This window comes from Quercus lobata, chromosome 1 (assembly GCF_001633185.2).
Source record: "Quercus lobata isolate SW786 chromosome 1, ValleyOak3.0 Primary Assembly, whole genome shotgun sequence".
NCBI lineage: Eukaryota > Viridiplantae > Streptophyta > Magnoliopsida > Fagales > Fagaceae > Quercus > Quercus lobata.
In genome coordinates this window covers 2,505,017-2,630,710 of record NC_044904.1, presented here as the reverse complement: position 1 = coordinate 2,630,710, position 125,694 = coordinate 2,505,017, and the positions used below count along the sequence as shown (strand labels likewise).

General features: G+C 36.5%; 8 protein-coding genes and 2 long non-coding RNA genes across 12 annotated transcripts; 4 read left to right on the top strand and 6 right to left on the bottom strand.

The window, feature by feature from the left end:
- Positions 1-6,569: 6,569 nt before the first annotated feature.
- Positions 6,570-9,382, bottom strand: LOC115993525 (loganic acid O-methyltransferase-like). Its single transcript, XM_031117470.1, has 3 exons — positions 9,332-9,382; positions 7,498-8,157; positions 6,570-6,917 (listed from the first exon to the last, which is right to left on the bottom strand). The coding sequence occupies exons 1-3, from the start codon at positions 9,380-9,382 to the stop codon at positions 6,570-6,572; spliced, it is 1,059 nt and encodes a 352-aa protein (XP_030973330.1).
- Positions 9,383-12,095: 2,713 nt separating this feature from the next.
- Positions 12,096-20,152, bottom strand: LOC115974278 (tetratricopeptide repeat protein 5-like). Its single transcript, XM_031094553.1, has 13 exons — positions 19,867-20,152; positions 17,257-17,366; positions 17,055-17,165; positions 16,866-16,923; positions 16,503-16,592; positions 16,090-16,184; positions 15,893-15,946; positions 15,455-15,592; positions 15,153-15,210; positions 14,937-15,051; positions 14,691-14,760; positions 12,752-12,823; positions 12,096-12,533 (listed from the first exon to the last, which is right to left on the bottom strand). Exons 1-13 carry the CDS (start codon positions 20,039-20,041, stop codon positions 12,417-12,419), a joined length of 1,263 nt encoding a protein of 420 aa, XP_030950413.1. The 5' UTR covers positions 20,042-20,152; the 3' UTR covers positions 12,096-12,416.
- Positions 20,153-21,618: 1,466 nt separating this feature from the next.
- LOC115993508 (GDSL esterase/lipase 6) lies at positions 21,619-24,056 on the top strand. The gene is made up of 4 exons (XM_031117468.1): positions 21,619-21,919; positions 22,415-22,560; positions 23,011-23,476; positions 23,812-24,056. Exons 1-4 carry the CDS (start codon positions 21,688-21,690, stop codon positions 24,054-24,056), a joined length of 1,089 nt encoding a protein of 362 aa, XP_030973328.1. The 5' UTR covers positions 21,619-21,687.
- Positions 24,057-30,592: 6,536 nt separating this feature from the next.
- LOC115993646 lies at positions 30,593-31,593 on the top strand. Its single transcript, XM_031117927.1, has one exon. It carries the CDS (start codon positions 30,771-30,773, stop codon positions 31,326-31,328), a length of 558 nt encoding a protein of 185 aa, XP_030973787.1. The 5' UTR covers positions 30,593-30,770; the 3' UTR covers positions 31,329-31,593.
- A 9,190-nt stretch (positions 31,594-40,783) lies between these two features.
- Positions 40,784-43,500, top strand: LOC115974271. Of its 2 annotated transcripts, none has more exons than XR_004087884.1 (3): positions 40,784-41,133; positions 41,268-41,462; positions 42,690-43,500. It is a non-coding gene; the product is annotated as an uncharacterized LOC115974271 (long non-coding RNA). The 2 variants fall into 2 exon arrangements; XR_004087883.1 differs by having other exon boundaries at positions 40,785-41,133; positions 41,384-41,462.
- Positions 43,501-44,033: 533 nt separating this feature from the next.
- On the bottom strand, positions 44,034-45,970 carry LOC115974254. Its single transcript, XM_031094519.1, has 3 exons — positions 45,569-45,970; positions 45,172-45,250; positions 44,034-44,269 (listed from the first exon to the last, which is right to left on the bottom strand). Exons 1-3 carry the CDS (start codon positions 45,819-45,821, stop codon positions 44,182-44,184), a joined length of 420 nt encoding a protein of 139 aa, XP_030950379.1. The 5' UTR covers positions 45,822-45,970; the 3' UTR covers positions 44,034-44,181.
- A 7,171-nt stretch (positions 45,971-53,141) lies between these two features.
- On the bottom strand, positions 53,142-59,507 carry LOC115993492. The gene is made up of 5 exons (XM_031117467.1): positions 59,084-59,507; positions 58,346-58,626; positions 57,455-58,096; positions 54,425-56,353; positions 53,142-53,156 (listed from the first exon to the last, which is right to left on the bottom strand). Exons 1-5 carry the CDS (start codon positions 59,505-59,507, stop codon positions 53,142-53,144), a joined length of 3,291 nt encoding a protein of 1,096 aa, XP_030973327.1.
- Positions 59,508-64,758: 5,251 nt separating this feature from the next.
- On the top strand, positions 64,759-70,404 carry LOC115974263. 2 transcript variants are annotated; one of them, XR_004087882.1, is made up of 7 exons: positions 64,759-65,405; positions 65,486-65,641; positions 66,401-66,500; positions 67,028-67,120; positions 68,515-68,582; positions 69,659-69,731; positions 70,024-70,404. It is a non-coding gene; the product is annotated as an uncharacterized LOC115974263 (long non-coding RNA). The 2 variants fall into 2 exon arrangements; XR_004087881.1 differs by having other exon boundaries at positions 64,769-65,405; positions 66,372-66,500.
- An 8,319-nt stretch (positions 70,405-78,723) lies between these two features.
- LOC115993476 (F-box protein SKIP23-like) lies at positions 78,724-79,908 on the bottom strand. Its single transcript, XM_031117466.1, has one exon. It carries the CDS (start codon positions 79,906-79,908, stop codon positions 78,724-78,726), a length of 1,185 nt encoding a protein of 394 aa, XP_030973326.1.
- Positions 79,909-120,152: 40,244 nt separating this feature from the next.
- Positions 120,153-121,292, bottom strand: LOC115993445 (actin cytoskeleton-regulatory complex protein PAN1-like). Its single transcript, XM_031117465.1, has 2 exons — positions 121,116-121,292; positions 120,153-121,022 (listed from the first exon to the last, which is right to left on the bottom strand). The coding sequence occupies exons 1-2, from the start codon at positions 121,290-121,292 to the stop codon at positions 120,153-120,155; spliced, it is 1,047 nt and encodes a 348-aa protein (XP_030973325.1).
- Between the last annotated feature and the right edge of the window lie 4,402 nt (positions 121,293-125,694).

Below are 125,694 nucleotides of genomic sequence, written 5' to 3'. Positions count from 1 at the left end.
TGGAATAAAATTGACTATCATGAAGTTAGGTGTACATGTTATGCATAAAGATAATATGCAATTTAATAATGGATTTTTCTTTTAAAGAAAAAAATAAATAAATAAAAAGAAGGAAATTATAAAAAAGACATCTCATAGAAAGTTATTGAGTGCTATTACGTTAATAAGTTTACACAATTCTTCAAAACCCAATTGGGTTTCCATACAACTGGGATTGTAAAGTCCATATGGGTCTCTAGCGAAATACAAATGGGTTTTTTTTTTTTTTTTTTGAACAACCAACTGGAATATCATTGCCAAATAGAAAAGGGAGTACAACAAAGCAAAAGAGAAAAGCTCAACACAGTACAAACTAAACACAATCTTCTTGGACAACGTGAACCACCATAGGAGGACAAACTCCCTTCCAGACATGAGACTCTTCCTTTTGCCTTGCATACTACGTAAGCTCATGAACTGCCTTGTTGTAATCTCTTTTCACATGTTTGATTTTCCAGCTACTAAAAGAAGAGAGCAAACTAAGAATTCCCTGATACACATGACCAAGACAGCCATTTGTTTTAGCTACTATGACACCATTAATAGCAGTTAATGCATCAGATTCCAAGATGCTTTGAGATAGCTTTTGCTCTTTGGCAAGAATTAGGCCACACTCCATAGCCAGGGCTTCAACTTCCTCCACTGAGTATTGTCCCTGAAGGTATTTACAGCAAGCAACATGAACAGCACCAGTTGCATCTCTTATAACAACTCCCACACTTGAGTTCCTTTCATTTTCAGATGTTGCACCATCAACATTGATCTTGAAAACTCCTGGAGGAGGCGCTGTCCATTTCTCTTCTTTCCGAGCCAAGTGTTAAGAGCAAGCTATTGAGGCACTCATGAATTCAAGAATATATTTTCTAGCAAAACTCCAAATATGATCAGGAAACTGACTTGAGGACTCATGCACTATTTTATTCCTGTTATACCAAATTGCCCATGCAACTCCAAAGAAAAACTCCAAGTACCGTGACGTACAAAATTCAAAAATTTGCATTGCAATATCTATAACATCCATATTTACATTCAGCAAATCAATAGGACCATCCACCCAACATCCCCACACTCTCTTAGCCACTTCACACTTAACAAGAACATGGAGAGTTGATTTAGGCTCCTTCCCACAAGCCGGACAAATTTCACATAGATTAACTCCTCTTCTTTGCAAGTTCACAATGGTAGAAAGAGCATTCATACACATTTTCCAGGCAAAGATACGCACCTTAGGAAGGATGTTTAAGTGCCATAGCTTCTTCCAAAGAGGACTCCTAGGATCACCCGAAGAGCTTTCACCTTCCTCCATTGTATCTAGTACCCTAACAACAATATAACAAGCACTTTTTACACTGAATTCTCCCTTTTTATTACCCACCCATATGATTTGGTCTTCTGGCAGGTTGTGGCTGAGAGGAATATTTAGAATAGTCCTTGCTTCAAAAGGCAAAAACAAAGATCTTACTACATCACCTTTCCACCTCCTCGTGTCTCTATCAATCAACGCCAAGACCCTAGGATAATCATCAAAGGGCTTTAGGGGGGAGATTACTTTGTACGTTGTTGGAGTAGGCAGCCACTTATCCTCCCAAATATGAATCCTATTTCCATTGCCAACTCGGCACCTAGTACCTCTCTTCACAACTTCCAACCCATTGAAGATGCTTCTCCAAGTATAGGAAGGGTTGGATCCAATTTTTGCTCTAAAAATATCACCATGCGGATAATATCTCACTTTGTAGATTTGGGCCACTAGAGAGTTAGGATTCGAGATCAACCTCCAACCTTGCTTAACTAGCATTGTAAGGTTGAAAGCCTGTAAATTTCTGAAACCCATTCCTCCATTCAGCTTTGACTTACACATTTTCTTCCAGCTAACCCAAGCAATTTTTGATTCTTGACCCCACCGAAAATTTCTTATCATACCTTCCATCTCATCACAAAGACTCTTTGGGATCCAGAAACAACTCATAGTGTATGTTGGAATTGCTTGAACGACAACTTTAATAAGGATCTCTCGGCCACCCATTGATAGAATTTTCTCCTTCCACCCCGATAATTTTTTCTCCACCCTCTCCTTAATTTCTGCAAATATTTCAACTTTTGACTTGCCAATGATTGAGGGTAGGCCAAGGTATTTTTTATGTCGGGTATCTTGCATTGGACCCAACATATTCAGCGCTTCACATCTTCTATCATCAGGGGTATTGTTACTGAAAAAGACTGAAGATTTATTTGCATTGATTTTCTGACCCGAGGCAGCTTCATATAGCTAGAGAATATCAATAAGATTTTGGCATTCTTGGCTATTTGCTTTACAAAACAACAGACTATCATTTGCAAAAAACAGATGTATGATCTTGGGACTGCCTTTATATATTAATACTCCACTAATTTTTTGATTCCTAGCAGCATTATTAATAAGGGAGGAAAAACCATATGTACACAATAGAAAGATATAAGGTGAAATTGGGTCTCCTTGATGGAGACCCCTAATAGGAATAATACTGCCATAAGCAACACCATTAATGAGGATAGAGTAAGATACAGTAGTGATGCAATGCATGATCAAATTTACCCATTTTTCATGGAAGCCCATTTTTTCCATCACTTGTTTAATAAAACCCCACTCCATCCTATCATATGTCTTACTCATATCCAACTTTATTGCCACAAAACCCTCCCTTCCTTCCTTCTTATGTTCTAAATAGTGCATAAGTTCAAAAGTTACAAGAACATTGTCTGTAATTAGTCTCCCAGAGAGAAACACACTTTGATTTTCTGATATAATCTATGGAAGGATTATTTTGAGACGATTGGCTAACACTTTTGATATGAGTTTATAAACAACATTACATAGACTAATAGGTCTAAAATCTGTCATTTTTGTAGGGTTTTTTATTTTTGGCACCAAAGTGATGTTTGTTTTATTAATCTCTACCATAGACATATTTGAATTTAGGACATTTAAGACCATGCATATGACATCATTACCAACAATACCCCAATATTTTTGAAAGAAAATAACAGACATACCATCAGGACCTAGGGCTTTTGTTGGATGCATCTGTTTTAGTGCTACCTCAACTTCCTCCCTAGTGAACTCTTGGATAAGGAGCTGATTCATATCCTCAGTGACACTAGTTGGAATATTATCAAGCACTTCCGAAATGCAAGTTGGATAGGAAGTGGTATAAAGATTTTTAAAATATGACACAGCCACCTCTGCAATACTATCAATAGAATCATGCCAATTACCAATTTCATCCATGATACTATTGATAGTATTTCTCCTTCTCCTATCAATAGCCCTCATGTGGAAGTATTTCGTATTTCAATCCCCAAGGCCTAACCATTGCACCCTCAATCTTTGATGCAACATAATTTCTTCACTATCCAACAAATCATTAATCTCCTTTCTTATCATATTGATCTCACTGTCCAGGCTTCCATCTTTATCTCTACGGACCAGAGTACTGAAAGCCTCCCTTTTCTTCTGAATTTGCCTTGGAATTTTCCCAAATATCCTTTTGTTCCATCTAGAGAGATTTTCAGTACAACAACTCAACCTAGCAGCTATCCCAATTGGAGAGTTTAATTCTTGGCTACCATCCCATTCTTCTTGGATAATATCTTTGCATTCCTCCCTTTTTGTCCACATAGTTTCGAATTGAAATCTTCGTCTATTGGGATGCTTCTGAATAATAGCATCAGATATCAGCAAAGCGCAATGGTTAGATGTGGATTCTACCAAATTATGCACTTTTATATCTTTATAATGATCAATCCGTTCAAGAGTAGCCAAAGCTCGATCCAATCTTAGGAACATTCTGCTTTCACCCTCTTGCATATTACACCAAGTAAAATCAAGACCACAGCAACCAAGATCCTTCAACTTACATTGGTGAATTGTTTCTCTAAATTCATTCATCTGTCTTTGAGACCTTTGCGCCCCACCCAATTTCTCTTCCACCAACATAATTTCATTAAAATCACCAAAGCATAACCAAGGGAGTTGATACTTTTGGCTAAGGCTTCTCAAAAGATCCCAAGATTCTTTTCTACGATGAGTTTCAAGATTTCCATAGAAACCTATAATTCACCACTTAAATCCTAATTCCGGGTTAGTCACAACTGCATCAATATAATTTCCTGAATAGCCTTGAACTTCCACTTTTATGTCCCTACTCCATAACATAACTAAACCCCCACTCCTCCCCACACTAGGAACAATTAGACCATTCAACAAACTAGTTTTAAATTTCTCTTTTTCCATCTGATATTTCTTCATCTTTGTGTTCGACAGGAAGACAATTTTGGGCTACCAACGTTGCACGAGCTCATGCAACACTTGAACTGACCGGGGGTTCCCAAGCCCCCAGCAATTTCATCCTAATGCAATCATTGATCTAAGCAATGCTGCTCAGCAGTCACCGCCGTTTCAGGAAAAAAAAATTTCACCCCTTCATGTTTCCCTTCACATAAACGTTTCTGAACTCTACCATTAGAAATAAAAAAAATTTCATCATTACCTTTTCTTTTTTTACTTACCTCTTGGGCTTATTCAGACTTCTCTACACCTTAGGCCTTTCCTTTTTCCCTTGCTATTTTTTTTTTAATTCTACCTCTAGCTGCTTGTTTAACCATTTGGCCTGGGCCTTGTAGTTGTGTATTCCTTTCTTCACTTGTTCCTTCTTTTTCTTTTGGCCTTATTGGGCTTAACACTTCAACCTCTCTTAAAACCGGCCCACACTTCTTGTCAACTACTACCTGACCAACCTCATTCCCAAGCAATTCGTTTCTGACCAAACCAGCTCTAGAAATATTTTACTCATCACATGCAGTCCGTTCCAGCCCCATTTTCGAATCTTCTGGTACTCTATTTTCCCATCTGATCTACTTTCCCTACTCCTTATGAGTAGACGTGATAGTACCCTTCACCGTGTCCAAGGGAGCTGCACCCATCATGACAACCATACCTCCCTCTTCACTAGCTCCTCCACCCAACACCAGAGCAGGCGAGCTCCCCCTTAAAGCCCCATCCTCTTCACTAGCTCCGCCATCCACCAACATAGATGGCAAGCTCCCTTTTTTAGCCTCTGACTGCACCTTCACCTTTTCCTTTTCACCTCCATTTTTTATAACTCCTCCAGCCTTTAGCCATTCACCATATTGCCTCCTTGATAGTTGCTCCATTGGACTTGCTTGGCAATGCTTTTTATCATGCCCAAGTATTCCACATATGTAACAAAATGTAGGGAGTCTCTCATACCTAAAATCAACCCAATATCTTCCACCTTCTTCATTCTTAACATACCCCCCTCTACGAAGAGGTTTATCAATTGGAACCTCAACTCGTATTCTTAAAAACTTGGCTTGATCCGCTTGCATAGCCCGCTTGTCCACTTCTAACACCCTTCCAATCTTGCTACCAATATCCTTCCCAATTTCTTCAGTCATATTCTCAAATGGTAAACCCCAAATCTGCACCCACAAAGGATAATGGGAAAAACTGATTTTTTTTACGTTAAACCTTTCCTCCATCTACAAAGGAGTAGGTTGTTATCAAAATTCCAAGGACCACTTTTTTCAACCCACTCTAACTGGCATCTTGAGCTAAATTTAAACTACAAAATACTATTCCCCACCTCCACAATCCTCAAGTCAGAACCCATCTTCCATGTTGCCTTTAAAGTATTCTTTAAAGCTCTTTGATTTTGATGACGATCTGAAAGTAGACGCCCAAATAAGCTCAAAGAGCATTCTTCAAAAATTTCAGAACTACTGATATTCGCAATGACAATATCCTCCTCTTCTTCTTTTGTGAGCTTCAACTTTTCCAAACTATTTACTACTTCTTGATCCATTCAATCACAAAGGAAAAAATGGGCTACAGCCACTTTGAAGAATGGTGTAGCCCAAGAGAGAACCCTTAGAGAGGCTCTCAAGGGAGGGAATAAGCTCTTACCTTGTTGAGAGAGAAAGAAGACTCCTACAAGGGAGAGAGAAGTAAACTCCTAAGGCGAAGTAGGATTCTTCACAAGTGGGTTTTTCAGTTTTTGGTGTTTTAAGTTTTTTAAAATTATAAACCAACTTTTAAATAAAATCTGACCAGTCAACCTGGCTTTTTAATTGTTGATGTGGCACCATTCAATATTAAGGAATGGCCCATGTCAAAATTGAGTCCATTAACACTTTATCATTAAACAAATCCTCTCATCATGCCCTTCTTGTAACTCGTGCAGTTTTGCTAAATTTGTTAGAATTAATTCTAAACTTCTTTAAAATGCATATCCACATATTAAAACTCATTTTAAGAAAAAATAAACATGAATCCAAAACCCTGTATAAAATACATAAATAAATACAAAATAAGTATAATACTACTCTCTAATAATGAAAGAAAATATAACATTGAAAATGATTATACAATAAGAGATGTACGAATTAATGGATAATTTATTACAAGAATATTCTCCTTTTCATTGTTACATTTATTTTCAAGTGATAATATTTATTTCGTTGGAATAAAGCTAAAGTATAATTGTTTTCTTTAAAAGGACAAATAATACAATCGATTTATCAGCTTCTGGATTTAAAAAGAAGGAGGAATCAGCAACTTTCTCAGTGTAGCGATTAAACAACTCATCCATGATATCATTTCCAAAATGCTTTGCAATTACTCCTTCTAATGCGGCTCTTAGGAATAAAGAACACATTGAGGGATTTCGCAAGCTCACATACTTTTTCTGAATATTCAATATTTCCATTCTCTCAATGTTAAAATGCTGATTTCTATCAATCAATGCCTTCAATTCCTTAGGAGAGGTGAAATAACCCGGCAAATTGAATGCATCCACTTTTGCTTCACTAGTTAATCCCTGCAATTAAAAACCATTGTATGTCTCATGGAAGTATTGTATGTCTCATGAACCAATATTTCACTATCTAACCAGATTAGTCACTGAAACATGGAAGCTCAGTTACACCCATGTCCTTTCTATAATTGTAGTTATTCAACTTAAAATTTGTTACGTTTGCAATGCACCCTAAACAATAGAATTTTAAATCAACTCTCTTGATTGAGATTAATTTGCAATGTCCTTCTTCATCCAAATTAGTGTATTAGATTAGGGATAGATTATTGTGAAATCAAGATCTTGATTGTAGAATTTTGTAGGATGATTGATTGTAATTAACCCTTTTTTTTTTCTTATTTTAAATTATTGAAAGTTATATCTTGTTTAGAATTTCTCAACGAAAGGTTAATTACAACCATTCACAACTTTTGCACACTAAACAAGTAGAATTTTAAATCAAGACAAAGTATTTTTCACAATTTTTTTTCATAATTGTGCATGATTAATTATGATTGGTGCAAAATAAAAGTATTGTCATTAGTGAATCAAAGTGAAAACAATGTTTCTTTAATCATAACGGGTTATGATATTGTCTACTTACAGCTTTGGCCATATCCATTAGGCAAGATCCTAGAAGGTCCAACTCCGAACCACCAAATATGTCAAATTTGCTCATGTTATCAGGGACGGCAAGAATGAAAAGTGCTAGTAGCCCTCCAATCACAAGCTCTTGTGCTCTAGCAATTAGGAAGGACTCCATGTTCTTGGCAAATTGAGTTGCATGGGCCTCCTCAACTTCCTTTGGTGCATTTGTGTAGAAAATCCTTCCTTTATTCCAAGCAGGTGACCCTTCATCCATAACTTCTTTTGGGACATTTGACAGCCACTGTAGTGCATAAGAGGAATGAATTAAATGAAGAGATGCCTTGGGAAACAAGCGACCATAGAAAGAACCTGGTACCCCGGCTGCAAAGTATTGCCTATTGGGAGGGAGGGAGATAAAGAGAGTGTTGAAATCATTGGAGAGTTGGTCATTGAAGAACACCATAAATTTTGGGGTTTCAGTATTTTCTCCTTTTGATATGTATTTGAGTTCTATGGCTTTTATTATGCTCTCTATTGAGATGAAAGTATTAGGTCCAGTAGAACAACCCAAGTCCGCAACACATATTGGGTTTAGAGACCCTGAAAGGGTGTTGATGTCAAAGTGATTGGCTACAGCCTTGTTGATCTTTTCTTTGGCAACTTCCACAACTCCTCTCTGCACAGCACAAGTGGTGATTATCATTTTCAATATTCATCATAATTAGAATCATGAAAATCATATAACAGTAGCAAAATTTGGAATGCAATTTGCTTAGAAATAAAACTTAAAAGCTTGGGTTATTAGTTTCAAAACAATATCAAACCCTCAAATTGTTATTTGCGCTATATTTTTGCGATAGAATTTAACGTACAAATACTCATCTTCTGTAATTAGATTTCTTTATGCAATTCTTTCAGTTAACCATCCCCAGTTCTTTATGAACAAAAGAGTTCTTACATCTCATGATCTCATAGGTGGGGCTGTAAAATAGTAAATGAGTTGAGTTGTCCATAAGTAACTATGACTTCAGAAAAAAAAAAAAAAAAAAAAAAAAAAAAAAAAAAAAAAAAAAAAAAAAATTAATAATAATAAAAAAAAATAAAAAACTGTTCATAATTGTTTGTTTACAAACATACCCCAAACAATTATGAACAGTTTTTTTTTTTTTTTTTTTGAAATTGGATAATACAATAGTTACCAAAGTATAGAGACGAGGAGATTCAAATCCAAAATCTCCTAGTAAATTAAAAGATTTCAGGTCATACCACTCATTTTTGTCAATATTATTTCACCTAATACTATTAAATATGTTTCATAATTTTAAGATGTTTAAATTAAAAAAAAAATTATCAAGCATTAGTTTATGCATTAGATGGCATAATATTGATTATCATGAAATTTTGTGTGCATGTTAAGAACAAAAATGGATTTTAAAAAATATATAAAAACAAAAAGACTTCTTTTTTTTTTTAGAATAAAAAAATACATTTAATAAAAAGTTATTAAATGATATAACATTAATAAAAAATTTATATAATCTTATAAGATATCAAATTAATATTTTAATTTTTTGATAATATAAATAGTTCATTTGATGATTTAAATTTGCCATATAGGTGATTTCTAAGAATACGAGATTAATGAATCTAGATTTCAAATTTTATATATGAACTTAATAAAATCTCGATTGCTATCAATTAAGCCAATATCAGTTTGTTTAGTGCCCAGCAGATTTCATATAAGTGTAGTTGCTTTAACAAACACCATTAAAATTTTAGTGGTGATGTTATACTGATACAAATCAAATAGGAAAATAGATCAGAAAGCAGACTCGAATATTAAAGACTACCTGAAAGGAGGAGTTTTGAACATAGCTGTTTGGACCCAGACCTCCATTCATGGTTCACGCAATATATTGGTGTTTGAGAAATGTGTTAACCAAGAAATTATCTCTTCAATTTTATAGAAGAAAGATTCAATTCTTAGATTTACATTACCCCTTGTAAAGCCAATATTTCTTACTTCCTCGTTTAGATTCTTTTAGCTTAATTTTTTTTTTTTTTAGTGCTCCAATGATATTAAAGATTACTTAAAAAATTGTTAATTATTCCACTCCTTTTTGTAGTAGGTTTGATTGAGTCTGCTTTTATTTGCCACTACATGTGTTCCCTGATTAAGGATCTATTTGGAATTCGCTTATTTTACTGAAACTGAAAAAAATTTTCTGAAAATATTGTAAATAAAGGTATAAGTTAGCTAAAATAGTATAGTGAGACTCATAAATAGTACCAAAAAATGCAGTGGAGCCCATGAATAGTGGCAAAAATAAGCTGAATAGTATTTTTGCTACTATTCATGGGTCCCACTGCATTTTTTGGCATTATTCATGAGCTCTACTGTACTATTTCAACTAACTTTTACTTTAATATATAGTACTTTTAACAATAATTTTTCAGTTTCAGCAAAATAAGCAGTATCCAAGCATAAATAAGGATTTGATCATTGCCTCTTTGTGGATCCAAGCATAAATAAAATTTTGTTGGGTCATTTCAAAATAAAGAATAAACTAAAATTCAAATTAAATTAGTATGTTTATAATAAAACTAATGTCTATTCAATATTAACAAAATAAAATAATTTAATTTAATACATTTCAACTCAATAAGACTTTATTATAAGAAAAATACTAAAGTTATTACAAATTTTATTACATACTACTTATAAACTGATGTGGTAATATATATGATCGGTGAATTTTGAACACCTATTGTTGACAATATTCATATTCATTACATAGTTACAATAGAAATTAGAACAGTTAGTTTCGTACTTCACTAATAAACGAATTCACCCACTATTGATTTTTAAGTCTTTATTAGCAATTAATCAGAAAATTCAATTTATAAAAAACAAATGGAACAAAATGGAGTTTATGAAAGAATGGAACAAATAAATCATAAATGTGTAGCACGCCCAAATGAGGTTATTTGGACATGCCAGCGTGCCCATAGGCATGCTTGTGTGCACGCTACTTAGGCCATGGCAATCCAACATGCGCACGCAGCCAAAAGCCATGGCCTATGCATGTGCACGCTACCTTGGCCATGACAAACCAACGTGGCCATGCAGCTAAAGGCCATGGCATGCGTACGTGCACGATGCCAAGGTCATAGCAACCCAACATGAGCATGCACCCAAGGCCATGGCAGAATAGAATAAAAGGAAATATGCATACCAACCTTCAATTTAAAATTTTTAAAATATGGATAAAATTGATAGTCCCCACCTTTGCTTCATTAAAATAATGAGGGTTTTTCTCGAATGAATGATTATGATTAAAATATTGTGTCTTTTTCTTGAATGAATGATTATCATTAAAATAATGAGGGTTTTCCTCGAAGGAATGATTAGAAGGGTTTTTCTCAAATAAATGATTAGAAGGGAATAGAATAAAGCTATACCGTGTATATAACCATTGGCTTGTACATACAAACATGGTGTCCATGTGAATATATATATATAATAAAAAATAAAAAACTTCTCTTCAGAACTTAAATAGTTTTTTCACTAAGTTTAGGTCTTAGTACAATATGGAGCTGAGCTTAATTGCATATATTATTACTGCCCTCAATTCCTTCATGGATGGAAGACATATGGGCAAGTTAAAATTGTTCACTTTTTTCTTGCTGGTTAGCCCCTGCAAAATATAAAAAGTTCATTATATAGTGAGCTGATTTATCTCATTGCATGTCCAGCTTCAACACCCTAAGTTTCACTTGTGAAATCTAATTGAATAGTGGTTTCTATACAAATAAGAGACCAGGGTTTGAATCATATTTACACTAACGTAGAACAAATTTTGTCGATTAAAATATTCCTAACTCACGAAAATGATTATCATTTGCATCTTACTAGTTTTCCTAATCTTCCGCATCCAATGCCTATTCAATAATTTTGTTGAAAATGCATTAGTTGACTAATAATTTTTTTATAAAAAAAAACTTTCAAAAGAAGATTGAACTAAAAAAAAACTTAGTGTCATTATAATATAGGCATTAATTTCCTTCGATAATATCAATCAGTAATTATCATTAAGTGCATAATAAGTAATAGATGTTATGAAAAGAGACATATTTATTGTACTGACATGACTGGTACGATGATGAAATCTCATTTCAATGATGTGGCTTATTTTTATTGGCCAGAACTACAAGTTCAGCAAGATTTCCTAAAAATTTCCCTATCTGAAGATAGCCAAACCATCATCTTGGAGCTGCTGGCATGATGGGTATCTAGGCCCAGTCCACATCTTTGTACTTTGTAGGATGATAGGCAAAATGTTATCTTCCTTTGATGACAATCAAATTTAATCATGTGGTTCAACTGCATAATTGATCCTGGCAAATTTAATGTCCAACGCCTAAGTTTTACTCATTTCTTTTACACCTATATTTTGGATTTTGCAAGAGAAAGAGAAGATTCAAAGTAACAACCTCCGTTTCATTGGACATAGTCATTGTGTTACAGTCGGGTTGCAACGTGAAGATTAATAATAATATAGCCAAACAAAAATAAGATATTCTGTCATTCAGCAGAGAAGACCACAGGTAGAGTAAAAAATGATAAAGTGTCACGAAATTTTTTAATGAATACTTGGCAAATACAAAATCAGAGGCTTTCCACAGAAACCACTCAAGCATTTGAAAGAACACCAACTAGTAACCATGAACAATATTCATCTATGTGCAACTCCCAACATAATGCGGCAATGCACTGTTTTCTGTTGTCCATTTGACTTGGGGCAAAAAATTCTCTCATTTTTTTCTTTAAATATTTTATCCCTGTACTATTTACAAATGATACAACACAAAATGAATCAGGACCAACCAAAAAAAACACCAGCATTATACACACAAGTTACATGATTCAACTTCTCATGGTTTATGCTGTGCATAGATTGATGTACGGACAGCTTGGCGAGAAGAAAGAGCTTTCCCATTAACAAGAACTTGTTCCAAGAAATCAATACGAATTGACTTGAACTGGTAGTGCTGTTCCAATATACACAGAAATAAAAAGAGACTCAGGAATAAGAATGGTCTCGTTATTTAACTTAGACACATCAATTAAAGGAATAAGCATATTTTTATAGTTACCCCTAAGTTAAATAATACAATATTTCATGAAACAGAATGTATCAAAGCAAGTTAGTTTTTATATCTACGAATCGAAAGGCATGAAATGTTGAGAAGATTGCACAAGAATGTACCTTTTCCTTCCAAGAAAAATCAAAATGACGGAAATAAGGTTCCAATAAAGTTAGCTGATCTCCTTCTTTGATCTGTGAGGACAAGGAACAGTTCTAATATTACTTGAACAAATGAAAGACAAAAGAAGAAAACAACTGTTTGCAAATTACATGCAAGGTTGAGAACAAATCAATATATTTAATTTTTATGAATGATCACTTAATCCTTTCTTGACCTTATCCATGACCTCAGCATTTACAGGTGGAAGTAAAAGGAAGCCAGAACTTGAGAATGAAGTCGTTAGAAAACTATTCGCTGAACCACACAAGAAAGCAAATGTGCCTTCAAGCACACGCATGCTCATGCACTCATGGAATCCAAGGATTATGGAAAGCCTCAAAACCAAGACATATTTCATGATGTGGAATGGTGTTGAGAGAAAATTCCACAGTAGTCTTAACCATTACATGGCCAGATTTGGCTGGTATAGCTGGAACATGAAGGTTTATCAAATGGTGAATCAAGAAACTAAATATTTATCCAGGAGTGAAAGTCACCCCATTGAGTTAGCATTCCAATCATCATCATCATCATTATAAGTAGTAGCAGCAGCATAGTCCTAGAAGTAGTAAAGTTAACTGGCCATTAATGCCAGTACAAGTCAATTTTTGGGACCAAGACTTTGTTTTTGTGATTGATAAGTTACACACTTCCAAATGGTTTTGAACCCACAACCTTAACCTCCACTCATTCTTGAAAATTGAAATAATTAAGACAGACTACAATAAAAACAAAGAAAAAAGAGGACTAAAAAATCTTTTTTTGGTTTGTGTGGTAGCTGTCATGTCTCCACCATGTCTTCAATAAAGAATCAAAATTTTCCAACCGACAAGTCATGGACATGCAGGCAACCAATAATAGTAGCATTCCGTACAGGCACATAAACCAATACATAGCAACCCTCAATTCCGTATCGGCCCGAATACCGGGCCATACCGCAGTGTTTGGGGAATTCCAGCCAATTCCTGCCATTTCGGACGAAAACTCTGTTTCATCTACCAATAGAATTTGAGCTAAGTTTTTTTTTTTTTTTTTGAACTTTAGGTTTTTGATAATTTCTTCCTCCCTCAAATCAGACCTTTTGGCCTCTCATTTCTGGCACTCTCCCTCTCATCTCTCATGAACTCACCAACTTGGGCCCTCAGCATTCATCACAGCAAGTGACAAGTCACAATATCGAGTCTCAGCACTTGGCAAGCACAGCTCTCCCTCACTCTGGCAAGCTCATCCATTCCAACAAGATACATTAGCCTGAGTTTCTTGATGGAGAAGACTTGGATTGGGGAAGTATCATGATGATGATAATGTCTTGACTAAGGGTCCTAAAATTTGATCCTTAATTTTATGTTGATAATAAGTCATACTATTTACTTGAATGTCTTTCCATTGGATTTATCAATTATGTATGAGATTTTATGAACCTTATGATATTTTGTTTTCATGTTCTCAACTTTTTATTTTAGTTAATGCCTTAATGGCATGGCATGAACTATGTAATTCCTATATTTTTTCATATGTATTTACTTTATATATACAAGTATACGAACTATATATATAGCAGTAATCCAAAACGGAACACCAATACTGATATATTTTGTTCCAGTGGCCAGTCCAAAACAGTATTCAAAACTTCAGTCTGTATTCAACATGGACACACCGATGATTTTTCTGTGTCCATGCAGGTGGGAAGAATAACTCAAGAGTAGACTGAAAGCAACCTCAATGATCTATTTCATAGATAGAGAAGTTCTTTCCACCAGATTATATGGAATAAACTCGTAAGATAAAAGGGTGCTTCATACCCCAACCCCCCCCCCCCCCCCAAAAAAAAAAAAAAAAAAAAAAGCCCTTCTCCAAGGGAAAAAAGATATAAATTGAAACCTAAACAGTCAATCTTACCGTGTCACTGTGAATACCATATACTGATAGAATGAAGCATATTTGATTTGGATCACATAACAGATAGTATCTGCAAAAATAAAAATTTGTGGAGAGAGAATCATTTATCAACCACTAGACAATTCAAAATTTAGAGTTTTATTATATGAAATAGAAAATCTAAGACAAGTGTAGCAGAACCTTACATGAAATATTTTAATATCCAAATTAACAAACTAAGATAGAGTCATCAAACAGAAGACTTACAGGGGAGCAACATTATCATGCTTAATGAAGAATAGAACTTTTCCAACTACAGCTACTGCTTTGTTCAGACCACCTAACAGAAGATCTATAGTGGCTCTTTTGTATGAGGAATTCACTTTCAAAAGAACATGCAAAGTAATAAAAAAGATATCAGGCTCACTCAAGTCCACAATCAACCACAAACTCATATACATGGAGAAGTTAGAGGTACATTACAATTAACCGCAGCCAGTGATGATGATAAAGATGCAAGTCGTTTAGATCTAGCATGTCCCTGAAAGAAAAATCTTGTAAGTTCCAGCTGCATCTTTATAAATGGATATTTTACACATCTTTTTTCTTTTCTTTGGATAGGTAATTTATTTTGTGGATACTATAATGACTTCAGAATGACAACAATGTTAAAAATAACAATATAGACTTCAAAATCTTCTTGACTAAAAAAAGATAAAATCATGGGTGTGCAGACTTAATAAATAAATAAAAAAGACGAAAGACCCACTAGGGAGATGAATTACCCTCAACATATTCTCCAACTTGTCAAGAAGATTAACCACCTTTTGAACCTCCTCTGTAGCGTTGAGACCAGGATCCTTTAAAGCAGCAGCTTCAAATCCACTAAGGGCCCTCTCATAGTTCTCTAGATATTTGTTTACCTAAAAACAGAAGTTCCACCATATATGTACAGAACATATGAGTGATTGAACAGTGAATAGCCAGCAACAACATATTTATGCTCTTCATGTTGATAGAGAAAGTAATGGGGCATAAAAGAGCATGAACTCTGAATACAAAAAGGACATTAAGTCCTCACAAACAACAACAACAAAGTCTTATTCCCAAAAGTTGGGGTCAGCTATGGATTCTCGGTCACATGAAGTCCTCACCAACATGAATCAGAATACACAGAGAGAGAGAGAGAGAGAGAGAGAGAGAGAGAGAGAATTGAAACTTACAGTAGCACAGTTAAAATAGAGATCTGGATTGGACTTCATTCTATCATCTTTCTCCTGATATAATATAAGAAATGACAACAAACCCTTTATATAATAGAATATGAGAGAAAATTCAACATGCTTGGCAAACCATTATCATGAGAAAATCATCTTGAACCAGAAAATTCCTAGGGAAAGTTCTTACGCTGCAGACTTACAGCATTTTGGTATGCTTTTGAAGACTGCCGAAGTTTGCTGTGATCCCAAGCTCCAGTCACAAAGAAGCTTGTAAGGCAAGCATTTCCAAGGTTGTCTATCAATAAAATTAACCATATTACAGGATATAGAAAAAGAAGCAGATGGAATGAATAAGCATTCTGTCAGATTTTCAAGAAAACTAAGTAACTAGAAAATAATAACGGCAGCTTAATGCAGAAAGAGACACATGATGAGCAATTTGCCAGGTATATTACAATGAAGCTAGCCAGATCAAAGATGACCAAAAATCACAAGTAAATTATATGTTTTAAGTCAATACCGCATTGTCATGTGTATTGCAATGTGTCACATGCATATCACATTTATACAAAGTCGTTATATTATGATAATGGTAGCATTAAAAAATTCTTACACCAAGAATTCCCATCCTTGACATCCAAAGTAATAGCTTCCTTAGCATGTTGAATGCTTTCCTCGACAAGTTCTGCCTCATTCTCAGTTCCTACAAAAGGGGTAATTATAAAAATAAGGTTTCTCTTCTGACTTGTACACTTAAAAAATAGAAATTTCTATCAAATTTATCCCATTAACAGTTCTCTTTTTCTTTCCTATTTTTTTGGTTATCATGCCCCTTTAGCCAGACATAAAGCCCCAGAAAGCCATAAGTTCAAGCTAAACATTCTTGGCTTCTTATTTATTTCCACAAGCACCAAAGAACCAAGGAAAAGCTGACTACAGCATAAAGTGGTTTCAGAAACAGGAAAAAAAGTCTTGCCTTGAGCCATTCTTCTTTCAAGCATGGACAACTGACAAAGTATTTTTTTATTAGGACCCTGAATGAGACATTTATGACCATCTTTTAGTAACAGATATGAAAACAAAAACTTATCAGTAAAAAAAATGATATGAAACACAAAGGAAGGTCTGTTGGTAAGATCAACAGAAATCCAATATCAGCAATAACCTTGCTTAATGCAAGAGTGAAGCAGTTCTTTGCTGAAGATAGATCTCCCTTCTTCCAAATGCAGTTGCCTAAACACAGCCAAGCATCTGCAAGTGATGGATTCAACTTAACCTGGAACATGGAACAGCCAGATTTGAAAAAGAACTCAACTGGAGCACTACAAGACATGGCACTGTTGAACTAACAGTTTCTTCTCACTTACAGCTTTCGAGAGATGATCCTCTGCTTCCTTCCGATAGTCTGGAAATACATCCAATATCTTTCCTCTCAGATATTCATATGTTGCACGCTGCAAGGGTGATTTTCTTTGTTCTGCCCAAGGACACATAAAATTTCACATAGAACTAAATGAGACAAATACAGATGTTAGCAAATAATAAAAATTAAAAAAGGCCTCTTGGCCTAGTGGTGCCTCCAGCTCATCCCTATTGGGGTGAGCCTGACTTCCCCCAGCCAAAATAATTGTGGTAAAAATAATACTAATAATACCAGTACTAGTACTAGTAATAGTAATAGTAATAACTAATAACATTGACAATCATTTAAGCAATCACCAAACTATAGTCAGCTGTATCATAGGCACAAGCAATGTAGAGTGCCATCCCATGTATGGATGTACTGCATATAATCATTTAGAAATTAACCACATACAAAATTACAAACACCTATCTGGTTACCATATATTTGAAATGCAATTATTTGGTTCACTTATCTCCATACAGCCAAAAATTTATATACCAGTCACCATAGCAAGACAACATCAAGCAAAATTCCTCAAGTTAAATGTAAAAAATTACCTTAAATTCATACAAAATTGGATCACCATACATCTTAATAGAACTACTGAATTGTACTGGTAGTTTTGTCTCTTAATACACTAGACATTAAATTAGAAATTCCCCAACAAATTTCAAATGGAAGCTGCCAAAAAATCATTATCACTATGTCTATAACCGAATAGAAATAAACAATTCATCAAAAGATCTTTCACAATTTCCCTAGGTTAAATATGATCTATCAGGGTGCCTAGGTTTTCGAGCAAATGCTTCAATCAATTTATTAAAATGATATAAACTGGTGACAAAAACATGAGTATCAAGCATTGTGCTAATCCACATCAAGATGATAAAAAAGAGAATTACATATGCTTCCATCAATATGAAAGCAACTTCAATTAATACTGAAGCACTTAAAATGTATATTGAGCATAATTTACGATATCATATTCATAAACATAAATAAATGAAATTTGTATACAGTTCAATCATATAAAAAAGCATACAGTCCTATAATAACCATGTAAAGTGTTTCAAAATTTGTTTGCCTTTGTTTAATGGTAAGTTACAGGAGTGGGTGGGACTTTAAATCCACAACATCACCTTTAGATTTTGTACAATTTAGTTTTTTTTTTTTTTTTTGAAAAAGTAAGTTACCCGTGCACCCTCACCCTCCATCCATTCTTATGGGAAAAGAAAGTGCTTCTTGAGCTAGGACTCATTGGAAACCAATGTCAATTTAGTTAATTTTTTTTCACATTGATCTTTCACCAGTGGAAACCATTGTTTAGCATCTAATAAACAGTGCAAATAAGCATTGGAAAATTCAAATGTTCCTTATATGTAGTGGGAGGCCAACAGAAAATCTATATTTTCAACCTAGTTCAATTCCTTTATGAGTTTCTATGTCTTATTCTGACCCCAAAAGGCCAAAATGATCCACAAAAAGGATAATTGAGTAAGTAAAAAGTAATTAACATTTATGAATTAGTTTAAGAAAGTCCTTCAACTAACACTGCTTCCTTAGCCACCCTTGTTCATTATTATGGATAGTGAGATATATCTGCATTGAATGCTTGCAAATAGTTCGTACAAGTTTGCACACATTTAAGAAACCCACTTCAAAACAGGTTGGCGGTTCAAATAGTCAATGCCAAACTCAAACTTCCCAAATATAATTTGATAATTGGGGGAGGGGGAATTTGAACTCTGGATGTTTCCATTGGAAACACTAGGAAGTGTTAACCAGTTGCACTGAAAGGCTCCTGGCCAAACTCAAACTTCCCAAAGAAAGCAAGGATCAAATTAATTGTAGAATGTATACATGTGAATATATTCATTTAATACCAAGTTAACAAGAATGAAATAAAATCATCAACAGTACACAATGTGCAAACAAGCAAGTCAAAGGAAAAACATATACTCCTATGTTTTAGCGATTCTATCGTTCATTTTATTTTTCCCAAATCTGGAAAAGATGGGTTTATCTCAATTTTTCACCATCAATCTCTCCTTAACCCAGTTCCAGTTTCATCCTAATCACTACACAATTGTAATCAATCAAGCCTAGCATTCCACACCAAACTCAATAACATAAACCCCAAGATAAAAACTTAAATAGCTAACAAATAGCCTAGTTTGGTCTATGAATGAAGGAAACTAAATTCAGAGGAACCTTGCAACCTCATTAGTGTTTTATCCAACTAGTTGTCTACCTTCAGTTTAAATTATTCCTCAAATATCTTTGCTTAGTCTGGGAACACAGAACCCCAAAAGAAAAAAAATAATAAAACAAAACAAAAACAAAAACAAAAGCATTCTTGCCACCCAATAAGTCTTTTATACCACTAGTTGTCTATGTTTTCCAATTCTCAAAACAAAACAGCAGCATTTGCACAGTTACAACATTCCTTCCACCCCATTTATCCTCAATTTTCTCAGCTACCAAACAGGTTATAATACAGTAAACATGTTGTAACATAGAAAATAAGCAAGGAATCGAAATGGGTGTGCTGGAAAATAGAGAAAAATTGCACCTTGAGGAACGGAATCGAGGAGATTGAGAGCGAGATCGGATTCTTTTTGCAGTTTGGAGATTTTTTCATCTGGGTTTGTGGGAAAATACGTGTCTTGAATGTGGTAAAGATCTTCTACTGCGATTGTGGCTTTGCCCATTGGATCTTCTGCTTCTTTTGCTTGGTTGTTGCTCATCTTTCTTTCTCTCTGTGAAAATGCGAACTAAGCACAAAGAAAACAATGTGAGTCATGTGACTGTGTGAGACTGACTGAAAGAGAGGGATGAGCATGAAACGCCGCGTTTGTTTTTGTCCGAGGTATTGCTGTCTTTCAGGTTTATGAAACGGTAACGTATTGTCAAACGTGATTTCAACTTTTTTTTTTTTTTAATTTGTGAATATGATCAAAATAGATTTTACCTTTCCATTAAAAAATGAGTAAGTATTATCACGTTAGTTTATAAATAATTTATACTAATATTTTTAGTATTTTTCAAAATTATTAATCATTACTAATTTAGTATTGATTTAAATTATTAATAATGTGATAAAATTCATTCCACTTATTTCAAGATGTACATATAAGATTTTAGGAATCTTATGATGGAGTTACCTATAAATTTTAGAAGATCTTAATTCATCAAATGTATAATTGCATCTTAAACAGTGTTGGACCTCTCACTCTAATAGTTCCTATGGTAATTCAATGTTAATAAGGTTATTAAAATTTCAATAACAACTTAATGAGTGCTTTAGATTCTATTGAATCTGCAAAAATATTCTTTAAAAAAAAAACTGCATCTGCAAAAATAGTAACAAATGTAATTTTTTAATAAAAATTTGTCATGATATAAATAAAGTAAATATGCATTCAATGAAACTCATATTATAATATATAGGATATAATGTTAAACCACAGATCATTTAAATTCAAACTCAAACCTAGATTTTTTTTTTAAGAAGAAAACCTAGATGTAATTGCAGAGGTAAAATCTTACATCAATAAAATTTTTTACCAAACTAACTCAAATTGAGATATAATGAACCACCTATAATGAGTGTCTCTCCTTCCAATCCATAATCTATCAAATAGTGTAGCCAAAAACTGAAATTTACCAAACTAATTCTCTTCCCCCTTATCCAAACAATACGTGTCATGAACTACAGAAAAGAGAAAAGCCATTTCTCTTTCCATTTTCATATCTCTCTCATATTAAAATACAAGATTTTCCTTTATCACATGAGGAGTTAAATTACTACTTTCATAGCATTAGTTTACTTGTATTTTAATGCAAACTAAATGGAACTTGATGTTCAATTTCAATCTGACTGAAGTTTAAAGGTGTTTCCTAACTATTCCTGTATATAAATAACCCAACCAAAATATGCAAATTAAAGATCTTTCCAAATAGGGATGTTTATCTTACGTTAGTTGTGTGTATCTAGTGTTCGCTGTTTATAATCCCAGTATACAACTACAAAGATTAGATCTTTTTGTAGTTGTACTCTGGTTATGTAATGTATTAAAATACTATTATTATTTTTGTATATATTCTAATAAGTATTATTGTTTATTAAAAAAAATATATATATATATATATATATATATATCTTTCCATGGCAATAATAAAGACAGTTGAACTGTTTCTGGCACATATATTCATAAAAAGTGAGCAATGTAAAACGGCTATTCCATGCACTATGCTCGTGCATTCTGTTTTATTTTGTCCTGTCTTTTTCCTTTTTACCGAACGTGTCAACTTTTCTTGAAATTGTTCTCCTTAAACCCCTTAAATTTCTCTTGGTCTCTATGTCACTTTGATCAGGCTGACTTTATTTTACATGGAAAATCTTTTCCTCATACTTCTCGTCCTTACTAGTACATTATGCGTTTCAGTTTCTCCATACAATATTCCGGCAATCTTCAGCTTTGGAGATTCCATCTTTGATGCCGGGAACAACCACTTCATCAAAAATTGCACCGCCCAGGCAGATTTCCCTCCTTACAGCTCAAGTTTCTTCCACCACCCCACTGGAAGGTTCACTAATGGCAGAACAGTTGTTGACTTCATTTGTAAGTGGCTAGCTTCTTAATTTAGTTGCACCAAACTTGGATTAAGATCCTCTGGGGTTCTTAGAATTACTCTACACTGAAATTACAAAAATCCATCTATTTCAAGATGAGTTGATTGGAATTTACATCATCTATAATTTAAATAGATAGCAATTTGGTAATAATCAACCTTTATTTAAATATTGATGATATGATAAAATTTAATCTACTTATTCCTGAATGAATGAATGAATAAGATATTAGTAGTTTTATCTTGGACATAGAGTTTTCCTAAGAGGAACTAGCTTGGGTATAATGTTTTTGTGCATTGGACTAGTTGAGATGCAAGACATGTCAAACACTTGTTACATGTCCACATCTCAACGGATTCAGTAAACATTGAACCTAAGCCTTGTCCATTTTAAGAACTCTAGAAATTCTCAATTGCCAAACTAATTTTGATTATTCTTGTTTGACTAATTTATTATTTCCTTTCTTGGTGTGTGAATGTGACAGCCCAGTTTATCGGTATTGATTTCCAGATACCATACCTCGAGGCAAAGATTGCGGTTATGAAGGGAAGTAGAAAGAGTTATCCACACAATGGAATAAACTTTGCTAGCGCTGGAAGTGGTGTTTTGCGGGGAACAAACAAGGAAGAGGTAACAAAATCTTTTTCATTTGGAATAACTATGGAAGATAAAATGTTCTACCATCTGCATATTCCTTTCAGATCGTATAGACATATATATATATATATAGTTAGAACTTAAGTACAGTACAATGAGCATTAGGTTCTCAATAAAACAAACATTTTTGTTGTGTTGATCAATAAGATAAGAATAATGTTATTCTTTCAAAAATAATTAATTGATCAAGTGGTTGAATTCAATTGAAAAACTTAATGCATTGCACTTAAGGAATTGTATTTAAATTTTACTAGTATTTATTTGCGCACCAGAAACTTTTAATTGGATTGTATTTATCTTCTTGACTATCCCCCCCCCCCCCCCCTCTCACATGGTTTTACTGCGATCTTTTATTTTACTTAGCCACATGTAATTTACCTAAAGCTAAGCACTGTCATCTTTACATGCATGTGGATTGCATAGAGGGTCATCCCAATGCAAGACCAGCTACAACAATTCCGAACATTGGTGGAGCAAAAATTGATTGATAAAAGTTTGGTCCAAAAGTCTTTCTTCTTCTTCGAGGCTGGTTCCAATGACATATTCAACTACTTCGTCCCTTCTAACCCACCAAAGCCTGATCCACATGCCTATGTTCAAGCCATGCTTGTTGAAGTAGAAACTTTTGTTGTTCAGATTTACAAGCTTGGTGCTCGTAAGATTGCTTTGTTTTCATTAGGTCCCGTTGGCTGTGTTCCAGCTAGGGCCCTCTTGCCTGGTGCACCGAATAATAGATGTTATGGAAAGATGAATGTGATGGTCAAAGAATACAACCGTGGATTGGAAAGTTTGGTCGAACATATGCACATTAAGTACCCCCATGCAATTGGGGTTTATGGGGCAATTTACAACATTGTTCAGAAATTTCGTGCAAATCCTACCCACTATCGTAAACCTCTAAACTTTCATATTTTTTACTTGTAAATTTGTTTCTTGCATACTTAAAAGTAATGGGAATGTAATATCCATCAGATTAAGATCCTTTATAGTTCGTAGTATAACTCCATTATGGAGTTCATAAAATTCTATTCATTTATTTTGAATTGAGCGGATTAAATTTTACTACATCATCAAATGTTGATGTTGTAATAAATTCAAAATTCTTTCATTCAAAAATAGATGGATAATATTCTAATTTGTCTTAAGAACCTAGAGGATCTTAATCCGTTTTCCATAGTTTCTCCGTGTTACTAATTCAATGGTTTGTTTGTTATTGTTGTCTAGGTTTCTCTGACGTAGGTAATGCATGTTGTGGTGATGGAACTCTTGGAGGAATGCTGCAATGTGGCAAGAAAGGCTACAAGATTTGTTCAAACCCAAATTCGTTCTTGTTCTGGGATTTTTTCCATCCATCAGAACATGCTTACAAGCTCGTCTCAAAGGCTTTATGGGGTGGAAGAAAATCTCGAATCAGGCCATTTAATTTGAAAACTCTAGCCAATATCACCCTTCAATCCGATTTAGACTGATTGTCAAGTTAATAAATAATTAAATAAATAATTTTAGATAATTTGTAATTACGTTGGAATTAGTTTATCAACTGCAAGTGCTTATTTGAACCAATAGTTTTGTTATGAGCAAAAAGTTACAGTTCATTTGTTAGGCCCAATACAAGACATGCTTGCAAGACCACATCCTGCAAGTGCAAGTACTTTTTTTCCTTTTTTTTAAGGCTCAATTACAAATCACACCTTTTGAGTTTAGTACATTTTCATTTTCGTTTGTATAATTTTGTAATTTTATTTTTCAACTTCTTTCATTATTTCTCATTTCATTCAATGTGGCAGTTCCATCCACCAGGCAACCTAGCGTGTTTCTTTTATTAGGAGTGTTCGGAAAAAAACAATTTTGCTTTTTGCTCTTTACTCTTTGTTTCAGTTTTTTTTATACAAATAATCAAACTTTTAGTTTTTTGTCACATATTTAACACACAAAAATTACAAGAAGCTATATTTGTTGATATTTATAAAAAACATATGTGATGGTTTCATGGAATAACTATTACAAAGAACCTAAAAGGCTAAAATGACTTAATTTTGATTTTTCTTTCTTTCTTCCTTTTCTTATTTTTATTATTTCCCTCTCCAACCCTCGAGTCTCTATACTTGAGTTTGGGATCAAATGTAAACCATATTGTCTATAATGTATTCTCTTCAAAATTTTCATTGAATCTTTCATATTCATAATGTTGTAATTTTTCAAGATATTAAAATAATAATAAACCACAATAAAATTGACTTTGGGCTTGGGCGGTGAACTGGTGGGTGAGGATTTCGATTGATATAGTGGCAATGGGACAATGAAGGGTAGCATAGGGTGATTGAAAGAGCATGTGAAAAAGAAAAGTTCTCACATATGTTGTTGGAAGATGATAGCATCCTATTTTGTGAAGCCACAAATATGGGATGTCAACGTATTATTCATCTATTCAACATGTATGCACAGGCCTCTGATCATAAGATTAATAAGGATAAGCAAAGACCTCATTATTCTTCAACCAAATCACTGAAGGGGCAATAAGAGAAGATATCTAGTGAATCATGTGTGCCCAAATGATATCCTAGCATGAAATATCTTGAGTTACTAAGGGCACGTTTGGTAGATTGTAATAAGCATTGTAATGAAATAGTTATTCCTATGGTTTAGCTATTCAATAGTTTGGTTATGTTTTTATTACAGGGAATAGTCATTCCTTATGAATAGTTATTCTTTAAAATGAGGAATAAATATTCCTCTCTAAAAGGGTTGTAATAGCTATTCCTTAGTAGATGTAATAATTTCTAACATTAATATATTTCCAAATAAATAAACTTTCCATATCCACCTAACAATTATGGAAATAAAAAATCATCAAAAAATAACTCATCTCTCTAAATTTTAAAATATATTATTTTCTAGGAAATATATTTGTATGAATGAGATATTTCCTAAAATAGATCATAAGTTTTATTCTAATATTACAACTCACAACCAAACTAATGAATAGGTTTAGTTATTCCATTACAACACATTTTATTCCTAGTAATAAAGATTATCATTCCTGTTGTAATCCACATTCAGTGTACCAAACGTACCCTAACTATATGACCTATGGTGGATAAGTCAAGAACACAAACCTTAAATGGGATAAAAGAAAGGATAATGAAGAATATCCAAGATGGAAGGAGAGCAATTTTTAATTCATTTCATTAAAAAATTCTTATTATTATCTTAAAATAATAACTTTTTAAATGGAATTGAAGTTTAATTAAGATTATATAGTGTTAGACTTATGGTTAAGTGATTAAATTCATCATTTCCTAACAGTTTAAACTTTTAGGATAATCGGTAATTTAACATATAGTATAATTAAAAGTACATGTAAATGGTTATTTGAATTGTCACATAATGGATTGAAGAAATTTTCCTCCAAATTCCTCAAAATTAGTTTAAAGACAAACTCAATCTGATCACAAATGCTAGGTTAAAAAAAAAAAAAAAAAATTTATTTTTATTTTTTCCTCACTATTTTAATCAAGTATCACCACTCCCCCACCATTCAATAATTTTAATGTACCATGAAAAAAGAAATCTTATAGCTGTCATATCCAATCCACCACCTGACCACCAAAGCAAAGCATAAATTGGGGTAGGACCTGCCTATCTGATAAACATTAATACATTAATTCCCCACCTCTTTTTGCTTTATAGATAATTGATGGCTTTTCATTGATTAATTACACTTATTATTAGATTGAAAATGTTGTTAAACCTTAAAAAGTCATGAATTTCAGTTGAATTTTCACTACAAAAAAAAACAAAAAAAAAACAAAAAAGAGTACCTAATTGGTGGGCTCGAACTTTTGTTGCTAGATAAGAAGTAGGACACCAGATGATGATTAGAAAAAGTTAGGAATTCAGACTGAAGCACCTCATGTAAGAGCACAGTGCATACTGAACCTCTCCCTTGTTTCCGTGCATAGTGTTTTTTTATTGGTGTACACAGATTACACATGCCTGTCCGCCGTCCAACTTGTGATAATCGCAAGTGTGAAACCCACCGACAAAAATTAATATTCCGAATTGCATTACTTGAAAATTAAAAATTGAAAATAGAAAATTTACATTATCTTATCATTCCTAGTTTAAATTTTGTGTAGGTGGGGGATTTAATAAAAAAATTGGATCAAATCGAAGGTTACTACCAAAAAAGGGTGGGAAAAGAGCAATCTTTATTGATGTAATAAGTACCTGAGGAAAATAAGAAATCATCTTTATTAGTTGAGAAAAAATTAACCAGTGGGATTGGTCATAATTCATAAGCCTTCCAAAAATTAAATTAATATCGAATCCGAGAGAAGGCAAGTAGTGTCTTTCACTAAAAGTATCAAAATCATGGTTTCAAGTATTTGAATCATTCCTTAAAAAAAAAAAAAAATGAGACGAAAGATTAACTACCAATTACATATCTCAGACTCTACAAAAAGTGAGAAAGTTGTATTCTAAGTAAAGATTGCCTACCAATTACTTCTTTTTTGAAACACTTCTTTATATTAAATGGACTGATCGACGAATTCTTTACTCCAAATACACCAAGGGAGACCTTGTGCTAGTTAGCTTTGATCATCCCACAATCATGTTTGGTCAAGGCTGACTCTTGACGAGATTTAGTCGATGGTTCGTGGGCTCTTCAACTTCAAGCCAATTAGAATTTTCTCCTCCAATGTGGTTACTAGGCCTCGTCAATGGGCCGGGCCGGGCCAGCCTGACCCGTTTTTACTTGGCCCATGGGTCTAATGGGCTGGGCTTAATGGGCTGTTGACTAGTCAATAGGCTGGGTCGGGCCGGGTTGGATGGAAAAACCCTAGCCCATGGCCCTACCCATGGGCAATGCCCATTTGGGCTTTAGCCGGCTGGGCTAGTGAGGTGGGTTTAATGGGCTATCCATGGGCATTTTTAACAGGTCTTCAATGGGGTTATAAAAATTTAACCAAAAAAATTATAATTATATATTATTACAAACTATCAAATTGAACAATTAAATCTACTAAAAAGATTCTATTAAAAAAAATACTAAGACATACCTCTTAAAAAGGTACTAAAATAAGATTAATTAACTTTTATTGATAAGAATAAATAAGTACATTGAATTAAATATCAACTCTTAAAGGAAATATTTGAAGAATAAAATATCAATTCTTAAAGGAAATATATGAAGAATCAAATATCAACTCATTAAGGAAAGAATTTCTTCCAACCAACGATAAGCTTTTATTTTTTTAAGGAATTTCTTCTATAATTGTAACTTGTAAGGAAAGAATTGGAATTTATCAAAGGAAATAATGACTTTCTCTCCAGATGCACAGAGGTAAGGCATCAGTCATCTTAGTAACTTTGTTTTAAAAATCAAAGTACTAGACTAATACCAAAATATATATTTATTATGCATATTGTATCACAATCATTCCAAGTATTTAGTGGTTAGGTGTGTGGTTTTAAAGTTTTTATAATGTCTAAAGTTCAATCCCTCACCCACCCAACTCCCAAATTATTTTGTTATAAATTTTGGGCAATGAGTCAGGCTAACGGGTCGGGCTACTGGGCTGGGCTAATGGGCCGGCCCACCGGGCGCCCATGGGTAAAGAAACCAACCCATAGCCTGTCCCATTGGGCTACTGGGCTGCCCACGGGCTTCAATATTACCGGGCTGGGCTGCCCATTAGCCTGGTGGGCTAGCGGGTTATTGGGCCAGCCCATGGGTCATGGGCTATTTGATGACCCTTAGTGGTTACAAATCTTAATCAATACTATATTTCTCTCTCTTAAATACTCCATTGATGTAGCATACTAGAATATCATTCTCTCTCTCACACACACATATATATATATAAATATAAAAGAAGGAAAATAAGAGTTGCTAATTTTCCTTATATGTCCTCAGTACATAAAATGACAAGTGAATAAATGAAAAATAAATCTCATTTTCCTTTACCTAGTAGAGAGAGTGAAATCCTTTATTTATCACATCACACCCTTCAAAATCACTCTCATATCCCATTTCCTACCAATTAAGGTGAATTAAAATATGGTATTAGTTGAAGTTTCCACGTCATTCACTCTCTTCTCTTCCCTCTCATTTTCTCTCTTATCGTCTTCTGTTTACACTACACATCCTTCAAAATTACTCCCAGATCCTCGCAATTGAGGAGAACTAACTTGTTGCATTAATGGAAGTTGGCACTTCCTTCACTCTTTTCTTTCCTTTAATTTCATTTTCACACTTAAATTCTTCTGTTTAAACATCGTTCAAATCCACTCCCATTTCCTCTCAATTAAGGAGAATTAAATATCGCCTCAATGGAAGTTGCCACATCCTTCACTCTTTTCTAAGTTTTCTACTTTTCTTCCATCTTATTTAATTTTCACACTTACTTTCTTCTTTCTACCGAACAAAACGTAGAAAGGGCATACCCCACCCTCTCTTTCCTTTCCTCATTTTTTCCACCAAAGTCCTTTTCCTTCAACATGTAAAGTGTCCAAGACAGCCACATGATAAGCTGGTTTTCTTGTCTGAGTTGATGAAGAGGACAGCACGTCACACCCCCCACATGTATAGAAAGCAACAAAAGCAAAGAAAAATACTGCATGAAAACAAAGGCAAATGCTACACTACTTTCAATTTTACTGTAAAAATTTTACGAACTAACTTAACAGTGAATGTAATATATATTTATAGCCAAAAGGCCCAAAACTGAGAGAAGGAGTCCAAATTCAATTATATTCTAAATAGGATTTCAATTGGATTCTAATTTTGTATATGTCTGATTTGATTTTTTAACTTTTATGACAAATAAATTATTGGGTGCAAAGATCAAAGAACTCAAATCTAATTAGATTTTAAATTATATATATATATATATATATGAAAGAAACCATTACATATTTTAGAAACATATAGCTTAAAAAAAGGTATAAGTTGTAACTCTTACACCTTATATAATTTAAACTCGTATATATATACGTAATTGTAACTGTTTTTAATTATACCTATGCATATATACATGGTTATATACTAATTAGTATAACTTTAACAACATAATATAATATTATAATGTTTGATTCTTTTTTTTTTTAATTGCTGTCATGTCAATTTGTAAATTTTATGTAATAAAATATGTAATATTCTTAACATCACTCACAGGATAATATATTATCTTATATAGCATGATTTTATAGGAAAAAGTATTTTGTATCAAATGATACCATATCATCCGTATCAAAATCAAATAAATAAGAGACATGTGTGTAGAAATAATTACCTACTAACACGTGTTTTTCATTTGTTAGTGAAGTAGTTATTTTTTGCTAATATATCTCACACTTATTTGATTTTGCTACCGCTGATATAGTATTCTATGATACCAAATACTTTCTCGTTTTATAGAGCAGTAAGAGAATACCATGCGCTACCATGGTTTTGTAATACTAATTAAATTTTAGTCCACTATAATTTCAGGATTATCCGCAAGCCTAACATATAACTTGTATTGACTTACTTGTAAGTCGTAACACACAATTCTAGATAGCAAAAATGTAACGGTTAAGGACATTTCATTATCAACATAGACCATCCAACCGAACCACACGTATACTTTGCTTCATCTTTCTCTCTTTACATCATTTAATGTTTTTCACTTTCTTTCCAATTTTAACAACCGGTAAACAAACGACAAAGAAGATTATTCAAAGTTCAACCCCTTTTCCTTTCTAGTAGTAACCCACTCACCTCACCCAGCTAAGAGGCTTCAGAACCAAAGGCCCCACACGCAATTCCACAGCGAAATTTCGCTTGACAACTAGACGCTGATAACACATGAAATTTCGCCGACTTTTCTCCGTCCTTCAAGCCCCAAACGCGTATTCACAAATCACAAACAATCACAGCCCTTAAAAAATCAAACACAAACAAAAGCCAAAAACCCACCACACTGTCACTAGCCCACCACACGTATACTACTTTAACCTTTTCTCTCTCACGCACATTTTTTATTTTTACACTCTTTCATTTTTCTATATCAAATATTCCGGCTGCCATTGACTCACTCATTCTTCCTATATATATTGTATAACCATTCCCAACAAACCAAAACCAATTTTCTAAGCAAACCTCTCTAAACACTTTAGCTTTTTTTTTTGGTTTACAAATGGGGAACTATGTTTCATGCACCCTTGCCACACCTTTGATCAAGAGCAACAAGGCAGCAAGAGTGGTATTTCCTGGTGGTGAAGTGAGGCAATTCCGGGAGCCCATCAAAGCAGCTGAGCTCATGTTCGAGTGCCCAAACTTCTTCTTAGTAAACTCTCAATCCCTTCACATTGGCCGGAGGTTCTCCGCCCTGAGCGCCGACGAGGAAATAGAGTTTGGCAATGTGTACATCATGTTTCCTATGAAGAGAGTGAATTCTATGGCTGTTGCAGCTGATATGGCAATGATTTTCCTCGTGGCCAACTCCGCGGCTAAGCGGATATCTTCCTCCGGTGGGATTAGTAAAATCCAGGTTTTGCCCGAGTCCGGCGACGGCGGCGGCGACACGCAACATGTGGCGGTGGAAGCTGATGAAGGTGAGGCTGGAGGGCCAAGATTGAATTTGGAGGGTATTGAGGGGTTTTCAGCACCAGAGTTTCAATACAGGTTATCTGTGTGCAGATCAAGGAAGCCCATGTTAGAGACTATAAAAGAAGAGCCAATCTGGTCAAGATAAGATTTATGTTTTTATAAGTGTAGGTTAATTTTTATTAATTATGGGTAGGAAAATCTCTAATTCTTCTTGTAATTGATATATTTGCTCTCAAATTTTTGGTATGGGGACAAGTTATTGATTTGTGTTATACGTCTCTTGGTTAGGAAGAATTTCATTATCGAGTTGGTGGTAATTGAGTACTAATCTAGATCACCAATTTTGCACTTGTAAAAATGTCATATAGCGAAAGATGGAATATATGGTGGTTGAAATGAGAGTTAATATATATATTTTTTCATGTGAATTTTTATATTTCTTCTTTTTGAAATGATCGAGTCAGATGAAAAAAAAAATTAGGATTGTAATTTTACAAGAATTAATGTGTAACTGTGTGGTTATGCACAAGTAAAATTAAAAATAATAACAATTACATGGTTCAAATTATACCCCTTTTTGAGAAAAGGTTCAAATTACACATGATATTCACTTACATCTTGTTTAAACGATACTGATAAGCTAAAAACGAATTGACCCCTTGTGATAGATTAATTAATTAATTAACCAAGTTTTATTATTAATTAAATTAATATGTAAATGCGTGGTAGCACAAACAAATCACCAATTAAACTAAGAATGCAATGGAAAATAAAAAACACGGTGATTTGTTTACGAATGGGGAAAACCTAACGGTAAAAACCCCACCAGGTGATTTTAAGGTCACCACTCCCAAAATTCTACTATTATCACAACAAGCGGTTACAAGTAAAGGAATCTAAGTACCTTATACCAACCTACTGTTGAACCCTTACCCCAATACCCAATTGGACTTATTCTATAGTGACAATTTCTCTTTTAGATGCACGGCTTTTAGTAAGTGACTAACCAAGTGCGCGAATCCCAGTATACGACTTCAAACACCAACTAAAGAAGGTTGTTGGCTACAAAATTCTTCAGTTCATCCACGATGAAGATCAAGAAGATGCTTAGTCACAAAACCCTACGGTGCACAAACATAGCAACTTTTTCACAAGAATGATGAAATAGGGCAAAACTGTGTCTCCAATCACAATTTGCTTGAACAAATTTTGCTCAACACTTATGCAACTTGTGAACACTTTGACAACCTCTAAAATAATCTTTTTATATGTCTAGGGTTGTGAGAAAAGAAAGTCCAAACACATAATCACGGATTATAGTCAAAATAGAACTAAAAATTTGTTTTTCATAAATCTCGAAAAATACCCTATTTGTTGAGCTACTGTCAAGCCACGGGGCTAAACAGCTCTTTAAGCTCAATAGATGGCTAGCTGTTGAGCTTTAATGACAGGAACTTTGCAGCTTGAATCTTGGACAGACTTATATGGTTTCAACACTTGATCTTGAAACAAAGTTTCTTGAAGTATTAAACACATCCTAGATCTACCCAATTACAAGAGTGTTTTGTCAAAGGATTAGCTAATTACATTAAAATAGTGACATATATTCCTAACAGGTGAATCACATATATCCTAACAGATGCATTTCTAAAAGAGCATGACTTAGATATAGTACTTAGGTGCTATTCCTTAGGTTCCATTTTTTAAGATTCTGTCATGTGAATTTTTTCTTATGAGATGGAAGTATATTTTTTAATCAAATAACCACATGACTGAATTTTAAAAAGGGAACTTAAGGAACAGTACCTAAGGTACTATATTTAAGTTTTATCCTTTCTAAAATATGTAAGGATTTCTCATTTTATACACATACATACATATATATATATATATATGATTTAGAATTTAATTGAATTTAGACTCTTCGGTTTTTGCACCCACTAATTCACTTGCTAACAATTAAAAAATTTGATAGATATGTGGCGCAAAATTGGAGTCTAATTGAAATTCAATTTAGAATCTAATTAGATTTGAACTATTCAATTTTTACACTAAATAATTCTGTAAAGTTGTGATTTACAACTATGTTTTATGTTAACTTTATTCTATAACAAAAAGTGTTGTAATTGCTTTAATTTATTTCCTTGTATTTTGTAGGATTTTATTATATTGGGTTTAGTATTAAATTGGTGAAGAATCGAGCATGAATTGAAGAATAAATGGATTTCGCGAGTGTCTCGCTAGAAGCTAACCCACGAAAGAGCCATGTGAGGAGCACATGCTGGAAGCTGAAGAGTCATGCCAGTCTAGAGGATTTCGCAAGTGTCTTACGGGTAAGGTTTTCCCGCAAGATAGTCACGAAACATTCTGCATAGTCGCAAAACATTCTGCCTAAAGGATTTTTAAGTATGACTTTCTTACCCTTCACCCACACTATATCTACCCTTATTACTCACAAATGTAAGGGAGGTCATTCAGAGAGAAAAACCCTAGATAGGTTTTCTATAATACACACACCCATCTTTTAGAGAAAGAGCTATTCATCCTTAGTGAGAAATCATTGTAACCTTGTCTCCTTTCCTCTAACACTGTTATACCTTAAGAGAAGATTTGTACCCAAACACAACCCACACATTTTCAGAGTGTAGAGAGTGTTTTGGAGATTGGGAAGTTTTGGGGATTTGCTAAAAGAAGCTGGTGAGGCATGGCGAATCGAGCGTATTGCGAGATCCGAAAAGTTAGACAAGACATAGTTCCGAGAAGCTTTGTTAGAGTAGGAGTTTGGAAGGCTTAGGTACATTGAGTAGATTAGGCTTAGAGAGTCTCTTGCTATTTGTGTATCCCAACTTATTGTCTAGTGGATCAACTTACCGCTTGGAGGGCAGCGAAGAAGTTTTTCGCCGTGGTCTTCGATTTCCTCTTCGATAACACATCGACGTGTTATCTTGTGTTTATATCTCTTCCCTTTCTCTTGTGCTTTACTTTTATTGTTTGTTATTCATATTTATGCACTAGAGTAGTATCGGTTGATTGCGCTTCATTTACTCTCATTTCCGCACTTAGATAAGTTAGAGTAAAAACAATCTAGCCGTAATTTTTAATTAAGGGTTTAAACAAACTCTTGTGTTTTAACACATTTTAGAGCTTTCAAATTCACTTGAAACACAAATTTAAAATTAGATATAATATGTGCTGCAAAATAAAATCCAATTGAAATTTAATTGAATTTTCTTTAAACTTTTGGCTATTAATAAATATATAGATTAAGGGGCGGATGTTGTTTCCAAACATGGGAAAAACGGAATATGTGCGAGCTGTGGGGTTTAGATTCTTCTGGCCCGGCCTAGCTAACTTCAATAATTGTAAATAATTTGTACACGTATACTTCGTAATCATAAAGGCTAAGACTTTTCGAACTTGCTGGTTCTGGGAAATTTACGGGTACCACGAATGTGATTTTGACTCTTCAAAATTAACATTACTATAATATAGCCAGCGGCCAACTTTAACTTACCAAAAAGTCAGTTGTTTGGTAATACACGCTCATCCATTCTAACATAATTTATGTGTGTTCATATTTAATTTCGATGACTCTAGCTCTCTCTCTAGAAAGCTTAGAGCCGGTCCATTCAAAATTGCACTTTGGTATAGTAACGTGATCATTAGATATATTCTGACTTCTAACTCGAGGAAGCATCAGAAAGAAGTTAACAGAGCATGTTAAGAAAAAAAATTAAACATATTTTGTTGATGAAAACCCATTATATAAACAATTAACCCAATGCTACGGCTGTTTATGGATGGTTTTGATGAGATCGACAGATAACAATAGGTTTAAGACCTTTAAACTCGATTATTATCAGTCTATTGATGAGGTTGGGACCTTGTTACCTGTCGAAATTGACATACTCATGTATCAATATCATGCCTATTTCGCCTGCCTTACTACTAGCGACCACATATCTATAACCAATGACCACATATTTGGTGCCAACTACCATAGATCTAGCATCATTGACCACCAATACCCTCTTCTTTCACTTTTGTATTTAGTGGCTAAACTCCAACCCAACCCATTGAGGCCGCCACATCTGACTGTAAATCAGAAAACTTTGTTCAAATTTGTTTAAATTGAATTGAATGGTAGTGGGTTTAGATTCTCATCACCCGAAAATTTTCGAGTTGAGTGGCAACTTAACCACCCCCCCCCCCCCCCAACCCAAACAAAAAAATTCCAATCAATACAATAACAACTATACAGATACTTTAGTTCTAATTAGCACAATTTATAAATTTCTTATTATTGAATTGCACTTATACCAAAAATAAACACATTGATGTATTAATTGGGTGGGGAAAAAAACAATTATCATGAAACAGATATTATTGATTCAATTCGCAGTATTTGGCCAAGTAATTTACAGCTCCAATTTTGAGAAATGGTGAATTAATCTATGCGTGACCTCTCCACTAATCCATGCAAGCATCTATGCATTGCCAATCTTCTGAGAATTCATTATTAATTGTATAGAAGTGATCATAAAAATAATTTGACCATCTCTCTCTATAAATACTTAGCCATATCATCATTTTATAAGCAACAATTTTCTTAGACATCTATAGCAGCTAATAGTTCTAATTACTAAGCAGCTACACATATTCAGAATGGGTGGCAAAGGTGGTGGCGGTGGAGGTGGCAAAGGAGGAGGTGGTGGTGGCAAAGGTGGGGGTGGAGGTGGCAAAAGTGCTGGGGGTAGCTCTTCAAAGGGCGGCAGTAGCGGTGGCATGATGGTTGCTCCAGGTAGTGGAGGAGGGTCACACATTTCAAGGGACACTTTTGAAAGTAACCCCCAGGGTTATTTTTCTGGCCTTCATTCTAGTGAAAAGGGAAATAAATAGAATAGATGCTGCCATTTGATGTTGTTATTGAGTGCAACTTTGGCAAGGCTCTCTTATTAATATGGTGGAATAAAATTAAAGCTTTAAATTAATTCTACTTTTTTTTTTCTCTGTTTTACATTATTCTCTTTCTAATATATATATATATATATATATATATATTTTTTTTTTTTTTTTTGAGAGAGAAAGAGTTTCAAACCTATGATGTTCGTTCCTAATAATAGCTTTATCATCAGATCAATACATCAATCGATTTTTAGTATAGGTGGTGATTAAACCCCAAAACTCTTATTGAACTATCAGAAACTTTATCAGTTAAGCTAATTGAAATTTACTTCCAATATAACTTGATAATGACTCTATTTTGTTTTAAACAAACAGATAATTGAATGGCATGAATAGAACTTTTGATATTATGTGATCGGGCATGAGTTAAGCCTACGAATACTGGATTGCTTGTACCAGATATCACAAATCTCTACAAATTTAGTACATTGATAGTCTAAGGCAATAAAGATTTTGTTATTTGGATATATTACATGTAGAATGAGGATACGTAATAAAGGGGCTAATTAAATAACTTTTTGATCTGTAGGCTGGATTAAACTATTGAAATGTTCTTCATCGAAGCAAGGTTTTTTTAGTTTTTTGAATGTCCTAACCTACCTAGGGACTGATTAGAACTTTTATATTGGTGCGTTGCGTCCCAATATCTAAAAAGATGTAAAGGAAGATGGGTGTGACCCAATAAGAGCATCTCCAACAGAGTATACATAGCCAAAATATAGAGAGTATATGCTCCAAATCTCTACTATTCATTCTTCAAATCATTTTTCTCTATTATAATAATTAGGTGTTGAATCAAAAAATGTTGAAAGATGTGTAGTTGTTAAAAAAAGAATAAATAATGAATGAATAAATAATATTTAAATGAGATAAAGAATGAGATAAAGAGTCTGTTGGAAAATGTATTTGAAAAAGTAGGTAAATAAAGGTAAAAGTCACTGTTCATTTTCCAAACAGTACAAAAATTTGATGATTCTGCTGGAGATGTTCTAAGATCAGTTCGAATTTCATTTTAATTTTTTTGTCTGAGTACGATTTTTTTTAAGGTTATTTTATTATTAGTATTGATTGGTTCATAAGTCAATTCATATCATCATGCTTATTACAAGTTCAACTTTTGAAGTTGAGTTACGGAGGCCAACTCGGCTCGGTCAAAGATTATTTAATCTTACGCAACAAATTAGCAATTAGGGTGCCTTCGTTTAAGTTGGAGTTGATGCAAAACAATATTTAAAGTTTAAAAGTTGTATTTGTGAAAAAAAAGAAAAAGCTACACAGAATTGCGGTTGTGAAATAAAGTTTTGGATTTTAAAAATACACTTTTAAATTCATAAAATGTCTAACCAAATGGACTTTTGTGTTACTTTTCTTTTCTCTATTCTCTTTCACACAAATACACACGAACATAATAAAATAAATAAAACAAAAAAAAAATCCCAAATTCAGGACTCTTCTTTTATTTTTTAAGGACTTTTATATTACTTTTCTTTTCCCAAAGTTTATTTTTTAACCCAAAATTTTAGGACTAAAATTTGGCTGTTGCAGTTATTCCCTTCCAACAAAACAACAATTCATATACTGAAAACTGAAATGAACTTATTGTTACTGAAATGAACAACAATTCACAACTGTTTGGATTGAACTTATTGTTACTGAAACTGAAAACTGAAAGTACTGTAGCAAAATAATTTTTGAATGTGTGAATAGTATCGTGGGACCCATTTTTAATATTTTTTAATGCGTGAACAGTAATAAACAGTGCTGCTACAGTGCTTATTGTCCCTAGAACACATGAAGTGAGGAAAAAAGAAAAAAAAAAAAAAAAGGTCACCACTCCCCGTCCTAAGCGCCAAAACACGCTCGATGTCAGCAGTAAAGAAACAGACAGGTTCATCCTGTCCCCTCCCATCGATGGGGCCTTCGTGAATCTTTCCGCTTAGTCGAGCAACCATTGCCTTCTTGTCTTACAGCGTTACCCGATACCACCAAGGAAGATCGATGAGCTATCCTCGGCACCGTTCCTGCGCTAGCAGGGGAATGAGGGCGCTGTAAAGTTCAATGGTCACTTATGCAATTATGCTTTTTCGAGTTTTGAGCTTAACTCCTTAATAAAACCCCAGGTAAACTAAGGAGCTTAATTGCTCTAAATCCCCCTGAGGGGTACTTTAGGGGGGTAACAGTCCATAAATGAGCTATGAGTTCTGAGCTATGAGTTAATAGAGTCCTAGTAGGAATACCAATGAGCTAACACCTTAAAACAGCTCTCACTTAGCCCTTTCCTTTATCAATAATAGGGCTTTTCTTGAGCTCTTCTTAAGGAATACAACTCCTATGGAGCTAACTGTTTTACTATCCCCTTACGGGAGGGTAAACCATACCCTCCCCCTCCTAGAGCGAGGCTGTTACCGCTCTAGTTCACCACCGGTCTAGGCAAAAGGGAACCTTGAAAGAGCCTGTGTTAAAAGGAAAAAAAAAAAAAAAAAAAAAAAAAAAAGGAAAAACACAGCTTGGATTCAGCGGAAAACGCTGAATCCAAATGGTAGTAACACAAGGTGGTGAAAAAACACAAGCATCCATAAGTCTATGACCACCCACAATAAAGGAAATGATGATCTTTGGACTCCATTTGGATTTGCACAACAGCACCGATCCACGATAAATTATTCCATATTTTTATCTCAAATTATGTATTGTTAAAATTTACCATGCACTACAGTTCCATTAAAACAAAGAAATGGTTAAGTAATCTATGTGTGACCTCTCCACTAATCTATACTAGCATTCATCTAATGTATATAAAATAAATTACTCTCATATTTACATATTTAGTGTGCATTTGGAACACATGTTTTCCGTGTATTTTTATGTTTTGTTAAAAAACAGTGGGTCCCGTGTACTATTTACGAGACTCACAAATACTTTTTTCAGGCAAAAAAAATTTAAAATCAGGTCCTACGACATTTTTCACACATTTAAAAATTATTTTATTACAATATTTTCAGTTTTCTAATTTTTAATAATAAGCGGTATTTAAATATATTCTTAATCTAACTTTTTTTTTTATTAATCTTTAATCTTACTTTTATGCTATATTGTGATGGATTATAAATTTTCTTTGTTTTATGCCCAATTCCCAAGGAAATTAAAAGATACAAAATGGGCCGATTGTCAATCCGAGGTGACAAACCCTGAAGAGATCCAGTCCAACAAGGCGTGAAGTGAAGCAAACAAAAAAACAAAAGAGAAGAATATAAAAGCATAGTCCTAGAGAATGACTTACGCGAGAATTTTCTGGGCCTTGAAGTCACACAAAGAAAAGAAAAGGAAAAAAGAACCAAATAACAGGAAGTTTAAAAGTGGGCTTGTGATCTTATTCTTATATTTGTCAGTGGGCTTCCCTTTTTTACGAGATCAAGGAGTTGAAGACTTTTGGGCCACTTCGGGGTCTTGTGAGAGACAGACTTGAAGTTGATGTTGGCGTGTGTGAGATTATATAAATTGAGAGCGTACAGAAACACAGTTTTTTTTTTTTTTTTGCTCTAAATAGAATTTTACTTTGGCCGTCTAGCTTAATTTAAGTGTATATAAGTGTACAATTCCCTCTTAGAGACTTAAATCTCAACTCTTATACTCCTAAGCTAAGGGTGCGCGGTGGTAGAAATGCAGAAGTTTTAAGGGTTCTTTTGTTGGGGTGAAACGTGGAGAAGAAAAAATGGAGAAGAGAAAAGTTGAGAGAAAATTGATTTTGAGTGTTTGGTTAGAGAGAGGAAAATGATAAAAAATTGGTAGGACTAAGGTGTTTTGTCTCCTGACCCACCTAAGTGTCGTGACCATAATGATACTCTATTTGTTGGGCCTAAGCTTACAGAAGCAGAGGACCTGGATGAGTCATGACTATGCACTAGCCCTATCCAGGACACTAGTGAGCATGAGCCGAGAGCATGAAGTTATTTCTCAAGCGCTTCCCATTGCAAGATTCAAACCTGAGACCTCCACCTCTCAAGCTCTTAGGAGTAAGCCCATGACCACTAGACCAATCACTCCTCTGGTAATTAAATGGTTGAATTCGTTTGGAATACTTAATGAGTGTTTGGATCTGGATGAAATGCACTTTTTGCATTTTGCCTTCTTTTTTTTTTTTTTTCCTGCACGCATTTATGCTTTAGGGGACAAAAGCATTGTTCATGCACTGTTGAGTACTGTTCATGCACCGTTTAGCATTGTTCACAGGTTAAAAAATATTAAAATAGGTCCTACGGTACTATTCACACATTTAAAAATTATTTGCTACAGTATTTTCAATTTTCAATTTTCAGTTTTCAGTTTTAGTAAAAATAAGTTGTATCCAAACGGACCCTTAATGTATCGTACATAATTTACTATATCTAAATTTTATCCTATATTTATTTGGGCGATGGGAGCTCTTAATTAGCCACATTTAATTTACCTAAAGCTAAGCACTGACATCTTGCATGCGTATTGCAATAGGGGGTCATCCCAATGCAAGACCAGCTACAACAATTCCTAACGGATCCAGATCCTCTCCATTTCCCCTTGAAATGGAGAGGGTCCAGTTCACGGTGGAGATTTGTTTGAAAATTATCAAGGGCCAAAAACGTGCCACATCATTTAAAATGTAAACACCACACTTAACCCTAGTTAAACATTTAAACTACTTTAACTCAGGTTAAACACTTAAACTAGAGGCACTCAACCGGACAAACCACTGAAAATGTTTCAGACTCTCTTTCAAACTCTCTCTCACCAAACCCATATGAAAATTTCAAACTCTCTTCTCCAAGGATTTTCTCTCTGCATCCCACGTTCCTCAGTGTCGCCGGTGCCACCAGCCATCGTGCCAAGCCACCGTTGTTGCATGGGCTATGTCTTACACCAACCTAGCATCAGCGGAAAGTGCCGCCCACTTGCAGGCATAGGCACTACCCAGCATCACCGGACTGCTCCGCTAGAACAGTCACTGCCTAGTAAGTTTCTCTCTCTAATTTTTTTTATTGATAACCTCTGTTTGGTTGCTGAAAAAATGAAGGGAAAAAGAACTATGATACCGCTATTTTTGATTGATTTATTGGTGCTAAATATGGTTTTTTTTTTTTTTTAGCTTTTGGTTTTGAGCTTGGTGGGGTGTTTCAGATTTGGGGGATTTATGGATTGTTTTGATCTAAATTTGTTCTAAAAGCAATGGGATTTATGTTTTGATCTCTGTGTTTGTGAAAGAACCATGTACTCCTCGAGAGGGAGCAATGCGTTTGGGCAGCAACCGTATGCGGCTCAATTGGCTGTGTATGGCGCTAGTGTAAGTTTCTTTTCTGTTTATCAAAGCAAAAATTTTTATCTTTAGTTGTGTTTTGAACAAGAGTTTTGTAGGTGTAATGTGGGAAATATGCAGGGATAGGAATAATTGCATATATAATGGTGTGGCGGTATTGGTTATCGAGCTGAATTTGTTGTTTTTTGAGATCATTGTTTGAGTGGTTGTGTATTATTGGAACTAGTAATACCCATTTAATTGTAGGCCTTATAGACCCTCTATATTGTTCAGATTTGGGGGATTTATGGATTGTTTTGATCTAAATTTGTTCTAAAAGCAGTGGGATTTATGGGTTATATTTTTTATTCCATGCCCAAGTTTCTTGAGACTAGGATAAAAAACAGTTATGGATTGTTTTGATCTGAATTTGTTCTAAAAGCAATGGTTTCCTTTTTTGTGCTATATTTTTTCAGTGGTTGGTTTTGAGTTTATAGATTGAAATCAGCAGGTGGTGTTTCAGCTTTGTTATGGGTTGTTTCAATCTGAATTTGTTACTAAAATTATTTTAGTATTTGATTTTTTTTTTCTCTGCTTTGCCTAATTCCGAACTCTTGCTCCTCATCATTATGACAAATATGGTCATTAACTTTTACCATTTTAGCTTATAAGCTGAATTAAACCTTTGACTTTCAAATTAACTTGTCAATGTCAACACCTTTAGGTTCTAATAGGAAGAAGTCAATATGGGGTCAAATGCTCTTTTGAGGTGTAACTCTTCTATGGTATAGAACTGCTTTGTGATATGTTCATTCCATTATCAAATTCTTCTATAAAAAAATTCCACCCTTCCCATACCTTTATCAATTTTACCTCAAGAATGGTTGCTGCAGTTCTTGGCACTAATTCTAAATTTAAGCACTTGGTTAACAATAATGCTTGATGATTGGTTTAATGCAAAACATGCTTCTTTGAACTTCTTTGTGCATTAACAATACTTTTAAGTACCTTGCTGAAATTTATGTCCCTAACATTACTTGTTATCAGTAGTGCTTTGTAGAATTATCATTTAATTTTTTATCACATCAGTTTTGCATCTTGGCATGCTTGAATTTACTCCTACATTATATCATATGCTTTATGTATCATAGCTATTTATCATGGTTGAGTATGTGAATCACTTATAGTTTGTTATAATGTATTTGCTATATGTTTAGAACTTTCATTTGATGGTATGTATTTTTGTCATAATGCATTTGATTTTTATTTTTATAGAAAATGAGTTGAAGCAGCTAGCAGCCATCTATTAAAAGTCTGAAGAGAAGGGTACAGAGCAGTGGTGACATAATCAAGCTCGACATAATCAAGCTCATCCTTGTACCCCCTCCTTCGTGGTAGATGGAATATGGAATTTAAGAAACAGAGCTGTTTTCCAAGGCGAGAAAGTTAACATTCGTGAAGCCTGCTTGCGGATTCAAAGCAGAATCATAGAGTTCCGTACTGTAATCCAGGCAGCCAACAAAGCTCATTGCGCATCTTCATCCCAGGTTTGGAAGCCACCCTTGACTAGGTTCGTCAGGCTAAATGTGGATGCTGCAACTGGACCATCAAGAACTGCACTAGCAGTAGTAGCAAGGAACTCCCTCGGCGAGGTGATCAAAGTTTGGGCTAAACCTCACCATAGCTGCACCCCCATCCAAGTAGAAGCAAGTGCAAGGCAGTCAACCTAGCCTCTAATGAAGGGTGGAAACAAGTAATCATAGAGAGCGATTCCAAGATGTGTATGGATTTACTGTCTGACAATCCTTTTGTGCCTAACTGGGCCATCAGCAATGATATTGTTAATATCCTAAACTCTGCATCAGTTTTTCTTAGTTACTCTTTTGTTTGGGTCCGTAGGTCTTGTAATTTTGCAGCACATAATGCTGCAAAGCTAGCTTTGAATTCTGCATTACCTTTGTGATTTGACAAGGAGAATCTACCTGAGGTTATCCTCTTTGCTTGTGTGGTAGACTCCTATGCTGTAGTATCTTCTTTTTCGTATGAATGACATTGAAGTTTAGCAAAAAAAAAAAAAAAAAAAAAAGAAGTCAAGTGCAAGATATATGCAAAGCTTCATGTACCAAATTTTACACACTTGTTATCAAGAAAAGGTTTTGAAGTATTCCATGACCGATTGAAGACAACAAATTTTGAAGCTAGCAAGGCTAATTTTTCAGTTTTAGTAAAGATTTAGATTTGATATATTCTTAGCTTGTAGGACAACTTTGACAAGTGTGTGCATAATTTGTAGTAGCATTTGGATAGTTTTCATAGTTGGCTTATGAAGGTACTCATATATGTTGGTTTATTATATGTACATGTTTGAGTAGTTTTTAGTCAATCATTGTTCATAAATGTGACAAGTTATTTTCCCTTGAAGCATTGCAACTATGTATGTACTTGTGCATGACAAATTTTCCCATTTATGCGTTGTTTTATAGAAACCATAAACAATGGAATTTGTACCACATACATGACTACAAGGTCAAAGTATCATAAAAAATAGAGCAATTGCTTCAAATTGATCAATTTTGATGTCGAATGAAATTTGATCCAATAGAGTAGACAAGAAAGGAATATAATAAAAAATGAACAAATTTTATTAAAATGACATAACAAGAATTCCATTGAAATATACACTTTAATTACATGATTATAATAACATGAAATTTCTACAATTGTTGTGCCTATTGCTTGACTACACATTCCACCTCTTGCTTCTTGACTATACATTCCATCCAAAGTCCACAACTTTCAATCTTAGCTTGATCACTTCGACTTGCCTCATGTTAAACAACTTGCCCATTCCATTCCTACAAAGGACAATTTACACACACCCAATTCTGCAATCAGTGGCATGACAGGGAAAACAAAGAGACACTCACAATACATTTCCTAAACCTTTCATAATAGAGTGAACAATTAAAAATAAAATCAAAATCCATGGAAAAGCACATACATTTACATAACAGTGTGATAAAAAAAAATACCCACAAACCAAAAAAATGGAACCAAGCATTCTAATAACCACAGCATAAAACACACACAGATAATTCTGCACTTGGTGTTTCTCCTAGAACCATGCCTTTCTTTTATGTTGTCATTTTCATGTCTTTTTTCTTAACTTATGCAAAGCATTTGCATATGGAGTATTTTCCAATAATTAATTCTTCACTCATCCTTTATCTTAAACTAGCTTTGCTTCTGCCGTTTATTCTAAAAAAAAATTAGCTTTGCTTATGCTTTTCCTTTTTGTGTTTTTTATCCTAGTCTCAAGAAACTTGGGCGTAGTATCAAAAATATAACTCATAAATCCCATTGCTTTTAGAACAAATTCAGATCAAAACAATCCATAACTGTTTTTTATCCTAGTCTCAAGAAACTTGGGCATGGAATAAAAAATATAACCCATAAATCCCATTGCTTTTAGAACAAATTTAGATCAAAACAATCCATAAATCCCCCAAATCTGAACAATATAGAGGGTCTATAAGGCCTACAATTAAATGGGTATTACTAATTCCAATAATACACAACCACTCAAACAATGATCTCAAAAAACAACAAATTCAGCTCGATAACCAATAACGCCACTCCATTATATATGCAATTATTCCTATCCCTGCATATTTCCCACATTACACCTACAAAACTCTTGTTCAAAACACAACTAAAGATAAAAATTTTTGCTTTGATAAACAGAAAAGAAACTTACACTAGCGCCATACGCAGCCGATTGAGCCGCATACGATTGCTGCCCAAACGCATTGCTCCCTCTCGAGGAGTACATGGTTCTTTCACAAACACAGAGATCAAAACATAAATCCCATTGCTTTTAGAACAAATTTAGATCAAAACAATCCATAAATCCCCCAAATCTGAAACACCCCACCAAGCTCAAAACCAAAAGCTAAAAAAAAAAAAAAAAATTAAAACACACACAAACGCAAAGAAACCGTTCTATCAACAACAAAACAAAAAAAAAAAAAAAAAAACCATATTTAGCACCAATAAATCAATCAAAAATAGCGGTATCATAGTTCTTTTTCCCTTCATTTTTTCAGCAACCAAATAGAGGTTATCAATAAAAAAAATTAGAGAGAGAAACTTACTGGGCAGTGACTGTTCTAGCGGAGCATTCCGGTGATGCTGGGTAGTGCCTATGCCTGCACGAGGGCGGCACTTTCCGCTGATGCTAGGTTGGTGTAAGACATAGCCCACGCAACAACGGTGGCTTGGCACGATGGTTGGTGGCACCGGCAACACTGAGGAATGTGGGATGCAGAGAGAAAATCCTTGGAGAAGAGAGTTTGAAATTTTCATATGGGTTTGGTGAGAGAGAGTTTGAAAGAGAGTCTGAAACATTTTCAGTGGTTTGTCCGATTGAGTGCCTCTAGTTTAAGTGTTTAACCTGAGTTAAAGTAGTTTAAATGTTTAACTGGGGTTAAGTGTGGTGTTTACATTTTAAATGATGTGGCACGTTTTTGGCCCTTGATAATTTTTAAACAAATCTCCACCGTGAACTGGACCTCTCCATTTCAAGGGGAAATGGAGAGGATCCGGATCCATTCCTAACATGGTGGAGCAAAACTTGATTGATAAAATTTTGGTCCAAAAGTCTTTCTTCTTCTTCTTCTTCTTGGAGGCTAGTTTCAATTCCAATGACCTATTCAACATTTCAACCTACTTCATCCCTTCTAATTCACCAAAGCGTGACCCATGACATAAGGGAAAGAAAGAGAGGATAAAGGTGACAAGGTTGTCCCCTTGGCGCCAGCCTTCCCGATTCTTAATAAGTTTTTTGGGTTTATTTAAATCTCTAGAGCGTTCTACATGATTTCTCTTAGAAAACAATGTATTCCAAATGGAATTTTCACAAACACACAATTAATGGAAAGTTATCAAAGGATGCAATATTGACAAGACTTTTTTCTCTCATAAAAAAAAAAAAATCTTGATTAACTTTATTCAATTCAACCATTTTGTTAGTGTCCCTCAAAAAAATTGTGCAATTAATAACTCCTAAAGCCATGTAGTTTTTATTTTTTTTTAATATTTCTTTGAGTTAAAAAACATAAAAATAAAAAATAAATAAATTTTGAAGTTTTTTTTATTAAAGAAAAAAAAAACCCTTACTTTTTGAAAAAAAAAACCCTTACTTTTTCATCTGTTTAGTTTTAAACCTACATAACAATTATAAACAATTCCCTACAAAAAATCAGAAATTTAAGCCAAAACTTTGCCCTAAATTAACCTACACAACTAGTGCAACGAGAGATTGACAAAAAGTTGAAAGGATTGATTTTGAAAAAAATGATTTGATCGTGATTCAACTGATCAATTTCTGTCAAAATTAATCATGCTCAACTCTCATGAGAGCTGAGATCATCAAAATCAATCACAATTAAACAAATTTAATTGTATAAACATTTTTTTTTTCAGAAGAAAACAATATTTTAATATATTTATATATATATATATATATATATACCAGTGGCGGAGCCAGGAATTTAGGTCAAGAGGGGCAAAATTAAAAGACAAAATTGAAAGTAAAAAATTAATCTAAAAAAATTAATCAATATTAATAACAAAATAAATGAACGACTATATGATAATGTAATTGTCATACAGAATCTAACATAAAATGTAAACTTTAATTTATTTTTTTACACCTAGCTTATTTTACTCAATCGCCTTCGACGATTTTTCATATTTTGAAACCGCTACATGATTTCTTCACACTCAATAGTCTTGAATATATCTTTCTCAATATATGTGACTAAATAATCATTCATCCACTGATCTCTTATTCAATTGCGTAATCGATTTTTAATTATGTTCATTGCCGAAAAAGCTCTTTCAACAATAGCTATTGTAACTGGTAAGATCATTGTCAAAGTCACTAATGGATATGAAACATCTTTTTTTTTTTTTTAATCACTACCAAGTGAGACCCATGGTTTTATATTATAGTTGTATTTTTTTTTTTTTTTTTTTTTTTTTTTTTTTTTTTTTAAGTCTATCAAGCTACTGTGTAGTGTGTTCAGACTCCTATCCTATTCAATGTTGAGATTTTTTTTTTTTAATCATTACTAAGTGGACCCATTAGTTTTATTATATATTAGAATTGTAGTAGGAGGAGAAGTCTCCTGAGCAAAGGTACGGTGAATTGATAATTTTTTTTTTTTTTTGTCTTTTGTGTCAAGGGGGGGCAAATAAGGCATTTTAGGTCCTTAAAATATTATTAGTAAAAAAAATTCAAAGTTCAGAGGGGGCACATGCCCCCCCTCGCCCCCCCTTCTCTCCGCCCCTGATATATACACACACATACAAGAGCATGGAAGAATTATAATAACATGACTAATGGAAAGGCTTGTTTCCAAACACTAGGTAATATTTAAGGCCACCATCCAAAATTTTGAACTTTAGAATACAAAATTAAAATGATCCCAAACTTTAAGGTTATAATTGCAATTTAGTCTTTATTAGAAATTGGTTATAGTGTAAATATACTCGAAAAAAAAAATGGAAGTTCTAATAAGCTGCACGTAAGCATATAAGATAAAAAGATAAAAGAATAACCTTCTAGGTATGTAAATGTACACAAGCAAATCAATGCATAAAATAATTTCTTTGTCACTGGACTAGAATGAGATAGATGGCATATGAATGGTGAAGCTCACCCCTTTCAAATTAAATGTAAAAAAAAAAAAAAAAAAACCATGTGGTTCCTAGTGAGAATCATTGTTGTCTACACTAGCCCTTATTTATGTGTGTGTTGTAGTGAATTTTGCTTTCAATTTTTATTTATTTATAAATTTGGATAGTTTTTAATTTGTAAATTTGGGATGATTTCTTGGGGTTAAAGTAAAAATATTAGGTCAATTTTAATCACAATTCATGCAATAGTAGGGTATTAATTGTTGATGTGGGTACCTAAGGCATGCTTAGGCATGCTTGGCAACGTCCTAGGCATGCTTGCAACGTCCTCAGCCGTCCTCGGCATGCCTTGCAACGTCCTAGGCATGCTTGACAACGTCCTTGGCCGACCTAGGCATGCTTTGCAACGTCCTAGGCGTCCCACATCGAAGGAAAACCCCCCCACTTTCTGCCTTATAAGCTGTGAAGCAAAGGGAGTAGTGTACCACCAAGCATCTCTGTGATCACAAGAGCTTGGTGGTACACTACTCCCTTTGCTTCACAGCTTATAAGGCAGAAAGTGGGGGGGTTTTCCTTCGATGTGGGACGCCTAGGACGTTGCAAGCATGCCTAGGTCGGCCAAGGACGTTGTCAAGCATGCCTAGGACGTTGCAAAGCATGCCGAGGACGTTGCAAGGCATGCTTGCAACGTCCTCGGCCGGCATGCCTTGCAACGTCCGCCTATGCTGACAACGTCCTTGGCCGACCTACATGCGAAGGAAAACCCCCCCACTTTCTGCCTTATAAGCTGTGAAGCAAAGGGAGTAGTGTACCACCAAGCATCTCTGTGATCACAAGAGACTTGGTGGTACACTACTCCCTTTGCTTCACAGCTTATAAGGCAGAAAGTGGGGGGGTTTTCCTTCGATGTGGGACGCCTAGGACGTTGCAAGGCATGCCTAGGTCGGCCAAGGACGTTGTCAAGCATGCCTAGGACGTTGCAAAGCATGCCTAGGACGTTGCAAGGCATGCCGAGGACGGCCGAGGACGTTGCAAGCATGCCTAGGACGTTGCCAAGCATGCCTAAGGTACCTACAGTTGATATTAATTTTTTACTTATTCACATTAATTAACATAAATATTTTTAGCATGTTTAGTGTTGATATTTGTAGGGGCGGTTTTTGAGGCCTAGGCCTAGCAAGTAAGTGGTTCTGGCCCAAAAGTCCCCAGACAATGAATTTGTAGAGAGCGGGTTACAGAACTAGGGCTAAACGAAGTGAACGTCAGTTAGAAGTATGCCATGTAGCATATTGAACGTGAGAGCATTCCATTTTTTAGTTCACAGGGTATCAATCCGAGGAGACATATAAGTGCACCTCTTGCTCTTGGTCACGGACTACAGAATTCTTTCACCTCTTTCTTTCTCTCTCTTTATTTTTTCTCCCTTCTTTGATCCCCTTTTCATGGGGATTTCCTTCTCTTATATAGCACCCCCAAATTGATAAGGGCCCTACACTTGTTAACCATTTGGGTTTTCACTTGAGTGTCTGTCCCATCGGACATCCACCCTATCTTTCTGTGAGTTGCACTGGCCAAGGTAACACTATTCACCTGTCTTCTCTACATTAATGCGGCTGGAAAAGTAGCTCCCTTACATTTAATGCGGCAGCTATGGTTGCCTCCTGAACGTCTGGCATTTTCCTCTTGCTTGGGATGGTTCCTCACTGTGTGCAGGGTGTACGTTGGGCTCCCATTTGGTGGGTCCGAGGAGGCATTCCTCCTCAGAGGCCCCTTAAATAAGTTCGGCCCAACAGGATTGGGTTGGAAACCTTTTGGCCCCGTTTTCCCCTCTTGTCATGGCTAGACTCCGCGCGGGGCCCAAAGCCCACTGTTGACTTGTAAATTTCACCACTACAATAACCCCTCAAAATTCCGGCTCCTTCTTTCTCGTCCGAGGAGGAAGGGCGGGATTTTGACATTCATAAGACTATTTACTGTGGATTCATGCTTCACCCGTGCGGCGGTATGCTTCCCACGTGACTCATTAACGACGGAGGTGTTTAATGACCCAGGAGGTGCTAATTATTGCTTTTAGCAGTTTTATATCTTTTTAATCCGACAGCTGGATGTTAGATCAACGGTTGGGACCATTTTCGTTTCCCTAGGCGGGAGTATGTCTGTCCATCTTCTCCCGGATACATAAGATTTTCGAAGGCATTTCCTTCTCATTTTTGGACAAGCATCCAGGCACTCAGAGCACTCCCGCACTTTCCCTTTCAAAGCGTTCAAGCCTTCGCAGTTGTCCCCTTGAAGATTTCCTGCCAGTTCCTCACCCGTAAGTGCGCACTCCTTTTTCCATTGCCCTCTTTCCGGCGTTATTCCTTAAGTAAATCATCTTCGCGTCACCTAGGATTAGGGGGATGGGTAAGCTTGACAAGTTGGTAGATTCCCCGGCCGGTATGGAAGGCTTCAGGGCCAAATACCGTATTCCGCCGGAGGTAGGTCTAGAGTATTGTCATCTGGAGGAGCTCTTTATCAAGAGAAGAACGGGGCAGGTTACCATTCCGGTGATAGCCTTTGTGGAAGAAGGAATGACCATCCCTATGGGGAGGATAACTAGGGATTATTTGCGTGGTCATAGGTTGGCCCCTCACCAATGCGTCGCGAATATGTTTCGGATCCTGGGGTGCATAGAGGTCTTGAACAATCAGATGAACCTCGGCCTTTCATGGCATGATGTGGTTCATCTATATGAACTGCACAGCCTCGGCGACTCATATTACTTGAAGTCCAGGTCCGATGAGGTGAGGTTGATATTCTGTCTTCCTAAGTCCAACAAAGGCTTGAAGGACGACCTTTTGATCATCTCCGGACAGTGGCACGACGGTCTTCACTGCCCAGTCAAGGAAGGAAAACCAGGTGGGGCACCATAGAGTTAGATCCCTTGGAAAGGATTTTAGTTTTGATCTTCCCCCCCCCCCTTTTTTTTTTTTATTTTTATTGTTTCGATTCTGACTTTGTTTGTTTGCCTCCTCAGATTAACATAACCCTCTCCTCGGATCTTGCAGACAAGGCACGTACGACTCCTCGGCTAAGTTTGGTCAACGTCCAGGCACTTAATTTCCTTCTAAGGTCTGAGATTTACGTGAGTGCATACGGACAACTGCGGGCTGCTCCTCTGATTTTGGACTACGTGCCCCTTACTCGTGCTCTAGTGGAGCCCAGCCAAGCAATCAGGGCTGGTAGTCCGTAATTGGCACGGATCGACGTCTCCGTTCCAAGTTTCCTTGCTTCGAGAGATTTACCTCCCGTTCAGCTGCCTGCTTGGCGTGCCTTTCCCGCAGTAGTTGTCCCAACGGAAGAAGCCGGTTCCTCGCACTCGTCCCTTGGAGGATCAGATAGACCAGTTCCACTTCGCTGAGGAGGGAGAGGTGTCGGTCAGGATAGTAGAGCTCTCGGATTCTGATTCAGATTTAGACCGCGCCTCGACAGCCCCTGACCTTGGTTTAGTAACCGCACAAGTTGGTACCAGCCAGGAGCTTGAAGAAGAAGGAATGGACCTGAAATAAAGGTCTGGTCTCAGGGGCCTCCTCTCCAATAGGAATAAAGGGCAGTCCTCCAAGGACGTCCCGAAGGAGCAGCCGTCCTCCAAGGCTCCTCCTCCTCCTCCTCCCACGTCGGATGCGGCATTACAGCCTATACCCAATTTAAGGCGAAAAAGGCCTGTGGGGGAGTTGGAGGAGGGTGAGGTAGGCCAAGAAAAAGCCAAACCTCAAAAAAAGGGCAAAGAGACCAAGGAGCCCAAAGAGAAGAGGACCAAATCCATTGATAGCCAAGACGAGGCGGCTATTCGGAGGGAACAACGAATATGGTCGCCGCGGCTCGAACTGGATGGCGCTCTAATTTCTTGGGATGCAACCTTGTGGGAATCCCAACGACGGGAGGCGTCATTCTTGGCTGAGGCCCTGCAGCAGCCTCTTCTTTTTCCTCGCGACATGAAGGGGCTTCGGGATACTCAGCAACCAGAACTCTTCATGTCGCTGAAGAGGGACATGGCAATGGTAAGCGAAAACTTTTACTATCTCGTTCTCTTGTTATGCATCCATTTATTCACCATTCTCTTTAATTAAGCTTTTATTTTTCTGGCGCAGGTCACTCAGCAAATCTTCGTTGCTGAGGAGTGGGCCAAAAAGGCACGTGAGGACCTTCATAATGAGGCTCAGTCCCGCCGCATTGCCGAGAGGACTACTGGCGACCTCAAGAAGGAAAACGATAGCTTGAGCCATGAAGTAAATGAGGCAAAAAAGGGGCGGGCGAGCGCGGAAGCCGACCTCAAAAATGCCACTAAGCAGGCTGAAGATCTGCGCCTACAGCTCCGCCAGTCCAAGGAAAATCTTGGGACAGAGAAGCAAGCGGTTTTAGATCTCAATGCCGAGCTTGCAAAGGTTAAAGGGGAGGCCCGTCTGGCCAGGGAGGCGACCGAGAAAGCAGTGGCAGCTTCTTATGATCGCGGGGTCAAGGATACTGAGGTCAGGCTGGCCGAGGAGGTGGCTACTATATGCAGGGAATACATTACCCTGTCTTGGGGTGTAGCCTTGGACTGGGCGGCAGTTCCAACGGATTCTGACCTTAGGAAAACCGAGAATATCTTTTTTCCTGAGGACGTTCGTGAAATCCCTGACGAGATCGCGCCTGAAGAGCCTCTCCCAACGAAGGCTTTAGCCTCGGACTCCGCTATGCCTGAAGCTGAGGATGCACAGCCAGCCGTGAAAGACAAGTTGCCCGAGGACAGTCTCTCAATCAGAGAGGTTGTTGCACAGGCCAAGGAGACTGCTCCAGGGCCACAGCCAGCAGACGACCAGCCCGGGCCTGCTCAGGGATCAGATTTAGGAAAGTAGTGTAGGATCTTATTTGTTAGATCCTTTATATTTTGTTATGTTCTTTTGTGGTTGTAAAAGGATCGTTTTGGGGATTTTAATGAAAGGTGTTGTTTCCCTTTATTCTTGTTGTTTTACTTTCTCTTCTGTTTTCATCATAAATGGATGTTTATTTTGCCATTAACTGTTGACAACCAAGCATGAGTGAATGAATGTGTAAATAATGATGGTCAATAATTTAGACAAAATGTCTTCGAGGTTAATTTCCCCCAAGTCTGTGGTCCGAAGAGCCAGGCAGGACTTGAGTTCTGTTTAACACTTAGTAAAAATCACTGCAAGGTTAATTTCCCTCAAGTCTGTGGTCCGAGGAGCCAGGCAGGACTTGGGTTCTGTTTAACACGTAGTGAAAATCGCGGCGAGGTTAATTTCCCCCAAGTCTGTGGTTCGAGGAGCCAGGCAGGACTTGGGTTCTGTTTAACACTTAATGAAAATCGTGGCGAGGTTAATTTCCCCAAGTCTGTGGTTCGAGGAGCCAGGCAGGACTTGGGTTCTGTTTAACACGTAGTGAAAATCGCGGCGAGGTTAATTTCCCCCAAGTCTGTGGTTCGAGGAGCCAGGCAGGACTTGGGTTCTATTTAACACGTAGTGAAAATGGCGGCGATGTTAATTTCCCCCAAGTTTGTGGTCCAAGGAGCCAGGCAGGACTTGGGTTCTGTTTAACACTTAGTGAAAATCGCGGCAAGGTTAATTTCCCCCAAGTCTGTGGTCCGAGGAGCCAGGCAGGACTTGGGTTCTGTTTAACACTTAGTGGAAATCACTGCAAGGTTAATTTCCCCCAAGTCTGTGGTTCGAGGAGCCAGGCAGGACTTGGGTTCTGTTTAACACTTAGTGAAAATCACGGCAAGGTTAATTTCCCCTAAGTCTGTGGTCTGAGGAGCCAGGCAGGACTTGGGTTCTGTTTAACACTTAGTGGAAATCACTGCAAGGTTAATTTCCCCCAAGTCTGTGGTCCGAGGAGCCAGGCAGGACTTGGGTTCTATTTAACACGTAGTAAAAATGGCGGCGAGGTTAATTTCCCCCAAGTTTGTGGTCCGAGGAGCCAGGCAGGACTTGGGTTCTGTTTAACACTTAGTGGAAATCACTGCAAGGTTAATTTCCCCCAAGTCTATGGTCCGAGGAGCTAGGCAGGACTTGGGTTCTGTTTAACACTTAGTGAAAATCACGGCGAGGTTAATTTCCCCCAAGTCTGTGGTTCGAGGAGCCAGGCAGGACTGTGGTTCTGTTTAACACGTAGTGAAAAATGGCTGCAAGGTTAATTTCCCCCAAGTCCGTGGTCCGAGGAGTCAGGCAGGACTTAGGTTCTGTTTAACACTTAACCCAAGTAGCTGTACAGTAACACGGCGTCAAGAACGGTGTCTTTCATTAATAACAGTACATTTTCAGGTTATTTACATTCCATGGACGTGGTACTACATGTTCATCCAAATCTTCCAAAAAGTAGGCCCCAATGCCAGCTATGGAAGTGATACGGTATAGGCCCTCCCAGTTTGGTCCAAGCCTTCCCCATGCAGGGTTCCTCGCGGTGCCCAGGACTTTCCTCAGCACTAGATACCTGGGTGCCAATGGCCTTGACTTCACCTTGGCATTGTAGCCCTGTTTGAGCTTTTGCTGATAGTATGCTAGGTGGACCATTGCACTTTCCCTTTTTTCTTCGAGGAGATCCAAGCTTTTTTCCAGAAGGCTGTTATTAGCAATGGGGTTGAAGGCAGTAGTCCTCTGGGTTGGGAAGTTTATCTCCAGTGGGATGACAGCCTCGGCTCCGTAGGTTAATGAAAAGGGGGTTTCTCCCGTGGACCTGCGAGGCGTGGTGCGGTATGTCCACAAGACGTGGGCTAACTCTTCAACCCACCTCCCTTTCGCGTCGTCCAGCCTCTTTTTCAGTCCATTCACTATGGTTTTGTTGATGGCTTCCGCCTGTCCATTACCCTGTGGGTAGGCCGGTGTGGAGTATCGATTGACAATTCCCAGCTTATTACAGTATTCTCTAAAGGCTTTGCTGTCAAACTGGAGGCCGTTGTCCGAGATCAGGGTGTGCGGGGTCCCGAACCTAGTGATAATATTTTTCCAAACAAACTTCTTGACAACGACGTCCCTGATGTTTGCCAGCGCCTCAGCTTCGACCCACTTTGTGAAGTAATCGATGCCGACGAGGAGAAATTTCTTATTCCCAACCGCTTTGGGGAACGGTCCTAGTATGTCTAGGCCCCATTGTGCGAATGGCCAAGGGCTGGACAGCGGGTTAAGTTCTCCACCCGGCTGATGTATGTTTGGGGCGAACCTTTGGCATTGTTCGCACTTCTTTACGTATCCCAGAGCCTCTTTACGCATGCTCGGCCACCAGTAACCCAGCGTCATGGCCTTGTGGGAAAGGGACCTGCCCCCCGTATGGCTTCCACAAATCCCTTCATGTAACTCCTCTAGGATGAGTTCTGTAGCCTCTGGGTGCACATACAGCAGGTACGGCCCCAAGAACGAGCGTCTGTAAAGTTTGGAGTCCTCGGACAGCCAGAATCGAGAAGCTTTCCTCCTGATCTTGTTAGCCTCAACATTATCGTCCGGCAAGGTGTCGTGTTTTAAGAACAGCACCAAAGGGTCCATCCAGCTAGGTCCTGCCCCGACGTTATGTACCCGAATTCCGTTGGCCTTCTCTGTTGTTGGGTGGCAGAGATCTTCAACTAAAATAACCCATGGAAGGGGCTGGGCCGAGGAGGTGGCCAGTGTTGCGAGAGAATCAGCATGGGTGTTCCCACTCCTGGGTATATGCGTTAAACGGAAGTCATCGAAATGGTTCTGCAGGTGTTTAGCCCGGGCAAGGTACTCTTGCATTCTTTCATCCTTCGCCTCCAATTCCCCATTTACTTGTCCTACGATGAGTCTCGAATCCGAGAATATGCTTACGCATTTTCCACCCAATTTCCGGATCATCGACATCCCCTCCAACAGTGCCTCATACTCGGCTTCGTTATTCGTGGCAGAGAATCCGAGCCTCAACGACTTTTCTATGGTTATCCCTTCGGGAGAGACTAGAACGAGCCCCACCCCTGAGCCCCTTTGGTTTGCTACACCATCGATGTGTGCTTTCCACCAATTGTGTTCATGCTGAGAGACCGTGCTGATCAGTTTCCCATCAGCACTTAGTGACCCTAACATTTCCATTCCTTCTAGGGTGGGCTCCGCAAATTCTGCTATTAGATCGGCGAGGACTTGACCTTTTATGGCGGTGCAGGGCATGTATTTAATGTCGAAGGCGCCCAGGATCGTTCCCCACTTAGCTATTCTACCTGTGTAGTCGGCGTTGCGGAGGACGGATTTCAGCGGAAGCTGAGTTAGCACAACTACTGTATGTGCCTGAAAATAGTGGGGGAGCTTCCGCGACGACGGTCAATATAGCTTTTTCAAGGGGGAGATACCGGGTCTCTGCCTCCTGTAGCGATTTGCTTACGTAATACACGGGTCGCTGTGTGCCGTTGTCTTCTCGGATTAGCACTAAGCTCACCGCATGAGAAGTTACTGCGATCAAGGTTGTCAAAATCGGGATCATACGTAGGATCGTGGGAAGTAGGTAGGATCGTGGATCGTAAGATCGGATCGTGGATTGTAAGATCTTACCTATTTTCATATTTTAAGCAAAAAACCTATTGATAGTGACTTTGTATGTTATATAATCACTTAAAATATGAATCCATCCATTAAAAAAAAATTGCATCATAAAATGCAATTTGCATGCACTATATCGTTCTTATGTCATTCTAACAAAACAAAATATATTTAATTTTTGACATAATGTATCTAAAAAATTCAGTACATGTTTAAGTAGCAACTAAGTACCAAAATATTATCTACACATATGGAAAATGTTTTCCAAACTCTAAGTTCCAAATCCAAAATAAGTTAGGCTAGTTAGCATATAAAAACTAGTTAATTACAAATTTACAATATGTAATCCAAAAGAGAATTCTCAATCTAAGGTAAACTAGCTAATTACAAATATGAAATCTAAAAGAGAATTCTCATTCTAAGGTTCTTCTAATCTAATCACTGTCATTGTCATATCCCATTTCATCATCTAAATATTTTAGGTTTTGTTTTTGAAAATGTTAAACTTAAGTACTATAGGTTTTTTTGAGATTTTATGTTGACGTAAGGGTAAATTTGGGACTTCAATTCATTATTGGGCTTTTGATAACCCGTTGGGCTTGTGGGTTTAGGTGGATTATCTTACCTAAATGAATCCCACTTAAAAAAAAAAAAAAAAAAAAATTCAATCCAAATGGTAGGATCGGTAAGATCGGTAGGATCCTATACGATCCTACGATCCTATGCGATCCTACATGATCCTACATACGATCCTACCATTTTTGCGATCTTGCTACGATTTTAAACTTTTTGATGAGGTGGGATCGTAAAGTCGTGCGATTTTACGATCCAGATCGCGATTTTGACAACTATGACTGCGATGTATGCGAACAACACCTCGTCGGCATCGGGACTGGACATGATCAGTGGTCGGGCGAGGTATTCCTTGAGCTGTTGGAAAGCTAAAGCACACTCCTCAGTCCACTCGAAACCCTTCCACTTGTGCAATAGGAGGAAGAAAGGCCTGCATCTGTTCGCTGAGCGGGAGATGAAATGGTTTAAAGCAGCTATCATGCCGGTAAGCTTCTGGACCTCTTTGGGATTCCGAGGAGGCTGTAGGCTATGAATGACTCTTATTTGATCAGGGTTAACTTCTATTCCTCTGTGGGTCACCATATAGAACAAGAATTTTCCTGATCCCACCCCAAATGAACATTTGGATGCGTTCAGTCGTAACTTGTACTTTCTCAGAATTTGAAAGACTTCCTCGAGGTCTCTGATGTGGTCGGCCACCAATTTACTCTTTACCATCATGTCATCTATATATACTTCAACGGTCTTACCCATCTGCTGTTCGAACATCTTAGTTATCATCCTCTGATAGGTCGACCCAGCATTCTTCAAGCCGAAGGGCATCACCTTATAATGATAGTTTCCAACTGGGGTGACAAAAACGATTTTTTCTTGGTCTTCGGCAGCCAGAGATATCTGATGGTAGCCTTGGAAAGCGTCCAAAAAACTCATTCGGGGGTGTCCGACAGTCGCATCTACCAATCGGTCTATCCGTGGCATTGGGAAAGGATCCTTCGGGCAGGCCTTGTTTAAGTCCGTGAAGTCTACGCAGACCCGCCATTTCTCGCTTTTCTTCTTTACCACAACTGTGTTGGCCAACCATTCGGGGTAGAATACTTCCTTGATAGCCCCAGTTTTCTTCAATTTTGCGACCTCTTCTCTCACAGCGTCTGCATGTTCTTTTGACGGCCGCCGAGGAGGTTGCTTCTTTGGGGTTATAGCCGGGTTAATATTGAGGTGATGGCATATGAGATCTGAGTCAACCCCGGGGGCCTCATAGGGATCCCAGGCAAATACGTCCTTATTCCGTCGAAGAAAATCAATTAGCGTTGACTTCTCCTGTGGTGGTAATTTCGAGCCGATCTGAAAAAACCTCTCAGGGTCTGATCCGATGAGTACTTTCTCCAGCTCCTCACAGCTCACCTCTATGGCCGGTCCTCCACTACCTGCAGTTGGGACCGGGGTCATTGATGCTATAAGCCGTTCTCAGTTGAAGTGGAAGGCTCATTATTTGGTCGTCGTGAGATTGCCGACACCATGCATTGTCTAGCCATTCCTTGGTTCCCTATGATTTCTTTGACTTGACCTTCTGACGGATACTTCACTTTTTGGTGCAAGGTTGATGGCACAGCCCCTAGTGCATGAAGCCACGGCCAGGCCACAATAGCTGTGTAGGGGAAGTATGCATCTACGACAATGAAGTCCACCTCTACCACGTCTGAGTCTGTTTGCACAGGCAGCCTAATCATGCCTTTCGGATGACGATTTTTCCTTCAAAGCTGAGCAGAGGGGAATCGTATGGCGACAAGTCTTCTGGCTTCAAGTTTAACCCCTTATACAAATCAGGGTACATTACCTCCACGGCGCTGCCTTGATCAACTAACACCCTTTTCACGTCATAACCTCCTATTCTGAGCGTGACAACTAGGGCATCGTCATGGGGTTGAAGGGTTCCTTCCTTGTCTTCCTCCATGAACCCGATTAATGGCGTGGCACTCACTCTGGCTTTCTTGGATTCCCTTTCACCTGGCTTAATCGGGAACCTGCCTACTGACATTACTCTGAAGGGGCTGGAACCGGTCCTTCCAGGTGCGGCAAGAATGATGTTTATTGTGCCAATGGGTGGCCTCAATGTGCCTTGTCTGGTTTCAACATTTGACTGTTCCCGCCATCCTTCAGGGCGGTGCAACAGATGCCTCAACTTCCCTTCCCGGACGAGCCGATCCAAATGGTTTTTCAGATTCCTGCAATCGTCGGTGGTGTGAACTGGTTCCTGGTGGTATGCGCAGTACAGATTCTGATTGCGTTTTAAGGGGTCGCCCGCCATCCTGTTCGGCCACTGAAAGAAGGGTTCGCACTTCACCTTCTCCAGGATCTTGTGCAATGGTTCTCGGAACACATCATGGACTACCAGAGCCCCAGTAGGTCCGGACTGTTCCACGTAGTCTCTTCTCGGCCTGTTACTGCTGTTAAAGCGGTCCGACCTGAAGTCCTTCCTCTCCTGAGGGACAACCTTCGCTTTACCCTTCCCCATCTGCTGGTCCTCCTCGACCCTTTGTACTTGTCAATTCTGTCCATGAGTTGGCGCACATTGGTGACTGGCTTCCCAGTGAAGGACTTTCTTAAGCCATGTTTTGTCGGCAAGCCCCTTTTGAACGTACTGATGGCGACGTCATCGTAATTTCTTTCTATCTCGTTATACATTTCCCAGTACCTGTCCAAGTAGGCCTTTAGCGTCTCTCCTTCCCGCATGGACAAGGATAGGAGGGAGTCGAGGGGCCGAGAGACTCTAGTGCTGGTGATGAAACGGGAACCAAAAGCCTGCGTCAGCTGTTTAAAGGAATCTATGGAATTCGGCTGGAGGGCATCAAACCATCTCATCGCCATGGGTCCCAAGCTGGATGGAAACACCTTACACATCAACGCCTCATCCCTGGAGTGGACGGCCATCCTCTAATTGAACTGGCTTACATGCTTTACTAGGTCGGTCCGACCATTGTATATGGCAAACGTTGGTTGATGGAACCGCCGAGGAAGCACTGCCCTCTCTATTCTACGCGTGAATGGCGACTGGGAGATGCGATCTAGGGCCTTGCTCATGGCGTCGTTGGCCAGGCCTTGGTAAGACGGGCTTTTGTGGCTGCGTTTGCGAGGCCGCTCTTCTTCGTAGGAAAAGGTCTCGCTGGGAGGGGTTCTTGATCTTCGCCGGTATTCGTTATCCTCATCACTGCTAGTACCCGAACCGGGTGAAGGACGTTTCTGCTGTGCTCGGCGCAGCTTTTTCTTCAAATCATCAATCTCTTGTTGTAGAGCCTTTCGATCGTTTTGCTTATGGGATGCATGATCCTTCCCTTTTGAGTGGCTTTTACTCGTGTGAGAGGTGTTCACGCTGCCCTCTCGTTGATTATCTTGGTCCTTCCCTCATTCGATATTTAAAAAATTGTCCTGCCGTTGAGAATCTGCACGTCCGGTTTGGCGCGGGCTTGATCCTTCCATTTCTTACTGTTTCACTTGTCGAGACGCAAGTTCTTCCCACAGACGGCACCAATTGTAGGGGCGGTTTTTGAGGCCCAGGCCCAGCAAGTAAGTGGTTCTGGCCCAAAAGTCCCCAGACAATGAATTTGTAGAGAGCAGGTTACAGAACTAGGGTTAGACGAAGTGAACGTCAGTTAGAAGTATGCCATGCAGCATATTGAACGTTAGAGCATTCCATTTTTTAGTTCACAGGGTATCAATCCAAAGAAACGTATAAGTGCACCTCTTGCTCTTGGTCGCGTACTACAGAATTCTTTCACCTCTCTCTCTCTCTCTTTATTTTTTCTCCCTTCTCCGATCCCCTCTTCATAGGGATTTCCTTCTCTTATATAGCACCCCCAAATTGATAAGGGTCCTACACTTGTTAACCATCTGGGCTTTCACTTGAGTGCCTGTCCCATCGAACATCCACCCCATCTTTCTGTGAGTTGCACTGGCCAAGGTAACACTATTCACCTGTCTTCTCTACATTAATGCAGCTGAAAAAGTAGCTCCCTTGCATTTAATGCGGTAGCTGTGGTTGCCTCCTGAACGTCTGGCATTTTCCTCTTGCTTGGGATGGTTCCTCACTGTGTGCAGGGTGTACGTTGGGCTCCCATTTGGTGTGTCCGAGGAGGCATTCCTCCTCGGACGCCCCTTAAATAAGTCCGGCCCAACAGGATTGGGCTGGAAACCTTCTGGCCCCGTTTTCCCCTCTTGTCATGGCTAGACTCCGCACGGGGCCCAAAACCCACTGTTGACTTGTAAATTTCACCACTACAATATTAATTTGACACATTGAAATGCAAACGAGTCATTATAATTAAATATAAATGTTGTTATGTCGACATGTTATAATTATTATTTATTGTTTATTGTTTCTCACCTTACTTCGTCTTAATTTTTATTTGAACAAGTAAAAATTATATCTTAGTCTGACCGGATATAGCATTTCTCTCCAATCATTAATTGGTGTTCCTCAAATAAAATTACTACAGAGCTTTTAGAAATTTAAAACTTGCCATTATCTATAGAATATTTTTACTATTTTATTTTTTATTAAATTTAATTATATTATCAAAAAATATATTTTTTTAAAATTTATATATAATTCTTTTACTAAGCCGTGCATCGCATGGGCATAAAACTAGTATATATATAATCGAAATCTCTGAAATTCTTACAATTTTCCACGTTAGCACAATATTTAAATAAAATTTTTTTTGTTTAATCCAAACTTAACAAAGAGTGAAACTTTATCTCTCTAACAAAGTCCAACTTAAACTCAAACTCATCATTATCAAATTTTATTTAAATAAAATTATTTTTGTTTTGTCCAAACTTAACAAGGAGTGAAACTCTCTCTCTAACAAAGTCTAACTTAAACTTTTTTCACATTAGCACAATATTTACATAAAATTATCATTTTTTTTTTTTAATTCTTTAGTCCAAACTTAACAATGAGTGAAATTCTATTTCTCTAACAAATCCAACTTAAACTCAAATTCATCATTATCATTTTTTTTAAACAAAATATTCTCCACATCAACACAATATTCAAATAAAATTATCATTTTTTTAAACAAAATTATTTTTGTTTAGTCCAAACTTAATAAAGAGTGAAATTCTATCTCTCTAACAAATCCAACTTAAACTTAAACTCCAATATTGATAATTTATCTCCAAATTTACGAGGTTAATCATGAACACATTAAGTTCTACTATGAACAATATAAATTACCAAACTCTTAGAAACCACACGCAAACTCACAAATCAAACCCAATTCACCATCTAACCAGATAATTTAAATCTTATTATGCCAAACTCACACGTGAATCTTATTATACAATCCAACTATTTGTGTGTCTCTTAACGTAAATATCTTTTATCTTAAAAAAAATTACAACAGTAGTCCCTTCTATTGGAGTATTACTTTAACTAAAGTCATATTTGGGTCAAAGTTATCAAACCTTTAAAAATAATGAATCTAATTATAGTATATTACTCTCCTTATATGTGTAAGTAAAGTCTCACATTTAATAATGATGAGAAGAATTATTAGTTAATATAACATAATCGAGCACCTACTCATTGGGTTTAAGCCTTTTGGGTTAAAGTTTATCTCTATATGTTATTATTGAGTGCAACATTTAGAAGGTTCTCTTATAAATATGATGGAATAAAATTAATGTTTTAAATTAATCCTACTTTATTTTGTTTCTGTTTTACATTGTTCTCCTTCCAATATATCTTGATAATGAATCTATTTTTAGTATTTTGTTTAAACAAACTGATAATTGAATAACATGAATAAGACTTTTGATATTATGTGACTAGGCATGAGTTAAGCCTTCAAATACTGGTTTGCTTGTACTAGATATCTCAAATCGCTACAAATTTAGTACATTGATAACATAGTAGTCCTAGGCAATTACGATATCATGTTATTTAGATTTATTACATGTAGAATGAGGATACATAATTAGGGGTTGATTAAAAACATTTTACTTTGTAGGCTGTATTAAACTATTGAAAAGTTCTTCATCAAAGCTTGATTTTAAAAACCGGATAGATGAAAGAATCGAAAAAAGAAATAGTTTTCAGTTTTATGGTCGGATTGGGGTTAGATCGATAGACAAACTGATGATGTCATAAATAATTCAATTAATAATTTTAGAATTATAAAAAAAAAAAAAAAGTTATCATATTATTTATTAATAATTTTAAATGAGTTTTCATACTTTATATTAAATAGAAATGAGTAGGGCAAAAAAGTATTTAAAAAAAAAAAATTAACATTAGAAAAATACTGACAATAATTTAAAATTTTTTACAATATAATTAGGAATACATAATTTAATTGAAGTTCCATCAACTTAGGATTGATATATTTTTCTTTTAGAGATTTATTGTAAAATAAAAAAGGGTTTTTTTTTTTTTTTTGACAGAGAAAAAAAAAGGGTTAATTAAATGCTAATAACTTAAAATACAAACTATTCTTTAATATATAATAAATAAGTTACATGTCACTATTCTTTAATATATATATAGAATTACCTACCTACCTCTCTATTTCAATTCTTTCTGTCTGCGTGAATAAACCGAGTTCACCATGCAACCAGAAAATAGTAGGGAACATATCTGCCTCTTGTGTACTTCAACGTTCATCAGTTCTGAGGAGATGAATGCGCACAAAAACCTTACGCATGCATTTTGCGTGCATTGCGATAGGCGAGAATTCAACTCCAGTATCGATCTCCAGAATCATAATGATTCTGCTCACAAGAAGTTCAAGCATATTTTTAGCAGTTGCAAGAACGCATTCCCCACTCAAGCCGATTTACAGCAACATTATAATGAGAAGCACTCGAAGTAAGTCTTTTCTTGGTTTGCATGTAAAGAGTTAATTTTCTTGATTTTCTGATTTCCTTTTTCCTATTTTCTTTCTTTTACACAGGAGGATGAGGCATTTTAAGGTTCGCAGGATAAACTAAGTGCTTCCCTATCAACTTTATACCTGGGTCCGGGCCGTCCGGTCATCATTAATTTTCGCTTTCAAGAATGGCGTTGATCTTTAGGGGGTGACGTAGTTGAAGTTTGCTACTGGGTTTTCTCGTTTAATTACCATTTTTTCATAAATAGATTGTGTGTGTGAATATATATTTCAGGGGTGTTTAATTGATGTTTTACATGTCCTGCTCATTTGAGCTGAAACATTTATTTCATGTTTTTGTTTTCCATATGCGTGTATCGAGTTTGTTCATACATGGTTATGTTACTGAAATGTCTGAAATGTCAAAAAGAGATGGTTATGTTTCATCTAATCTTGAAGTACTATCAAGACAAGCTTCTTGATCTGGTCTTGACTGAGTCTTGCTTGCTTGATCCAGTGTTAGTGACGAATGGAAGGATGGAAGGATCTTTTGACAATCTTCCAAAACAATATGTATTTATTAATTATTATGTATTTTGAGGTTTTATTTTTCTTTTCCCTTCTTGTATTATCTCTAGGACAAAACTTAGGTACTGTTCTTTACTACCAAAAAACCGACCTATTGCGGCGGACCTATTGCGGCGCGTTTTGGGCCCGCCGCTGCACATGAGATCTATTGCGGCGGGTCACGCAATAGACCCTTACATTCCCCCACCGGACCTAAATTTTCCCACTGTTTTTTTTTTTTTTTTACCCCTTTTCGTTTTTAGCTAGTCTCCCACACAGACACGCTCTCTCTCTCTCTCAGACCCTTCGAAAAGCACCTCACTGTCTCATCTCTAACACTACCCACAAACCCACAGCCACAGCCACAGCCACCACCACCCACAACCACAGCCATCACCACCACCACCCAACCCCCAACCACCAAATCACAAACAAAAACAAACCACTGTAAACCCACAGTCACCACTAGCGAACCCAACCCCCAACCACCAAATCACAAACAAAAACAAACCACTGTAAACCCACAGTCACCACTAGCCAACCCAACCCAGCAAACCCAGAGTCACCACCAGCCCCCATCACCCACCCACCTGCCACCACCGTAAAACCCAACCCAAAATCAACCCACCACTAGCCAATAAACTAAAAAAGAATAAAAAATCCCTTACCACCACTACAAAACAACCACCATCTGACCAAACCTCCGTCGACGAAATCGTGTAGCCGTAGCTCCGGAGGTCACGGTCTTCTTCTTCACACCCACTCTCATCGTAAGTTTATTTTATTATTATTATTTTTTATTTTTAACCAGCTCATCGGTACCATCCGTTTACAAAGTCTTTTTAAGCAGTCAAACTCAGGTGCTTCTTATGTGATGCCGTTTACTGCCTCCGAAAAAACCCAAGGGGTTTTCGAATCGTAGAGCATCAGCCACCTCGCGCTCAGAGCTCAGAATCCTCCACCTTTACCTTCGATAATGGCGACTCAGATGACCTAAAAGCGAAAGGTCAGCCCCTCTTTTTTTAACTCTTACTTTTTGTTGAAAATATTATCTGGGTTTGTTTTGAATGTCCGAAACGTTGATGGGTTTTGATTATTTTGGCCTAATTTGTGATTGTGTTTGTGTAATTCTTGCTCTAATGCTTGATTTGATCGGTTTTTCCATCTGGGTATTTCGTTTTTTTGGTCCTTGGTATATAAAGATTGAAACTTTCTATAATGGGGCTTTGAATTTTGTTATTGGTGTTGAGTGTGAGAGATGGGGTTTTGTATTTATTAGTGCTTTTTACAGATTATGGAATTCATTGGTAAAAGTCGTAGATTTTGTTTTGAATTCTAATATAGTTTTCATTGTTGGTTTTTGTATTTGGTCTCTATTTTTTATTATGAGCATCAATTTAAGTGGTATTGTTTAGTTTGTAGCAATTGTTATTGTACTCTTGTATTCAAACAAAACAGAAAAGAAACTGTTTTGGACTATGTGTGTGTTATTTTCCCTTTTTTTTTTCTTATTGTCGTTAGGGTTGAAGCATCCAATATGGACTTGGTTCAAAATATTTGAAATGCAACCAGTGGTGTATGTTATGTACCTCCACCAAGCTGACAATTGTTATGTAACTGGAGATCTGTACATAAAAATTTACTGTGGTTGTTTTTTGATGTATTGGTACAGATTGATTGCTGTAGACCTTAAAAGAGAATTAGTCATTCATTACATCATTCTTTTGACAATATAGGCTATCATCAATTCGTCATGCCCCTGTAGGGAACTCAAAGTTGCTGCCAATCTTGTGAAGTCCAAGGCCAAGCACATCAAAACCAAGGCTTCTGACTTCTCCCCATCTCCTCTCAAACCCACCACAAAGGTATTTTTATTTCTGTTTGTATCTTGAGAAATTTTTTATTTTTTATTTTTAGGGTTAGCAAAAAAACCTGAAATTAATAAACCCTTTTGAGAGAGAAAAAGAAAAAGAAAAAGCAAAAGGAAAATTAGTTTTAATAGAGAACAATTATTTTGGGTTTTTTTTTTCTGGGGTTTTATTTATTTATATTTTTCAATCTGAACAAGTTTGAGATTATTAACCTGAAATTAATAAACCCATTTGAGAGACAAAATTTAGGAATTAATTTTTATTAGGGAATGATTATTTGATCAATGAATACATTGTTTCTTTGTTGGCATTCAAACCCATCATTCTTGTGTGCTCTTGTCCTCTGTCTGAAAACAGGACAGACAAACATGCTTTATAGATTCTGTAAATTTTGTTCCCCTTCAATCTTGATTCAAGTTCTTATCTTTATTTGTTTTTTGCTTTGTGAAAACGTTGGCTGTTTGTTTGTGTTTTCTGAAAGCATTTTGCTATTTGGGTGTTTTTGTTTTGTGCTTTTTCAGGAAGCAACCTGGTTTGAGTCAGCGGAACTGGAACCGGGTGAGTTTGGCAGCCCCCATCAAGAGAGATAGTTGGAACCGGTCACTTTCCACCAGGTTGTGATTGGTTTTAAGTTGAACCAGCAATGATTTTGCTCATTTTTGTTATGTGGGTGTTTGAGTTTTTTCTTTGTTTCTTTCTTTTGGTATTGTATGTATTGGGATACTTTTGATTGGCTTGTCTTTTGAGTTTGATTGATGGGTAATTAGTGTAGTAAGTGTAAGGGTGTTGTTTGGGTCAGACCTTTTTTTTGGTGTGGGAGTCCATTGCAGTTGGTAGATTGGTTGATTCAATTGAAGAATTACTTTTTCAAATGAAAAAAATTTTAATTGGTCTGGATTTTGGTTATCACTGATTTTTCCATATTGTTATGTATTGGGAGTTTGCATTTGTAATCTTGTTTTGAGCTAGGTTGATGGGTGATTAGTGTATTAAGTGTAAGGGGCTTGTTTTGGTGACACCCTTTTGGTGTGTGAGTCCGTTGCACTTTTTGGATGATACCAAAACAGGCTTCAATTTGAGGCTGAAGTAAATTAGACTAGGAATTCTCTATAAATAAATTTATTTGACCCTGGATCCTTGAAGATTTAATTCTAGGCAATGAAGGATAATTGTTCTTTTAACTGTTTGGTTAAAGTCTTATAAAATAAATTGAAACTTAAATTGATTATTGTACTCTCTACAACCGCAAGATGTTATAATCTAAAGTAAACCTGCCTCTCCTTCCCTCTCTCTTTCTCCCATACTATTCTTATCTTATGACAGATATCACATGAATGAAATCCAAGCACTACCAGGTTAGTTGTTTGAGTGAAGCTTGGAATTTAGCTTATAACAAGACCCAATTATGCAGGGGGATTCACTCATAACAGTTCCCTTCCTTATTTCTTTCTGTTGTTGACTCTGTAAATAAATTTGTTCTTTTGTATTCTCTAGACTCCTCTGCCTCTCCTCAATGCCCTCATCATTATTATTATTTTGGCTAACACCATATTTCCATTATATTTTCTCAAAAAGAAGAAATGAAATAATTTCCATTTACTTGAAGAAACTAACTACTTATATCTGGTCATTATCATATTACAATTTTATTCAGAGTGTCTTCTACATGTGTGAAAAATTCTTCAAATGATCTGAATTTTTTAAATGACATTATCAATATATAATTGAGTAGAGGCATCTTTAATTAAATTTTGCGTGATGGAGCTTTCTATTGCTTTCAAGTGTATTTTGTAGGTATGCTTGTCTTGAAAATTGTTGTCTGAAATTGTTGAATTGAATAAAGTTTTGGAACTGTTAGCAGTCAAAATATCTGTTAGGATTGTTGTTGTCAAAATTAGATGGTGGTAGGGGCTCATTTTTAATTCATAATGATGCTTCATTTAAAATCAGTGCTTGCTATGTTACTCTTTGCTTTTATCTGTTCTTAGCCTGTTTTACATTCTTGCAGGTTTGACATCTTTGACACATCTGAAAAGAGTGAGCTTCACAAGTTACAACAACTGAAAGATGAACAAGGTCAGGCTTATTCTCATTAATTTTTTTTTTGCCCTTTTTTAATTTTTATTATTAATGGATAGAGTATTCAATCTGTACTGTACTATTGTGAAAGTCTAGAATGAATCTAATATCCTAGATTCCTGGGGTAATTTGTGCGAGTAACACTTGATTGTCAGCATAGCATTTGATGCTGTGGGTGCCTGGTGGGGCCCAGATAGCGTTCTTAATGATAGATTATTGATGAAAAAAAGTTTGTTTACTCATTAATTATTGTTAATTAAAGTGAAATTTTCCTTGGATTCCATTTTTTTTAATTAATGAATTGGAAGGTGTTTTTTTTTTTTTTTTTTTTTTTTTAAGATTGAGCAACAAGTTACTACAAGAGCTAGCTGGCTAGCGTGTCTGATATAAACACACAATTGTGAGTTGTTGACATTTAGAAAAGGATTTGGTCTGGTTGCATTTTCATAATTGCCATCATGCCTTTACGTTTTTTAGGTAGTAAAATCGTGTCGTGCAGTGGTGGGGGGTGTTTTTGATTAAGGAACATGGTGTTGGACTTGGATAGCTTGTCTGTTGTAAACACACAATTGTTGACATTGAGAAAATATATTTTGGTCTTGGTTGCAATCTACATTATTGCCATTATGCCTTTAAATACTATTGCTGCAGTTATGCTCTCTATTCTAATCTTGGGTTGTTTTGACCCTTTTGAACTTGGACTAAACTTAGCTTGGTGCAATGTAGTGAGAGGAATCATGTTAAATGGTAGAACAATCAGGGTGTGTTTAAGGTTGGTTTAAGTGTTTGGAGAATAATATTTTATATATCTGCATATCTTCCTCTCCATCAATTCTAGGTCTGTAATGCAAGTCAATGTTTGTGTATCAAAAGTGAAAGAGTGCCATACATATTTCTTTATAAGCATTCCTTGCTCCTGACAACTTTATCTTAACCAAGTTGGCAATTTGACAACCATATCACTAGCTTCCATAAAGTTCATATTGCAAAGTTATTGAGGTTGAGAATTTTCCAACTTGTGATAGTTTCTTCTTGCCTCATTATTTGTAATTCTTTTTCTTGCAATCTCACAGTGACATCGCTGCTGAAGGGAGACGGATAACAAAGCTTGATCAGATTTTACTAAATGGAAACAACATTGCCATTGTAAGTGAGATACAATGGTTTTTTTATTCATTATGCTTGAGTAGTTTAGTTTAGTTTTCAAGTTTGCGGAATGTATTTCCTCTATCATTGATACAAAGAATGAATTTCAACATCCCAAACATTTCATCTTAAAGTGTAAACCCTATGCTTTTTAAACTACTTTCTGCAAGCCTTTATGTAGCTGCTTATTTGCCTATTTTGATTAAATTTAAATGGAGCCATAATGTGAAAAATGGGAAATATATGTTTTAAATATCTAAATTTCCTTTCTAATACTTTTGTTGGAATGCAGTTGGTCCCTGGTGATTCACCTGATCTAGAATGAGTGCAGCTAGCCTCTACTCTGTTATTGATTTCCTCTTCCTCTACTGTGGTTGGGGTCAGATTACTCTTCTGTTTTAATGAGAATTCTGACCACTAAGATGCTCTTTTTACCACCACTTTGATATTAGTTAGTTATCATGATTGTTGGATAATGGTGGTGGGTCTATCAATGATCGTAGATTATGATGGATTGTGTTTGTCCTAATAGTTAGTTTGTATTGCTAATCATAGTTACTGTGCCATGAGCTCTACTATTGCTTCAGATGATATTGTGTGGTTTCAAAGACAAAATTTAACTTTATCTGCTGCCGGTTAAATCAATGCTAAGTAGACTTGTTAATTGTAATGCCATTTAGGTATAGCTTGTTGGGTATTCTAAATTTCTTAAAACTTTAGTATTATATTTTTATTTAGAACCAAGTATGCTAATAATTTTATAAGCATCAGGAGGTGAGAATTGATTTTGTAAGCATGTGGAGGAGTTGAAGTCAAAGTCTCTTCATTTGAGGCCTATTGATAAATTCCCAAGAGAAAATGTGAGTAGTGTAGGCTTTGATCATATCTGGGGATATAACCACAACACATCACAGTACATTATTGTTTGCAAAATGGAGGTCTGAGACTTGTTCTCACTTAATATTGAGTTGTCTTTTTGCATTGATTAGAATTTTACCCAATCATCCATCATTGAGAATTTGCCACACATTATCGAGCAATTGATGAAAACAAATTTAAAGTTACATGGCAACTGGTTGTGTTCATTCCATAGATACCTTTAAACCCATTACATAGATACAACCCTTATTAGATGGTAAAAATACACCCCCTTCTTCCTATCATCTTAAATGTAAATATCCTAAGATTAAAAATAGTTTCCATAGAAACTTGTAACCCCATTACATAGATATAACCGGTATCTAACTGGGCAGAGGTAACCAACGAACCTTTTCAATGGTAATGCTCTCTTTCTCAATTTTTATTTTATTTTAAAAAAAATTGTATTTACAATGAGCATTAAATTTTCAATAATATATACTATGAACGTACCTATTTTCACGACTTATTTAAGTGGTTCATTGTGAGCAGTTATAGTTAGTCAATTTCCATGCTAGGTCATGGAACTTTATTTATAACATGTACTAACAAGCTAGAAGTTTCAGAAACCTCAAGAACATAGATACATACTCCGTCCCATGGCGAAAGGTCTGAGTTGAGTCTGCGGCCAACGAGAGAATAAAACCCTAAAATAAACAGGTGAAGGAGGAAGAAATGGTTCTGGGGGTTATATATATATATATATACTCAATGAAGAAGACCCTGACTTGTTTTCTGGGTAAAACCCTAAATAGTAAATACGTGTGGGCATGCGTCAGATTGTTATAGCCCACTTTAGAATTTGGATACATCAACACGACTTTGTCCAATTTGATAAGTACTACAGCATAGCCCAGCCCAGCCCACAATTGTTTTCAACTCTGTTACCTTCTTGGACCCATCTCCATATATTTATTTATTTTTTTTTAATTTGGGCCTAGGTTGGACCACCGACTAGTTTTTATATAAAGTCTTTGTGCTATAACTATGAACTCAATGATCAAAACCAAGAAGAACGTGATGGCTGAGTTGCCATGTGCCTAGTACAGTTAGCTAGGTCATGCATTTCCATGCTAGCTATAATGTCTAATTATCACACGTCGATTCGTACTAGCTGGTCCAAACATTATTCTCGGAGTTATATATATTATACTCTTTTGTGCTATACAGTTTGCTAAACTTGAATTTATTAATTCATTGATTGATTAAGCTAGCTCATACTTGGACTCTTGGTACATAGTTAAAACTTTTAACAATATTCTCAGAAGGAGCTATATGTCTTACAAGCGCTTGGTCGCCCCCCAAAACTCAAAAAACACGAGAGTGAAGATGATTTGGTTCTTTGTTTTTGTTTTTTTTTTGTTTTGGTTTTTATACGGTAACTTGCTCTACCAGTAATTGGTTTTTCACTAAACTTAAATATATGGGTTGGATTAAAAGCATTAGAGTTGATGGTCAAGATCTTAGTAGGTACTGTAGCCACTAAAAAAAATAGGGGTACTGTAGAACAACCCATAACTCAACAATGGTGTAATATACCTTTATAAAGTAGGATTAAAATTAAGCAGCTTTTCCTCTCAATTATTTTTGTTTTCCTAAATTTGTCTCTTGCTCCCATGAGGAATCCCTCGATGCTTACCCCTATTGTTTCCATCTTCTGCTTATTCTTCCTTCTTTATCAAATCACACTAGTAGCTTCTTCCACACCTCCTCGTTATGTCCCTATTGATGATATTACCCTCGACTGTGGCAGTAACACTTCGGGCAAGTCGAAGGATATGTATGGGCGCGACTGGACTGGAGACTTTGTGCAAGTTCTTTCCCAAAGAAGAACTTAATAATCTCAAATCTAATATCTCTGAACCCGCAGTAGAACGCATCTTCACAAAAGTCCCTTACACCACTGCACGTGTATCTTATTCTCAATTCACGTACGTATTTCCAGTCACCGTTGGTCCGAAATTCGTTCGGTTGCACTTTAACTCAGTCATTTACTCAGGTTTTGAAGGGTCTAAGGCCTTTTTCACTGTCATAGCAGGTTCGTTCACCTTACTTAGAAACTTCGCTGCAGAAACCTCGGAATCATTAATTGTCTCTGCATGACTATAAAATCACACAATTCAATGTGGTATCGTACGGTAGGTTTCATATATTTGTTTATCTATTTTGGCCTATAGTTCTAATATTTTATGTTTGGAGGTACTTATAAAACATAGTTGGCATTGGCCAATTATAGAGTTCCATTTTTCTTTTGGGTTTTATCTTAGTTTGGCTGTACACGACTTTTATATATATATATATATATATATATATATATATATTCCTATCGGCTGGTAGAATAAGAGAATATATTTGGTTTCTTTTAGGTTTAGCATATGATCATTGAGTTCATAATATTACCAACTCCAAAGTGGGTTTGATATGTGCAACAAAATGGTACCATAAGGTTCTTCGACCACATAAAATTTACACTAATTTTTGTTCTCTTCTAACTTCCTCTTTTCACTGATACTACCTAGAGGCTAGCAAATATTCTCTACCCAATTGAACTTTTTTTTTTCATATTTTCGAAATTTTTTTTGTGAAATGACCTGACCAGCATGTGAATAACAAAGTTGGGTCGGGTAGCACATCATAAATCATTATGGAAAAATCCAATTTGTGTGTAGAAACTGTCCAAAATATGCAGTAACTAGTCAAATTGCACACAAAGATACAACTTCTATAGCTTCTACAAATCTCCGTACACCTTGTGAGCACATTTTACTATTCCTATATACTATCACTGTACAATTAAAGTATCTGTGTACTACTTTTTATTTTTTTATTTTATTTTTTTATTTTTTTTTTATGGTGTATCTGTGTACTAGTGTTCTATTAACTGTCCTATTAGAGCATTAGCATTGGAAAATACTAATTCTACTTTATTTTATCATTCCAAAAAGTTATTTTATCATTATACCATACTATTTTACAGGATCTCCACATCCCAAAACCCTATTTTTATTAAAATATTATTTTTTAATCTTTCTTTATTATTTCTTTTAACTGTCACTTTTTTTCAGCTTACCTATGATTCCAACGGTCACATTTTGCTGGGGTTTTCATTTTTTCAACAGTCATGCATTTTTCCAACAGTGATTTTGAGAAAAAAAGTGAACCTTACCTAGCAAACTTTGCAGAAATATTTCTAGTAATACACTAATACCCAGCAAACAAAATATATTTCGGTATTCATTAGATGAAAACAAATCCTCCATTCAATTGAGTTGAACTCACAATTTACTCTGTTTCAGCAGGGAGTATAACATTTCTTTGAAGAAACCAGTTATTTCAAATCAAAATATGGTCAAGCTTATTGAGATTCACAATTCTAAAATTAAAACAAATTAATGTCATCAACTTAGTTATCACTTGGTATATGACACATAATTCTAAGTTTTTAGTTCAAACAAAGAGCTAGCTGGCTAGCACAAGAACAAAAACCAATTACACTAAGGCCAAGGGAAAGTTCTCACTGGCCAAGGTAAGGTTCTCACTGGACAACTCTTTCAAAATAACCCCATTTTCAAACGCTGAAAAATAAGTTATATATCAAACGGGCACATATATATAAAGTTATAGTACACATACTAAATGGTATTTAGAATCAAATATGTCAATAAACATTCAAACATCACAACTGAATAATGACAATAAAAAAACCCCTCTTCTCTTTCACTTGAAAATTGTGCTAAAAAACAGACTGCCAACAATCAAAGTTGAACAACATCTGGGGAGCTAAACAGGTCAATAACACGCTTGTAGATACGAAGTTCAAATCTATCCCAAGTGTTGGTACCTAAAATAGCTGAATCCCTCTTTTTCTTGCAGAGAGAGAAAAGAAACACAAACACAAAAACTCTAATACATTGATCAAAACCCACCTTACAGTCAGCACCAACATCGACGGATCAAAACCCACCTTACAGTCAAAACACTCCAGTACATTGGTCAAAACTCTAATACGGGTGAATCGGTGAATGGGTGAGGTGAGGGTGAATCGGTGAATGGGTGAGGTGAGGGTGGTGAATCGGTGAATGGGTGAGGTAAGGGTGAATCGGTGGATGGGTGAGGGTGAAGCTTCAGCGATGGAAATGGTTGAGGGTGAATGGGTGAGGTGAGGGTGAAGCTTCAATGATGGAGATGGCTGAGGGTGAATGGGTGAGGGTGATTCGGTTGAGATGGCAATGGCGATGAAGAAATTTCGGAGATGAGAGAGCAGATGGCGATGATAGAGAACTACACAGTTGAGAAATTTTGGAGATGACAGAGAACTACAAAATTTCGGAGATGGCGATGCTAGTATTTCGGAGATGGCGATGAAGAAATTTCGGAGATGGTGATGAAGAAATTTCAGAGATGAGAGAGCAGATGGAGAAACAGAGAAGGAATAGTGAGAGAAGAGCTCGCGTAGACTGTTTAACGTGTTGATGAGAGAGAAGTTTCGGGCGAAACGTTAGTAAAATATTATTATTTTTTTTACAATAATGTGAACAGTACAATTCTATGTTTAGAATTGTACTGTAGCAGTATTGCAAAAAAATTTGCAATACTGCTGTTTACAATTCCCTGATGCAGGAGATTTTAGGGGTTAAAATGCTAAATTTGCCTTAGATTTGGTAGAATGCTAATGCTCTTAGGCTATTCTCTATATTGAATGCAACTTTAGGAAGGTTCTCTTATAAATATGATGGAATAAAATTAAAGCTTTAAATTAATCGTATTTTATTTTGTTTCTATCTTACATTGTTCTCCTTCCAATATATCTTAATAATGAATCTATTTTCAGTATTTTGTTTAAACAAACTGATAATTGAATAGCATGAATAGGACTTTTGATATTATGTGACTAGGCATGAGTTAAGCCTTCGAATACTGGTTTGCCTGTACTAGAAATCTCAAATCTATACAAATTTAGTACATTGATAATATAGTAGTCTTAGGCAATTACGATATTGTTATTTGGATTTATTACATGTAGAATGAGGATACATAATTAGGGGTTGATTAAAAACATTTTACTTTCTAGGCTGTATTAATCTATTGAAAAGTTCTTCATCAAAGCATGATTTTAAAAACCGGACCAATAAAAGAACTGAAAAAAAAAAATAGTTTTATGGTCGGATTGGGGTTAGACCAATGGTTGGACTGGTGATGTCAAAAATAATTTAATTAATAATTTTAAAATTATATATATATATATATATATATATATATATATATAAACTTATCATATTATTTATTAACCATTTTAAATGAGTTTTCATACTTTATATTAAATATAAATGAGTAGGGCAAAAAAGTATGAAAAAAATTAAAATAAAAATAAATTAACATTACAAAAATAATGACGATAATTTAGTTTTTTTACAACATATTAAGAATACATAATTTAATTGAAGTTCCATCAACTTAGGATTGATATATTTTTCTTTTTAAAAACCGGACCAATGAAAGAACTGAAAAAAAAAAATAGTTTTATGGTCGGACTGGGGTTAGACCAATGGTTGGACTGGTGATGTCAAAAATAATTTAATTAATAATTTTAAAATTATATATATATATATATATATATATAAAAACTTATCATATTATTTATTAACCATTTTAAATGAGTTTTCATACTTTATATTAAATATAAATGAGTAGGGCAAAAAAGTATGAAAAAAATTAAAATAAAAATAAATTAACATTACAAAAATAATGACGATAATTTAGTTTTTTTACAACATATTAAGAATACATAATTTAATTGAAGTTCCATCAACTTAGGATTGATATATTTTTCTTTTAGAGATTTATTGTAAAATAAAAAAGGTGTTAATTAAATATTAATAACTTAAAATATAAACTATTCTTTAATATATAATAAATAAATTACACATCACTACCAATCAATATTAACACACACACAAAATACACACAATAACACATGGCGTTTAGGTGCATCACCCAAAGTCCACAAGTCCGCGTGACCTGCTCATGTTGCCACTGTAAATAAAGGAATTCAAAGGTTTTTTTTTTTTTTTGGTTTCCACCATGTTTCTTCAAGGAATTCAAAGTTGTGGGTGTGGCTATCATTTGATTCTTAAAGAACAATAAATAAATAAATAAAAGTTTATGTGGCTCTCATTGTACATTGACTTTTGTGCATTTGTGCGCAGTGTGTACGCTGCACAAATAGCAGAGCACAGTACGTATTCCAAAACTGTGTAAAAATCACTGAAATGATTCTCTCTTACAAACAAAGAAGCAGCTCATACAAGGAAAATGAATCCATTTAATTCCATGGGTAGTGATTGTGTATCTCTCTCTCTCAAATCCAAAGTTTTGCAGCCATCCTCTGGAATTTTAGCTCAAATTCTAGTAATAAACCTCAAATTCAAGTAATACTACAAATTTGAACTCATTTTCTGATACTTTATCAGTAACTTTATTAGTGAGTCCTAGATTTATGCTGATTAAAAGGTCAAGAACTTTTTTATTTCCACATCTTTCCTATAATTTATTAAAAGGAGAAGTTATAATTAGAACAACATCATTTTTTTACATATGTTTATTACTGCTATCATTTCTATTATGCACCAATCATCTGTGTTGGGTTGGTTTGTATTATGTTGAGTGATTAAGTACTAACTTACAAGATTAAGTGATTCATGGACTCTTCACGTACACTAGAACTCCCTAATAAAGTTGATAACAAATCAATTTCAATCATCAGCCCTATTCACCTACACCTAAAAAGGACCTAATTTTTGTTTTGAAAGATTAAAAATAGTCTAATTTAATACTATCCTGGTTAATAATACCTCAATTTTACCATGTTCCATTTTTAATTTGTTTTCGTTTTTTGGTGCTAATGCCAATACATAACACAGGCAACCAAAAAGAGAGGACCTGAGATTCGGGCACTCTTCTCACTTCTGATAAATGAGATATGGCATGTACTCACTATTGGTAAATGTGCGCGCGTTTTCAAATTATTTAGATATTTCTATAAAAAAAATATTAATTTTTTTCAAAAATTTTGGGAGGGCCAAGGCCCCCCTCGATCCTCAAGTGACTCCACCACCGCTCACTAGACACTTTTTAAAACCAATTTCATTGGGCACGCACTCTCTGAGTGAAGGATGATACATGTAGAAGTTGCCTAGCATTGCATGAAGTTTATCGAGTCATTAGACATTAGCAAGAATCTTTTCCTTGTCACCAATCTTCAACTTGATAAATGCCCCACCGTAATCAACTAAACATGCCCATACGTGTTTAAGGATTTGATCTTAATTTCTTAAGCATGCTTGTGATAGCATCTTCAGTGTTGTCGCTTTTCAATAGTATTTAATAGTTCATTTTCCCAAAAAAAAAAAAAAAAAAACTGAATTTAATTGAAAAACCTTATATACTTGGCCAAAAGACAGTTCATTGTGATAATCAAATACTCTACCGAGGTTAATGAGATGCTCCAATAATATTCAGGCAAAACAAACTAGAGAAGTAGAAAAATAATAAACAACCGGTTGTATTCCACCAAAATGTCAAATTACCAAACCAAGCACATGCAAAGTAGAGGAAAATATGTTGTTAACTTTTTGGATATTCAACCCACATATAAGGTCTTTCTTTTTTCCATACCTAGGTGATGTGAGATTTCATTAACTACAAGCTCTCACCTTATCAATGAGTGAGTGTACAATAAATGAGTTTTGACACATTCGGAAAAAAAATATTATATATATATATAGAAAGAGTTGATGTTTTAACATTGTGTGCTAGGACGTTAAATTTTCCCTATCTATGTAATTCACTTTTCATAATGAAACATCCCTTAGTACCAGAAGAAGAAGAAGAAGAAGAAGCACATTGATAATGAAAATTTTCCACTCAACTAAATTAAGCTATAAAGTCTCATATGTTGAAGCAAGAAGAATTTCCACTCGACTAAATTAAGCTATAAAGTCTCATATGTTGAAGTAAGTAGGCATTGCAAAATTCCATTAAAAAAAAGAAAGTAGGTTTTACAAAATAAAATTAATCAATAGGGATTGGGCGTTACCCAAATCGGTGCTGGCCAAACCTCATTTAAATCACTTGAATAAGTTGGTAGAGGTTCAATCTTCTTTTCATCCAAGCAGAATACACCTTCATCAAAAGGTCTTCCAGTGCCCTTCAAACCAAAATTGTAGTTGACATCCGTAAAATATATACAATTTCTCTTGTATACAGGATAATCATGAGATGAAATGGCTAAAGATGAATTCAATCCCAAGAACAACACATCATCACCTAAACTTTGAACTTGATACCAATTTCGACCACTAGTATCAAGCTTGAAAATCATAAAAGATAATGTCTTGCTTGTATATATCTCCTTGTTAGAAATAGAACATCTGTCTACGTGTATACATCGTCGGACCATCATTAGCCCGCTGGAAGACCCTACCAAATACATATCCCCACCTTGAATTCTTGGATAAGCAGGTGCAACCTCTGTCACTATTGGCTTTGGGCAAGAATCAATGTCACAAACCATAAGTTGTCCATTACATTTTAATGCATACAATTGTCCTTCATGAAATATGATATCATCACAGGTAGGAAACTTATTATCGATGAGAGACCATTTTTTGTCTCCACGTTTACAATAGGCCAGATGCCCATACTCACCATACAGAGCTACTGCTACAAAATCCATTGAGGTAGGGCTTGAAGATAAGATGACTTTTCGCAACAGATAGTTTAGTACATGGGTTGCATCATGGGATTGGTACCGCCCGGGAGCCAATACTGCACTATAAATCCAAATAAGATACTCATACCCAACTTTGTCAGCACGATACTTTCTTACATCTGGAAACTTGGACCTTGGAGGAAGCTTAATTTTGTTCCTTGTAAGTGGATTAAGCAGAAATATTGCACCACTCTTCTCAGCAACCACCACCCAACCATATGCTGAACCCTTAAACACCATCTCTCCAGCCTCAGGCAACTCAACTTTGTGAACCTTCTTCTCTAGTGAGTCAAAGAATGCACATGAGGTTCCAACACTATGAGGTAGTAACAACCAAGGAAGTTGATGTTGTTTGTGGTTAGGCATTTTTAATAGGCAAGACCTCCATGAAGAACAAATACAACGTAGCCTAACTTTATCATGGTACAGGTCAAGACTCTCTTCGATGAGATTCAACAATTCCATGGGAAGCAAGGACCACTGGTTCATATTCACTGCAAGGAAAAAGAAATAAAACAACTACATTAATAAAAGAGTCGGTAATTTTTTAGGTAATTATTAATAGAACATTTTAAGAAATATAAATAGTAGTAAAAAAGTTAATTAATTTATTTAATAAAAAAAAAAGTTTCTAAACCAATACCTTTACAATATCAGTTAACTTTTTCCTTTAATAACCTTTTCCCTTAGTAAAAATATGTATCATGAGGTAGAGTGAATTAAAAGCATAAATAGGTGTGCAAGGGAAGAAAAATAAACAACTATATTAGTAAAAATATGCAACACGAGGTAGAGTAAATTAATAGGATATATAGATATGCAAATTGATACAGCATGTAGAACATTAATCTCAACAACTATACTAAATAGTTTAAACTGATGTCTCTAGAGTACAAATTAGGAACATCGGAAAACAATCTTGAGCATGTTCCGGCCAGGAATGAGAGATTCAAAACTTTCATTCTTTACAAAAATATTTTAAGACACCAACGCTTCACAACTCTACAGCAATCTAAAATCATCAAATAAACTGAGGTGGGATCAAATTTTTATATTAATTGCTTAGAGAGAACCAAGATCTTCTAATTGATAAATGGACAACTTCAGTCTTTTTCATTGTTCAAGATAGATCCATATGTATAAATTGACTCTTTTTTTGTTTAAAAAAAAAAACAAACAAAGAAAGGAGGGAGGTGGCAACTCGCCCAACACTAGGATAGGGGCACATACTAAGGAGACTTGATCCAGGTGACTCAAACCCAAAGCCTATTTATCTATTCTATCTTGAACTAATTATCCCACCCCTAATAATAAAAATACAATCTGGAAATATAGTCTTGAAAAATTAAATAAATAAACACTAAAATAAAATAGGTATGATATTATAAAAGAAAATATATAATTAGTATTATCTATACTATCTGAATTGGAATTTTTTGAGCATGAAGGTAACTTCTCTTGAAAATAGAATTATAAATGTTAAATAACAATTTTTTTTTTTTGAAGGGAGTTTCATCTTGAATTAAAGAAAAACTCTAAAATTTAAGATTTTTTTCCCTTCAAGTTTATCTTTTTATCTTTTTCAAAAAAAAAAAAAAAAAGTTCATCTTTTATAATTCTGTCTCTCAAAATTTAACATCGCAGAATCACGCAACGGCAAAAGTAATATGAAACTGACTCCATTCAACTCAACTGAATAATAAACGAAAACGAAAAATAATAGGTACGTAGGGGTATGAACCTGCATGCGAGTCGGCCACACTCGTTGGTGTGTTCAGAAGCGGCGATTTTGTGGTAGGGTTAATATTGGAAACCAATTGGGTCGACGTGGAAGTACCCGAAACCTGGAAACTCGGCTTGCTTTGCTCATTATTAAGGTCCTCTTGTTCCATAGTTGGACTCGAAGAAGACGAAGACATATTATCACAAAAGTAACTTAAAACTCTCTTTCTCTCTCTCAGATTTTCTGAGAAACTCTCTAAGAAAGATTTGGATTGAAAAGACTCGGCTACTCTTGCTTTAATATTGAATAAGAGTTCTATTACGAATCAAATTAGTACTCGTTAGTATTTCACTATTTCCTAATATTTGAAAATATATATATCAAAAAGGATTAACGCCACTTTTTTTTTTTTTTACATATGTGAAAAGAAAAACCGACAAAATAATGATAAATTTTTTTTATTTTTTATTTTGAAGAAGATAAAACTATTGGTTGTTAATTATTAGATGGATATCCCACGTCAAACCTTGTACAATGGGTCAATGATTTTTCTTTATTATTATTATTTTTACTTTACAATGCAAATCATCAGAGTCATGCAACTATTTTTTTTTTTTTTTTTCATTTATTATGAATTTTAAGTATGGGTGTACGCTGATCAAATCAGGTCAGTTGATTGAAGATTTTTTAACCAACCCTTTATTCAAGGGTTTGGAAATATACCAAACCGGCCACCACCGACACACTAACTTGCAAAAATGATGGGTCGGTTGAAAGTTTAGGCAATTTCAATTCGGCAAATTACCAAGGTTAGTTTTTATTATATGTCGTCTACACTTCAAATTTAGAGAGAGAGAGAGAGAGAGAGAGAGGCGGGGTGGGTCAGGTTTTGGTAGTTTTAAAATACTCAACCCACTATCGTCTTTTACCTCAAAAAAAAAAAAAAAAAAATATTCAACACGCCACCCAACCTGTCACTTTAATGATTTAACTCGACCAACCCACTTGGAAATAATATCATATCCATGCAGATCAGTGTGGAGGGGAGCAAGTTAGGCAATTTGGGTGGGTTGAGCGAGCTATTTCATAAGCCTAATTTTTAGGTTAAACTTGTATGCCTCTTATTGGAATACAATTATTTTGTACATTTTTTTATGTTCCACTTTATACTCCACCAATTATGGTATATTACATTTCTCATTTATTTCCTTTTTAAATTTTGTTGATGCCCATTTTTATGAAAGTTCTATAAGCCCAATTTATTATTGGGTCCAATTCATTTATTTCACCTCATTTTATTCTTTTTTGCATTACCCAAACCTATGTGCCTTAAGGCTTCTTTAGAAGTTCTTAAAAGAATAAAATAGAATATAATAAAATAATCAGAAAGGAATGGAAAGTAATAGAATGAAATGTATTTAAATAAGAGAAATGAATGGAAAATGAAGGAATGGAATGGAATTAAGTAACATTGTTTGGATGTTTTAAATTAAACGAATGGAAATTAAGAAACCTTGTTTAGGAGTAACATAAAAAATTAAATATATACGGATATTTTGGAAGTTTTAGTAAAAAATTCATTAAATCTAGCTCTATTCCGTCCAATTCCCCCCAATTTTGAGAGAAATGAAACTTTGAGAAATTTTAAGAAAATAGAAAGAAATGAGTATTCTCTCATATTTAAACTTTCAAACAAGGGAATATATTTTTCAATCCCTTCATTAAAACTCTTAAACAAGGGAAGGATATAATATTCTAAAATTTTTATTTCATTCATTTCCATTCTATTCATTTTCCCTTCCCCCAAATGAGGGCTGCCGGAATTTTGAGGAAGTGTTGTTTGGTTGGAATAGATACAATTTTTAGGACCTTTTGCGTCAGCCTAGAACACCAATCATGCTATGTACGTTGGGGATGCTTGCATGACCTAGTGCTCATGGAAAAGGTCACGTGCTCAGATTTTTCACGCAGATCAAAATCTGTAGCTCCTACTGTTGGTTGTGGGTTATTATTTTCTTGCTTCCTCCTTCCCTCCTTTGTGATCTCTCCCCTTTTTAATTTATGTTTTTATGTTGGTAAGTAGTTTATTTATATTTCTTAGCTTAAAATTTTAACTGTGTTCTTTAAATTTCTGCACTTTTCTTACTAGCTTTGTTTGTTTGTTTTTATGAGCATATAACATTATTTTAATTTTATAATTGTTGTGCTACTCACCCTCTTCCTTCTAAGAAAATATGGACAAAACAAGAAGGAAAGGTCATTAAATTTCCATTGTTTCTGCTTTGGATGTGTCCTAGTACATCCTAGTTTTCTCTCTAGTTATTTAGTGAACATCTCCCCATTTAAATTTATTGTTTGTTGATTTATTTTTTCATAATTAATTTTGCATGTTAAATTTTCTGAATTTTTGTCTTATATTCTTTTAACATCAATTTTGGTCTTCTATGTTCTTTGAATGTTCATATGAATCTTTGTTAAGATGAGAGATAAATGTTTGACATGATAATCAATAGTCTTTAAAATTCCACGTTGTTATATTTATCACCATGTTAACATGAAATTCAAGTTTGATCAAAGAATGCAAAGATGAAGAAAATACTCTCTTTTTAATTGTTTTTCTTCAATTGCATATTCAATTCTTTGTTTCGCTATCATATGCTAAATAATTTGACTGTTTTTACATGTTTAAATCTTTGATTACATGATCAAAATTGTTCTCTCATTACATGCTTATTTTTTGACATAACATGTTTTATATGTTGAATTGGTTTCTTGTCTTACAATATGATTTCACATGAAATGAATGCAAAAATATTTCTTAATCCCATGATATATGACATGTAAATTTTCTGATTTTTGGTGATATGCTTAGATTTACACATCTAGCACTTTTAATTTTCTGATTTCACTTGTATGCTTAGATGAACATGTCTAAGTATTTGAGTTTTTTCACATATGCTTAGAGAAATACTTCTAGGCTAATTCTTGATTGTCCTTTAAATGCTTAGATGAAAATGTCTAGATAATTTTATGATTTTTATTATGATTCTTAGATGTGCATGCCTAGATAATTTTATGATTTTCCTTTAACATGCTTACATGAACATGCATTTAGGTAATTATCTAATTTTCTTTATAATGCTTAGATAAACATGTCTAGGTAATTTTCTGATTTTCCTCACAATTTCATGGATGATAAATAGTCTAAAATTTATGTTTTTCTTTGCAGTTTCTAAGTTGAAAAATAACATGACAATTTCTTGTTTTCTTTCACAGATGAACATTTCTAGGCTATTCATTTCTTTCCATAACATGCTTGGATAAAAATAGCCCATTTTATGTTTGATTTCACATACTTGGTTAAACCGATAAACATGTCTATGCTAGGAATTATATGTCTTATAAACTTCTTGGATGAACATGTGTGGGTGCAGTTGCTAGCTAGTCTATGGGTCCTCCCCTTGCTTTGCATGTCACGTGTTCTAGGGAGTACGCCTAAGCCAAGTGGACTAGAGGCATAGGGTTGTGGGAGTTGTCACCTGGTTTAGGTCCAGGAACCAAAATTTGGGCTCCTTGTAGAGAACCTTGTATATCCATATTCTAAGTCCTGCATTAAGGTACAGGGATGAAAAAGTGTTTGACACTGAAATGTATATAGCTTTGGCTCCCCCCCCCCCCCCCAAATTTTTAAACAAGGTTCAACTCTATTAATGATAATAAATTGTATAAAACAATGAATTAAATTAATTGGACATCCAAAAACTTATAATAAAAAAATAATTACCTTAACAACCATCTCAAAAAATGAACTCCTTCTTCAAAAAATAAAAAATAAACTTGTAAACAAAATAATTTTTTTTTAAAAAGCTCCTTCCTCCTTTAAAACATCAAGATAAATAAAAATTTGCTCTTTCTTGTTAAAATAAATAAGTTTTTAATTATGCTTGATAATATAAATGTATAATAAAGAGAGAGCAAGGTTATCAGATCTGGACTAGACTACGCAACCCGACCCGGTTAAGCATGAACAAAGATTTGTGGTTCATACTCTCATGCCATTTTAAATATAAAAAATAAAAAAATTGTGGAAGCAAGGGGGTAGATATGACCATTTTATTTTTTTAAGTTGGTATAGAACATGGGATCCCCTTTTTTCAAGAAATCTATACTGACATGCTAACCACTGCGCTCTTGATATGTCCGTCTAAGATTTCATATTTTAAATGCCTCCCTCTTAATCTATTATTATTTGATAAAAACAAATTTTTTACCCTTGTTTATGCTTTATTATTTTCTATTAAACTTATAAAAATGCTGAAAATTCATTTGAAAGTTGTTTAAAATTTTAAAGATATGTTTTTAGAAAATTTTAGTTAATGTTTACCATTTTATACCTTTATTTGTATTTTATTACTATTAAATTAATTATAACGTCATCACAATTCAACTTTGGTTGAAACTCAGTCCAACCTCAAAAATCTTGAGCCTCCATTTTCTAGTTTATTGAACAGTCCAGGTCTGAAGACCCCGAGAGAGAGAGAGAGAGAGAGAGAGAGAGAGAGAGAGAGAGAGAGAGAGAGAGAGAGAGAGAGAGAGAGAGAGAGAGAGAGAGAGAGAGAGAGACTCACAACTCACGAACATTCACTTTTTACTCTTAGAGTTGGAGATATTGAGATAGATAAATATATAAGAGAGATAAAATGAGATTTATGAGAATGATATTAAAGTTCATATCATATCAAAAAGATAAAATAAGAGTAATTTACGATCTATGCTGTCGTTTTGTTTTAAGATTGGTTTTTCTAAATTATATTGTTGTTGTGTTTTGGGCTTGGCTAATAAGTGATTAGGGGATACAAAAATATTTTTAAGTGTAAATTAAACAATCAAATATATCACTTGACACCCTTGTCTACATATATATATATATATATATATATATATAAAAGAAAGATCCATGTACTTTATTACAAAGATTAAAATATAGTTGTTAAGACTTTCATAGGAGAGCTGGGCATAAACAAGATGATAGTTTCTGCTTGCTTAATGGAATTCAATAGTTTGACAAGTGAAAGATTCTTCATATAACATATGTTCTAATTGATCCAATTCTTCAAACAGTTCTTGACTTTCACAAAAGTGGGTTTGTATTCGGTTTTGTGGCTTTTGTCATTTTGTTAAAATACCACAGTTCTTATTTGGAGTTTTTATTATTGCATTGATTTGAACATGAGAAATAAGATTATTGTAATTGCATATTATTTGAATATGTATCATGATATTATTATATCTTTTGTAAAAGTTTCTCATTTATCGTACAAGTTAGCAACTAGTGTATATATTTATTAAGAGAAATGATAACGAGTGTCTTTAGGGCACTGATTAAGAATCCAGTTAAAGAAAGTTTTTATGGGAAAAGGAAAAAAAAAAAAAAACAATTAATGTCTTGACAGCTTTTTTTATTTCCCATAAAAGTGATGTCAAAACTTTTCTAAAATGGATTATTAACGAGTGTCCTTAGGGCACTCGTTAGCATGACCTATTTATTAAAAGGCTCATTCAATTGTTCTTCCTTGTGTGTGCGTCTCTCTCTCTCTCTCTCTCTCTCTCTCTCTCTATATATATATATATATATATACATACATACATACATACACATTATCTTTACTAAAACTTTATTGCAATTGATCACACTAACAAATCAAAACTAGACCAAATTCCACTTTCAATGCAACATTTTTCTATCTCAAAGAATGAAAAAAAAAAATTAAAAAAATATCATTTTGTGTTGCAGACCTAATTTCCGCTTTCAGTTCAACATTCTTTAACTATTTTTGCACATTCCTTTTTGAAACAGCTACATACATGAATTGCCAGATATCATTTCCTTTTAAATCACTCCAAAATCAAATTTTGAGCTTTTATACTACTTTGTGTTGCTATATAAATATAATGTTTTGCAGACCTACTATAAACTATCATAAACATATCAACCAAAAATAAATAAATAACAGGAACTTGAAAAAAAAAAAAAAAAGTGTGGTTAATTATCCTACTTGATATCTACAGTGGCAGGAATTTCTGCTTGAGCACCCCCAAGATATGATATTAGTATATCAATCAAGATAAACTCAAAACACAGGTATGTAAAAATACAATTTTTATATTTGCTAATAGTAGAATAATTAAATTAAAACTCATAAATATATTGTGTGTGCATATACATATATATAATAAAAGAGAGTTTATCATCTTTCTAAATTCTAATATTTGTGTACATAAATAAAATAACAACTATGACAAACAGTACAACTAAAAAAAAATGCACTTAAAAAAAACTTTATATATATATATATATATATATATATCATATATATCATATATACTATATAATAAAAGTTAGGCTTAGACACTGTAATTACGTCAAGTGGTTTATTAAATTGCAGAAAATTTTTAGATTTTTTAATATATATATAATTGTTGAGCCAAGTGACTGCACCAAACTACAATAAGTTTTTAGATAAAAACAAAATGTTTTTGATCTTATCAACTTCTTTAGAGTTTGGATAAAGTAACAGTAAGTATTTGTATCAACTTTTTTTTTTTTTTTTAAATTTTATAAAGTAACAATTTTACTCTAAGCTTAGGTTAGTATCTTTTTTTGGATAAACATTTATCCTACACCATCTATTTTCTAATAGTAACAAATTTAAAAGTTTTATTTTTTCTTCTATTTTTTTTTTTGAATAAAGTAACAAAAAAAAAAAGGTAATATGTATTAACTTTAACATAAACAAAGAAAAAAATTTAAAAAATCTAATAACAATCTAGCTAATAACGTTAACTAATCTTTTGGGATAAAGTAAAAATAATAATAATAATAATAATAATATGTAATTAACATAAACTTCTTGATTAGGTAAACTCCTTTTTCTTTTTGTTCATATCAAGTTATCATCTTTTTCACAACTTAAAATTATCTAATATAAAAGTGGAAGTATATATACGGTATTGGTGTATTTTTCCCTTTTCCTACTATACGGTTTGTTGATATTATTTCCTTCTCATACCTTACCTATGAAACTTGCATGTATGTATTTGACTTCTTCTTTTTATTTTTTCATAAAAAATTTTTCTTAATTTTTTGTTTTCATCAAATTGAATATGTTTTGTGTGTGGGTTGCCTTTTGTTTAAGTTATTTTTGTTAAATTTCATCTAATTTATCTGCTTATTATATATGGTCTTCAGAATATATCAATGGTATATCTTCCATGAGAACTAATGGATTAACTTTAACAAAAATCTTATTCGTTTTTTGAAAAATTTGTGTTTATGTGAGTGTCTTTACTTTAATTGTAATTCTAGATTTTTTTTTTTGTAATGTTTATAAATTTATATTGTTTGTAATTATTGAATTTAGAGTTTCTTTGTATGTATATTTTTATGTGTGTGTTGTAGTAAATTTTTCTTTCAAATTTTTTTTTTTTTTTTTTTTTTATAAATAAATTTGGGTAGTTTTTTATTTGTAATATATGTGTGTGTGTATATGAAATACTGACAAAGTAAGGATTACTGAATTTTGTAGTGAATTTTGGTTTCAATTTTTATTTATTTATAAATTTGGGTAGTTTTTAATTTGTAAATTTGGGATGATTTCTTGGGGTTAAAGTAAAAATATTAGGTCAATTTTAATCACAATTCATGCAATAGTAGGGTGTTAATTGTTGATATTAATTTTTTACTTATTCACATTAATTAACATAAACATCCTAGCATGTTTAGTATTTGTACGGCACCTGGATCCCGGGCCCATACAGGCCCGGAGCCCAGCCTCATGCCGTCCTTGGGCACAGGCCCATGCAGGCCCCAGGCCCAGTCCTATGCTGGCCTTAGACACAGGCCCATTAGAAAGGTCCAATTCTCCTGCGCCCTTCCTGAAGCTTCCTTGATAAACAAACAAGTGTAAGGTATTGAAGTCCAAGTGGTGGTTGGTCAAAAGTTCCCGGTCATGTATATAAACCTTTACCGGGAAGGTGTGACTTGCACAGGAAACTGGATTGCCGAGCATGATCAGGCACGATGGAACCAAGTTCCAAGATCATAAATGCCGCACCGTCCTCCCACCTGAACATCCACTTTAATCAGAGAGTATTGGACCTTCAGTTGAACATCCACTTTAATCAGAAAGTATTGGACCTTCAGTAGCACTAACGGTGGCTGTAATCATAATCTCCCCACTAACCTTGGCTATAAATAGAGGAAAGTTGGGAGAAGAAGGGGGTTCAGAAAATTTGAGGGAAAAGAGTGAAAGAGTGAACATCAAACTGGGCGTTGCTTTGAGTCTCTCTGCCGAGAACGACCCATAGTAGGAAATCTTCAAGCCCACTACAAATAGATTGTGAGCCCATAGTAATCCAAGGCCCCTGGGCCTCATACTTGGTTCTTACAGTATTGATATTAATTTGACACATTGAAATGCAAGCGAGTCATTATAATTAAATATAAATGTTATTATGTCAACATGTTATAATTATTATTTATTGTTCCTCACCTTACTTCGTCTTAATTTTTATTTGAACAAGTAAAAATTATATCTTAGTCTGACCGGATATAGCATTTCTCTCCAATCATTAATTAGTGTTCCTCAAATAAAATTACTACAAAGCTTTTAGAAATTTAAAACTTGCCATTATCTATAAAATATTTTTACTATTTTATTTGTTATTAAATTTAATTATATTATCAAAAAAATTATTTTAAAAAAAATTTATATATAATTCTTTTACTAAGCCGTGCATCGCATGGACATAAAACTAGTATATATATATATAACCAAAATCTTTGAAACTTTTACAATTTTCCACGTTAGCACAATATTTAAATAAAATTATTTTTGTTTAATCCAAAATTAACAAGGAGTGAAACTCTATCTCTCTAACAAAGTCCAACTTAAACTCAAACTCATCATTATCAAATTTTATTTAAATAAAATTATTTTTGTTTAGTCCAAATTTAACAAGGAGTGAAACTCTATCTCTCTAACAAAGTCTAACTTAAACTTTTTTCACATTAGCACAATATTTACATAAAATTATCATTTTTTTTAAAATTGTTTAGTCCAAACTTAACAATGAGTGAAATTCTATCTCTCTAACAAATCCAACTTAAACTCAAATTCATCATTATCATTTTTTTTAAAACAAAATATTCTCCACATCAACACAATATTTAAATAAAATTATCATTTTTTTAAACAAAATTATTTTTGTTTAGTCCAAACTTAATAAAGAGTGAAACTCTATCTCTCTAACAAGTCCAACTTAAACTCAAACTCCAATATTGATAATTTATCTCCAAATTTGCGAGGTTAATCATGAACACATTAGGTTCTACTATGAACAATATAAATTACCAAACTCTTAGAAACCACACACAAACTCACAAATCAAACCCAATTCACCATCTAACCAGATAATTTAAATCTTATTATGCCAAACTCACACGTGAATCTTATTATACAATCCAACTATTTGTGTGTCTCTTAACGTAAATATCTTTTATCCTAAAAAAAAATTACAACAGTAGTCCCTTGTATTGGAGTATTACTTTAACTAAAGTCATATTTGGGTCAAAGTTACCAAACCGTTAAAAATAATGAATCTAATTATAATATATTATTCTCCTTACATGTGTAAGTAAAGTCTCACATTTAATAATGATGAGAAGAATTATTAGTTAATATAACATAATCGAGCACCTACTCATTGGGTTTAAGCCTTTTGGGTTAAAGTTTATCTCTATATGTTATTATTGAGTGCAACATTTAGAAGGTTCTCTTATAAATATGATGGAATAAAATTAATGTTTTAAATTAATCCTACTTTATTTTGTTTCTGTTTTACATTGTTCTCCTTCCAATATATCTTGATAATGAATCTATTTTTAGTATTTTGTTTAAACAAACTGATAATTGAATAACATGAATAAGACTTTTGATATTATGTGACTAGGCATGAGTTAAGCCTTCAAATACTGGTTTGCTTGTACTAGATATCTCAAATCGCTACAAATTTAGTACATTGATAACATAGTAGTCTTAGGCAATTACGATATCATGTTATTTAGATTTATTACATGTAGAATGAGGATACATAATTAGGGGTTGATTAAAAACATTTTACTTTGTAGCCTGTATTAAACTATTGAAAAGTTCTTAATCAAAGCTTGATTTTAAAAACCGGATAGATGAAAGAATCGAAAAAAGAAATAGTTTTCAGTTTTATGGTCGGATTGGGGTTAGATCGATAGACAAATTGATGATGTCATAAATAATTCAATTAATAATTTTAGAATTATAAAAAAAAAAAAGTTATCATATTATTTATTAATAATTTTAAATGACTTTTCATACTTTATATTAAATATAAATGAGTAGGGCAAAAAAGTATTTAAAAAAAAATAAATTAACATTAGAAAAATAATGACAATAATTTTAAATTTTTTACAATATAATTAGGAATACATAATTTAATTGAAGTTCCATCAACTTAGGATTGATATATTTTTCTTTTAGAGATTTATTGTAAAATAAAAAAGGGTTAATTAAATGCTAATAACTTAAAATACAAACTATTCTTTAATATATAATAAATAAGTTACATGTCACTATTCTTTAATATATATATAGAATTACCTACCTACCTCTCTATTTCAATTCTTTCTGTCTGCGTGAATAAACCGAGTTCACCATGCAACCAGAAAATAGTAGGGAACATATCTGCCTCTTGTGTACTTCAACGTTCATCAGTTCTGAGGAGATGAATGCGCACAAAAACCTTACGCAGGCATTTTGCGTGCATTGCGATAGGCGAGAATTCAACTCCAGTATCGATCTCCAGAATCATAATGATTCTGCTCACAAGAAGTTCAAGCATATTTGTAGCAGTTGCAAGAACGCATTCCCAACTCAAGCCGATTTACAGCAACATTATAATGAGGAGCACTCGAAGTAAATCTTTTCTTATTATTGAATTGCACTTACACCAAAAATAAACACATTGATGTATTAATTGGGTGGGGAAAAAAACAATTATCATGAAACGGATATTACTGATTCAATTCTTATTTGTTATCATATTTATTTATTTATATTATTCTTTTTATAAAAGTGATGTTTCAACTTTTGATTAGACTCAATGCCCATGAAACATCTAAAGAATCCCATGGATTAATAATGTGGTATATAAATTTAAGATCTTTGGATTTACAGCTTATCCTTCAGACTTATTGAATCTATCGTCCAAGTATCCCAAAAAACCATATCATATTTATATGATTTAAAAAAAAAGAAAAAAAAGAAAAAAGAAAAAAAAAAAGGAGCCAATTACAGTATGGAAGTCCATTCAAATAAAAGGCATAGGAGTTACAAAACTCGGTTAATCCTTTTACTTTTCAATAGACGGAAGGTACATGCACATTGTTCAGATTTCATATTTCAAAAGTTCTTTTTCACAGTTTTCTAAGATTAAAAATTAAATATTGTTAAAAGATAAATGCTACGTATTTGCACACATCTTTTTAATTACTACTTTTTATAGAGCATAAAAAAGTATTCAAAACTTATTATTAATCTCGATGACACCTATCAGGTTAATAGTATCTTACCTTTTTTTTTTTAAATCACGGTCTTGCCCAAAATCTATTCTAGATAGATAAAATAATAGTCACCTTAACTTAGAAGACAAAAAGGAATATTGTAGCGCCCCAATAACATTAATACGAATTTTGTTTTAAACTTTTAATTCGCAGTATTTGGCCAAGTAATTTACAGCTCCAATTTTGAGAAATGGTGAATTAATCTATGCGTGACCTCTCCACTAATCCATGCAAGCATCTATGCATTGCCAATCTTCTGAGAATCCATTATTAATTGTATAGAAGTGATCATTAAAAATAATTTGACCATCTCTCTCTATAAATACTTAGCCATATCATCATTTTATAAGCAACAATTTTCTTGGACATCTATAGCAGCTAATAGTTCTAATTACTAAGCAGCTACACATATTCAGAATGGGTGGCAAAGGTGGTGGCGGTGGAGGTGGCAAACGAGGAGGTGGTGGTGGCAAAGGTGGGGGTGGAGGTGGCAAAAGTGCTGGGGGTAGCTCTTCAAAGGGCGGCAGTAGCGGTGGCATGATGGTTGCTCCAGGTAGTGGAGGAGGGTCACACATTTCAAGGGACACTTTTGAAAGTAACCCCCAGGGTTATTTTTCTGGCCTTCATTCTAGTGAAAAGGGAAATAAATAGAATAGATGCTGCCATTTGATGTTGTTATTGAGTGCAACTTTGGCAAGGCTCTCTTATTAATATGGTGGAATAAAATCAAAACTTTAAATTAATTCTACTTTTTTTTTTCTCTGTTTTACATTATTCTCTTTCTAATATATATATATATATATATATATATATATTTTTGAGGGAGAAAGAGTTTCAAACCTATGATGTTCGTTCCTAATAATAGTTTTATCATCAGATTAATACATCAATCGATTTTTAGTATGGGTGGTGATTAAACCCCAAAACTCTTATTGAACTATCAGAAACTTTATCAGTTAAGCTAATTGAAACTTACTTCCAATATATCTTGATAATGACTCTATTTTGTTTTAAACAAACAAATAATTGAATGGCATGAATAGGACTTTTGATATTATGTGATCGGGCATGAGTTAAGCCTACGAATACTGGATTGCTTGTACCAGATATCACAAATCTCTACAAATTTAGTACATTGATAGTCTAAGGCAATTAAGATTTTGTTATTTGGATATATTACATGTAGAATGAGGATACGTAATAAAGGGGCTGATTAAATAACTTATTGATCTGTAGGCTGTATTGAACTATTGAAATGTTCTTCATCGAAGCAAGGTTTTTTTAGTTTTTTGAATGTCCTAACCTACCTAGGGACTGATTAGAACTTTTATATTGGTGCGTTGCGTCCCAATATCTAAAAAGATGTAAAGGAAGATGGGTGCGACCCAATAAGAGCATCTCCAACAGAGTATGCATAGCCAAAATATAGAGAGTATATGCTCCAAATCTCTACTGTTCATTCTTCAAATCCTTTTTCTCTATTGTAATAATTAGGTGTTGAATAAAAAAATGTTGGAAGATGTGTAGTTGTTAAAAAAAGAATAAATAATGAATGAAGAAATAATATTTAAATGAGATAGAGAATGAAATAAAGAGTCTGTTGGAAAATGTAATTGAAAAAGTGGGTAGATAAAGGTAAAAGTCACTGTTCATTTTCCAAACAGTACAAAAATTTGATGATTCTGCTGGAGATGCCCTAAGATCAGTTCGAATTTCATTTTAATTTTTTTGTCTGAGTACAATTTTTTTTAAGGTTATTTTATTATTGGTATTGATTTGGTTCATAAGTCAATTCATATCATCATGCTTATTACAAGTTTAACTTTTGAAGTTGAGTTCTGGAGGCCAGCTCGGCTCGGTCAAAGATTATTTAATCTTACGCAACAAATTAGCAATTAGGGTGCCTTCGTTTAAGTTGGAGTTGATGCAAAACAATATTTAAAGTTTAAAAGTTGTATTTGTGAAAAAAAAAAAGAAAAAAGAAAAAGCTACACAGAATTGCGGTTGTAAAATAAAGTTTTGGATTTTAAAAATGCACTTTTAAATTCATAAAATGTCTAACCAAATGGACTTTTGTGTTACTTTTCTTTTCTCTATTCTTTTACACAAATACACACGAACATAATAAGATAAATAAAACAAAAAAAAAAAAATCCCAAATTCAGGACTCTTCTTTTATTTTTTAAGGACTTTTATATTACTTTTCTTTTCCCAAACTTTATTTTTTAACCCAAAATTTTGGGACTAAAATTTGGCTGTTGCAGTTATTCCCTTCCAACAAAACAACAATTCATATAGTAACACAAGGTGGTGAAAAAACACAAGCATCCATAAGTCTATGACCACCCACAATAAAGAAAATGATGATCTTTGGACTCTATTTGGATTTGCACAACAGCACCGATCCACGATAAATTATTCCATATTTTTATCTCAAATTATGTATTGTTAAAATTTACCATGCACTACAGTTCCATTTAAACAAAGAAATGGTTATGTAATCTATGTGTGACCTCTCCACTAATCTATACTGGCATTCATCTAATGTATCTAAAATAAATTACTCTCATATTTACATATTTAGTGTGCATTTGGAACACATGTTTTCTGTGTATTTCTACATTTTACTGAAAAATCGTGGGTCCCATGCACTATTTACGAGACTCACAAATACTTTTTTCAAGCAAAAAAACTTTAAAATCAGGTCTTACGACACTATTCACATATTTAAAAATTATTTTCTTACAATATTTTCAGTTTTTCAATTTTTAATAATAAACAGACCCTTAATCTTACTTTTATGCTTTATTGTGATGGATTATAAATTTTCTTTGTTTTATGCCCAATTCCCCAGGAAATTAAAAGATGCAAAATGGGCCGATTGTCAATCCGAGGTGACAAACCCTGAAGAGATCCAGTCCAACAAGGCGTGAAGTGAAGCAAACAAAAAAACAAAAGAGAAGAATATAAAAGCATAGTCCAAGAGAATGACTTACTCACTTACGCGAGAATTTTCTGGGCCTTGAAGTCACACAAAGAAAAGAAGAGGAAAAAAGAACTAAATAACAGGAAGTTTAAAAGTGGGCTTGTGATCTTATTCTTATATTTGTCAGTGGGATTCCCTTTTTTACGAGATCAAGGAGTTGAAGACTTTTGGACTACATCGGGGTCTTGTGAGAGACAGACTTGAAGTTGATGTTGGCGTGTGTGAGATTATATAAATTGAGAGCGTACAGAAACACAGTTTTTTTTTTTTTTTTTGCTCTAAATAGAATTTTACTCTGGTGTCTAGCTTAACTTAAGTGTATATAAGTATGAAACTCCCTCTTAGAGACTTGAATCCCAACCCTTATACTCCTAAGCTAAGGGTACGTGGTGGTAGAAATGCAAAAGTTTAAGGGTTCTTTTGTTAGGGTGAAATGTGGAGGAGAAAAATTGGAGAAGAGAAATGTTGAGAGAAAATTGATTTTGAGTGTTTGGTTAGAGAGAGGAAAATGATAAAAAATTGGTAGGGCTAAGGTGTTTTATCTCCTGACCCACCTAAGTGTCGTGACTGTAATAATACTCTACTCGTTGGGCCCAAGCTTGCAGAAGCAACTATGCACTAGCCCCATTGAGGACGCTAGTAAGCATGAGTCGAGAGCATGAAGTTATTTCTCAGGCGCTTCCCATTGCAAGATTCAAACCTGAGACCTCCACCTCTCAAACTCTTAGGAGTAAGCCCATGACCACTAGTCCAATCACCCCTCTAGTAATTAAATGGTTGAATTCATTTGAAATACTTAATGTATCATACATAATTTACTATATCTAAATTTTATCCTATTTATTTGGGCGATTGGAGCTCTTAATTAGCCACATTTAATTTACCTAAAGCTAAGCACTGACATCTTACATGCATGCGTAATGCAATAGGGGGTCATCCCAATGCAAGACCAACTACAACAATTCCTAACTTGGTGGAGCAAAACTTGATTGATAAAATTTTGGTCCAAAAGTCTTTCTTCTTCTTCTTCTTGGAGGCTGGTTTCAATTCCAATGACCTATTCAACATTTCAACTACTTATATTTTCTAGTGACTAGTTTCCCCATAAGTTTAAATCCGATGACCATGCAAGATCTTGGTTCTGTTTAGCACTTTCTTTTTGAAGTAGTTGGTTTCCCCATAGGTTTGAGTCCGAGGACCATGCAAGACCTTGGTTCTGTCCAACACTTATATTTTCTAGTGACTAATTTCCCCATAGGTTTGAGTCCGAGGACAATGCAAGACCTTGGTTCTGTCTAGCACTTTCTTTTTGAAGTAGTTGGTTTCCCCATAGGGTTGAGTCCGAGAACAATGCAAGACCTTGGTTCTGTCTAGTACTTTCTTTTTGAAGTAGTTGGTTTCCCCATAGGTTTGAGTCTGAGGACCATGCAAGACCTTGGTTCTGTCCAACACTTATATTTTCTAGTGACTAGTTTCCTCATAGGTTTGAGTCCGAGGACCATGCAAGACCTTAGTTCTGTCTAGCACTTTCTTTTTGAAGTAGTTGGTTTCCCCATAGGTTTGAGTCCAAGGACCATGCAAGACATTAGTTCTGTCCAACACTTATATTTTCTAGTGACTAGTTTCCCCATAGGTTTGAGTCCGAGGACAATGCAAGACTTTGGTTCTGTCTAGCACTTTCTTTTTGAAGTAGTTGGTTTCCCCATAGGTTTGAGTTCGAGGACCATGCAAGACCTTGGTTCTGTCTAGCACTTTCTTTTTGAAGTAGTTGGTTTCCTTATAGGTTTGAGTTCGAGGACCATGCAAAACCTTGGTTCTGTCCAACACTTATATTTTCTGGTCCCGCGAGGATTAGCCCCTTGGCATATGTGTGGGGCATAAACTTTATGTTAGAAGCCCCTGGAACTGCCCATGCCACTGGTGCTTCGAAGTGTAGCCCTGAGTGGGAGCTAAGTTAGGGCAACAACCGCGTACTACTAGAAATGATGGAGAGGCTTTTGCATAGTTTGCACCACCGCCAAAACTATTTCTTTTGAGGGACCTTTATTGACAGGGGCTTGATCCCACCATGACTAACTGCCGCCTACGCCAACGCACAAGCCTTCCCACAGATGGCGCCAATTGTAAGGACTCAATTTGTAACGATCCCAAATTGGTATTGGGTTCGAACGTTAAGGCCTAAACAATAAATTTGTAGAGAGTGGGCTAAAAGGCTAAGCCTTGGTGAACGGACAGTCGTTAGTCATGGTGTTCATGATAATCGCACAGAGGTGAATTGAGCGTATCCAAGAAGACTTTCTCCTTGGCACGGCCTGAGTGGCTCCGGTCCTTGGATCTCGTCTGAGGGGCTTAATGTTCTTACGTTTCTTTTTACGCTAGGTTTCAATGGTCCTAGAGACGATACATAATAGTCTTTATTTTTTTCACCCCTCCCCTCATTTTTTGGCGTGGATGAATTCTTATATTATATAGCCCCTCCCAGTTGATCCTGACCTTCCATCTATTGATCAGGCAGGTAACTACTAGAATGCTTGTCCCATCAGCCGCCTTCCCCCACTTTCTGTTAGTTGCAGTAACCGAAGCCACACTGTTCAGGGGTCTTTTCCCCATTAATACGGCCAGGACGTTTGTTGGCGCATTCAATGCGGAGGTGACAGCTTTTCCTTGAACCGCTCCCATACTGTACCCCCATGCACGTTCTATTGTACTCGCCCTTTCTTTTGGGAGCGCTTTGAGGGCTGCCTTTGATGTCGTGCCATTCTTCCCTTCTAGGTTTTGGGATGCCAAGGACAGGATCGTCTTGGCTACATTTCTAGGCCATTTGGACTTTCGCTGCATGTCCTCGGCAACGTCTGTCCTCGGTGTGGGCCTTAGGCCCTAATGTAAAGTGGGCCGAGGTCACTCGGATGGAGAGGAGGGTTTTGATGACATCAGTCCTCTGTCATAGCTTGTCAATCCTTGTCATCTATCAGTACCAGAGACTCTTCGTCTGCCCGAGACACATTCTTGGCGCCTTGGTATGTGAAGCACGTCTTCATTAAATGTGGGCGGCTCTGTGCTTCCCACGTTCAACGGTGCGATGGTAATCTAACGGTGGAGATTTCCTTACCTTTAAGGACAGGAAAATTTGCATAGTTACTTTTGACGGGAGGTATAAATAATTTTTAGAACTGATTTGTCTCTTCACTTTCACACTTAAGAGTTCTAGCGCACATATTCTGGGTTCAGTCAAACTTCCATCGAAACCCAAGTCTCTCTCCAGCATAAAAAGCCCGTCCGAGAAACTTTTCCTTCTTTCTGTAAGTTTTCTGTTCTCACTAACTCGTGTTTTCTCTCTTCTGGGTTTATCTTTCTCTTGTTCCTCCCCTTCTCCCGTCATCCCCTGAGTCTTCCTAGAGATGGGTAAATTAAAAAGTTGGTTGAGACCGAAGAGGCGATGGAAAAGTTCATCGCCGATCATAGGATACCTTCCAATGTGGGTTTGAGGTACTGCAAGGAGGGGGAGTGGCATCTTAAGAGAAGAACGGGTGAGGTGGTGATTCCCCTTCTCGCCTTTATAGAAGGGGGTGTGAGAATCCCCATGGGGCCGATAATGAGGGATTACCTTAGGCATTTCTAATTAGCTCCCATCCAGTGTGCTGCTAATGTGTTTAGGATCCTGGGTTGTGTGGATGCCTTAAACGAAAAAATGGGGTTAAGACTAACCCATCATGATGTAAACTGGTGCTGCAACCTCCAACATTTGAGGGGCAAATCCTACTACATGAAGATGAGAGACAATAGGGTTCGGTTAATCCAGTGCCTCCTCGAGTCCAGCAAAGGGTTGAACAAGGACTTTCTTATTGTATCTGGGGAGTGGCACGATGGCCTTCCTTGCCCAACTGTGGAGGGAGAACTAGGTGGAGCGTAGAGAGTAAGAGGGGGCTAATCTTTTGTGTCGTCGTAATTTGTGTGGTTTGGCTACTAACTATGAACATGCCTTCTTTTTGCAGATTCACACGCCTTTCACCGACACTTTCATCTGACCAAACGAGAGGATTTGGAAACCGTTCTCAAGGCGGTGGTTTTTGTAAACGAAGAGGACAACCAAGTCAGAGCCGCTCGCAAAATCTTAGGGTACGATTCTATCCAGAAGTCATTTATCGCCCCGAAGCACGTGATCCGAGCCAACGATCCTCGGCTTCAGAATATCATTGTAGCTGAGCACGGGTTTTTCATCTCTGAAGGATCTCTTGTCCCGAAGGGCATCTCGTTGGCGGGCTCTTCTCCGTCCCACCAAGCAGCGGAGGACGAGGGTGATTTGGGTTTATCCGAAAAGGGGTTCGGTGTATTTAACCAAGCTGACCCATCCGAGAATCCTTCCGGTGACCTGGGTGACCCTGACTTGTCCGAGGCGGAACTGTTATCAGTGGGAACATCTTCTCGGGCGGAGATGGGTGTTAAGAGGAAGCCCCCGACCAGCTTGTTTGACCTGCTTGAGGGCCAGCCGGGGAAGGGTGTACAGGGAAGGTCGCAATCCAGTGTTTCAACTCCCCCACCACAGCCCCAGCATGTCCAAACTAAGTCTTCTCCTTCCCGGTCACAGTCACAATCTCCCCGACCCAAACTTCCTGCCCCTCCCCAATACACTCTGTCTCCTCAGCCTGAGCCTACCGACCCAAAGAGGAAGAGGAGTTCCAAGGGTAAGGAGCCAATGGACGGGGGGAAATCCCACTCCTCTCGAGAGGAGGACGAAGCCCCGCGAGCTCAAAAACAGTTAAAAATTGGGCATCAAGGCCAAGGGAAAGGGGTCGATGCCTAATCCGCGCCCAATGCTTGGCTTCCTACCCCAATGCTCCACGGGGAGCCTCTGATGGAAGATGCATCTATGAGGAGCTTCCGAGACGGCGAAGGCACTTATGTGGTCGACGTGTTGGAGAGGACCCTGCTGCTCCCCACTGACATGACCGAGTTGAAGAATATGAGGATGCAGGAGGTTTCCCTCAGTATGAAGAGGTACCTAGGCATGGTAAGGCTCTTAATACCTATGAGTTCGTCGACCTTTGCTCCTAGATTTTCATTCATAATGTGTTTGTTTCAATTGGCAGGCCGTCCAGGCCACTTATAGGCTAGAGAATGAGGCTAAGGGGCAGAGTAAATCCGTAGAACTTGAGTGTAATAAACGGAGGCTGCGCGAACCCTTAAAAATTCCAAGGCTGACCTTGCAAAGGCTAGGGAGGACTTAAAGGAGATGACCAAGGCCAGGGATAGTGCTGAGGCAGGCCTAGACAATGCCCAAAAACAGGCCGAGGACCAGAGGAAGCGCCTGCTTGCTGCCGAGGAGCAATTGGAGATTGCCAAAGAGCAGATCGGTGATTTAAAGAAGAAACTGACCGAGGCAAAGAGGGCTAAGGGTGTCGTGGAATGGGCCAGGGACGAAGCCGTGAGGGCCAAGACAGAAGCTGAGTTTGCCAAGACGGAGGCTGAGACCTCCAAGGACAAGGCCGAGGAGGAGGCTTACGATGCGAGGGTGGCTGATACCTAGGCCACCCTTAAAGCTCAAATCCCTGGTGTATGCAGGCTATACTGCTCCCAGGTTTGGAATGAGGCCCTCAAACGAGCTGGGGTGGAGGCTTCGTCTGACCTGTGGAAGGCGGAGAAGGTGTACTATCCTCCGGCCATTCAGGAGACCGCCTCTGCCAGCTCTGAGGCTGTGAGCGCTTCATAGGAGATTGAGGCTGCTCAGTCGGAAGCTGCTCAGCTCGTTCTCACTCCTGACGAGTCGACTAAGGGAGGAGAGGTTCATGGGGCGACAGAAACACCTAGAGGTTCGAATCCTGAGATGTCCCAGGAGGCTGCCATGTCTATAGTCAATGCTCAGATCTTTGATGCCGATGAGCCGGCCCTCTTAGTTCAGCCCCTTCAGGCCATTCCCCTTGCTGATGTCTCCGAGGGTCTTAAGGCTAATCCTGCTTGGCCTCCCCAAGAGGGGGATGTCTCTCAGGGTCCCGAGGCTAATCCTGCTCAGCCTCCCCAGGAAGTGGCCAAAACAAAATTGAAGAAGTAGGAGCCCTGGCCAACTTTTGTATTTGTTTTTAGTTTAGCTATTAATTAGTTTCCCTTTTATTTTGAGGGCCTTGGAATTTGCCTGTAACTAAACTCTTTGAACATATGTATGAAATTCCTTTCTTCCTTTTTCCTATAAATTATACGTTCGTTGGCCTTGCTGATATTTACTATTACTGCGAATCTCATGGTTTTTGAATTAGTTATCTTAACATGGATGAATGGTTATGCATATGATATATTTGGAATTACATCCCAGAATTCTAACTTACCCACGCCCATGGGGCGTTGAGTTCGCGTCTACACATACTTCTAGGGAGCTAAATGCATCATCTGAGGAGCCGAGCGTGTTCTTAGGCCATGTCTGGTACTTAGATTTTCTTGCAGTATCTAGTTTCCCCATAGGATTGAGTCCGAGGACCATCCAAGACCTTGGTTCTGTCTAGCACTAAAATTTTCTAGTGACTAGTTTCCCCATAGGTTTGAGTCCGAGGACAATACAAGACCTTGGTTCTATCTAGCACTTTCTTTTTGAAATAGTTGGTTTCCCCATAGGTTTGAGTCCAAGGATCATGTAAGACCTTGGTTCTGTCCAATACTTATATTTTCTAGTGACTAGTTTCCCCATATGTTTAAGTTCGAGGACAATGCAAGACCTTGGTTTTGTCTAGCACTTTCTGTTTGAAGTAGTTGGTTTCCCCATAGGTTTGAGTCCGAGGACCATGCAAGACCGTGGTTCTGTCCAACACTTATATTTTCTAGTGACTAGTTTCCCCATAGGTTTGAGTCCGAGGACAATGCAAGACCTTGGTTCTGTCTAGCACTTTCTTTTTGAAGTAGTTGGTTTTCCTATAGGTTTGAGTCCGAGGACCAGTCCGAGGACCATGCAAGACCTTGGTTCTGTCTAGCACTTTCTTTTTGAAGTAATTGGTTTCCCCATAGGTTTGAGTCCGAGGACCATGCAAGACTTTGGTTCTGTCTAACACTTATATTTTCTAGTGACTAGTTTCCCCATAGGTTTGAATCCGAGGACCATGCAAGACCTTGGTTCTGTCTAGCAGTTTCTTTTTGAAGTAGTTGGTTTCCCCATAGGTTTGAGTCCGAGGACCATGCAAGACCTTGGTTCTGTCTAACACTTATATTTTCTAGTGACTAGTTTCCCCATAGGTTTGAATCCGAGGACCATGCAAGACCTTGGTTCTGTCTAGTACTTATATTTTCTAGTGACTAGTTTCCCCATAGGTTTAAGTCCGAGGACCATGCAAGACCTTGGTTCTGTCTAGCACTTTCTTTTTGAAGTAGTTGGTTTCCCCATAGGTTTGAGTCCGAGAACCATGCAAGACCTTGGTTCTGTCTAACACTTATATTTTCTGGTCCTGCGAGGACTAGCCCCTTGGCATATGTGTGGAGCATAAACTTTATGTTAAAAGCCCCTGGAACTGCTCGTGCCACTGGTGCTTCGAAGTGTAGCCCTGAGTGGGAGCTGAGTTAGGGCAACAACCGCGTGTTGCTGGAAATGATGGAAAGGCTTTCGCATAGCTTGCACCACCGCCAAAACTAATTCTTTTGAGGGACCCTTATTGACAGGAGCTTGATCCCACCATGACTAACCGCCGCCTACGCCAACGCACAAGCCTTCCCACAGACGGCGCCAATTGTAAGGACTCAATTTGTAAGGATCCCAAATTGGTATTGGGTTCGAACGTTAAGGCCCAAACAATAAATTTGTAGAGAATGGGCTAAAAGGCTAAGTCTTGGTGAACGGACAGTCGTTAGTCATGGTGTTCATGATGATCGCACAGAGGTGAACTGAGCGTATCCAAGAAGATTTTCTCCTCTGCACGGCCTGAGTGCCTTCAGTCCTTAGACCTCGTCCGAGGGGCTTAATGTTCTTATTTTTCTTTTTACGCTAGGTTTCAATGGTCCTAGAGACGATACATAATGCTCTTTATTTTTTTCACCCCTCCCGCCTTTTTTGGCGTGGATGAATTCTTATATTATATAGCCCTTCCCAGTTGATCCTGACCTTCCATCTGTTGATCAGGCAGGTAACTACTCGAATGCTTGTCCCATCAGCCGCCTTCCCCCACTTTCTGTTAGTTGCAGTAATCGAAGCCACACTGTTCAGGGGTCTTTTCCCCATTAATGCGGCCAGGACGTTCGTTGGCGCATTCAATGCGGAGGTGACAACTTTTCCTTGAACCGCTCCCACACTGTACCCCCATGCACGTTCTACTGTACTCGCCCTTTCTTCTAGGAGCGCTCTGGAGGGGCTGCCTTTGATGGCGTGCCATTCTTCCCTTATAGGTTTTGGGATGCCGAGGATAAGATCGTCTCGGCTACATTTCTAGGCCATTTGGACTTTCGCTGCATGTCCTCGGCAACGTCTCTCCTCGGTGCGGGCCTTGGGCCCTAATGTAAAGTCGGCCGGGGTCACAAATTCTCTGGCCCCACAGTCTTTATTGGAAATTGGTTATAGTGTAAATATACTTGAAAAAAAAATGGAAGTTTTAATAAGCTGCACGTAAGCATATAAGATATAAAGATAAAAGAATAACCTCTAGGTATGTAAATGTACACAAGCAAATCAATGCATAAAATAATTTCTTTGTCACTGGACTAGAATGAGATAGATGGCATATGAATGGTGAAGCTCACCCCTTTCAAATTAAATGTAAAAAAAATACCATGTGGTTCCTAGTGAGAATCATTGTTGTCTACACTAGCCCTTAGTAGTTGATCAATCATATAAAGAAGAATTAAATGATATGAGTGTCATGACATTCAATTTAAATAAAATCTGTTAAGTTGAATAATGTGTAAAAAAATTGCAAAGAATATTAAAAAAATTCAACTTAAGAACAGAAATGACTAAAAAAGATGACTCTGTATGTACGTACTATATGTGACTATGATCTTGTTTCTAAAAGAAAAAAAAAAAAAAAGGACATGGTAACGGTAGTAAGAGATCTCCCGTAACAGAAAATCCAAATAAATATTAATAACATTTAATTAATATTACCAGTTGAGACAATATCACTATTGATAACACTCTAAAAACTAATTAGAAAATAAATATTAATAACATTTAACAAATCCCCTGCATTGCATGGATTACGTGTTAGTTTTTTTGATTGTATGATCAAACCAAGAGTCTATTTGGAATCTGATTATTATGCTATTTAATGCAATAGAATCATCATCAAATTTTGGAAAAAAAAGGTTGCTAATGGGAGAGAGAGAGAGAGAGAGAGAGAGAGAGAGAGAGAGAGAGAGAGAGAGAGAGAGTAGATAAAAGAAAATAAATAAACTTCAATTAGTAACTATTAATTGGAAACCATATTTCCAATTATAACTAAAAAGAGATGTTTTCCAGTAATAATAGAAATTACATAAGAAATAATGTTAGTAAATTTTAAAATCCCTTTTTTGACATTTTATTTAACCATATATATATATATAAATAAAAGTTATATAATCTTTGTGGGGCCGGCTAGTCAATAAAATTATTAAAGTCAAGTTAATTGGGCCTGTGGCCCATCCGAGGACGTAAATCTGTCCTAGGAGGCCCATATCAGGTTGTAAGGGTAACCAAACGAAAGGAAGAGTGGATATCATGTAAGGTGAGTTCAGTATTCGTCCGAGGATGTTAGGTTCTAAAGTTTAGGATTTTATGTATTTAGAACTCTAATTTGTATTGTTGGCAAACCATGATCAAAACAATGTGTTTAGAAGTGTTTAAAGCTAGCTCAAAGTTGTATGTCAATGTAAAGTTGGAATCGAGTGTAAAGCAGGAAGCACTGTGGCTTTCGGCCTGGCTTGATTGATCGAAACTTAGGCTCGACCGATTGAAGCTCGGGCAGATCGCTTTTTTGCAGAATTTTTCCAACATAGCCCTAGTTGTTTTAAAACGTTTTTAGGGTTTCTTATTTGTCCTAAGTATTAAAGGCAAACTCTAGCCACGTTTTAGTGTTGCTCATATTGCGGTTTGTGTAAATCTCTTGTGAGATCTAGAGGAGCTTTCATTTACACAAACTTAGGGTTTTCAAGGAGGAGATATTTTCTACACCTTGATGATCAAAACAGTTGCTGCCATTAAAGCTTAAAGAATATACAAGCGGGGGTGCTTGTAACTGGTGGGAATCCAAGAAAGAAGGAGTTCGTGGATTCGGAGCTTGCACGTGGTCGTGTCAGTAAGTTCTACTGGTTGGTAGCATTAGGAAGTCAAGCGGGGGTGCTTGTAATTCCTTATGTGTGAACTTCAATTCTTTCAAGATAGTGGATTCAAGTTTACCTTGAGGATAGTTAGGTCAAATCCTCCCCAGGTTTTTACCGGTTTGGTTTCCTGGGTGATCATATCGTGTGTTATTTATTTTCCGCTGCTTTGCATGATTTGATCTTTATTATTGTGATAACCTAGACTTGTTTAATTGGACTAAGTAACAACTTGGCTAATTACCTAGGTTTAATCAATTGTTTAAGGGGTCTAAAAACTGTCAAGTGGTATCAGAGCGGGTAGCTCTTTTGTTGTTGATCTTTTGATCACTGAGCTGATCCTTGACCCCTTGGTATGGATTTTTGGAAATTCTTTCTGCTTACTCATCAACTTGCTTACTTTGTATATTTGTCTCTTGTTGAGTTTGTTAAATCTTTCCTTGAACGTCTTGGTCTTATCATATGTGGCAATAATTATTTGTGTTATACTGCCTTAATCGCCTTAAAGGCACGTGATTCTTGTCTTTGGTATTTGGATAGTGGTTGTTCCAGGCATATGACATGAAACAAAGGATTATTCAAGACTCTTTTTGAAGGAAAGATTGGTACAATCATTTTTGGAGATGGGAGCAAATCTGTCATCAGAGGCATTGGAACTATGGACATCCCTGGGTTACCGGTCTTTGAAGATGTTTGGTATGTTGATGGATTAAAGGCAAATTTACTCAGCATCAGTCAGATTTGTGACAATGGACTAAATGTTCTCTTCATTAAGCATGAATGCGAAATACTTGATGGTGGAGGTGACTGTATGTGTGTTGGTGTACAAACAGCGGATAACTGTTATGGATTGACACCAAGCATATGCAACAAGTGTTTTAGTGCAAAGATTGATCAAGTTGATTTGTGGCATCAACGGCTAGGGCATGCAAGTCATAAGCAGTTAGAAAATATTTCAAAATGTGATGCTGTTGTTGGTTTACCTAAGTTTGAGAAGATAGATAAGTGCATATGTGGACCATGTCAGATAAGTAAACAGATAAAGTCTAAGCACCCGTCTGTGGCTAGTGTTCAAACTTCAAGACCTCTGGAGTTACTGCACATTGATCTTATGGGTCCTGCTCGAGTTCAGAGTTTGGGAGGAAAGAAATATATTCTAGTGGTTATGGATGACTTTACCAGATATACTTGGGTTGTGCTCTTGAAAGATAAAGCTGAGGCTCCTGAGAAGATGATACATCTGTGTAAGAAATTGCAGGTTGAAAAAGATACAGTGGTAGCCAGAATCAGAAGTGACCGTGGAAGAGAATTTGAGAATACCAAGCTAGCTACTTTCTGCAATGAACAAGGCACACATCAAGAATTTTCATCATCCAAGACACCGCAACAAAATGGAATAGTTGATCGAAAAAATAGGGTCGTTCAAGAGATGGCACGTGTGATGTTGCACAATAAAAAATTGCCAAAATCTTTCTAGGGAGAAGCAGTTAACACTGCTTGCCGTACACTAAACCGGGTGTATTTCAGACCTGACTCCAAGAAGACTCCCTATGAACTTTGGAGAGGGAAGAAGTCAGTTGTCAAGTATTTCAGGATTTTTGGTAGTAATTGTTACATTCTACGTGGTAGAGAGCACCTAGAGAAATTTGATGCTAAGAGTGATAAATGATATTTTCTAGGGTACTCCTCTACTAGTAGGGCATATAGGGTGTACAATCTGAGAACCAAAACTGTCATGGAATTTTCAAATATTGTGATCAATGATGAAGTATGTCCAAAAGCACATCCAGAAAGTACTACTCAGGTTCAAGATAAGCCAATGGAGGTTAATGACTCTTTCCCTGATGATTATGTTGTGAAACATAGTGGTGAGGAGCTAATGGTGTTGAATGATGCAATATCTGTGTCATCAAATCCTGAACCATTCACTCCAGTTCATGAGACTCAACATGTTTGACATGAGTTTAGTCCTTCATCAGAACAAAGAGGTACATCCAGATCTCTGGTTAAAGGTCCTTCCCCTAGAGTAAGGCTGAATCATCCCTCCTCAAATATATTGGGAAGTCTGAATAAAAATATGAGATTAAGGTCAAAAGCTTTTAAGTGTAATTACACACTCATGCTATCTGTCCCAATTTGAACCGAAGAAGGTAGATGAAGCACTTCAAGATGCTAATTGGGTGAACTCTATGCATGAAGAACTTCATCAATTTGTTCGGAATGATGTGTGGGAATTAGTTCCTAGACCAAAGGGTGTGAATGTAATTGGAACTAAGTGGATCTTCAAGAACAAGTCAGATGAACATGGGACTGTCATCAGAAATAAATCAAGACTTTTTGCTCAAGGCTACACACAAGTGGAAGGGATTGACTTTGATGAGACCTTTGCTCCAGTAGCAAGATTGGAATCCATTAGGATATTACTGGCTATAGCTAGTCATCTAAACTTCAAGTTATATCAAATGGATGTCAAAAGTGCTTTCTTGAATGGAATGCTGCAAGAAGAAGTTTATGTTGAGCAACTTAAGGGATTTGTTGACCCTCACAGACCGGATGATGTGTACAAATTGAAGAGAGCACTGTATGGTTTGAAACAAGCTCCACGGGCTTGGTATGATAGATTGACTGTATATCTTACTGAGCACGACTTCAAAAGGGGATTTGCAAACACTACTCTCTTCATAAGAAAGGATAAGAACAGTTTTGTTGTAGCTCAAATTTATGTAGATGACATTGTTTTTGGTGCTACTAATGACTCTCTTGCTCATTCTTTTGCAGATGAAATGAAGGCAATGTTTGAAATGAGTATGGTTGGTGAACTAACATATTTCTTGGGATTACAGGTGAAGAAAACGGATTCAGGGATCTACATCAACCAAGCCAAATACGCAAAGAATCTAGTCAAGAGATTTGGATTGGACCATGCTGCCCATGCTAGAACACCAATGGCCGCCAATGCAAAACTAACAAATGATCCATCAGGTGAGTCTGTTGATGTTACACTATACAAAAGTATGATTGGATGTTTGTTATATTTGACTGCTAGTCGGCCTGATATTGCTTTTAGTGTTGGTGTTTGTTCTAGATTTCAGTCTAATCCTAAGGTTTCACACTTAAATACTGTCAAAAGAATAATTAAATATGTTGCTGGAACTTGTGACTATGGATTATTTTATAGCAAAGAGTCTAATCTGTCTCTTGCTGGTTTTTCTGATTCTGATTGGGCTGGTAATGCTGATGATAGAAAAAGCACCACTGGTGGATGTTTTTATGTTGGTGCTAACCTTGTTGCCTGGATGAGCAAAAAGCAAAATTTTGTGTTCTTATCTACTGTCGAGGCAGAATATATTGCTGCTGGAAGTTGTTGCTCACAACTTCTTTGGATGAAAAAGGTTTTAACAAATTATGGAATATCCCAAGATACCATGGTGGTTTACTGTGATAACTCTAGTGCTATTGACATATCTAAGAACCCTGTTCAGCATTCTAAGACTAAGCACATAGAGATTAGGTATCACTTCATTAGGGATCTTGTTGAAAGAAAAATTATGTGTCTTGAGTATATTCCTACTGAGCGTCAGAATGCCGACATTTTTACCAAACCTCTTGATAGAAGTAAGTTTGAGACTCTTCGTCAAGTGATTGGTGTTATTCTGTGTCCTTGATGTGTCTTTGGCCTTTCGGTCCTTGTGCTTTATTGCTCTACCCTTTATGACCATTGTTCTTTGGTTGTGTGTTTTTTTTTTTTTTTTTTTTTTTTTTTTTTTTTTTTTTTTCTCTAGGATTTGTATAACATAACATTCATGCATTTCATTCTAGGTGTTTTTTTATTTTTATTAAAATAAAAAAAAATAAAAACATAAGGTGAAGCCTCGGTAAAAGTGCTTAATTCTTAAAATCTAATTGGTGTGTACTATTAGGCTTGATGCCAAACTCACATAAACTTAAAATTGGAATGTATATTATGAGGCATAAATACAAGAAACTTACATGATTGCAAGCTTATGATCTAGGAGATGTGGGAGTTATATGATGTAACTCTTTAGGTGATAGTCTCTTTTAATTCTTTGTGATGAATTTTGTAGACTTTGTGATTGATTGCTATTCACATATCACCTCACATGTATCTCAAGTCTTTACTAGTCGCACACACTACACGAGTTACTCTTTGCTAAACATTGTACATGCTATTGTGTATGTTTATGGCCTGACCAACCAAGTTTTTGCAATTACCTTCAATTATGTGCAAACTAATTTTGTTGCTTGAAAATTTATGGAGGATGCAAAATTTTGTTTTTGGGAATATTGGGCTTAAAATTCTTGTTTGGAAAATCATATCATCTCATACTCATGCATTTTTGTTCTTAAATTTTAATGTTTTGAGTCAAATCAACTTATTTTTCAAAAATTGTGTTTTTCCTGAAAAATATGGTGAGCCTCTGCCTGATTCGATCGATCCATTCTATTTTTTGACCGATCGAAATTTTTAAAATTTTAAAATTTTTGAGAGAGGGATTCTCTGTCTGTTTCGACCGGTCGAGACTGATTTTCGACCGATCGAAACTTGTGAATCAGGTTTTTCAAAAAGGCAGAATTGGACTTTTTCAAACATCTTTTTCAAATAGTTTTTTTCCTTTCTCTCTCTCCGCGTTGGCTCTTGGCTCCACCAGTCAATTTTTGTCGTTTTCCTTCAAGATTTTTGCAAGGTTTTTGTCCTTAGAAGCCGGTAAGACCCTTTTGCCCTTCTTTTTCAAGTTTATTTCTTGTTTTCATGCATTTTTCATGCATTCTCATGGGTATTTTCTGCATCTTCAAAATTATTGGGGTTTTTGATAATTCAAGCCAATTCTTGTGTAATTGATCAATGGGTTTTTGTGCCATGATGTTATATTGATGATCCCTATAGTTTAATTTGATCAATTTTGTGATTTTTGAAAAATTGGAAATTCTAGGGTTTTGAATTTGATCCGAATTGGGGATTTTGTCAAATTGGCTTAAATTGATGAAATTGGCTTCTCTAATTGATGTATTTGGTCATTATTTTTGTTATTATATCATGTGTAATGATCAATTCGTTAATTTTTTTAAAATTGATCAAGTGGTTTCTATATTTTGGGGTTTTTGTGTTAAAAACCTTAATGTTCAAGCCAATTTTGTAATTTGAACCTTTTTGACTTAATTCACTGCATTAGAACATGCATCATGACATTTAAACTTGTTCATGCATCATATAGATTTTGATTCTATATTTTTGTTTTTGTGCTAACTTGTAGTCTGCCCTTGGTTTTGGTTTTGTTGTTTTGTTCTTTCGCTCTGTGTTTTGATCCTTATCTTAGCACCATGCCTAGGAAAACTAGAGCTCATAGGACCACTTCCACTTCCTCTGAGTCTCCACCTAGAGTAGAGCTATTTAAAAATGATAAGTGTAGAGAAGCCTATGACACCTTGAACTGTAGGCGTAAGATCTGGTCTGAGCGAGCTGTTGTGTTAGATGCACTTGATCCGGCCATTAGGGCCAATTTTGAGTCTAGGGGTTGGTTGCCTCACGTAGAGATAGATCATCCACCTCCAACCGCCCTGATTAGAGAGTTCTACTCAAACCTCTCTTGCCACATCTATGATTCCAACACCCTAGTTAGGAGTTGGATACGAGGTGTAGAGTTCACCATTACCCCTCGGGTGGTGGCTGAGGCTCTTGGGGTGCCGGTTGTTCGGGATGCTGACTATCTCTATGATGAGTCACCCTCTTTAGATGTTGTCATGTCGTACATCACTGGGTTATCAATCCAGTGGGGTTCTGATCCTCGGATCACGTCCGCTGAGCTTACCGAGACTGTCTATCTCTTCTTTAGGATTGCGTGTCATTCCTTGTGGCCTATCTCTCACTTCCACACCATCCTTTTAGAGCGATGTGTGTTTTTGTACGGTTTTGCTTCTGGAGCGTCCATCAGTTTTCCTCACTTGTTCCTTTGTTCTTTGAACGAGGTTCATAGGAGTTCTGCCGTAGGGCATGCGCTGATTCATCCTATTTTCATTCATAGGATTCTGCTCTATTTAGGTCTAGATGGTTTTCCGTCAGGTGAGCCTGTTCATGTGATAGCTCCCATAGGTGCCACCTTTCTTTGTCAGAGGGCTGCTCAGTTGAGAGTTCCTCCTTCTCGTCCTAGAGGTGCGTCATCTAGTAGTGTTCCCCCTCCTCCCTCTTCTACAGGTACAACTGCTGCTGAGACTTCAGGTGCTGTTGCTGATGCTGATGCTGCTGTTCCTCCACCGACTGCTTCGGATGATTCAGACATTCGTCGCACATTGGATCATGTCTTGACTGTTCAGGCGGCTCAAGGACAGATTTTGGTGGACGTACTTGATGAGATCCGTGCCTTGCGTGCGGAGTTGGCGCAGTTTAGACTACCTCCCTTTTGATGATGGATATCTTATTTGCCCTTTGGCATTCCGTCACAAAAAGGGGGAGTTCTTGTAGGTTTTTTGTTTTCAGGGGGAGATTTATTTGTTTTTGGTTGGAGCTTGTGAAGTTTTAGATTGTATCTAGGTGCTTCACTTGTACTTAACATTTTTAGCTCTTACCTTGTTTTTGATGAGATATTCATGTTAGGGGGAGTTTTATGTTTTTGTTGGTACTTTATTTGTTTCTTGTTTCAAAATGCTTATTGATTTATATTTATGAGTTATTCATTGATATATGTCTTTATTTGTGTGTTGTTTGAAATCAAGAAGTTATTTTGTTTACTTGTATTATTTCCACACATGCGGTTATGCATTTTGTTTAGTGTTTCAAGAAATATACAAGTTGATTCAATTGAGCTGCTGTCTACACTTGCAACTGATGGATAGTAGTTAGGATTGAATTTGGTTTATGAGCATTATTTTGTAAAGGGCTTTTCATTTTGTAAACTTTGAGCTTCTAAGTTGTGTTTTGTCACGGATTGCCAAATGGGGGAGTTTGTTAGATTCTAAAGTTTAGGATTTTATGTATTTAGAACTCTAATTTGTATTGTTGGCAAACCATGATCAAAACAATGTGTTTAGAAGTGTTTAAAGCTAGCTCAAAGTTGTATGTCTATGTAAAGTTGGAATCGAGTGTAAAGCAGGAAGCACTGTGGCTTTCGGCCTGGCTCGATCGATCAACGCTTAGGCTCGACCGATCAAAGCTCGGGCAAATCGCTTTTTTGCAGAATTTTTCCAACTCAGCCCTAGTTGTTTTAAAACATTTTTAGGGTTTCTTATTTGTCTTAAGTATAAAAGGCAAACCCTAGCCACGTTTTAGTGTTGCTCATATTGCGGTTTGTGTAAATCTCTTGTGAGATTTAGAGGAGTTTTCCTTTACACAAACTTAGGGTTTTCAAGGAGGAGATATTTTCTACACCTTGATGATCAAAACAGTTGCTGCCATTAAAGCTTAAAGAATACACAAGCGGGGGTACTTGTAGCTGGTGGGAATTCAAGAAAGAAGGAGTCTGTGGATTCAAAGCTTGCAAGTGGTCGTGTCAGTAAGTTCTACTGGTTGGTAGCATTAGGAAGTCAAGCGGGGGTGCTTGTAAGTCCTTTTGTATGCACTTCGATTCTTTCAAGATAGTGGATTCAAGTTTACCTTAAGGATAGCTAGGTCAAATCCTCCCCAGGTTTTTACCGGTTTGGTTTCCTGGGTGATCATATCGTGTGTTATTTATTTTCCGCTACTTTGCATGATTTGATCTTTATTATTGTGATAACCTAGACTTGTTTAATTGGACTAAGTAACAACTTGGCTAATTACCGTGAGGGGGTGTGCACACAACTCATACCACCAAAAGTCACTCTCGTGGGAAGAGTCATGTCTCCCATGCAAAGCACGACGGGAACCTGCAACGTGAGATTGCCGATTTGAAAAGAGAGTTGCGTCATGCCCGGTGAGAACGCTCCCCACCTTGCTCCGAACCATCATCTGAGGAGACAGATGGAGCTAGTTATAGGTGGAGGTCAAGAACTCCGCCTAGTGAGACTTTCTCCTATGAAGAGGAGCATGACCATCGACATAGGCATAGAAGGCCGCCTAGTAGGGGCTTGGGTAACAACGCCATGAATAAAGCATTGAGCCAAGTTTCCAAATCACCCTTCACGAGGAATATAGAAGATGCAGTTCTTCCTTAGCGATTCCACCAGCCTACATTCACCCTGTATGATAGCCGGTCAGACCCAGTAGAACACGTTAGCCATTTTAGCCAAAAAATGGCTATCTACTCCAGGGATGAGGCCTTGATGTGCAAGGTTTTTCCATCAAGTTTGGGTCCGGTGGTGATGAGATGGTTCAACGGCTTAAGGGCCAATTCTATTAAGTCCTTCAAAAAGCTGACCCGGGATTTTGGCGCTTGCTTTATCACATGCAGCAGGGTTCCTCGACCTTTGGGATCCTTGCTGTCTATGTCCATGCGAGAGGGCAAGACTCTCAAAACTTATTCGGATAGGTACTGAGAAATTTTTAATGAAATAGAAGGAGAGCACGATGATGTGGCCATCAGTACTTAGCTGACCTCCCAGTCGATCATGATTTAAGGAAATCCTTGACGGGTAAACCTATTGCCAGTGTACACCAGTTGATGGACAGGATTGATAAGTATAGAAGAGTAGAAAAGGATCAACTTCAAGGAAAAGGAAAGGCTAAGGTGATCCCTCAGGAGAGGAGGGATTTCAGGTCGGACCATTATAACAGTAACCGACCTCGAAAAGACTTCGTTGGGCAGTCAGGTTCTGCGAACACCCAGGTGATTAATGCAGTGTTTTGGGAGCCGGTGCAGTAGGTTTTGGAGAAGATAAAGAATGAACCATTTTTCAAATGGCCGAACAAGACGGCGAGAGAGCCTAGGAAACGCAACCCGAACCTGTATTGCCATTATCATCAGGATCATGGGCACACAACGGAAGATTGCAGGAATTTATGTGACCATTTGGAACAGTTGGTTCGAGAAGGGAAATTAAAGCAACTCTTGCATCATTCCAGTAGTAGGGCAAGCCAAGCAGGCTCGGAGATGCATGGGGACACTTCTTCAAGACTCCCCAGTGGTACGATCAACGTTATCTTTGCTGCCCCAACGAGGACAGGATCTTGCCCTTCCAGGGTACTATCGGTGTACCGACCTCTGGCCGAGGATCATTGCCAAGCATCGAAGAGAGCCAGGGTGAACGTCCCCCTGATTCTGGGCTTTTCGGATGAGGACAAGGTTGGAACCATACATCCCCATGATGATGCTCTGGTGGTCACACTGAGAATTGGTGGGTATGATGTCACAAGGGACTTAGCAGCCTACAGCTCCCCTCTAGTGAGTTTTGAGGGAAGGATGGTCACTCCGAAAGGACTGATCAGGCCACCTATGCAAGCCGGAATGGATGTGGTGGAGGTGGACTTCATTGTCATAGTCGTTTTTTCTCCATACACGACTATTATGGGCAAACCTTGGCTTTATACCCTAAGAGTGATCTCATCTACTCTGCATCAGAAAGTGAAGTACCCATCCGGAGGCCAAGTATTAGAGATAGTAGGAAGCCAAGTGGCAGCTTGGCAATGCCTAATAGCGGCTATACAACATCGGCCAGAGGCAGAAACCTCGGCTACGGCCGATAATGAATTATAGCAATTAAAACCTCCAGCATTACCCTTGGATGTACCAGCCGACGAGGTAAAATTTGAAGATTTGGAGAGGGTAACTGTTGCTGATGATCCAGAAAAATTCTTCCAGATTGGGGCTAAGTTGCCTTTGCAAGAGAAGGAGAAATTGCTGGAGTTCCTCAGAGCAAATGTAGACGTGTTTGCATGGAACCCATATGAAGCCCCGGGTGTGGATCCGAATTTCATTTGTCATTGACTCAACGTGAATCCCTCCGTTATTCCCAAGAGACAGCCACCTCGACGACCATCGAAAGAGCACGCCGAAGCTGTCAGGAGTGAAGTGGCCAAGCTCAAGCAGGTTGGGGCTATCAAAGAAGTTTTTTATCCTCAATGGTTGGCCAATACGGTGGTAGTAAAAAAGAAGACAGGAAAGTGGCGAGTGTACGTGGACTTCACGGACCTCAATAAGGCTTGTCCCAAGGATCCATTTCCCATGCCGAAGATAGACCAGTAGGTGGATGCAACCATGGGTCATCCTAGGATGAGTTTCTTGGATGCCTTCCAAGGATATCACCAAATACCACTAGCATCGGACAATCAGGAGAAGACCGCTTTTGTCACCCCTATTGGAAACTATCATTACAAAGTGATGCCCTTTGGTTTGAAAAACGCCGAATCTACCTACCAACAGATGATGACTAAAATGTTCGAACCGCAACTAGGTAGAAGCATTAAAGTTTACATCGATGACATGGTAGTGAAGAGTAAAGTGGTGTCCGAGCATGTGGAAGATCTTACGAATATCTTCGGAATATTGAGAAAACATAAGTTACGCCTGAATGCTTCAAAGTGTTCCTTTGGTGTAGGCTCCGGGAAGTTATTGGGATACATGGTAACTCATAGAGGAATTGAAGTGAACCCAGATCAGACTAAGGTCATTAACGATTTACAAGCACCTTGGAATCCAAAAGAAGTGCAGAAACTGATTGGAATGACAGTTGCTTTGAACCGATTTATCTCCAGATCAGCCGAGAGGTGTCGTCCCTTTTTCCGTCTACTGCATAAGTGGCAAGGATTTGAATGGATCGAGGAGTGTGCTGTGGCATTCCAACAGTTGAAGGAGTACCTGTCTAGGCCGCCTATCATGTCTAGTCCTGAGGTGGATGAGGTATTGTTTGCTTATCTGGCAGTTGCCCCCCATGTAGTTAGTTTTGTCTTAATACGAGAGGACAGTGGCGTCCAAAGACCGGTTTACTACGTAAGCAAGTCCCTTCATGAGGCCGAGGTGAGATACTTGTCACTGGAAAAGGCCATCTTGGCGGTAGTCTATGCAACACGCAAACTTCCGCATTACTTTCAGGCCCATACTGTGGTTAGTTTGACTCAGTTACCCCTCAAGTCCATACTAAGAAGTGCAGACTACACTGGAAGAATTGCTAAGTGGGGCACAATTTTAGATGCTTTCGATATCAAGTATATGCCTCGCACCTCTGTAAAAGGCCAGGTCCTTGCCGCTCTGGTAGCTGAGTTCGCCGAGTGCCCAGAAGAAGTTAATATAAAGCAAGACAACATGGATGAAAAGTCGGTTGGTCTAATATCTACACAAGGCGGATCCTCCTGGAGGGTATACGTGGATGGGGCAGCAAACCAACGGGGGGCAGGATTGGGATTAGTTTTGATATCCCCTGAAGAGGTCATCATTGAGAAATCCTTGAGGTTAGGATTCTCGACTACTAACAACGAAGCAGAATACGAAGCAGAATACGAAGCTTTATTGATGGGAATGAGTATGGTCCACAAAATAGGCGAGAAGATAGCAGAATTATTCTCGGATTCAAGATTGGTAGTCGGCCAAGTGAAAGGAGAGCTGGAGGCCCGAGATCTAAGAATGCAATGGTATTTGAGCCAAGTTAGGCGTATGCAAACGAAATTTGAGTCTTTTGACTTGTCACATATCCCCCGAGGTGAAAATACTCACGCCAATTCCCTGGCAACCCTTGCCACCTCCTCAATACGGGATTTTCCTCGGGTGATCATCGTCGAAGATTTGCATACATCCAACTTACTAGAAAATGATGTTTGCCAGGTTCATCAAGTCAATCTAGTGCCGAGCTGAATGGATCCCACATTGAAATTCCTTGAAAGTGACATCTTGCCTGAAGAGAAAGTAGAAGCTGAGAAAATACGGAGGAAAGCTCCTCGATTCTGGTTATCTGAGGACAAAAAGTTATACAAACGGTCCTTCTCTGGACCGTACCTGCTTTGTGTACATCCTGAGATGTCGGAGTCGCTTCTAGAAGAGCTGCATGAAGGCATTTGTGGAAGTCATACAGGGGGAAGGTCCCTATCACATCGGGCCATTACACAAGGATATTGGTGGCCAAATATGCAGAAGGAAGCGTAGGAGTATATTAGGAAATGTGACCAGTGCCAAAGATTCGCTCCAAACATCCACCAGCCTGGAGGAATTCTTAACCCTCTTTCCAACCCTTGGCCTTTTGCTCAATGGGGGCTGGACATTGTCGGCCATTTTCCTAAAGCCTTAGGAAACAAAAAGTATTTGTTGGTCGGCACAGATTACTTCACTAAATGGGTCGAAGCTGAACCCTTGGCTAACATCAGAGACGTAGATGTTAAGAGGTTTATTTGGAGGAATATTGTCACACGATTTGGAACTCCACGCACTCTTGTCTCGGATAACGGACTTCAATTTGATAGCAAGGCCTTTAAGCAATACTGTTCAGACTTGGGTATAAGAAACAGATATTCCACTCCGGCTTATCCTTAAGGGAATGGGTAAGCTGAAACTGTTAACAAAGTAATAATCAATGGACTTAAAAAGAGACTGGATGATGCAAAAGGAAAATGGGTAGAGGAATTGCCACATGTTCTCTGGACCTATCGAACAATGCCCCGACGTTCAACGGGGGAGATTCCCTTTTCCATGACCTATGGAGCCAAGGCCGTCATCCCTCTGGAAACTGGATTCCCAACATTAAGGACCAGTACATTTTCCTCGAACAGTAACGATGGGATGTTGGAAAAAAGTTTAGACTTGATCGAAGAACGAAGGGAGAGTGCAATGGTCTAATTGGCTTACTACCAGCATAAACTCAAGTAAGGCTATGATAGTAATGTGAAACTGAGGCCACTAGCCGTAGGAGATCTGGTGCTAAGGAAAGTTCTGGGGACCACCAAGAATCTAGCTTGGGAAAAATTGGGGCCTAATTGGGAAAGGCCTTATCGGATTACTTCAGTAGCCGGAATAAGAGCCTATTATTTGGAAGACCTAGATGAAAAAGCTGTACTTCATCCTTGCAATGTAAATAATCTCAAGATGTATTATTATTAATAAAAGTAGTCCAGTTTGAGTTTCTCTTTTAATTTATGTTAACCATGCATCTTGTGTTCCCACACCCTATGATATATGTTGAAGTGTTAAACAAAAATTAAATTATGTCAGGTCCTCGGATTACAAACTTAGTGGAAATTAACACCCTATGATATGTGTTGAAGTGTTAAACAGAAACTAAGTTATGTCAGGTCCTCAGATCATAAACTTAGTGGAAATTAACACCCTATGATATATGTTGAAGTGTTAAACAGAAATTAAGTTATGACAGGTCCTCAGATCACAAACTTAGTGGAAATTAACACCCTATGATATGTGTTGAAGTGTTAAACAGAAATTAAGTTATGTCAGGTCCTCGGATCACAAACTTAGTGAAAATTAACACCCTATGATATGTGTTGAAGTGTTAAACAGAAACTAAGTTATGTTAGGTCCTCGGATCACTAACTTAGTGGAAATTAACACCTTATGATATATGTTGAAGTGTTGAATAGAAACTAAGTTATGTCAGGTTCTCGGATCACAAACTTAGTGGAAATTAACACCCTATGATATGTGTTGAAGTGTTAAACAGAAATTAAGTTATCTCAGGTCCTCGGATCATAAACTTGATGGAAATTAATACCCTATGATACGTATTGAAGTGTTAAACAGAAACTAAGTTATGTCAGGTCCTCGGATCACAAACTTAGTGGAAATTAATACCCTATGATATGTACTGAAGTGTTAAACAGAAACTAAGTTATGTCAGGTCCTCGGATCACAAACTTAGTGGAAATTAATGCTCTACAACATCTACTGAAGTCTTAAATAGGAATCTATGAATATCATTTAATGTACAATCGAAGTACCGAAGACCCAACTTCATTCAACCTTTGAACTTTCCATAAAGTTTCAATTGGCTAGAAAAAATACGTATGTATCTAAAATGTCTCCCTGAGACTTCGAAGTATTAATGCTGATCACCCATTTTTAATCGCCAATTTGTGATATTTATAAGTAATACTTCCCCATGTAAACAAAAGATAGTCAAAATGAATCCATCCAAATTACAATAACACAGTGAACAAGTACAAAAATAACTTAAAGTAGCAATAGCAAAAAGCAAGTAAACATAAGAATCCTTACAAAACTTCTAATCAGATTACAAAACAAGTCCTATTTTTTCAATTTAATTTGGATCTTGGGAGCTTGGCTGGCTGGTTTGTTTGCCTCCGAGGTGGTGACCTCGTCTTTATCCTTAGTAGCTCCGCCAGCTAGCAAGACTGTGGAGGCCAAATCCTGTTGAAAACTTTGGGAGGCCACCTCTGCAGCTGCAGTCTTGTCTGAAGAGGCTTCTGGAGGGGCAGTATTCTCTTTAACTGGTTCTAGCTGGCTAGGAAGAGGAAGACTTGGAGGCAAAACCTCCTCATTGGGGTTAGCGATTGAGGGAGTGGCTTCAGCTTGATGGGTTAGAAGAGCTGAGGGGCGGATTGCTTCAAGATAGAATACATTCTCTAGCTTCCTCAACTCGGATGAAGCCTCAACCCCAGCTCGGTTAAGGGCCTCATCCCAAGTTTTGGCACAATAGATGTGACATACCATTGGCACCTCAGCTCTCAAAGCCTCCTCAGTCTCAGCTATGCCGACCTCATAACCTCTCTGCTCCACTTCATTCGTTGCCTGTTCGGCCTCGGTTTTTGCTTTCTCGGCTTCCTCCCCGGACTTTTCAGCTTGCTCCCTTAGCTTTTGGGTTTCCTCCAGGTGCTTCTTAAAGGTGGCAACTTGCTCCCAAGCCTTCTTCAGTTCTGCATTTGCCTCACGTAGGCGGTTCCCATGGTCCTCAGCCTGCTTTTGATAGCCTTCCAAGGCCGAATCAGCGCTCTTGCGAGCTTGCTCCTCAGCAAGTAGCTTTTTCCTCGCATCGGCCAAATTCTGTTCGGATTGGGTCAAAGTCTGTACAGCCGTTGCCCGTTTCTTCCTTTCATCATCTAGTTGATTGGAGCAGATATTGAGCATCTCATCCAGTTTGAAAGTATTTTGGATAATCTGCAAGGAAGAGGTTAACACTATACTCAGTAAAAAGTACACATCAGTGAGTAATGATCACAAAAAGAAAAAAGAAAACAGTTAGTACTTTACTAGGCCCAAGTATGTCTTATTGTTGAGGATGAGTTCATTCTTCCTCGTATTCTTTATCTCGGTCATATCTCTGGGGAGCAACAAGGCCTCCTCTATAGCCAAGGCTACGTGACACCCAATGTCACCGTTGAAGTCCCTAATAGACGCATCATCTCGTAGGGGTTCCCCAGTATGCATGGGCACTGGTAGCCAGGCTTAAGGCTTAGGAAGTTGAGTGTCAGACCTCTCCTGGCCCCGCTGAGGAAGGTGGCTAGTCTTTTGCTGCTTTGCAGCTTACTAGGCATCCTCCTCACGGGTCAGACGGGTCTTGCCTGCATCCACCACGTCCTTCCCTTTATGTTCTCTACGCCTTTTTAGTTCGGCCGCATCAACTCTGGCTGGCTGTTGAGGTTAATGAGAAGGTGGACGAGGAGCAGGGGGGGAGACCTGGAGGGAAGAGAAGGAACTTAGGATTGAGTTGATTTTGTCGGCGCATTCTTCCCGGGCTGACCTTACATCAACTCCATCAAACTTCTTTGGGGCTTCCTCTGTATCCCCATCTCGTCAGGATCTTCTTAGGAGCGTATGGATTGATCAAAAATCCCAAAGTCGTCTGAGGAGTCTGAGAGTTCTACAACTTCTTCCTCTTCTTCTTCCTCTTCCTCTTTCTCTTCTACTTCCTCTTCTTTGAGGGTAGGCTGGGATGAAGAGGCTCCTGTCGAGATGCCGGCCACGAAAAGGGGCTCGATATGGGATGTATCTTGGGGAAGTGGAATACCTTCTAGAACAATGAACCCCTTGAAGGCAACACTGATACGGTGAAGCCGAGGATCGCGGGCTCTGATCACGCACTTCGGAGTTGGCCGTCAGCTTCGTTCACGTGTATCTCGACTTTCAATACCTTATCCAAGCTCACCTTATTAACTAACCTAAGGTTGGGCTTTGTGTAACGTCTATCTGCAAAACCATTGAATTGAAGTGAAGCGTTGTTAGAGATAGGAATACCAAGACTAAAAAAAAAAAATGCATATGTAAACCAAATGTTATAAATCTATGACTACACTCCCACCTGGTACTCCTTCCTCCATGGGGCATGGTAGACCATCGTGCCATTCCCTAGAGAAGATAAGGAAGTCCTCCTTTAGGTTCTAGTTCGAAGTGGGAAGGCACTGAATCAGCCTCACCTCGGGATATCTCGACTTGAGATAATACCCCTGCCCCTTCAAGTGGTGGAGATTGTACACCCAATTCACGTCATGATGGGTCAGTTTTAGGTCCATCCTTTCGTTCAAAGCATCTATACTTCCCAAGACCCTAAACATATTTGGGGCACACTAAGTAGGGGATAACCTAAAGAACCTAAGGTAGCTCCTAGTAATACTACCCATGGGGATGGTCATCCCGCCTTCTATGAAGGCAATCATGGGAATAACCACTTCCCCTGTTTGTCTAGCGTCGGCCCATTCCCCTTAGGCTGCGTACCTCATACCCACCGTAGAGGGGATCCTATACTTAGAGCAGAAATTTCTGATACCTTCCTCGAACTCAACTAGACATCGAAACGTACTCTTCTTTTTCCCCATTTTTCTAAAGGATTTAGTAGAGAAATTAACAAGTTTAAGATAAAAGCGGTAAAGGTTTTGAGAAGACTTACAGGTTTGAAAGAGGGACCTCGGATAAGATTTGAGTATTTGTAGACGCCAGGAAAACGATGAAAAAGGAGAAAGACAGGTTCAGTGTATGAGCTCTAAAACTGTGTGATCACTGAAAGTAAGAAAGAGAATTGATTTGAGAACGCCTTTATAGTCGTGTAGAAATTATGAGCGGTAAAGTTCCTGCTCACGAAACGAGATAGACCCCCCACCGTTCGATTTACATCTCACCGTTGAACGTAGGAGACAAGGGTGTCGCCAAAATTTAATGCTGTCACGCTCGGGATGCTGAAGCGTCAGAAGCATGCCCCAAGACATGAACGGGTATGGGCTTATGACATCAAAATCCATCTTTTCTCTCGAGGAGTCAAAAAGCAAGATTTTTAGGGGCTATTGTGGGGGCCGGCTAGTCAATAAAATTATTAAAGTCAAGTTAATTAGGCCTGTGGCCCATTCGAGGACGTAAATCTGTCCGAGGAGGCCCATATTAGGTTGTAAGGGTAACCAAACGAAAGGAAAAGTAGATATCACGTAAGGTGAGTTCAGTATTCGTCCAAGGACAAAATCCTTCTCAGCAATATGAGTCCGAGGACGACCAGAATGCCACCTTGTTACAAACGTACTTCACAGCTACGTTACCACTAAAAGTGGAATATGGGACCAAGGGTAAGAAAGAAAAGGCAAACAAATATCTATAACAATAGCTGCCTCCGCATTAATTGCCTCTCAACCAACTCTCTGGTCGCATTAATGTGGAGGTGATGCTTGAACAGTGATGAACCAGCCTTACAGCTGCTAGTTGGAGGTTCCAGAAGGTGTTAGATGGGACAGAAAGAGATCCCCTGAGCCCAACTAACACGTGTGTGGTGAAGATGATACAAAGAGGGCAGTATATAACATGAAAGAAAGCATTGAGGAAAAGGAATCAGAACATCAAAAAAACAAAGAGTACTTAGAAGAAAGCCTTAAGAACAAAAGAACTGAACTTGTTTCAAAGAAAAACTAATTGTTATATCAGTGCTAATTCATCTATAAACGTGGGGTTTAATCGTTTTTCTTTTAGAGTTAACCTAATTCTTGGACACTCACGCTCTACAAATTTTATTATTTAGGCCTTTAATGTACGAATCCAATATCAGTTTGGGATCGTTACAAATTGAGTCCTTACAATATTTATACACCATTACTTTTAAAAATATAAGGAATGATACTACCTCTCATTTAACGTCTCTGTTATGCAAATCATCAGCCAGTAAATATATGATAATGTAAGAAATATTACAAATGAAATCATGAAAAAAATGAAAAAACTGATTAGCTACTATTATTATAGAGTAGTAATATATAGTTTTACGCATCTAAAGAAGTGGAATATATAGAATTTTGTTAAGGTATATGTAAAGTTAAAAAAAAAGAAGGTATATGTAAGGTTTTTATTAGCTTAAAAGATAATGAAAAATCAATTGTTAATAACTAAAACAATAATAGTAATAAAAAATATATATTTAATGAGACTACTCTAAAAAAATTATTACGCACGACGCACAAGTTTGCGGCTAACTTAGGTTAAAATGTAAAATACACCCTTTAATGTCATTGGAATTTATTTCAATTATCTAACTTTGCTTTCATCCATTTTAGTAATCTGAGTTCAAGTCTATTCAATTAAAGTTTTTCCATCAACTTTTGTTAAAAATTTCTTTAACAAAAATATAGAAAATTCAATCGTTGATTGTATTTTTTTTTAATTTAAAAATTTGAAGAAAAATTTAAAATTTGTGACAATTAATTGCAATATTTAACAAAAATTGATGAAAATGTTTTAATTGAATAAACATGAAACTTAGAAAACTGAAATAAATTAAAACAAAGTTAAAGAACCTGATTAAATATACTAGTAACTTTTACATTTTAGCCTTATATTTATTACTGATAGTGTATTAGTGATTACATGACCTGTTTCTGTATCCCAATGCAATTTTTATCACTTTCCTTGAATTCTTGTACAAACACATGAACTTATTTTAAATCACATGGGCGGAGCTAGAGAGCAGTAGTAATTAACAAAAAAAAAAAAAAAAAAACCATAAAAGTTAAGATATAGGCATGTTTCAGTCCTCAAATCTTAAGCTCGTTAAAAAAAAAAAAAAAAAAAAGTATAGAATTTAGCCCATTTCTTCGGCCCATAGCTCTAAAATATAAACCCAAAAATAATAATTTCAACAAATTTGTAATATCGCAATAAATGAAGCCCAAATCTTTTCTAAATCAAGACTCCTAATTAAATCAAAATTAAACTCCAAAAAAATCGCACAGTTAATATATAAACAACTCTAAACTTCACACAGGTGTTTGCTCCCACACTATAAAAGTTGGATTAAAAAAAAAAAATTGCCCTTACGCTGCCATAATTGCAAGCCAACTCTGATCAGTGATCTCATCCACACTGTTGAATAACTGACCAACCGATCTATCTTCACGGTGCTATCTCTCTCAATCTCTCCCTCTCTATGTTCAGTAGCTTTTCTTCAGTTTTAATGTTTTAGACTTTCAGTTCATAGAGTTCTTCATTTTATTTTTAGGAAAGAGTAAAGTACCACTTTATTTTGACACTTGACGTTTGACACTTATACGTATTGATTCTTTGATGGAGTGAAGTAGTTCATTTTTTTTTTTTTTGCTTATTTTATAAACTAATGGTTAAATTGTATTATTTTATTGAGTTTGTTTGTTAAAAGCTTAAGTTATTAGGAAATTGTGAGTTTAATCACTTAACTATAATTCTAACACTCTCCCTCACTTGTGGGCCTAAACTTCCCTTTAATAAGTGGGGGCCCAACAAGTGAGAATTTAATATTTTAAATGGGAAGTAGAGTGAAAATGGGGATCGAACTTAGAATCTCTTTGTAAGGTTGAATTTAATCAACCATCTTGTTGGCTTTATTTCG

Coding starts and splice junctions, on each gene's coding strand:
- LOC115993525 (XM_031117470.1), bottom strand. CDS start 9,382: ATGAATGGAGGTCTGGGTCCAAACAGCTATGTTCAAAACTCCTCCTTT. Junction 8,158..9,331: donor TTCAAAACTCCTCCTTTCAG/GTAGTCTTTAAT, acceptor TGTGCTGTGCAG/AGAGGAGTTGTGGAAGTTGC. Junction 6,918..7,497: donor TAATGGATATGGCCAAAGCT/GTAAGTAGACAA, acceptor TTTTAATTGCAG/GGATTAACTAGTGAAGCAAA.
- LOC115974278 (XM_031094553.1), bottom strand. CDS start 20,041: ATGAGCAACAACCAAGCAAAAGAAGCAGAAGATCCAATGGGCAAAGCC. Junction 14,761..14,936: donor CATGATAATGTTGCTCCCCT/GTAAGTCTTCTG, acceptor TTATTTTTGCAG/ATACTATCTGTTATGTGATC. Junction 12,534..12,751: donor ATTTTTCTTGGAAGGAAAAG/GTACATTCTTGT, acceptor ATATTGGAACAG/CACTACCAGTTCAAGTCAAT.
- LOC115993508 (XM_031117468.1), top strand. CDS start 21,688: ATGGAAAATCTTTTCCTCATACTTCTCGTCCTTACTAGTACATTATGC. Junction 21,920..22,414: donor AACAGTTGTTGACTTCATTT/GTAAGTGGCTAG, acceptor TGAATGTGACAG/CCCAGTTTATCGGTATTGAT. Junction 22,561..23,010: donor GGGGAACAAACAAGGAAGAG/GTAACAAAATCT, acceptor TGGATTGCATAG/AGGGTCATCCCAATGCAAGA.
- LOC115993646 (XM_031117927.1), top strand. CDS start 30,771: ATGGGGAACTATGTTTCATGCACCCTTGCCACACCTTTGATCAAGAGC.
- LOC115974254 (XM_031094519.1), bottom strand. CDS start 45,821: ATGTTTCAGACTCTCTTTCAAACTCTCTCTCACCAAACCCATATGAAA. Junction 45,251..45,568: donor GCTAGAACAGTCACTGCCCA/GTAAGTTTCTCT, acceptor TGTTTGTGAAAG/AACCATGTACTCCTCGAGAG. Junction 44,270..45,171: donor CGGCTGCGTATGGCGCTAGT/GTAAGTTTCTTT, acceptor TGTCCTTTGTAG/GAATGGAATGGGCAAGTTGT.
- LOC115993492 (XM_031117467.1), bottom strand. CDS start 59,507: ATGGCGGGCGACCCCTTAAAACGCAATCAGAATCTGTACTGCGCATAC. Junction 58,097..58,345: donor CAAAAGAACATGCAGACGCT/GTGAGAGAAGAG, acceptor GGCTACCATCAG/ATATCTCTGGCTGCCGAAGA. Junction 56,354..57,454: donor TCAAAATCGCGATCTGGATC/GTAAAATCGCAC, acceptor GTGCTAACTCAG/CTTCCGCTGAAATCCGTCCT.
- LOC115993476 (XM_031117466.1), bottom strand. CDS start 79,908: ATGAACCAGTGGTCCTTGCTTCCCATGGAATTGTTGAATCTCATCGAA.
- LOC115993445 (XM_031117465.1), bottom strand. CDS start 121,292: ATGCATACTGGGGAACCCCTACGAGATGATGCGTCTATTAGGGACTTC. Junction 121,023..121,115: donor ATAAGACATACTTGGGCCTA/GTAAAGTACTAA, acceptor TCTTCCTTGCAG/ATTATCCAAAATACTTTCAA.